General features: G+C 43.5%; 2 protein-coding genes across 3 annotated transcripts in view; one reads left to right on the forward strand and one right to left on the reverse strand.

The window, feature by feature from the left end:
- Positions 1-409: 409 nt before the first annotated feature.
- LOC135517535 (zinc finger protein 438-like) lies at positions 410-96,656 on the reverse strand. 2 transcript variants are annotated; one of them, XM_064941931.1, is made up of 4 exons: positions 96,543-96,656; positions 30,753-30,822; positions 5,778-7,637; positions 410-5,653 (listed from the first exon to the last, which is right to left on the reverse strand). In XM_064941931.1, exons 3-4 carry the CDS (start codon positions 7,595-7,597, stop codon positions 5,050-5,052), a joined length of 2,424 nt encoding a protein of 807 aa, XP_064798003.1. In that variant the 5' UTR covers positions 7,598-7,637; positions 30,753-30,822; positions 96,543-96,656; the 3' UTR covers positions 410-5,049. The 2 variants fall into 2 exon arrangements, with proteins under 2 accessions (XP_064798003.1, XP_064798004.1); XM_064941932.1 differs by lacking the exon at positions 30,753-30,822.
- Positions 96,657-115,347: 18,691 nt separating this feature from the next.
- Positions 115,348-135,124, forward strand: part of LOC135517536 (zinc finger E-box-binding homeobox 1-like) — a 95,511-nt gene continuing 75,734 nt past the window's right edge. The window contains exon 1 of the mRNA XM_064941933.1: positions 115,348-115,439. Within this exon, the coding sequence (XP_064798005.1) occupies positions 115,382-115,439 (58 nt within the window). The 5' untranslated portion in view covers positions 115,348-115,381. The remainder of the gene's footprint in view (positions 115,440-135,124) is intronic.

Consider the following 135,124-nt stretch of genomic DNA (forward strand, 5'->3'; position numbering starts at 1 on the left):
TGAGGTGTGTGTCTGTGTGGGCAAAAAGAAGAGTATAGATGACCACCCCCCCCAAACACAGTCATTCAATCATTGGGAGATTGGATGAGGTTGCAGTACGAAGATGCCCTCTGTCAGACAGATAGGTATTGAGGCATAATGTAGGTGCTTGATAACCACTCTGGCAACCCTAGTTAACGTGGTCCAGACACACACACACACACACACACTCCTCCGACCCAGACCCCAAACACCTTAACGCTCAGTGCTGACTGCACACGGTGTCACTCAATGAATCCCTTTCCAAGCATCTCTTCTAATGCATGCACACAGACATTCCAACGGTGTGTGTGTGTGTGTGTGTGTGTGTGTGTGTGTGTGTGTGCGTAAAAGTCATAAAAGGAAAATAAATAGAAAATCTAACAGAAGCATGGATTCATCCTCCAACTTTATTGTTACGTACAACAGGGTTGGTTCTACAGTTACCTGAGCAGGATAAACATACTGTTACTGGAAATAAATATGAATTTATTTATTATCTTGTTAGATATCATCACACAGTTCTCGTCATCTTCAATAAAGCATACGTTTGTATCATTCTGAGAAAGGTAAGGTTTTCAGGTTCACTAACAGCTACGACCACAAACACTTTCAGCCAAGTTTTGACAGTCACGATTTTGTGAAACAGACATATTAGCTATGTGATTACTTTCACACCATTGATTTGTTTGTGCTGCAAGACACTGTGCCAGACACAAGCAAGGAGAGCTATACTCAGCTAAGTTGCCGGTTTGACGATAATAAACAAAATTCCTTTCTAGTTAGTTTCCTCCATTAGAACAAAGCAGCATATTCACTATATATTCTATGCAAATATATATTCTCAATATACTGTATCTATACATAGCTATACATATATATATATATAATCTAACTATAGAAGTCTATATTCAATATGTATATATAGAATTTGGTAGGGTTTTAAAACATTCAAGGTACATTCACTTACCATGTGATTTCTTTTCATACGAAGAAAGGTTACACAGTCTGACAAATGTTTAAACCACATCTACCATCCCTCTACAAGTCAATCTCCCAACCAAGAAACACAACATTGAACACCCCCCCATCATAAGAAGCAAACAGAAGAGAAAACAGGCTTTTCTGCTTAGTTTCCAATGACCAATCATAGCATTAAGAAAATGTACATTAAAGTTTGCTTCAGTCTAGTATTCACACCCTTTGACTTTTCCCACATTTTGTTGAGTTACAGAATGAATTTAAAATGGATTAAATGGAGATGTTTTGTCAGCGGCTTACACACAATACCCAATAATGTCAAAGTGGAATTATGTTTTGAAATGAATTCAAAATGAAAAGTGGAAATGTCTCGACTCAATAAGTATACAACCCATTTGTTATGGCAAGCCAAAATAAGTTCAGGAGTACAAATGTGCTTATCAACAAGTCACATAATAAGTTGCATGGATTCTGTTTGCAGTAATAGTGTTTAACATGATTTTTAAAAGCATTAATGGAATATCCGTTTGGGCATTACACTTCGGATGGTGTGTATTCATTTCCATAAAGTGCATTAATTACACTTTGGACGGGTGTAGAGGAAGGGAACCGCTCAAGGATTTCACCATGAGGCCAATGGTGACTAAAGCATTTAAGGAGTTTATTGGCTGTGATATGGGAAAACTTGAGGATGGATCGACACCATTGTAATTATTTATTACTTTATTTAACTAGGCAAGTCAGTTACAGTGCCTTGCAAACGTATTGACCCCCCCTTGGCGTTTTTTCCTATTTTGTTTCATTACAACCTGTAATGTAAATTGATTTTTATTTGGATTTCATGTAATGGACGTTGGTGATAGTCACCAATAGTCCAAATCATTTAAAAAAAACAACATTAAAGTGGTGCGTGCATACAGTCAGTTGAAGTTGGAAGTTTACATACACTTCGGATGGAGTCATTAAAACTTGTTTATCAACCACTCCAAAAATGTCTTGTTAACAAAATCTAGTTTTGGCAAGTCGGTTAGGACATCTACTTTGTGCATGACACAAGTAATTTTTCAAACAATTGTTTACAGATTATTTCACTGTTTCACAATTCCAGTGGGTCAGAAGTTCACATACACTAAGTTGACTGTGCCTTTAAACAGAGCTTAGAAAATACCAGAAAATGATGTCATGGCTTTAGAAGCTTCCGATAGGCTAATTGACATCATTGAGTCAATTGGAGGTGTACCTGTGGATGTACCTTCAAACGCAGTACCTCTTTGCTTGACATCATGAGAAAATCAAAAGAAATCAGCCAAAATTGTAGACCTCCACAAGTCTGGTTCAATCTTGCGAGCAATTTTCAAACGCCTGGAGGTACAACGTTCATCTGTACAAACGATAGTACGCAAGTATAAACACCATGGGACCACGCAGCCTTCATAATGTTCAGGAAGGTGACGCATTCCGTCTCCTAGAGATGAATATAATTTGGTGCGAAAAGTGCAAATCAATCCTAGAACAAAAGCAAGGGTCCTTGTGAAGACGCTGGAGGAAACAGGTACAAAAGTATCTATATCCACAGTAAAACAAGTCCTATATCGACATAACCTGAAAGACCGCTCAGCAAGGAAGAAGCCACTGCTCCAAAACCACCATAAAAAAGACATACTACGGTTTGCAACTGCACATGGGGACAAAGATCGTACTTTTTGGAGAATTGTTATGTTTGGAGGAAAAAGGGGGAGGCTTGCAAGCCGAAGAACACCATCCCAACCGTGAAGCACGGGGGTGGCAGCATCATGTTGTGGGGGTGCTTTGATGCAGGAGGGTCTGGTGCCCTTCACAAAATAGATGGCTTCATGAGGCATGAAAATTATGTGGATATATTGAAGCAACATCTCAAGACAGTAGTCAGGAAGTTAAAGCTTGGTTGCAAATGGGTCTTCCAAACGGACAATGACCCCAAGCATACTTCCAAAGTTGTGGAAAAATGGCTTAAGGACGACAAAGTAAAGGTATATTGGAGTGGCCATCACAAAGCCCTGACCTCAATTCCATATACATTTTGAGGGCAGAACTGAAAAAGCGTGTGTGAGCAAAGAGGCCTACAAACCTGACTCAGTTGCACCAGCTGTCAGGAGGAATGGGCCAAAATTCACCCAACTTATTGTGGGAAGGTTGTGGAACATTTGAACCAAGTTCAACAATTAAAAGGCAATGCTACCAAATACAAATTGAGTGTATGTAAACTTTTGACCCACTGGGAAAGTGATGAAAGAAATAAAAGCTGAAATAAAATCACTTTACTATTATTCTGACATTTCACATTCTTAAAATAAAGTGGCGATCCTAACTGACCTATGACAGGGAATTGTTACTAGGATTAAATGTCAGGAATTGTGAAAAACTGAGTTTAAATGTATTTGGCTAAGATGTATGTACACTTCTGACTTCAACTGTATGTATTCACCCCCTTTGCTAAGAAGCCCCTAAATAAGATCTGGTGCAACCAATTACCCTCAGAAGTCACAATTAGTTAAATAAAGTCCACCTGTGTGCAATCTAAGTGTCATATGAGCTGTCACATGATCTCAGTATATATACACACACCTGTTCTGAAAGGCCCAGAGTCAATAACACCACTAAGCACGGGGAACCACCAAGCAAGCGGCACCATGAAGACGAGGAGCTCTCCAAACATATATTTAATCCATTTTGAAACAACAAAATGTGTAATAAGTCAAGAGATATGAATACTTTCTGAAGGCACTATAAAAAGTTATATTTTTGAAGACATACCGACAGATGTATTTTGTTGTACACAGACCTCAAGTGCACCAATTCCACAGGTTTATACTGAATAATAGTTGGCAGCATTAGTTCAACATTTAGGTAAAGTCTTTAATGTAATAGTAACAAATTGAGCTAGTTTTGTCAGTAGTCAATCAATCACCCTTTCCATTACCACAGAGTACACAAACAAATATATATAATAATATATCATCTGTTTATGAGTCCTTTATTGATTATTAGCCAGAAATAAATAAGGTTCTCAATCTATTTTCAGAAGGTCTCAGATGTTTCAGTCAGGTGCTGGTGTACTGAGAAGGTTTTCCTCTAGGTCAAAATAGCTAGACATACACCATTTACCGTACTCATTTCACTGAGGGCAGAGTGGCTGCGGGTTTTCGCTCCTCCCGTGTACTTGATTAATTAAAGTCACTAATTAGGGCTTAATTGAAGGAAAAAACTAAAACCTGCAGACACAAGGCCCAACATTGAATGAGTTTGACACAAGGTCTATAATTAGTTTTTAACCAAAAAGTACTTTCAAATTTCTCACGTCATTTAACAAACAGATTCACTGTGTCTGTGGCCAATAATGTATCTAAATTTAAAAAAAATAAAATAAAATACACAATACAAAAACCCTATCCTTTCCATTTTATTAAACAAAATATTAAAACACACAACTCAAAACCTAAACACAAAATCAGAACTAACAAAAAACAGTGTAGTCCATAAAATACCATATAATAATTACTAATCTATCAAGAGGATTCTCAAACAGACTAACCTGTGCTATAACTGACCTCTGTACGGCCTAATACCATTTACACACTACTGAGCTGCGCTGCACTGTACTGCACTGGCCTGGTTAGGAGGTTAGGCATCCACCATTCCATAGTTGCTGGAACTGTGGGGCAATAAAATGTCCCCACTGTATGTTTGGGGTCAGCTCGATAGTGTAGAAATGGAATAACTGCGTGTGTTTGAGAGCAGCCCACTGTGCAAGATGGGCTCAGACAGACACAGACAGTGAGTGCGGTGCGTTCCAGGTTGTCTTTATTGCAGTCAGGCTGCCCCGATTATTAGCTCTCACAATGCCTGGAGATGTTTAACATCGGAAACCATGTTAATATGGTATAGCAATCTTCTGATGCACTGTTTGGAACCGTCGCTTCATTAGAAGCTAAAAATAATCAGTAAAGTCAATCTTCTGAGATGTGCAACGTGACTGCAATGGAAACGACCTGAAACGTGTCCAGTGCCATGTTAATGTGGGCTGTGAGAGGGCAAGTCCATCTCCCTGTCCCCTGAGTAGGCGCTGAGGGCCTCCCAGAGTACCTGGGTCTCCTCACAGTGGTGGTGGACCGCCCAGTGCTCCATCACCTCCTCCTTACTGTCCAGGACCTGGCTGCACAGCACACAGTTAAACACTGAGCCCTGCCCGAGGACCCCTCTCCCTCCCCGGGCTGAGCGGCCGGTCGGCTCCCCCTCTCCATTCCCATCGTCCTCTGTCCCCCCTTGGTGGTGGGAGAGGATATGACGCTTCAGCTTGGAGAAGGAGAAGAACTCTTCGTCACAGCTCCCACAGCGGACTAGGTTCCTCTTCTCATTGAGCTGGCGCCAGTAGTGCGCAGCGTGTTTCACCAGCTCGTCCTCGGCCTCCCGGCCCCCTTGGAGTGCCCCTCCCAGCCCGCCAGCCCCGTCCCGCAGGCGCACCTGCACCTCCTCCCCGTGCACGTAGAGCAGGTGCAGCTTCATGTCGGCGAAGGTGGGGGTGATGGCCTGACAGCGACCACACTTGATCTGGAGCTCCACCGGGTCCTCGCGCTCCTCCTGGTCCTGCTCGTCCCCCTGGTCTGTAGACATCGCCCTGGAGACACATACAAGATGGAGACAGACATGATGGAAGTGTACAAAAGTCAAGAGTCCTATTGATGAGACAAGTATATCAGTATGTAAGTACGATTTATAATTCTGAAAATGTAGGTAGTCACCCCTCCACAGGCACGTCGTCTTCATGTTGGCTGATGGATGGCTCCACAGTCAGGATAACCTTATGCACCTCCCTCAGATGGCTGAAGTACACGCCCACGTAGCCAAAAGCCTTCTCACAGAACTCACAGCGAAGTGTCCGTCGTGGTCGGCCCTCTGAGTGGTGCAGCTTCATGTGAGTGCTGAGCGAGCCAGAATGGGCATAGGCCTTACGACACACTGGACAGACGTAAGGCCTACTGTTGGTGTGGCTGTTCATATGGCTCTGCAAGTGGTGTTTGAACTGGAAGCAGCGGCTGCAGGTGGGGCAGTGGTGGAGGGGCCGGCTACTACCCAGGTAGACCCTTTGAGAGGAACTACCCCCTCTCAGGTGAAGCGTGGTAGAGGCTGACTGGGGCTGGCGAGGACCAGGCTCCAGGACCTTGGCAGAGAGTCGGTGCTGTACGAGGAGCTCTGGTTCCAGGCTGTCAGAGGAGGTGAGGGAGGGCAGGCTGACCAGCTGGGGAACTGTCTCCATCAGCAGCATGTGGTGAGGCTTGGGTCTGATGCTGCGGTACTTCTTAGAGATGTCCACCTCCCTCTGCTGCGAGATGACAGCTGAAGGAGAAGGCTTATCTGGAACCCTCCTCCGAAAGAACGACAAGGATCTCTTCTTCCTTGCCTCAAAGGCCAGAATATCCTCCATTGTCTTCCTCTTCCTCCCCCTCTTCTTGCCGGGTGGTTTCTGCATCTGAAACGTTCCCAGCAGCGACAGGGTGCCAGTGGTCTTGGCCTGAGGCTGGCTCTGCAGCAGGGAGTTTGGCATGTGGTTCTGACAGAGGGCCTCTGCAGTCTCTGGGGTCTTGGATTGGGGATCAGAGGGATACGGGGTAAGGCCGGGCAAGCCAGGCTGGCTGGGGAAAGCCTTCTTGGGGGACATGGCGTTGAGGTTGAGTTTGGTGGCTGGTATGAGGGTGCTTTTTATGTTTGAGTAGGGCAGGATGGGCAACTTGCCTTTGGGTGGGGAGGGTATAATCTGGACAGCTTTGCTGAAGATGGCTGGAGAGAGGACAGTGATGCTGCTACTAGCTGGCTGTGGATGGGGCTGTTGGGCTACAGGCTTGGGTTGGCATGGCCTAATGCCAACCTTAATGTTGCTCTCTTCCTGTGGCAGTTTGACTGGGGAGCTTTTAGTAAAACCACCAGATGGGTATTGGAGGTTCTGCAGCATGCTGGTGACGGGGCCCGGGCCGGGGGCAGGAGTAGACATATGGTTGATGGTGGTGTCCACCACTGCTACTTGCTCCAGTGGAGACCCAGAGTAGAGCACAGCGTTGTCCGGGAGCAGGGCTGTGAGGGCTGAGATCTCAGAGGAGGCTGTGGAGTCGATCAGTATGACCTGTTTTGATGGCTCCTCCTTGGTTTCCGGAGATGACAACTTCTTTTTTACCGCCGCTATTGACCTTTGTGGCCGGGTTGTCACGGCAGTGGGTGTGGCTAATTTGACCTTCTCCGGGGTGCTCTTGGCCCTCATTGGCTGGTATCTGGGGATGGGCAGCTTCAGGTTCTTCTGGATTGTCTGTTGCTGCGGCTGTTGTTGCTGTGGAGATTGAGGGGATACGGAGGGCGGCAGGGCCACTAGAGAGAAGGTGCCCTCCTGTCCTGCCACCTGCATCAGGGCATAGTTCTGGGCCGGGACCAGGATGGATTTAGGGCTGACGGCTGTAGAGGCTGCCTCTGGGAGGGCAGAGGGGTGCTGGCAGGACAGGACGGCGGTCGGGGAGGGAACTACCGCTGCTGGGGCCTTGGGGGCGATGCTTCTGAACTGGAGGCTCTTCATCATCTAGCCTGGCATGGAGGTCTAGACCCAGACCTGTCTTAGTCTGTCAACAGAACAACAACAATAGTGAAGTTCGAGAGCTATTCCCAACAACAAGGGCAGTTAAAGAAGTATTTCAACAAAACATTTAAGAAAGTTTTGGCCACTGATTGCATGCCATCATCTGGCATAGAGGTTTACATTTGTTAGTCAATACAACAATACTGATCGAGATACCAACGTAATATCCTGCCATATTTTTGGTCACAGACCCCAACTATTATGTTCTTAGCAGGAGGGTTAACCTGAGTGTTCTTTTAATGGTGTCGTTACAAAGTGGTTAACAGTCTGAGATGTGAGACACAGGTAGCATCCGAAATGGCACCCTAATCAATATACGGGTGCACTACATTTGACCAGGGCCCATTTGGGGTACATCCTGAGATGAAAGACAGACCGAGGCCGTCACTGACATGAACATTTCTAAAGCTTCCACAAGAAGACTACTATCCTGTGGTTCTTCCTGCACACACACACAAACATCCCCCCCACATGCACACCACCCCCAGGCACAGACAAAGTGCCCCCTTTGATTTGAGCCCATCGTGCAGCCTAGTTAGCGCTGTGGCTCGGCGGGGTGCTCCCTGTACCCCCCTCCTCCCTCGAAGGATCAGTCAGTAGAGCGTGAAAGCTGCCCAAGGGCAGGACAGACAGGAGCTTTACCACCACATCAAGAGGGGTTACCTCTGTGTGTGTGTGTATTACCTCTGTTAATCACTGCCCATTCTCTCTAGACCAGCAGTAGTAAAGCCTAGCTGTGGGGCTAAAACAGCCTTACTCACAAAGCCCCACATTCTGAAATCCTAATGCCCCATATCGACAAATGATATTTCACAGTACAACACCAGGGATTCGGCTTTAAAGTCAGCAGTTTACAGTAATTTTGGATGTCGAACATCGAAAAGCCTAGGATGGGTTGAGTAAGGAGGAGCCCGGGTTAAATGATTGACTACTTTATAAAAGGTGTAGAATGGTCATAAACTTCATCTGAGCTACTTTATCAACTCTAGTAGGCATGTGTAGGCCTATACTGAAGCTTAAAATAAATTCTAAGCAAATATCCACATACATGTGTTTGAAAATAAAGATTACAGCAGAATTTTTCAAATGAACGTGATTGTAAACAGATGATTTTGACAGGATTTGAATATTCACATTTTTTTTTAAATCCGACTTTCAATACCAATACCAGTCTTATCGTGGGCCTGTGTCCAAGTTGCGTGCATGATACCTGTCAGATTCAGAAAAAAACACCAGGATCTAAATGTACATAAAAAGGTAGCTACTCGCACATTGCTACACTTATCCAATCTAACAACTTTCAAAGGACTTAGGCTGAACCAATGCTTGCATTCATTTTAAAAATAGGGGAAAAGGATATAAACCCACATTGTTCAAAACCTGGAAGTATTTCAGTGTGAGAGCAGATAATTTATACAGTGTCCACGCAGCATCTTAACTCCATACAACTGGAAATAATTCCCTCTCTGTTTGGACAGTTGATTCCAATTCAACTGTGAGTTTGGCCATTTGGCCGGGCATTCAGTCAACAGAGGAGAGTACAGCGGTAGGATATCTAGAATGCTCCCAAGACTTGAAGGGGGCATGGATGGAGTGTGTGTGTGTGTGTGTGTGTGTGTGTGTGTGCGCGCATGTTTGGCACTGACAGGCTACCCAGGAGGTTCCTCCATCAAGTTTACAGTTGAACCCCAAGAGGGAAAGGGAGGGAAGAAAGAAAGGGAGGGAGTGTATTATGCAGCCGCGCTGAAGCCAAGCAACCAACCACAGGCAGCGTTAGGCCGGTGTGTGGGGCTGCTGTCGGCTTAAGTCAGACTGATGACTTCTCATGGGAAAGACTGGGTGAGAACAAAGACAGAATGATGAGAGAAAAAACAAAAGAGTGAGAAAAATGAGTAGACACTAAGTGTCCAGTGGTCTGATCTGATGAGAATTGATAGCAGTGTAGCACTGCAGCTGGTGTGTTATAACTGAGGAGGAGTAGCTGCACCTATGCTCCGAGAGTGTGTCCCAAACAGCTCCCTATTCCTTATATAGTGCACTACTTTTGACCAGAGCCTTATGGACCCTGGTCAAAAGTAGCCATTTGAGACGCAGTCCTAGTCTCCAGAGGTGGTGTGCTGCTCCAGTAAAACACACCAGATAACCTCCCAGACTAGGGCTGCCACAGGAAGTACAGTGGTGGGGAAGGAGACAGACAGAAGGACTGGAGTGGTGTTGAAGACTATAGCCTCAGGCTAGCTACATCCTGTCATCTAGTCAGAGTGTATTTAAACCACAAATTCCAGATCAAGATCAAAATCCTAGAACTGCCATCTCTCTCCTCTGCCTTCTATTTGTTGCTTTGCACCCTGCTCCTCACGGCTTCAAAAAATACCAGCCCCCCCCCCACCCCTCCATCATGTAGCTCTCTCGTTCCTTCTCCTCCTCTGCCGTTCTTCAGGCCCCTCCTCCTCCTGCTTCCCTCTCTCTTGTTTAGGGATTCTCCTCTCAATGTGCATTCCTATCTGCATAATGATGATGCCAACATCCCTCCCTCACTCCTCCCCCCTTTAGCCACATGTCGACCTGCTCTGGGGCGAGGGGCCTCGCTGTTGAGGCAAGAACAAAATAACAAAATAAATGAAAAGATAGGAAGAGATTGACAAAGAGAAAGGTCGTGAATGTGTAGTAAACCCCTGTAACCCATAGGCCAAGGGGGTAGTAGTACAGTGGTGTATAAGGGGGTGGTGTATTTTGCATTGTGGGTGGTGGTATAGTAGCATATTAGGGCCGGCCTCCCCAACACACCTGCGACTGATGATCATGATATAAGTACAGCAGGGAGCAGCAGCAGAGACACACAGGGTTGGCCCAGTGGCAAACTAGTAGGGTTAACTGGAGCGAGAGAGCATGATGATAGAGGAGAACTGGTGAGAGGAGGAGGGGATAGGACGATTTCTGACTGCTCCTCCCAACCTGGACTCATATCAGACAGCTACATTGTTGTTGTTATTGGAGTAGAGAGCATTTTGATTGGCTGAGCACACAGACAAGGAGGAGAGCAACATTAATACAGGGCAGGCTAGCGTCATATGACATAAGTATGAGCAGTGTGGCTCTAAACGTAAAACATATGGCAGATATCAATTTCTTTGTATGTGATAATATGAGTCTATACTGTTTCAATTAACCTCAATATACTAGTGTTGTATTTAATGAGCTTTCTACATTTACATCATAGAGACATCTTTACCCAAGCCTCAAAAGGAACAAAGACACTTAATCTGGTGCAGGCTTCAAACCGCCAGCCACTCTAATCTACAATGGTTCAGGGGTCAGGGATGGGCTGAGGACGGACAACGGGTTTCTCTGGCAGTAGAGGGGGGAGGGAGTCAGAAAGAGAGCGAGACCAGTAAACTATGGCTGTGCCGTCCGAGCCAGGCCTTCCCAGCGTCAGCCAGAAGGCCAAGAGGTGAAAAGGTGAGGTCTGGTGTTTACGTTAACAGTCAGGTCACCAGGGTTACGGTAGGGCTAGGGCATTGCTTTGGCCGGACCGGTGGGACAGTTCACGGACATATCCATCCGTGTGGAATGGAATGTGCTGAAGAGGCCGGATTGATCAGATGGATACAATCCAGCGGTCAATGGGTCATGCTGCAGCCAGACAGACATAGGCGATGTTCCAAATGGCACCCTTTTCCCTAAATAGTGCACTACTTTTATACCAGAGCCCTGGTCAAAAGTAGTGCACTATTTAGGGAAAAGGGTGTCATTTGAGACACACCCAGACAAAGAGAGCAGCCAGTAGCCCAAATAATTCACTGACTGACCACTGATCTGATGTCTCCCTGATTGGTTTACATGTGGGAACTTAGGCCTATAATTGGTTGTAATCACAACCCAGTTACGGACGGTCATATCAAGTCCAATGTTGTGGTCGAGGAGCAGTGGTCATGCACTGCCCCTCTCTCTCCACTGTTGTGGCCTTTGGTCAGATTAAGGTTTTGGCCCTTACTTTGTCTGGCTCCAGACTGGTCATGGCTCTGTCCCACAAACAGTACAATATATTACGGAGAATGAAATGAATGGAGTTGTGAGAATTCCATCTTCATCGATTTCTACAAGACAGCCGGTAAGCAGGGGCAGCATGTGCCGAGTGTCTCAGAGCAAGAGTGCTGACTTAGGATCAGTTTGGCCTTTTAGACCAAATCCTACTCTGAGATGGTTGATACAGCCCAGGGTTTCCGTCAGGAAAACTGGGTGCCGGATAACGTGACCGGGAAGATTTTAATTTACCGGACCAATATACCCAATTAGGTCGTCCACCCACGGTGCTCAGAATGACAGAAATCACATTTAGATGATGGTAATTAATCTTAACAAAACATTCAACTCCTGTATTGAAGCAGTCAATAAAACATCATTTTCAAACATTCGCCAAAATGCAATTTGCGCCACTCTAAACAGCACGCCTGAGGAGAGCGGTTCCATGTGACAAAGATTAAAATCTTTAGAAAAGTAGAAAGAGAGGGAATCTAAAGATGTGCCTTCAGAAAGAAAGTTGATATGAAAACCAATAGAACAGGAGAGCTGGTTTCAATGGTATATGAGGAAGTCTCCACGTTCCTATGGTCGGATTTTGCATAGGCTACTTTGAAGCAAGGTTAGACATGCCTCAATGTGAAGTAAAACATTCAGGTTTCAAACAATGTTTTCAAAATGCATACTGCCTTCAGTTCTCATTGCAAAGTGGTGGGTGATGCTCCAATTTAATGATTTTTTTGGATGCAATAAGCATGACGGGCAAACGTATTTCAATCAATAAATAAAAATCATTATTTTGCAATGGGATTGATAGTCGTCAGTCCGTGGAATAAAGAGAGAGGAGGCTTGTTTTCCTTCTCAGATTTTTTTGTAGTTAAAAATCAATCAAGAAACCTGGTGCTTCACATTGAGTTAGAACAGAAACTTCAAACAGCAGGACAGAGAGACAGACACTATATAGCCCCCCCCCCCCCCATATCAGACCCATGCCCCTTCTGCCCACCCCATTGCCCCCCGCCCCTGGGGCAAGGACCTCAACATGACAGCAGGACATATGCCCAGGCCGTGAGCAGAGCAACGGGCCCAATCCCCACTCTTACACCCGCCCAAGCCCCACCCTGCAACCTAAGAGGTATGCATCAGATGCTCTGCTCACACCTACTGTGACGGTCCGGGCCTAAACCACACAAAAACAATACTAGACACTATGGAACACAAAGCTTTTACAAATTCATCCTGGAATATACAAGGCCTGAGGTCATCTGCCTTTGGCCTGAAGAGCAGGAACCCAGACTTCATCAAGAAATTGGAAATACAGACATTGTCATCCTACAAGAAATATGATATAAAGAAGACGGACCCACTGGTTGCCGTCTAGGTTACAGACCGCTGACAGTCCAATACAGCAAACTACCAGGTGTAAAACAGGGAAGAGACTCAGGGGGTATGCTAATTTGGCATAGAGCAGACCTAACCCACTCTATTAGATTAGTCAAAACAGGAACATTTTGCATCTGGCTAGAAATGAATTAGGAAATGATCTCAACAGAGAAAAATGTCCTCATGTGTGCTACCTATATCCCCCCAATAGAATCTCCATACTTTAACGATAACAGCTTCTCCATCCTAGAGGGGGAGATCAACAATTTCCAGGCTCAGGGACATGTACTAGTCTGTGGTGACCTAAATGCCAGAACTGAACAAGAACCTGTCACCCTCAGCACACAGGGGGACAAACACCTACCTGGAGGTGACAGCATTCCCTCCTCCATATTCCCCCCAAGACACAACTACGACAACACAACCAACAAAAACGGGTCACAACTCCTGCAGCTCTGTCGGACGCTGGGTATGTATATAGTCAATGGTAGGCTTCGAGGGGACTCCTATGGTAGGTACACCTATAGCTAATATCTTGGCAGTAGTACTGCAGACTACTTTATCACTGACATCAACCCAGTCTCTTAGAGCGTTCACAGTCAGTCCACTGACACCACTACTTGAACATAGCTATGCTCAATCATGAGGCATCAAAGCCTAGACAAAAAGGTTTCACTGTAATAGTGAAGGTGTAAACTTGGCAGTAGAAAACATAAAACAGTGTATTTGACCTCTGAGATTCCATATCAAATCTAAGAAAATTAAAAACAATGACAATTGGTTTGATGAAAAATGCAAAAACCTAAGAAAGAAATTGAGAAACCTATCCAACCAAAAACGTATGATGAATCACTAAAGCAATACAGAAATAAACTACAGGAAAAAAAGGATCAGCTCAATGTAATTGAAGAATCCATCGTATCCATAAAATTGGAAAACTCGAAACAAACAACACGAAGAATTATCTATCGAAACCAGAGATGCATAAACCACTTCGCCCATCTTTTACAAATAAATCTTATTTGTCAAATAGCAAAATGAAATACTGCAAAGTTTCCTAAGAGCTACCTCTGAGATTCCATATCAAATCTAAGAAAATTAAAAACAATGACAATTGGTTTGATGAAAAATGCAAAAACCTAAGAAAGAAATTGAGAAACCTAAGTACGGCAGCCCTCTCTGTCTGCGCCATTTCATTGTTTGGCTCTATAACAAAGAACAAACAGCATAAACATATACATGATCAAATACAAATCTTAGAATCAACTATTAAAGACTACCACAACCCACTGGATTCTCCAATTACATTGAATGAACTACAGGACAAAATACAAACCCTCCAACCCAAAAAGGCCTGTGGGGTTGATGGTATCACTAAATGAAATTATAAAATATACAGACCACAAATTCCAAATTGGCTATACTTAAACGTTTTAACATCATCCTCAGCTCTGGCATTTCCCCCAATATTTGGAACCAAGGTCTGATCACCCCAATCCACAAAAGTGGAGACAAATTTGACACGGCTGAAGGTGAAGGATGGAGGGGGATCTGGAATGGAGTGCCTGGGGGAGGGGAGAGTGGGAAGGGCGAGCACAGCAGCAGTCAGCCTCCCCAAGGTCTTAGCTCAGATTAAAGGTCTGGATCTCTGCTAGATAAGGGCAGGATGCGGGGGCAAGCCTTCATAGCCAGCCATGTCCAGCGGGCATGTTCTCAGCCACCCCCCATAATCAAGGTACTCTCCTCAAGCTAACCAGGTCCACAGTCTCTGAGTGTGTGTGGTACCACAGCCTTGAATTATACTACGATCTGTATGGTACTGAATACGAGTGTACACTAGGTCTCGGGCATCATCTACAGTTCAGCATCATTGTGTCCAACAAATTACAGCAATAGGCTTTTTATATTATTTCTTCATACACTTTGGCATAAAACTCATCAGACAGCACATGCCAGTTCATTATCAAAACACAGACAGCTGCATAACACCTGACCATAACACTATCCTCCTAACTACTTCTTACATACAAAAACTCAAACAGGAAGTACCAGTGACGCACTCAATACGTAAATGGTCCCATGAAACGGATGCTAAGCTACAGGACTGTTTTGCCAGCACAGACATTGAGGAGTTTACCACATCAGTCACCGGCTTCATTAGTAATGAAGCCGGATGAGCTTCATCACCAGATGGCGACGTCATCCCAACCTGTTTGATAGCTTGTCGTCTCCTACAGTGACCACCATGGATTACAGGCAACAGCCTCACTGAGCTAAAGTCTTTAGCTTTCATGGAGCGGGACACTAATCTGGACACTTAATAATTATCCTGTTAGAGCTAGGGCTACTTTTTTCAACATTTTGTTAAAAATCGCGCAACATTTCAACGTCCTGCTACTCATGCCAGGAATATAGTATATGCATATGATTAGTATGTGTGGATAGAAAACACTCTGAAGTTTCTAAAACTGGTTAAACCACGGCTGTGACTATAACAGAATGTGTGTCTCGGGGAAAATCCCAAGGAAAACTGATCACCCAAAAGAAAACAAATATCAATGCGCCAGTTGCCTGTATTGTCTATGGGAAGAGAAAATAGATGGCTCCCAGTTGACAATTCCTACAGCTTCCACACGATGTCTCCAGTCTTGGCAATTGGTGTGACGTTATTCCTTGGTTCAACGAAGAAGAGGCACTTCCTGTCATCACTGCATCACAAAGGAAGTTTTGGTAGAGAGAATATCGACCATCGTCTGAAGACTTAATGCTATTGAATACAGATCGGCCCGTGATGAATTCGATCGCGTATTAACGTTTACTAATACCTAAAGTTGGATTACAAAAGTAGTTTGAAGTGTTTTGTCAAAGTTTATAGGCAACTTTAATTTAAAAAAATAACGTTGCGTTTAAAAACTGTGTTTTTCCTGGATCTGACGGTCTTCATAAATGGACATTTTGGGTATACAAGGACCGATTTAATCGAAAAAAAGACCCAATTGTGAGTGCCAACAAAGACGCTCGTCAAAGGTAATGAATGTTTTATATTTTATTTCTGCGTTTTGTGTAGCGCCGGCTACGCTAATTCTTTTGTTTACGTCCCCTTCTGGTATTTCGGGGTGTTGCTTGCTATCAGATAATAGCTTCTCATGCTTTGCCGAAAAGCATTTTAAGAATCTGACTTGTTGGCTAGATTCACAACGAGTGTAGCTTCAATTGAGTACCCTGCATGAGTTTTAATGAACGTTTGAGTGTTAACGAGTGCTATTAGCATTTGGCGTAGCGCATTGGCATTTATTGTTGGCAAGGTGGGACGCTAGCGCGTCGGAGGTTGCCCAGAGAGGTTAACCTCTTACACCTATGGTGGCGCTATTTCATTTTTGGAAGAAAAACGTTCCCGTTTTAAACAAGATATTTTGTCACAAAAAGATGCTCGACTATGCATATAATTGCTACTGTTCGAAAGAAAACACTCTGACGTGTCCAGAAATACAAATATCTTCTCTGTGCGTGCCCTTTAACGTGAGCTTCAGGCAAAACCAAGATGACTTGGCATCAGGAAATGACAAGGATTTTTGAGGCTCTGTCTTTCATGATCTCCTTATATGGCTGTGAACGCAAGAGGAATGAGTCTGCCCTTTCTGTCGTTTCCCAAGGTGTCTGCAGCATTGTGACGTATTTGTAGGCAGATCATTGGAAGATTGACCATAAGAGACTACATTTACCACGTGTCCGCCCGGTGTCCTGCGCCGAAATTGGTGCAAAAGTCACCTGCCAGTATTTTTCCATGGGGCACAGAGAGAGAAGCAAGCTTCCACGAACTGCATGTCAATGAAGAGATATGTGAAAAAACACCTTGAGGATTGATTCCAAACAACGTTTGCCATGGCGATATTATGTAGTTAATCCGGAAAAAGTTTCACGTTGTAGGTGACTGCATTTCGGTTCGTTTCGGTAGCCAGGCGCAATGTAGAAAACGGAACGATTTCTCCTACACACAGACGCTTTGAAACACTGCGCATCTGTGATCAGAAGTGGCTGGGAGTCTCCTCATTGAAAACATCAGAAGCTCTTCAAAGGTAAATGATTTTATTTATTTGGTTATCTGGCTTTTGTGAAAATGTTGCCTGCTACATGCTACACAAAATGCTATGCTAGCTTCATACTCTTACACAAATTAGTCAATTTCTATGGTTCAAAAGCATATTTTGAAAATCTGAGATGACAGTGTTGTTAAGAAAAGGCTAAGCTTGAGAGCAAACGCATTATTTTAATTTTATTTGCGATTTTCAGAAATCGTTAACGTTGCGTTATGCTAATGAGCCTGAGGCTTAGTCACAATCCCGGATCCGGGATGGGGAGTTTCAAGAGGTTAAGAAATCCCACTTCAACATCCGACAAGCTAATAAGAAATCCTGCTACAACAAACTATCACGGATTACAAAGCGAAACCCAGCCGCTAGCTGACCAATGACGCGAGCCTACCAGACAAACTAGATGCCTTCTATGCTCGCTTCGAAGGCAAGCAACATTGAGCCATGGATGAGAGTAACAGCAGTTCCGGGACGACTGTGTGATCTCGATCTCTGTAGCTGATGTAAGATCTTTAAACAGGTGAACATTCACAAGGCTGCGGGGTCAGAAGCATTACAATGACGCTTGCGCTAACCAGCTGGCAAGTGCCTTCACTTACATTTTCTCTCCCTGACCCTGTGTCTAATATCAATATGTTTCAAGCAGAACACCATAGTCCCTGTGCCCAAGAACACCAAGGTAGCCTGTCTAAATGACAATCGACCAGTAGGTCTCACATCTGTAGCCATGAAATGCTTTGAAAGGTTGGTCATGCCGCATATCAACACAATCATCATCATCCCAGATACCCGGGACCCACCCCAATTCGCATACTGCGCCAACAGATCCACAGATGACGCACTCTATTGCACTTCACACTGCCCTCTCCCACCTGGATAAGAGGAACACCTATGTCAAAATGTTGTTCATTGACTAAAGCTCAGCGTTCAATACCATAGTGCCCTCGAAGCTCATCACTAAGCTCAGGAGCCTGGGACTGAACACATCCATCTGCAACTGGATCCTGGACTTCCTGAAGGTCTGCCCCCAGGTGGTGAGGGTAGGCAACAGTGGAGGCTCTTCAGAGGAGGAAGGAGAGGACCATCCTACTCAGTGAATTTTATTTATTTTCATTTTTATGTTGAAACATTAAAAAAGTAATCCTTTTTAGAGAAAACTATACTAAATATATTTGCGTCACAAAATAACTGATTAACACACATGGTCTTGCAATTAAAGGTCTACAGTAGCCTCAACAGCAGGGTAGCACCATGGTGTAGTCGTAAGACAGCTATTTTCAATACAAAACTGAGGCGGCTCATGGTTGTCACCCCCTTCCATAGAGTTACACAGTAATTATGACTAGGGCTGTTGCGGTGACCATATTACTGCCACACCGACAATCATGACCGCAGTCAAATGTGACTGCCCGGCTCAAATCAGTCTTCTGTAGCAACATTTTATATTTTTTTTACATTGGATAAAAGTAGAAGCTCAGAGCTACAAAATGGTATATCATACACTGCATTTGACCATTCTCCTTGTATGACTGGTGGAGGAGAGTCAGGCGTGTTCTACTGATGCTGAAAGTCAAATTCCAGAAATACTTTAGCATTATTATACAATAGATGCGTAATGGCATTCTGAGATCACTACACACAGTTCATACACGTAATGTTAGCTAGCTAGCTAGCCAGCCATTGAACGTCAGCTGACTAGCTAACACCAAGCTTTAACTAGTAATACAAAGCGATTGTTAACCAAATAGGTTCAATGTTAGCTAGCTAACATTATGATTAGGCAATAACTAGCAATGCGAATTGGCATTCTGAGGAAACATCACTAACGTTACACACACTTCTTACACATAAGTTAATGTTAGCAAGCTTTAACTTGGTCTTTTGTTTAGACATGTGACGTTAACTAGCTAAAAAATGAAATATAATCCCAATCCATAAAGTAATGTTACTAGCTATTCAAACCAATTGTCATAGCTAGCTAAATTAAACCAAATAGGTTCAATGTTAACTAGCAAGCCAGCCATCGAACTTCAGCTGGCTAGCTAACAGCAAGCTTTAACTAGCAATACTAACCACACTATTTGTGATGTGAATTGAGTATAGTTAGTATGCCAAAAGTTCCCGGATGTCCTACTAAATTCGCCAAAATATGTAGTATACACGCAGTGGACACTATATCTGTACTTTAGGGCCCATAATGCAATTCTTCAGGAAATGGGCATGGCTTCACATCGTTTCCAGATTTGAAGGAAATGACGGAAAATATGCAGTCAAAGTACAACGTGAGCGGATACAAATTCATTGCTTTAGCTAATTATTAAATGTTAAGAAAATATTGAGCAATGTAATAAAGTAATGACTTTCCAAATAAGTTACCTTACACGTTATACTGGCTGACAATTTGTTAGCTATGCTGTCCTTACGAACCACAGTTTATCATTACAGCAGTATGTACCGGTATGTCGTTAGCTAGCTAATTAACATTAGTTGGATACTTACCCTATAGTTAATATACTGGAAAGTTTGATGTCTAACTAACTAAATACCCAATGTTTATTGAACTTGATTATTCCTGTCATTCTTAGCTTAGCTGGACATTCGGGTGCTTTCGTAAATTCGCTATGGCCATCTAGGGCAGCAGGTAGCCTAGTGGTGAGAGGGTTGGGACAGTAACCGAAAGGTTGGTGGATCAAATCCCTGAGCTGACAAGATAAAAATCTGTCGTTCTGCCCCTGAACAAGTCAGTTTAATCCAGCGTTCCTAGTCTGCCATTGTAAATAAGAATTTGTTCTTATTTGTTATTTAACTGACTTGCCTAGTTAAATAAAGGTAAAATAAAATCTACTCCAATTTCAGAGCAATTTACGAGTGCTCAAAACTGGCAGTAAATGTCAGCAAAAAAAAGCGTAATAAAATTGTTGCCAGCAGCACAGTTCTAGTCACCAATGCTTTGGATAACATGGAAACTGACTAACCAGCTCTGCTAGGGCTAGTAAAAGTATCATAGTGGTTTCATTTGTGTCTGGAAGTAGCTAGCAAGCTAGCCAACGTTAGCTTGGATGCTTGACTGCCGTTGTAAGGTCAGATCGCTCAAATCAACCCTGCTCTTCAGTTCAAGCATCAAGTGTGCACTCAGAGTGAAACACTCAATTTATAAACAGACAATCTGACAATGCAATGAATTTACGAGCGCACTCTGGCACTCCAGATTAATTTTAACTTCTCTATGATAGGGGGCAGCATTCGGAATTTTGGATGAAAAGCATGCCCAAATTCAACTGCCTGCTACTCATCCCTAGAAGATGAGATATGCATATTATTAGTATATTTGGATAGGAAACACTGAAGTTTCTAAAACTGTTTCAATCATGTATGTGAGTATAACAGAACTTATTTAGCAGGCGAAACCCAGAGGACAAACCATTCAGATTGGGGTTTTTTTTGAGGTCACTCTCTTTTCAGTGGGTTTTCATTGGGAATCCAGATTTCTAAGGGACCTTCTTGCAGTTCCTGATTTTTAACAGTCTAAGTTTGCCAATTAACTCTAAATCTAGCATATAGGACCTGTTACATCAAATTATCACTTTTACGCTCAAAATAGCCACTTCCTATGTGCCCTCGCACCACAATAGGAAAAATATCCTTTCTATTTTATTCAGCTCAATTATATTATTCTTCCTATAAAATCATGTCACAGGACTTATAAGCATATCTTCTCAGCTAAATTAACCAGCCTACAGCATGGCGCATAGCCAAATAACATAGACCCACAGTAGGCCAACTCATATTTTGTTCTTCTGAAATACAATTTCTTTATATCATGTTTCTTTAGACCTGACTAAAATAAATATGATGTATTATGATGCATATTAAATTCATTTATTAGACTTTTTAAAATGTAGATGTTACAAAGGCGTTCATCAGTGGCTTGTATGCATAGAGGCCTGGAGATGCAAGACATGTTTATGTTAATTATCAGTAAATCACCGTGAGATTGGCAGTATTTTGCAGGACAATAACCGGCTGACAGAAATATATAAATATTTAATTGCCTTTGAACGGGGTACGGTAGTAGGTGCCAGGCACACCAGTTTGAGCCAAGAACTGCAGTTTCCTGTGTGTATCAAGAATGTTCCACTACCCAAAGAACATCCAACCAACTTGACACAACTGTGGGAAGCATTGGACTCAACATCGGCCAGCATCCCTGTGGAACGCACCAACAAATTGAGGCTGTGCTGAGGGCAAAGGGGAGGGAGGGTGCAACTCAATATTAGAAAGGTGTTGCTAATGTTTGGTATACTCAGTGTACATGCCCTATGGTCAAAAGTAGTGCACCACATATGAAATTGGGTGCCATTTAGGATTTAGCCCATGGTATACAGTCCCATGCAGAGTGGACATACAGGAACAGAAGCAGACCACCGTATGTCATTAGCTGTCACCTGAACAGATCAATAAGAGAGAAATGACATTCCAATTACGTTCTAGCCACTTGGCTCTGAATAGGGATGTGGATCAATCAATATCCAACTCAATGGACGGGGGAGGACGGGGGAGGGGGAGGGGGAGAGGATAAATTCTGAATTCCGCCAAAAGAGAAGGATTCCATGTAGCCTATTGTTTTTCAAATTATGTTTCCAAGTAATTTGTTTATTTTTTAAGCAAAATCTTGCTTAATTGATACAGTAGTGAAGATATTCTGTCTATTTTTGTGATACAATCGGATCTGTTCAAGCCGACCTCCATATGTAATGTGTTTCTTCTAAAATGCCAAATATGGCTATAGACTTCCATATACAAGTGAGAATTCTGTCGGAAGGAGCCACCGTGGACAGAGAGGTATTCATTTCCTGTGCAAAGAGAGAGGAGAATGGCTGGTTTCCAGCATCCTGCCTATCAACTTTGACCTGGCCTTGTTGTTGATGAGGACGTGTGTGTGTGTTTCATTTCCATAACACTGTTATGGTTATTTCACGGCACACACACACACACACACACACACACACACACACACGCACACGCACACACACACACACGTCCTCCTGGATGATCGAAGTCTTGTGCGTTTTTGTGTGTGTGTCACACCAACAGTCCCGTCTGTCACCAGGCCTAGGTGATGTCACGTCCGGGTTAGAAGAGAGAGACCGAGAGAGTGTTTTTTTCTCAGCTCTCTGGATTTGTCCCAAATGGTACCCTATTTTCTATATAGTGCACTATATGGGCACTGATCAAAAGTAGTAGACTATAAAGGAAATAGGGTGCCATTTGGGAAGCAGACTCTGGATGAGACCAACATTTCCAGGGGGTTAAGGAGCAGGAAGTGTGTGTTCGACTTCTAACAGTGTTCTACACTAAACCTTTACCCGACCTTTCACTTCTCGAACACATTTGGACCCACTGTGTCTAAAATGGCACCCTATTACATATGTACTTTTGAACAGGGCCCATAGGTATCTGATCAAAATTGGTGCACTAGGGAATAGTGTGCCATTTGAGACGCAAATGTAGAATAGGTCAGACATTACTAAAGAGTGGTAAGGAAGAGAGGGGGTGTGGGTTGTGCTGTCAGTTGTTAGTGAAGGTAGAGAAAATGTATAGATGTGAGCCTAACAGTATAGAAAGTAGAAAGCACAAGACGGAAGGGCAGTAACAAGTGATGTGCTGCTCTCCTTACCAAGTAGGCTTTCCCTTTCTCACACACACAGAGAGAGAGAAATATACACAACCTTTCCTCTAGTACTGGCTCACAAACTATTTTAATTAAGTTCTCCCCCAGTGGGGGAAAGTGATGCTGTGGCAACCTTGAGAGGGACACTAAGAAAACACCTGCTTCTCCATTACCACATTAATGATCACGCTACAGAACACAACCAATAACACATCACGAAACAGTAGAACACATCAAAAAAAAAAACTCTAGGATGGAAGGAATCTTGTGGCCATCTAATTTTAGGCGCTATTTACTGTGTACACTACACAGATTAAATGGTAGAACATGGAGCGCAGTCAGCGAGGTGGGGAAGTTCTCCATCTCTCTGTGATGTAGGATTGCCTTACAGGAAGTGAGCCGCGAAGGGGTTGTTGAGATCAGGGGGAGCTAGCTAAAGGAAAGCATCACTGGATCTATAGCATTCCAACACCTCAGATGCAGGCCTGCCAGCCAGGTCATTTGAAATTTGAGGGGGAGCTCTCTCTGCTCACAGTCGGTGAACAGGTAGGAGGTGAATTTATACAGAAGCGGTGGTTGTGTTCATGAAAAGAGTTGACTGCAGGCTGATTGCTAGTGGAATATTTGTTGTTTCAATCCATAGGCAAGTGTTGATATTTCTGAACAACAATGAATAACAGTTATATGTGCATTTTAATGTAAGGCATGGGGAGAGGCTCTACGCGGAGTTTGCCAGCACAGACAGTCTGCAGTGTTGTGAGTGTGGTGATTTGGGGCATAATTAAAAAAAAAATGTTTAACCTTTATTTAACTAGGCAAGTCAGTTAAGAACAAATGATTTTTCACAATGACGGCCTACACCAGCCAAACCCGGACGATGCTGGGCCAGTTGTGCGCCGCCCTATGGGACTCCCAATCACGGTTGTGATAAAGCCTGGATTCGAACCATGGTGTCTATAGTGACGCTTCAAGCACTGAGAAGGCAAATACCCTCACGCCAAGAGTGCCTTCCGTTGCTGATGCCTGAGTGATGGACTGTGCCATCCCCGCAGCCTCTGCAATGGATTAGTCCACTGAGACAGGCGCGAATCAGACAGGTGTCTTGTGTATGAAAAATATATATCATTTGCAACTGTTTGACTAAATAAATCTCAGTCGACCAACAGCCTATTGACCAAACAATTAAATCAAATGTTATTAGTCACATGCGCCGAATACAACATGTGTAGACCTTACAGTGAAATGCTTACCTACGAACCCTTAAACAATGAAGTAGGGGCGCGGTGTAAAGAAGCAGTGCGGCTTGGTTGGGTTGTGTATTGGAGGATGCATGACTTTCAACCTTCATCTCTCCCGAGCCCGTACGGGAGTTGTAGCGATGAGACAAGATAGTAGCTACTAAAAAATTGGATACCATGAAATTGGGGAGAAAAAGGGGTAAAATTCTAACCAAAAAAAACAAACAAACAATGCAGTTAAAAAAATATACGGATAAGAATAAAGAGCAGCAGTAAAATAACAATAGCGAGACTGTATACAGGGGGGTACCAGCACAGAGTCAATGGGCGGGGGCACCAGCTTAGTTGAGGTATTATGTACATGTAGGTAGAGTTATTAGTGACTATGCATAGATGATAACAACAGAGAGTAGCAGCGGTGTAAAAGAGGGGGAGGGGCAATGCAAATAGTCTGGGTGGCCATTTGATTAGATGTTCAGGAGTCTCATGGCTCGGGGGTAGAGGCTGCTTAGAAGCCTCTTGGACCTAGACTTCTCGCTCCGGTACCATTTGCTGTGCGGTAGCAGAGAGAACAGTCTATGACAAGGGTGGCTGGAGTCTTTGACAATGTTTAGGGTCTTCCTCTAACACCACCCAGTATAGAGGTCCTGGATGGCAGGAAGCTTGGTCCCAGTGATGTACTGGGCCATTCACACTACCCTCTGTAGTGCCTTGCGGTCTGAGGCCAAGCAGTAGCCATACCAGGCAGTGATGCAAACAGTCCGGATGCTCGATGGTGCAGCTGTGGAACCTTTTGAGGATCTGAGGACCCATGCCAAATATTTTCAGTCTCCTGAGAGGGAATAGCGTTTGTTGTGCCCTCTTCACGACTGTCTTGGTGTGCTTGGACCATGTTAGTGTGTTGGACACCAAGAACTTGAAGCTCTCAGCCTGCTCCACCGCAGCCCCGTCGATGAGAATGGGGGCGTGCTCGGTCCTATTTTTCCTGTTGTCCACAATCATCTCCTTTGTCTTGATCACATTGGGGGAGAGGTTGTTGCCCTGGCACCACATGGCCAGGTCTCTCACCTCCCTATAGGCTCGTCGCTGATCAGGCCTACCACGGTTGTGAAATCAGCAAACTTAAATGATGGTGTTAGAGTCATGCCTGGCCGTGCAGTCATGAGTGAACAGAGAGTACAGGAGGGAACTGAGCACGCATCCCTGAGAGGCCCCTGTGTTGAGGATCAGCGTTGCGGACACGTTGTACCTAACCTTACCACCTGGGGGAGGGCCGTCAGGAAGTCCAGGATCCAGTTGCAGAGGGAGGTGTTTAGTACCAGAGTCCTGAGCTTACTGATGAACTTTGAGGGCACTATAGTGTTGAACGCTGAGCTGTAGTCAATGAATAGCATTCTCATAATGGTGTTCCTTTTGTCCAGGAGGGAAAGGGCAGTGCGGAGTGCAATAGAGATTATATCATCTGTGGATCTGTTGGTGTGGTATGCAAATTGGAGTGGGTCTAGGGTTTCTGGGATTGTGGTGTTGATGTGAGCCATGACCAGCCTTTCAAAGCACTTCATGGCTACAGGCATGAGTGCTATGAGTTGGTGGTCATTTAGGCCAGTTACCTTTGTGCTCTTGGGCACAGGCACTATGGTGGTCTGCTTAAAACATGTAGGTATTAGACTCGGACAGGGAGAGGTTGAAAATGTCAGTGAAGACACTTGCCAGTTGGTCAGCACGTGCTCGCAGTACAGGCCTTACTCACATCGGCTGCGGAGAGCGTGATCACAGTCTTCCGGAACAGCTGGTTCTCTCATGCATGTTTCAGTGTTACTTGCCTAGATGCGAGGACAGAAGTAGTTTGACTCGTCTGGTAGACTCGTGTCACTGGGCAGTTCTCGGCTGTGCTTCCCTTTGTAGTCTGTAATAGTTTGCTCCGATGAGCTTCAGAGTCGGTGTCGTACGATTCAATCTTTGTCCTGTATTGAAGCTTTGACTGTTTGATGGTTTTCATCGGAGGGCACAGCAGGATTTCTTATATGCTTCCGGGTTAGAGTCCCGCTCCTTGAAAGTGGCAGCTCTAGCCTTTAGCTCAGTGATGTTGCCTATAATCCATTGCATCTCGTTGGGGTATATACAGTTGAAGTCGGAAGTTTACATACACTTAGGTTGGACTCATTAAACTTGGTTTTTCAACCACTCCACAAATGTATTGTTAACAAACTATAGTTTTGGCAAGTCGGTTAGGACATTACTTTGTGCATGACACAAGCAATTTTTCCAACAATTGTCTACAGACAGCTTATTTCACTTATAATTCACTGTATCACAATTCCAGTGGGTCAGAAGTTTACATACACTAAGTTGACTGTACCTTTAAACAGCTTGGAAAATTTCAGAAAATGTTGTCATGGCTTTAAAAGCTTCTGATAGGCTAATTTATATAATTTGAGTCAATTGGAGGTGTACCTGTGGATGTATTTCAAGACCTGCCTTCCAACTCAGTGCCTCTTTGCGTGACATCATGGGAAAATCAAAAGAAATCAGCCAAGAAAAATTGTAGACCTCCACAAGTCTGGTTCATCCTTGGGAGCAATTTCCAAATGCCTGATGGTACCACGTTCATCTGTACAAATAATAGTACGCAAGTATAAACACCATGGGACCACACAGCCATCATACCGCTCAGGAAGGAGACAGATTCAGTACAAATCAATCCCAGAACAACAGCAAAAGACCTTATGAAGATGCTGGAGGAAACAGGTACAAAAGTATCTATATCCACAGTAAAACGACACCACTTGTGGGGGTATGTAAACAGCTACGAAACATAGAGATGAAAACTCTAGGTAGATTGTGTGGTCTACAGCTTATCATGAGATACTCTACACCTCAGGTGGGCAATAGTTTGAGACATCGTTCACCAGCTGTTATTTACAAAAATGCATAGTCCGCCGCCCCTCGTCTTACCAGACACCGCTGTTCGCTCTTGCTTGTAGTGAGTATAACCAGCCAGCTGTATGTTGATAGTATCGTTGTTTAGCCACGACTCCGTGAAGCATAAGATATTACAGTTTTGAATGTCCCGTTGTTAAATTAATCTTCTGTGTAGGTCATCGATTTTATTCTCCAAAGATTGCACGTTTGCTAGCAGAATGGAAGGAAGTGGGGGTTTATTTGATCGCCTACGAATTCCCAGAAGGCAGCCCGCCCTCTGGCCCCTTTTCTTGGCCTCCTCTTCATGCAAATCACAGGGATCTGGGCCTGTTTCCAAGAAAGCAGAATATCATTCACGTCGGGCTCAGACCCGTTAACCTCTCTGGGATATGTGGGACGCTAGTGAAAATGCAGAGCGCCAAATTCAAAGAAATTACTATAAAATCAAACTTTCATGAAATAACACATTTAAGATACCAATTTAAAGCTACACGTGTTGTGAATCCAGACAACATGTCAGATTTCAAAAAGGCTTTTCGGCGATAGCAAATGATGCTATTATCTGAGGATAGCACCTCCGTAAACAAAAGAGAAATAACATATTTCAACCTTGCAGGCGTGACACAAAACGCAAAAATAAAAATATAAATCATGCCTTACCTTTGATGAGCTTCTGCTGTTGGCACTCCAATATGTCCCATAAACATCACAAATGGTCCTTTTGTTCGATTAATTCCGTCGATTTGTATCCAAAATGTCAATTTATTTGGCACGTTTGATCCAGAAAAACACTGGTTCCAACTTGCGCAACGTGACTACAAAATATCTCAAAAGTTACCTGTAAACTTTCCCAAAACATTTCAAACTACTTTTGTAATACAACTTTAGGTATTTTTAAAGCAAATAATCGATAAAATTGAAGACGGGATAATCTGTGTTCAATACAGGAAGAAAACAAACTGACGCTACCTTTCTGGTCACGCGCCTCTAACAAACAGACCCTCAATTTTGAACAGGGCTACTTCTTCATTCCACAAAGGAATAACCTCAACCAATTTCTAAAGACTGGTGACATCCAGTGGAAGCGGTAGGAACTGCAAGCAAGTCCTAAGAAATCTGGATTCCCAATGAAAACCCTTTGAAAAGAGAGAAAAGAAAAATCTGAATGGTTTGTCCTCGGGGTTTCGCCTGCTACATAAGTTCTGTTATACTCACAGACATGATTCAAACAGTTTTAGAAACTTCAGAGTGTTTTCTATCTAATAATAACAATATGCATATCTTATCATCTGGGGATGAGTAGCAGGCAGTTGAATTTGGGCATGCATTTCATCCGGACGTGAAAATACTGCCCCCAAGAAGTTAAAGGAAAAAAAGGATTCTGCCAGTCCGTGGTAAGTATTCACACTCCTGGTGTCCAGAAGTTATATTAGGGCCATAAGAGACGGTAGCGGCAACATTATGTACAAAATAAGTAAAAAAATAAGTTACAACCAAGGCAAATAATTGAACAAAAAAAAAAATCGGTTGGGGACACATAAAATGGCGCAGGAGTAGAAGGTTGAAGTTCTATTATCACAATCTGCAGTGCCTTAGACCGCAGCGCCACTCGGGAGCAGCAGTGCCCACATTAAGGCCGTAGACAAGGTGAGGGTACAAGCACCAGTTGGGGAAATGAAGGTCAAGGGGGCCATGAGGCGCAGGCATCAGAGGCTGGTGGTGTAGATGAGGCTGGGCCTCGTCAGGCTATGCTAGTGGATGAGGAGAGTATTGTGGGGAAGGGGAAGTGACTAGGGGGGGTGGAGGAGGGTGTCATGTGGAAGAGGAAAAAGTGGGAGAAGAAAGGAGGTGGGAGGGGAGAGGCTGGTGTGGTCAAAGACACACCAGGTTTTAATGAAATGAAAATGTATCATGAAAGAAAGTCTCTCTCTCTCCCACAAGCAGGTTCAGGGACGTGAGGAACAGAGAGACCAATAAACAGAGAGGATGGGAGGAGAAATTAACATCCCTAAATCCAAGGGCAGTGTACCACTATCAGCAGACTGGGTGGTGAAGGACAGAGTGGCATTGGCTTTGACTACACCAAGGCACCTCAAGGAGCTGTTTGAAATGAAGGGCAGCTTCATGCTTCAGAGAAGGGTGATCTTTCAGTGGGGGTGTGGTAGTGCTAGATGCACCAGGTACAGGTAGCAGAGGGGCTAAAGTAAGAGGCACCCTGACTCGGGTCCTCTCTTCTTTAATGATGACTGCTCCCTGAGATCAAAGGAATATGCAGATCATCCCACAGGTTCTCCTCCTCTAAGAGGTGATGTGAAGTTTCTAAAAGCAGGTCACCTCAAGTTAAGGCAACATTCTCTTACTTTACATCAAGTAGCCTGGAGTATTAGTACTTATTATATAGGACATCACACTAGTACAAAAATGGGTCTTGTGGCTCTGTTTGAGACCTGTTTACAGATGAAAGCTTAGCTCAAATTCCATACACTAACAAAGACAGACATGCAATAATTTGCAAACACATGAACACACACACACACACACACACACACACTATAAAAGACCCAGAAACAGCCCACACAGCCTTCACAGACAACGCAGCCGCCTCCTGTGTGTGCGTGCGCGTGTTTGTGCCTGTGCATTAATGCATACTGAACGTACTAACTGAATGAGAGCAATTCTGTCCGTTAGTGCTGAAGAATGACAGTCAAAAAAACTGGGTTCAAATCGTATTAGAAATCTTTCAAATACTTTAACTGTTCTTGTTTGAGCTTGTCTGGCGCAATGGAACAAATGGAATAGTTCAGAAAAAAGCTAAAAATATGAATATAAATCAAATACCACTTAAAACCAGGTCTGGTTAGTTAGCACCGAAATGAAGAACACAGTGCTCATAGGGAGGGAAAGGTGAAAGCCTGTCTCTCTTGCTCTCCCTCTCTCACACAAAGTTAGAAAAGGTTACTGCACTAATTGAGCAACTGCTCCAGAGTCTTTGATGGGCATTAGAACCTGGGAAACATTGTCTGGCAAGATCAAAGGGAACCCTGGATAATTACTGTAGTTACCTTCAGTGATGCTGTTAAATTAACCACAAACACACAGATAGACAGACACAACCTTACCCTCACCAGCTAGCTTTATGGGGGGGGGCGCTAGGTTAGAAAGACCGGAACGGACTGTACTAGGCTGAAGAGAGGAATGGAGAGCAGGCATAAGGCAGAGGGAAGACAGTGGCTTTGTCTCAATCGAGGCAGCTAGCTTCCTTTCCTTGTGACCTTTCCTCCATGAACACTGACCTGTCACAGCAGGACAAGTGAAAGCCATTCAGGATAAACTAATCCAGTCCTTTCAGCCATTACAGTAAGGCATTGATGAAAAAAAATGAAAATGGGAGATGGTGAAAGATGTGATGGCTGAGTTAGATTATCTATTTTTAGAACAAGGTCAATGATAGCTGAGGGGATTGAATCTCCTGTGAGGAGGAGAGAGGAGGATCACACAGAGAAGAGGAGATGTGGACGGTTCATTTGGCGCTCTTTGCTCTGGCTGTCTGTGTAAACAGGACATGATGAGGAGAGTAGAAGAACACTTATCCCTGCCCTGAACATGAAGAGGTATGGTACACTTTTAGGGGGTTTTCCGTCTTCAGGTAGACCTAGTTATTTTACGTGACCAAACAGTGCCTGGTGGACATACAAAGATGTAGACATATCTTTGTGATGCCTAGAGAAGCGTTTATTATTATTACCAATGGGCTTGTTCCCTACTCTTCCTACCTCTGTTGTGGCACCTCCTCTCTCCCAGCGACAGTGGTCTGATCCTCTCCCTGACCCTCTCCACGGCCCCCTGGAACACAAACACAACAAGACAACTGAGTATACTGTGCTGAATGAACAAAACTAAATATACTACTGTAAAATCACATTTATCCCCCCCCCCCCCCCCACACACACACACAGACTAAAGGCCTGCTGCCCTGCCACTACATTTAGCCAGAGTGACGCCTCGTTTAGCGTCCCAGGTCAGCCAGGCAGGTGGTTGGGGACCCCCAGCCACCCTGTTAGGCTCTATATTAAATAAAGAAAGAGTGCTCCAGTGTGTAAATTATTCATTTAACACGCCTTATCCTCTTCCAACAACCTTGTTAAAAACCCCTCAAGAGTGAAAAGCAGGAGGGGGAAGAAAAGGGGAAAAAGACAAGGGAAAATAAGAGAAAAACCTCAAGACACCATCATTCACCTGCAACTCAGCAAAACCCTGGGTACATCACTAAGCTCTCGGAGTACTCTGCCACAGGAGAGAGAATTCACCCTGACACCTCCATTGTTTCAGAGTAACGGTAACGCGCACACACAAGTGCAGAGCAGAGTTTTCAGTGCATATTCATAGAATAATGGCTCTAGAAGTCAGGATGAATTATAGAGGATGAGAAGGGTGGACACGCAACTCTGGAATGCTGCCTCTGTTCGTCTGCAGTCTTAAATACTTGTTTTAATTTACAACATATAGTGACTCATCTGGACAAAGCAGCTTTAATTCTACTTTACAAAGATTAGTCTAAATAAGTGCTTAAGTAACCCATATGCAACATATGTAAATAGGAGAGGAACACTAAACTCTAAACATACAGAGCCTCATCCTAGATTTAAAAGCAAAATCAATGGAGAATCTCAATTAAAAGTGTTTCGCGTCCAGGAAACCGCCCCAAAATATAACAACAGCGCTGTAATATGAGTCAGAATTTCAGAATACAACCACAGTACAGAAAGTCCTTGAATGTCCCACAATATGCATGTTCTTTCCAGAGAGAGAGAGTGTGAGTGAGTGAGCATACAGTTATGAATATAGCTACTGTTCCCTGAAGAAGGGAACGAGGTATCAGGTCAAGTACAATGGTTAAAACGGAGGCTCACACATAACGCCCAGGACCAAAACCAGGTCCCACGTCAGTGCCATGGACTTAAGACACTGATCTGAGCCGACGTACGCCTTTCAGGAACCACACCCACCAGAGGATGAGACCCCAGGGTAGAGCAGTCAATCTCTACATGATACGCCGAGATGGCTGCCATATAAACCGTCAATGTGGAAAAAAATAAGGGCCCTGCTCAAAAAGCTCTTGCAAGAACATCAAAATGTCCACCAAAGAACTCTGAAAAGGAGAAACTCTTAACCTGACACTAACCCTGAAATGCGCTCAACTTATATGTATAAATCCCTCTCGGAAAGGGCGCATGTGCAAACTATATAGTCGTAATCAAGTTTGAGGGTAAACCCCTATCCATCAAATTCAACTTTTCAAAGGGCCAAACCCCCAGATCCCCTATCTGCGGTTGTCGGTACCAAACTCTCCTGTGTGCCTGGGACAACAGATCCCAACGACATGGAAGCATGTGGATGATCTCCGGGAAACAGGATTGTCTGGGCCAATGGGGAAACCCCAGAATCAACAACAGACCCTCCTTCTGACGGACCCTCTCCACAGTGGCCCGAATTAGGTCCCACGGAGGAAACGCATAGAGCAGGGTCCGAGGCCACTGATACGCCAAAGCATCCGTTCCCAATGGCGCGCCTAGATCCCTCATTGAGAAGAACAGACGACAATACTCGTTCTCGCGATTCATAAAGATATACGTCAGATCGGCCCCTGGGCAACCACCAAGGGGTGCAGTCTCTACTCCTGGAAATTAGATCTGCTCGCACATTGAGAGATCCGGGAAGATACATTGCCCTGCGCAACAGGAAATGGGCACTGCTCCATACGAGCAGATAACTGGCCAGGTTTTAGGAAAGAGACCGCGTCCCCCCGTGCCTGTTAATGTACGCCACCACCATCCAGTTGTCGGACCTTACCAACACATGCTGGCCCTCCAACATCGGAAGGAAATCAAAGGCGCATTAACCACCAATGGTTCACTCTCCCCAGCCGCAATCCAAAGCCGGGGCTTTAGGCTGCCTCGGAATCCCGGCTCTGAACATTGCCAGAGAAACCGGAATGAGCCTCACTCGGCTGGGATGACACCCCAATTAATGCTGACCACCGTTGCTCTCTCCCTGCCTCAGACAACCCCATTACCGAGGTCGCTTCACTGGAAGACCATTTACTAGCAGCCCCAATCTTTCTCACAAAGTTAGCCCGACTCCAATGGAAGGTGAACCCAGCAAGAGACCATGGTCACACGAACTGGTTTGAGTCAAAGCTTCCTGCGAGTATTTCCACACCAGGCAAACAAGACAGCACTCATATCTTTAATTTTCATTGTGAAACCATATGAGCAAGGACATGGTCGGAGGTAAAAACATGGCTGGTCAGCATTTTTGAACTTACTCTTACCACTGGCCTTACTCAAGCAAGGAAGCACTGGCTACACAAGCAGAACAGAAATTGGTGGGTTTTTATTAGAGGTCGACCGATTAATCGGAATGGCCGATCAATTAGGGCCGATTTCAAGTTCATAACAATCGTTAATCTACATTTTTGGACACCGATCATGGCCAATTACATTGCACTCCATGAGGAGACTGCGTGGCAGGCTGACTACCTGTTATACGAGTGCAGCAAGGAGCCACGGTAAGGTGCTAGCTAGCATTAAACATATCTTATAAAAAACAAACATAATCACTAGTTAACTACACATGGTTGATGATATTACTAGTTTATCTAGCTTGTCATGTGTTGCATATAATTGATGCGGTGCCTGTTAATTTATCATTGAATCACAGCATACTTTGCCAACTGGTGATTTAACAAGAGCATTCGCGAATAAAGCACTGTCGTTGCATCAATGTGTACCTAACCATAAACATCAGCGCCTTTCTTAAAACCAATACAAAGTATATATTTTTAAACCTGCATATTTAGTTAAAAGAAATTCATGTTAGCAGGCAATACTAAACTTCTCTTGCGTTCATTGCACACAGAGTCAGGGTATGTGCAACAGCTTGGGCCGCCTGGCTCGTTGTGAGCTAATTTGCCCGAATTTTACGTAATTATGCCATAACATTGAAGGTTGTGCAATGTAACAGCAATATTTAGACTTATGGATGCCACCCGTTCAATAAAATACGGAACGGTTCTTTGCAAACTGGAATCCATACATCCTGAGGCTGCATTCATTGTAGATGGGGATTTTAACAAGGCTAATCTGAAAACAAGACTCCCTAAATTGTATCAGCATATCGATTGCGCAACCAGGGCTGGCAAAACCTTGGATCATTGTTATTCTAACTTCCGCGACGCATATAAGGCCCTGCCCCGCCCTCCTTTCGGAAAAGCTGACCACGACTCCATTTTGTTGATCCCTGCCTACAGACAGAAACTAAAACAAGAAGCTCCCACGCTGAGGTCTGTCTAACGCTGGTCCGACCAAGCTGATTCCACACTCCAAGACTGCTTCCATCACGTGGACTGGGATATGTTTCGCATTGCGTCAGACAACAACATTGACGAATACGCTGATTCGGTGTGCAAGTTCATTAGAACGTGCGTTGAAGATGTCGTTCCCATAGCAACGATTAAAACATTACATTCCCTAACCAGAAACCGTGGATTAATGGCAGCATTCGCGTTAAACTGAAAGCGCAAACCACTGCTTTTAATCAGGGCAAGATGATTGGTAACATGACCGAATACAAACAGTGCAGCTATTCCCTCCGCAAGGATATCAAACAAGCTAAGTGTCAGTATAGAGACAAAGTAGAATCTCAATTCAACGGCTCAGACACAAGCGGTATGTGGCAGGGTCTACAGTCAATCACGGACTACAAAAAGAAAACCAGCCCAGTCACGGACCAGGATGTCTTGCTCCCAGGCAGACTAAATAATTTTTTTGCCCGCTTTGAGGACAATACAGTGCCACTGAACCGGCCTGCAACAAAAACATGCGGACTCTCCTTCACTGCAGCCGAGGTGAGTAAAACATTTAAACGTGTTAACCCTCGCAAGGCTGCAGGCCCAGACGGCATCCCCAGCCGCGCCCTCAGAGCATGCGCAGACCAGCTGGCTGGTGTGTTTACGGACATATTCAATCAATCCCTATACCAGTCTGCTGTTCCCAAATGCTTCAAGAGGGCCACCATTGTCCCTGTTCCCAAGAAAGCTAAGGTAACTGAGCTAAACGACTACCGCCCCGTAGCACTCACTTCCGTCATCATGAAGTGCTTTGAGAGACTAGTCAAGGACCATATCACCTCCACCCTACCTGACACACAAGTCAAGACCCTGGGCAATCTCAACCACACTGCACACTGCCCTAACCCATCTGGACAAGAGGAATACCTATGTGAGAATGCTGCAACTGGGTAACACCATAGTACCCTCCAAGCTTCATCTGAGCCTGGGCCGCCCCCAAGGTGGTGACGGGGAGGCAACAACATCTCCACCCCGCTGATCCTCAACACTGGGGCCCCACAAGGGTGCGTTCTGAGCCCTCTCCTGTACTCCCTGTTCACCCACGACTGCGTGGCCACGCACGCCTCCAACTCAATCATCAAGTTTGCGGACGACACAACAGTGGTAGGCTTGATTACCAACAACGACGAGACGGCATACAGGGAGGAGGTGAGGGCCCTCGGAGTGTGGTGTCAGGAAAATAACCTCACACTCAACGTCAACAAAACTAAGGAGATGATTGTGGACTTCAGGAAACAGCAGAGGGAACACCCCCCTATCCACATCGATGGAACAGTAGTGGAGAGGGTAGTAAGTTAAGTTCCTCGGCATACACATCACAGACAAACTGAATTGGTCCACTCACACAAACAGCATCGTGAAGAAGGCGCAGCAGCGCCTCTTCAACCTCAGGAGTCTGAAGAAATTCGGCTTGACACCAAAAGCACTCACAAACTTCTACAGATGCAAAATCGAGAGCATCCTGGCGGGCTGTATCACCGCCTGGTACGGCAACTGCTCCGCCCACAACCGTAAGGCTCTCCAGAGGGTAGTGAGGTCTGCACAACGCATCACCGGGGGCAAACTACCTGCCCTCCAGGACACCTACACCACCCGATGTTACAGGAAGGCCATAAAGATCATCAAGGACAACACCCACCTGAGCCACTGCCTGTTCACCCCACTATCATCCAGAAGGCGAGGTCAGTACAGGTGCATCAAAGCTGCGACCGAGAGACTGAAAAACAGCTTCTATCTCAAGGCCATCAGACTGTTAAACAGCCACCACTAACATTGAGTGGCTGCTGCCAACACACTGACTCAACTCCAGCCACTTTAATAATGGGAATTGATGGGAAATTATGTAAAATATATCACTAGCCACTTTAAACAATGCTACCTAATGTTTACATACCCTACATTATTCATCTCATATGTATACGTATATACTGTACTCTATATCATCTACTGCATCCATATGTAATACATGTATCACTAGCCACTTTAACTATGCCACTTTGTTTACATACTCATCTCATATGTATATACTGTACTCGATACCATCTACTGTATCTTGCCTATGCTGCTCTGTACCATCACTCATTCATATATCTTTATGTACTTATTCTTTATCCCCTTACACTGTGTATAAGACAGTAGTTTTGGAATTGTTAGTTTGATTACTTGTTGGTTATTACTGCATTGTCGGAACTAGAAGCACAAGCATTTCGCTACACTCGCATTAACATCTGCTAACCACGTGTATGTGACAAATACAATTTGATTTGATTTTCACTGAAAGAATAAACGTTTTGTTTTTTCGAAACGATAGTTTACGGATTTGACCATATTAACCTCTTGATACTCCCCATCCTGGATCCGGGATCGTGAATAAAGCCTCAGGCCGATTAGCATAACGCAACGTTAACGATTTCTGAAAATCGCAAATAAAATGAAAATAATGCGCCTGCTCTCAAGCTTAGCCTTTTCTTAACAACACTGTCATCTCAGATTTTCAAAATATGCTTTTGAACCATAGCAAATCACTAATTTGTGTAAGAGTATGCTAAGCTAGCTTAGCATTTTGAGTAGCATTTAGCACGCAACATTTTCACAAAAACCAGATAACCAAATAAATAAATAACCTTTGAAGAGCTTCGGATGTTTTCAATGAGGAGACTCTGTTACATAGCAAATGTTCAGTTTTTCCTGAAAGAATCTTTGTGTAGGAGAAATCGCTCCGTTTTGTACATCACATTTGGCTACCGAAACGAACTGAAAATTCCAAATTAACTCCATGATATCGACCGAAACATGGCAAACGTTGTTTGGAATCATTTACATTTACATTTAAGTCATGGCTTAAAGCGTTGAATTCACCTTCTGACATTGAACAGAATCTAAATCCTCAAGGTGTTTTTTCACATATCTCTTCATTGATATGCAGTTCGTGGAAGCCTGCTTTCCCCTCAGAATCGCATGGAAAAATACCAGTAGCTGAAAAAGACGTACCAATTTCGACGGAGGACACCGGGCGGACACCTGGAAAATGTAGTCTCTTATGGTCAATCTTCCAATGATATGCCTACAAATACGTCACAATGCTGCAGACACCTTGGGGAAACGACAGAAAGGGCAGGCTCATTCCTCTCGCATTCACAGCCATATAAGGAGACAATGGAAAACGGAGCCTCAAAAATCCTGCTGGTTTCCTGGTTGCCATTTCATCTCGGTTTTGCCTGTAGCTCCCGTTCTAGGGCACCCACAGAAAATATCTTTGCAGTTCTGGAAAATTCAGAGTGTTTTCTTTCCAAAGCTATCAATTATATGCATAGTCGAGCATCTTTTTGTGACAAAATATCTTGTTTAAAACGGGAACGTTTTTCATCCAAAAATGAAATAGCGCCCCCAGAGTTTCAAGAGGTTAAATGACCTAAGGCTCGTATTTCTGTGTGTTATTATATTATAATTAAGTCTATGATTTGATAGAGCAGTCTGACTGGGCGGTGGTAGGCAGCAGCAGGCTCATAAGCATTCATTCAAACAGCACTTTCGTGCTTTTGCCAGCAGCTCTTCGCAATCCGTCAAGCATGGTTTATAACTTCAAGCCTATCAACTCCCGAGATTAGGCTGGCAATACTAAAGTACCTATTAGAACATCCATTAGTGAAAGCTATATGAACTACAAATGGTATAGAGAGAAATAGTACTATAATAACTAAAACCTAAAACTTCTAACCTGGGAATATTGAAGACTCATGTTAAAAAGGAACCACCAGCTTTCATATGTTCTCATGTCCTGAGCAAGGAACTTAAACATGAGCTTTTTTACATGGCACATATTGCACTTTTACTTTCTTCTCCAACACTTTGTTTTTGCATTATTTAAACCAAATTGAACATGTTTCATAATTTATTTGAGACTAAATTGATTTTATTGATGTATTATATTAAGTTAAAATAAAAGTGTTAATTTTTCATTCAGTATAGTTGTAATTGTCATTACTACAAATAAAATGTATATACAAATCAGCATCTGCTTTTTTGGGTCCTCCAATAAAATCGGTATCGATATCGGCGTTGGAAAAAAAATCATATAAAAATCAATCGACCTCTAGTTTTTAGCAAACACAAATCCAAACCAAGCGAGGAAGAATTAGCTAAACAAGCAAAGCAGAAAGTAGGTAGCTTTTAGCAAATAAAAGCGATACCCAGACGCAAAATTTGCAACATCTAGGGAACGACTACTCTCTCCCCACTAACATACACCCAAGTCCAAGCAGAATCTTGCAGTCTTTTGTGTGCTTGAAAAGTTTGTAAATTGCATGTCATGTTCTTACTTCAGGTGAACTGAGGAGCAAAGAGTTTAGGAAATTAACGCAAGTACTGGAATTATAGCCAGGAAGGTGGGGCTTCAAAAGCCGGGCTCGGCATCCATTATCCTGTTGGGCGCGATTTCAGTTTTTCTTCAGGTGAATACGATTCGTCGTTGACTCCCCATAGTACGGTATACCGTGCGACCGACTGAAAGGGAACTAGTTCCATATCTGTGAGGATTTAAGTCAACTGACTGACACTCCGCATTAACAACTCAGGCGGTAAGAATTGGAGCTAACAGGCTTTGGCCCATCCATGAGGCTGCTGCTGTGTGTGTGAGAGAGACATTGTGATGAGAAACCGTCAGCTCTAAAACCACAAACCTTTTCAAATACAACCTCAGGCTTAGTATGATGACCAGAGCATGATTCTGTCAGCTACCCAAGTAGCTAATCTAATTTTCACGCACTAAAACATCTCTGTATGTACTAGTGGAGCAAGGCTGCTACACTACTACGTACAACAAAAATATATGCTGCCTGTTTTTTTAAATATATTCTATGGCATCACATTTTATGTATGTTTCTGCATATCTACCAGGATGTTCAACTAAACCCAAACCTTATGTTAAAACTGCGATTCTGACTTTGTCCTGACCTACAACCCATTGCTGTTACCAGGTTCATTTTCCCTCCACAGAGCTGGGCAGGCATTTACATTGGACCCTCCCCCTCCTTCCACATCAACATCCAGGCAGTAACCAGCAACCCTCTTGCAATGTAAATCCTTACATTTGTGATTAAAGCTTTCCACTTCAAACAGGCGCTGATATAGCGGGGATAAAGAGCAAGCGGCCAGAGAGATGTGTGTTTTCCTGGGTGTGTTGAATGTCATTGGCCACATTAAGGCTCTGTGTGTGCGTGCGTTATTTATAATGACGCACAAATGCCATTCTATCTACTTACTACAGGGCTATCGATGCCTCTCGTTCTGCTAGCCTATAAACTCAACATCAACTCAGCCGCAAGGCAAAGGATTGGCAATGACATATGTCGATTTGGATTCAAAGTGATTAGGTTTCTTTAGATGGTGGTGACAGAGGAAATGGGTAGCCTTTTGTTTTATGGATTAAATTAATTGAAAAGCTCTTGAAACCATTTTCACTTCAGTTCCATTTTACTCACAAATGTCTACTGGTTAACTGAGTAAAGGCCAAACTCTTGCTGGGTCCCAAATGGAATCCTACCCGCCCTGGTCAAAAGTTGCGTACTAGGCCTATATAGGCAATGAGGTGCCATTTGGCACACAATATCTGTCTTGTTAGTTTTATGCTATAACAAAGAACACTTCACCTCGTCTTTGTTTTTATTACAAAACAAAGTGACCAATCGACAGGCGGTCTTGCTTTCCATTCCCCTCAACCCTCACGCTAAAAGTTGGAGACAAAAACAAAGAGCAAGGTGTTTGTTTAAAATCACATACAGCTGCACCGTACCACTGCATCCCAAATTAACCTCGACCACATGAAAAGCTGCCATCTCTATTTCGGGTAGGGGAGGAAAATTACACCCCTCCACTCTGTGCCCTGGTATTAAACCTCAATTAGTGCACGGCAGTGATGTCACCAGGGAGGAGGCTACGGGCTCTGTTGTTGACACAGCAGGGTGCTTCACTAAATAGACTCATATCTAAAAACACTTAAGTTAGTTTGTTAACTTTGTGTATAGAGGGCTAGTGGCCTTGGCTTATGGGTAAATACAGAGAAAGTTGCTGATCCCATCCAACTGGCAAGAACTGGGCTATCATGGTGCCTCACTATCATTACAATTCAAATGTATTCCATCATTACCATTTGGGAAGCTACTCGGCCAGGCATGGGCAAAGGTCGACCCGGGGGCCATATGCGGCCCGTGACCGGATTCAATACGTCCAGCAGAATCATGCTCAGATCACATAAAGCTTTGCAATAGTAAAGTTTTGAATTTAACTCCCGAAGCTTGTGGGAAATTTATTTTGAAAGCACATATAAAATAACTGCACGAGGACAGACCGTGACTGACAGGCTGACACACACTTCAGTTACAAATAGAAGCTAGCTACAAATTGTGCAAAAATGACTTCTTCAAAGATTTAAAAGAAAAGGACGTAGACAATGAATGTAGGGTGTCCCGACACTTCCAGACGAAGCATGCAGAGAAATATAGGAATATGTCTTCTGGGCAGAGGGCAAGTGCATCAAATGAGCTGCTTTCTCAGTTGCAAAAGGAGCAAGAACTTTTCACAAAAGTGCATTCAGCAAACAACAGAATTGAGAGAGCTAGCTATGTACCACTAAACACAGCAAGCCATTCGCTGAGGGCAAATTCATTTAAGAATGTTTAATTGACTCTGCAGGCAATACTTTTTCCTGACAAGAAAGAACTGCTTGAAAATGTTTCCCTGTCAAGATGAACAGTGTGTTGAGGACATCGCAGAGAATATAGAACAAAAGTTGAAAGACAAGGTAAAGGATTTCAACTATTTCTCCTTGGCCCTGGATGAGAGCAGTGATGCACGTGACACGGCGCAGTTGTTGATATTCTTACGAGACATAACCCCAGACTGAAATTATCGGAGCTTGCTTCAGTGCAGTCAATGACGAGCACAACCACAGGGAAATATTTATTGGAGGAGGTTAATAAGTGTGTGGCAAAGCTGGGACTGAGTTTTGAAAAGTTATCCAGTGTGACCACTAATGGGTGCCCAAACTTGACAGGAAAAACATTGGCCTTTTGAAAAGGATACAATATCAAGTAGGTTACCTGAACCCAGATCAGAAAATAATTTTCCTGCATTGCATTATTCATCAGGAGGTGCTCTGTAAATGTGTTCTGAAATTGAGCCATCTTGTGGATACTGTCACTACAGTGGTAAACTTCATAAGAGCAAAATCTTTAAACCACAGGCAGTTTGTCTCAATGTTGGAAGAGACAGGTCATACAGATCTCCCCTAACACACAAACGGGAAATGGCCGAGTTTGGTTAAGGTGCTAAAAAGGGTGTGGGACCTGAATTCGGAGAATCCTGAGTTTTTTCAAATGAAAGGAAAATGTGTTATGAGTTTCCTCAACAGCAAGATAAAGAATGGTTGGCTGATTTTGCCTTCACAGTGGACATCATGGCCCTAACAAATTAACTGAATTCCAAACTACAAGGGAAGGGCCTTTTCAAAAACTTCCCAAAGATTAGGAGTCATGCTCAGAAGATGTTTATATTGTTTGGGTCAACCTATGTATGTGAACAGACATTTTCAGTGATGCAACATAAGTCAAGGCAAAGATCATCTCTTAATGACTCATGCAAACGTGTACATAGGTATTCAGACCCTTTGCTATGAGACTCAAGCTCAGGTGCATCCTGTTTCCATTGATCATCCTTTAGATGTTTCTACAACTTGATTAGAGTCCACCTCTGGTAAATTCAATTGACTGGACATGATTTGGAAAGGCACACACAATTGTCTATATAAAAAGGTCCCACAGTTGACTGTGCGTGTCGGAGCAAAAACCAAGCAATGTCCGTAAAGCTCCAGGAAAAGATTGTGACGAGGCACAGATCTGGGGAAAAGTACCAAAAAATGTCTGCAGCATTGAAGGTCCCTAAGAACACAGTGGCCTCCATCATTCTTAAATGGAAGAAGTATGGAACCAAAGATTATTCCTAGAACTGGCTGCCCGGCAAAATTGAGATATCGGGGGAGAAGGGCCTTGATCAGGGAGGTGACCAAGAACCCGATGGTCACTCTGACAGAGCTCCAGAGTTCCTCTGTGGAGATGGGAGAATCTTCTAGAAGGACAACCATCATCTTTGCAGCACTCCACCAATCAGGCCTTTATGTTAAGAGTTTCCAGACAGAAGACAATCAGCAGTAAAAGGCACTTGTTAGCCCTTAGTCCGCTTGGAGATTGCCAAAAGGTGGGGATGTTTTTCAGCGGCAGGGACTGGGAGACTAGTCAGGATCGACAGAAAGATGAACGGAGAAGAGTACAGAGAGATCCATGATGAAATCCTTCTCCAGAGGGCTAAGGACCTCTGGGGCGAAGGTTAAAGTTCCAACAGGACAACAACCCTAAACGCACAGCCAAGACAACACAGGAGCGGCTTCGAGACAAGTCTCTGAATGTCCTTGAGTGACCCAGCCAGAGCCCAGACTTGAACCGGATCTAATGTTTATAGGTGTGCCAAGCATGTAGTGTCATACACAAGAACACTCGAGGCTGTAATTGCTGCCAAAGGTGTTTCAACAAATAACTGATTCATGGGTCTGAATACTTATGTAAATGTAATATTTCCATTTGACATTTTTTATAAATTTGCAAAAAAAAATGTCTAAAAACCTGTTTTTGCTTTGTCATGATGGGGTATTGTGTGTAGACTGATGAATATATTTGCTTAATCCATTTTACAATAAGGCAGTAACATAACAAAATTGGAAAAAGTCAAAGGGTCTGAATACTTTCCGAATGCACCGTATATAGTTGAAAGTCAGTGTTTTTTTTTGCTTCAATAGAATAAGGGGCGTGCAAACAAAATACATTACTGCAACACATTCGGCGTAAAATCGTTTTCATCAATGACCACAGAGGTGCAACGCTATTTGGCTAGCAGCCACACAAGTAAATTAGCTTACAATGTAGCAAGTAGAGGTCGGCGGTTTAAAAATCGGCCTAGCCGATTAATTAGGGCCAATTTCAAGTTTCCATAACAGTCAGTAATCAACCTTTTTTGACGCCGATTACATTGCAATCCACAAGGAAACTGTGTGGCAGGCTGACCACCTATTACGCAAGTGCAGTGTCAAAAGGACCTTGTGGCTGCAAGGAGTCAAAGTTGCTAGCTAGTATTAAACTAATCTTATAAAAAAACAAATCAATCTTAACAATCACTAGTTAACTACACATGGTTGATGATATTACTAAGTTAATTAGCTTGTCCTGCTTCGCATATAATCAATGCAGTACCTGTTAATTTATCATCGAATCACAGCCTACTTCAACTTCACCAAACGAGTGATGACTTAACAAAAGTGCATTCGCGAAAAATGTACAGTTGAAGTCGGAAGTTTACGTACACTTAAGTTGGAGTCATTAAAACTCGTTTTTCAACCAAGTCGGTTGGACATCTACTTTGTGTACGATACAAGTAATTTTTCCAATAATTGTTTACAGAAATTATTTCACTGTATCACAATTCCAGTGGGTCAGCAGTTCACATACACTAAGTTGACTGTGCCTTTAAACAGCTTGGAAAATTCCAGAAAAGGATGTCATGGCTTAGAAGCTTCTGATAGGCTAATTGACATAATTTGAGTCAATTGGAGGTGTACCTGCGGATGTATTTCAAGGCCTACCTTCAAACTCAGTGTCTGGTTCATCCTTGGGAGCGATTTCCAAACACCTGAAGGTTCATTGATACAAATAATAGTACGCAAGTATAAACACAATGGGACCACGCAGCAGTCATACCACTCAGGAAGGAAACGCGTTCTGTCTCCTAGAGATGAACGTACTTTGGTGAGAAAAGTGCAAATCAATCCCAGAAAAGCAGCAAACAACATTGTGAAGATACTGGAGGAAACAGGTGCAAAAGTATCTACAGTGGAGCAAAAAAGTATTTAGTCAGATGGCATCATGAGGGAGTGAAATGATGTGGATATATTGAAGCAACATCAAGACAGGAAGGTCAGGAAGTTAAAGCTTGGTCGCAATTGGGTCTTCCAAATGGACAATGACCCCAAGCATACTTCCAAAGTTGTGGCAAGATGGCTTAAGGATGACAAAGTCAAGGTATTGGAGTGGCCATCACAAAGCCCTGACCTCAATCCTATAGAAAACTGAGAAAGCATGTGCGAGCAATGAGGCCTACAAACCGGACTGGACTCAGTTACACCAGCTCTGAGGAGGAATGGGCCAAAATTCACCCAACTTACTGTGGGAAGCTTGTCGAAGGCTGCACAAACCTTTTGACCCAAGTTCAACTATTTAAAGGCACTGCTACCAAATACTAATTGAGTGTATGTAAACTTCTGACCCACTGGGAATGTGATGAAAGAAAGAAAAGCTGAAATATATCTTTCTCCCTACTATTATTCTGACATTTCACATTCTTAAAATAAAAAGTGGTGATCCTAACTGACCTAAGACAGGGAATTTTTACTAGGATTAAATGTCAGGAATTGTGAAAAACTGAGTTTAAATGCATTTGGCTAAGCTGTATGTAAACTTCCGACTTCATCTGAACCTAACCATAAACATCAATGCCTTTCTTAAAATCAATACACAGAAGTATATATTATTTAAACCTGCATATTTAGTTCAAAGAAATTAATGTTAGCAGGCAATATTAACTATGGAAATTGTGTCACTCCTCTTGCGTTCAGTGGAAGCAGAGTCAGGATATATGCAACAGTTTGGGCTGCCTGGCTTGTTGCGAACTATGAACTAATTTGCTAGAATTTCACATAATTATGACATAACATTGAAGGTTTTGCAATGTAACAGCACTATTTAGACTTAGGGTTGCCACCTGTTCGAAAAAAATACGAAACGGTTCCATATTTCACTGAAAGAATAAACGTTTTGTTTTCGAAATGATAGTTTCCGGATTTGACCATATTAATGACCAAAGACTTATTTCTATGTTTATTATATTATAATTAAGGCTATGATTTGATATTTGATAGACCAGTCTGAGCGGTGGTAGGCAGCAGCAGGCTAGTAAGCATTCATTCAAACAGCACTTAACTACGTTTCCCAACAGCAATTAACAAAGCTTGAGGCACAGCGCTGTTTATGACTTCAAGCCTATCAACTCCCGAGATTAGGCTGGCAATACTAAAGTGCCTATAATTTTATTTATTTATTTCACTTTTATTTAACCAGGTCGGCGAGTTGAGAACAAGTTCTCATTTGCAACTGTGACCTGGCCAAGATAAAGCAAAGCAGTTCGACACATACGACAACAGAGTTAAACATGGAATAAACCAACATACAGTCAATAATACAGTAAAAAAAAAAAGTACGTGCAAATGAGGTAGGATAAGGAAGGTAAGCCAATAAACAGGCCATGGTGGTGAAGTAATTACAAGATAGCAATTAAAAACACTGGAACGGTAGATGTGCAGAAATATATATATATGTACCTCTCCTCTATATATATATGTGAATGAATGTGCAAGCAGAGATAGTGGGGTGCAAAGGAGCAAAATAAATAAACAAATTAATACAGTATGGGGATAAGGTAGTTGGATGGGCTATTTACAGATGGACTATGTACAGGTGCAGTGATCTGTGAGCTGCTCTGACAGCTGGTGCTTAAAGCTAGTGAGGGAAACATGAGTCTCCAGCTTCAGTAATTTTTGCAGTTCGTTCCAGTCACTGGCAGTAGAGAACTGGAAGGAAAGGCAGCCAAAGGAAGAATTGGCTTTGGGGGTGACCAGTGAGCTATACCTGTTTGAGTGCGTGATACAGTGAATTATAAGTGAAATAATCTGTCTGTAAGCAATTGTTGGAAAAATTACTTGTGTCATGCACAAAGTAGACGTCCTAACCGACTATAGCTTGACATTTGTGGAGTGGTTGAAAAACAAGTTTTAATGACTCCAACCTAAGTGTATGTATGTAAACTTCTGACTTCAACTGTATATGAGAAAATAAAGCAGGGTGGTGACTGAAAAGTAGTGACTGAAAAGAGCATGTGTGTTTCCCAAATTGCACCGTATTCTCTATGGTGCACTACTTTTGACCAGAGCCCATAGGGTCCTCCTGTCATGGTTGGGGTAGGCACAAAACCACAATCTCAATTCCCTGTGAGATGGGCAATGCGAAGCCTGCAGCATTCTCCCTCTACAAGCCTACAGTCTGTCCCTGGTCGCTGGACTTGTTCTTACATCAGGGTCACTGGTAATTCATGTCTTACAAAAGAGACACACTTCAGCAGTTCAGCCAGGGACCAGAGAGAGTGCTCACAGGAGCCATCAGCTTTCCTCTCCTCCTCTTTGTGACCAACATGAGAAATATCCACAGTGTGTGAATAATACATTTGAGCTGCGAGTCACTTCTAACCAGAATACAGTTCTGTTTGTGAAGAAGCAAGCTGCCTAAGGAGTCAACCAGGGGGAGGTGTTTTATTTTTCCCTTCACAGAAATGGCAGTACTCACTAAAGATTTACCACCCAATAGGTTGGTACAAAAAGAAGATTGAAACAGTCTCACAGGTGCAAACCCAGGCCACACATATAATCTGTAAAGTGGAACAGAAACCCTGTTGTAATTATGAAGACAAGACCGAGAGCTCGGGAAAATTTAAAAAGGAGATCAAAAGCCTGTGTATTCCTGGCGAGCAGATCCAATCAGCCAGGAGGGCCTGGCCAGGAGAGGAGGATGAGAGGCAAGCGCTTCCCTTTTAAATTGATCCCACAGAGACCTTCATGGTTCCCTAGGACTCAGAGAGATAACTCTCCAAGCCCCACAGATCTGAGGAGGCACCGCACAGCTCACTGGAGAAGAAGGGAGGAGGGATATAGAGAGAGACAGAGCGAGAGAGAAAGTTGAGGTAAGGATAGAAGTAACCTAACGTAGCAGGAGTAAGGGAAACGCAGGAGCAGGATGCCCCACATTGTGGTCATGACGAGAATGAGTAGTCTTAGTAATACGAGGCGCTCATCCAAAAGTGGAAGTCGCATCACATGCTCTTTTCCTTTTCCCCTGAAAACAGAATGACTATCATTTTTTCCCGATCCCGCAAGGAGTGGGATAGAAGAGAAGAAAGCAGGGTGACGAGGGATGGAGACCAGAGAGCTGAGAGCTCAGTCTCTGGGCTGAACTACCCAGACAGCATCCAAGCCCTCCCTGGATATGATGCCAGCAGACAGAGAGCCTGGAGTATCAACTATTAAAAATAGCCAATGTTACATATCCTGATGATTTACTTTAGCAGCAGTGTCTTTTTATTCTGTCCGGTTCTGGCAGATTAAGCTTTGGCTCATTAAGGACTGGCCTGAGATCAGACTCTGGACCACATCAGACTGTTTAATCCCATAGGTGCAAGGAACTCCAAGGAACAGCAACACTGCAGCCCAGAGCCTCAACACATGGATTAAATGGTGTGTGTTAGCGTAGGCCTAATAATTTAATTTCTTTCCCTCCCCCTCCCTCAGATGCAGGCCTGTTAGCCAGGTCAACAGCAGTTTGAGGGGGGAGTTCAAACAGGGATAGGAAAAGGGAGTCCAACGGACCAACATTCTGGCAATACCTTCCAGGTTCACTGTGTTTCAAAACGTTCCCTCCCTACTGAACACCACCCTGGTTGCAGTACATAAGGTCATCACTAGGGGCAGAGGGGTGATAGGCCTAGTAGGGAACACAGCACATGATTTTAAGATATTCAGGTACCGATTCATAGCGGCCGCCAGTATTTAGCCGGACTATAATTGGCTCCAGTCAAAGCACTCAGCTCAAGCTGTGATGGATAGCCAGCACGGGGCATGAATAACTTAGCCTCATAAATAACCAGATCACTACTAATATCATTAAGGTACCCCCTGGTTGGCACAGCCACTCCTAATCCCTCCACACAGCTCCAGCCTGCCTGTCTGCCTGTCGCTCCCCATAACAAACGCCGTAAACTCACATCACTATTAACATCAATATTTTTAAATTTCATCCAGCTCACTTTCCAGACCGAAGCCATTTATTTAATTAGTTGAATAGAAAATTGGCAGGAGGCGCAGGATTGGGGTTACGTGGCTGCATGGGTTTCTATTGCCACAGGTAACCTTTTTTTGAGAGATTTAACACAGAGAATTGATTGCAAGAGCAAACTCATCATCCTGGCTATTTTTCAGTGTGAAAATGGGGAGAAAAAAAGAGAAAGAGACCTCTATTTTTATCAGCAGAGGAGAGGAGGAACCGGAGAGGGAGATTAGCTTGTCATTAGGATGAGGAGTGGAGGAGAGTAGAATCAATTTCTGGGGTTTAAAAAGCTGACAAACAGTTCTCGCTCTCCCTCCCTCAGCCTCAAGCACGCATCTTCTTGACAGCCCCAAAGTACATAAGGGGAGGTGGTTTAGCCAGGTATGACGGAAAGTAAGGATGGATACAGTGCTTTCAGAAAATATTCATACCCCTGGACTTATTCCACATTGTGTTACAGCCTGAATTCAAAATGGAATAAATATATACAGTGCCTTGCGAAAGTATTCGGCCCCCTTGAACCTTGCGACCTTTTGCCACATTTCAGGCATCAAACATAAAGATATAAAACTATTTTTTTGTGAAGAATCAACAACAAGTGGGACACAATCATGAAGTGGAACGACATTTATTGGATATTTCAAACTTTTTTAACAAATCAAAAACTGAAAAATTGGGCGTGCAAAATTATTCAGCCCCCTTAAGTTAATACTTTGTAGCGCCACCTTTTGCTGCGTTTACAGCTGTAAGTCGCTTGGGGTATGTCTCTATCAGTTTTGCACATCGAGAGACTGAAATGTTTTCCCATTCCTCCTTGCAAAACAGCTCGAGCTCAGTGAGGTTGGATGGAGAGCATCTGTGAACAGCAGTTTTCAGTTCTTTCCACAGATTCTCGATTGGATTCAGGTCTGGACTTTGACTTGGCCATTCTAACACCTGGATATGTTTATTTTTGAACCATTCCATTGTAGATTTTGCTTTATGTTTTGGATCATTGTCTTGTTGGAAGACAAATTTCCGTCCCAGTCTCAGGTCTTTTGCAGACTCCATGTTTTCTTCCAGAATGGTCCTGTATTTGGCTCCATCCATCTTCCAATCAATTTTAACCATCTTCCCTGTCCCTGCTGAAGAAAAACAGGCCAAACCATGATGCTGCCACCACCATGTTTGACAGTGGGGATGGTGTGTTCATTGTGATGAGCTGTGTTGCTTTTACACCAAACATAACGTTTTGCATTGTTGCCAAAAAGTTCAATTTTGGTTTCATCTGACCAGAGCACCTTCTTCCACATGTTTGGTGTGTCTCCCAGGTGGCTTGTGGCAAACTTTAAACGACACTTTTTATGCATATCTTTAAGAAATGGCTTTCTTCTTGCCACTCTTCCATAAAGGCCAGATTTGTGCAATATACGACTGATTGTTGTCCTATGGAGTGATCATGGGCCTCTTGGCTGCATCTCTGATCAGTCTTCTCCTTGTATGAGCTGAAAGTTTAGAGGGACGGCCAGGTCTTGGTAGATTTGCAGTGGTCTGATACTCCTTCCATTTCAATATTATCGCTTGCACAGTGCTCCTTGGGATGTTTAAAGCTTGGGAAATCTTTTTGTATCCAAATCCGGCTTTAAACTTCTTCACAACAGTATCTCGGACCTGCATGGTGTGTTCCTTGTTCTTCATGATGCTCTCTGCGCTTTTAACGGACCTCTGAGACTATCACAGTGCAGGTGCATTTATACGGAGACTTGATTACACACAGGTGGATTGTATTTATCAATCATTTAGGTCAACATTGGATCATTCAGAGATCCTCACTGAACTTCTGGAGAGAGTTTACTGCACTGAAAGTAAAGGGGCTGAATAATTTTGCACGCCCAATTTTTCAGTTTTTGATTTGTTAAAAAAGTTTGAAATATCCAATAAATGTCGTTCCACTTCATGATTGTGTCCCACTTGTTGTTGATTCTTCACAAAAAAAATACAGTTTTATATCTTTATGTTTGAAGTCTGAAATGTGGCAAAAGGTCGCAAAGTTCAAGGGGGCCGAATACTTTCACAAGGCACTGTATTTTGTCAGTAATCTACAAACAATACCCCACAATGACAAAGTGAAAACATTGTTAATTTTTTGAAAATTAAATACACTGCTCAAAAAAATAAAAGGGAACACTTAAACAACAATGTAACTCCAAGTCAATCACACTTGTGAAATCAAACTGTCCACTTAGGAAGCAACACTGATTGACAATACATTTCACATGCTGTTGTGCAAATGGAATAGACAACAGGTGGAAATTATAGTCACTTAGCAAGACACCCCCAATAAAGGAGTGGTTCTGCAGGTGGTGACCACAGACCACTTCTCAGTTCCTATGCTTCCTGGCTGATGTTTTGGTCACTTTTGAATGCTGGCGGTGCTTTCACTCTCGTGGTAGCATGAGACGGAGTCTACGACCCACACAAGTGGCTCAGGTAGTGCAGCTCATCCAGGATGACACATCAATGCGAGCTGTGGCAAGAAGGTTTGCTGTGTCTGTCAGCGTAGTGTCCAGAGCATGGAGGCGCTACCAGGAGACAGTCCAGTACATCAGGGGAGGAGGCCGTAGGAGGGCAACAACACAGCAGCAGTACCGCTACCTCCGCCTTTGTGCAAGGAGGAGCAGGAGGAACACTGCCAGAGCCCTGCAAAATGACCTCCAGCAGGCCCCAAAAGTGCATATGTCTGCTCAAAGGGTCAGAAACAGACTCCATGAGGGTGGTATGAGGGCCCGACGTCCACAGGTGGGGGTTGTGCTTACAGCCCGACACCGTGCAGGACGTTTGGCATTTGCCAGAGAACACCAAGATTGGCAAATTTGCCACTGGCGCTCTGTGCTCTTCACAGATGAAAGCAGGTTCACACTGAGCACATGTGACAGAGTCTGGAGAAGCCCTAGAGAACGTTCTGCTGCCTGCAACATCCTCCAGCATGACCGGTTTGGCGGTCGGTCAGTCATGGTGTGGGGTGGCATTTCTTTGGGGGGCCGCACGGCCCTCCATGTGCTCGCCAGAGGTAGCCTGACTGCCATTAGGTACCGAGATGAGATCCTCAGACCCCCTGTGAGACCATATGCTGGTGCGGTTGGCCCTGGGTTCCTCCTAATGCAAGACAATGCTAGACCTCATGTGGCTGGAGTGTGTCAGCAGTTCCTGCAAGAGGAAGGCATTGATGCAATGGACTGGCCCGCCCGTTCCCCAGACCTGAATCCAATTGAGCACATCTGGGACATCATGTCTCTCTCCATCCAACAACGCCACGTTGCACCACAGACTGTCCAGGACTTGGCGGATGCTTTAGTCCAGGTCTGGGAGGAGATCCCACAGGAGACCATCCGCCACCTCATCAGGAGCATGCCCAGGCATTGTAGGTCATACAGGCACGTGGAGGCCACACACACTACTGAGCCTCATTTTGACTTGTATTAAGGACATTACAACAAAGTTGGATCAGCCTGTAGTGTGGTTTTCCACTTTAATTTTGAGTGTGACTCCAAATCCAGACCTCCATGGGTTGATACATTTGATTTCCATTGATAATTTTTCCGTGATTTTGTTGTCAGCACATTCAACTATGTAAAGAAAAAAGTATTTAATAAGAATATTTCATTAATTCAGATGTAGGATGTGTTATTTTAGTGTTCCCTTTATTTTTTTGAGCAGTGTATATAAAAAAAATGTTATTTACATAAGCATTCACATGTTAACAAAGTACCTTCGGAAAGTATTCAGACCCCTTGAATTTTTCCACATTGTTAGGTTACAGCCTTCTTTAAAATGTATAAAAAAAAACGTTTTCACCCCCTCAATCTATAATACCCCATAATTACAAAGCAAAAACAGGTTTTTAGAAACATATGCTAATTTAGAGATTTTTTTTTATTTTTTATATTACATTTACATAAGTATTCAGACTCTTTACTCAGTACTTTGTTGAGGCACATTTGGCAGCAATTACAGCCTCGAGTCTTCTTGGGAATGATGCTTCAAGCTTGGACTGTATTTGGGGAGTTTCTCCCATTCTTCTCTGCAGATCCTCTCAAGCAACGTCAGGTTGGATGGGGAGTGTCGCTGCACAGCTATTTTCAGGTCTCTCCAGAGATGTTCGATCGGGTTTAAGTCCTGGTTTTGGTTGGCCACTCAAGGACATTCAGAGACTTGTCCCAAAGCCACTCCAGCGTTGTCTTGGCTGTGTGCTTAGGGTTGTTGTCCTGTTGGAAGGTGAACCTTCGCCCCAGTATGAGGTTCTGAGCGTTCTTGAGTAGGTTTTCATCACGTCCTCCAGATGTGATGCTTGGCATTCAGGCCAAAGAGTTCAATCTTGGTTTCATCAAACCAGAGAATCTTGTTTCTCATGGTCTGAGAGTTTTTATGTGCCTTTACTGGGGCATGGCTTCTGTCTGGTCACTATACCATAAAAATGCCTGATTGGTGGAGTGCTGCAGAGATGGGGAAAACCTTCCAGAAAGACAACCATCTCCACAGAGGAAGTCTAAAGCTCTGTCCATCGGGTACTTGGTCACCTCCCTGACCAAGGCCCTTTCTCCACCGATTGCTCAGTTTGGTTGGGCAGACAGCTCCAGGAAGTCTTGGTGGTTCCAAACTTCTTCCATTTAAGAATGGTGGAGGCCACTGTGTTTCTGGACCGTCAATGCTGCAGAAATGTTTTGGTACCCTTCCCCAGATCAGTACCTCGACACAATCCTGTCTCGGAGCTCTACGGACAATTCCTTCAACCTCATGGCTTGGTTTTTGCTCTGACATACACTGTCAACTATGGGACTTTTACATAGACAGGGGCTATTATAATGGCACCAGAGGAGATGGCTTCCGTTTTACGGTGCCTCAACCAATTGTGCGTGTTTTTTTGCGTTATTTGCAACTTATTTTGTACATAATGTTTCTTCCACCGTCTCTTATGACCAAAAAGAGCTTCTCGATATCAGTACAGCGATCACAATACTCACCTCGTACTGGAAGAATCATTTATCTTTAACGAGTCTGAGAAAGGATTTACTTCAGACACCCGACAAGGCCCTCATCCCGGTCATTCACAGGAGAAGGAGACGGAGATATCTGGGACGTAGGTTGGGGTGCCTTGTAAGGATCTGACGGCGAGTGGGTAATACGCCTTTACCATCGGTCCTATTAGCCAATGTAAAATCATTGGATAATAAAATAGACAAACTATGATCACATACATACTGCCAAACGGACATTAAACTGTAATATCTTACATTTCACCGAGTCGTGGCTAAATCGACGACATGAATAACATACAGCTGGCGGGTTTTACGCTGCATCGGCAGGATAGAACAGCCGCCTCTGGTAAGACAAGAGGTGATGGTCTATGTATATTTGAAAACAACAGCCGATGCATGAAATCTCATAGTAAGGAAGTCTTGAGATTTTGCTCGCCTGAGGTAGAATATCTCATGATAAGCTATAGACAAACTCTTGGTAAATAGTGTTATCTATATTCTTCGTAGCTACAGTTGAAGTCGGAAGTTTACATACAGCTTAGCCAAATACATTTAAACTCAGTAACTCACAATTCCTGACATTTAATCCTAGTAAAAATTCCCTGTCGTAGGTTAGTTAGGATCACCACTTTTTATTTGAAGAATGTGAAATGTCAGAATAATACTAGAGAGAATTATTTATTTCATCACATTCCCAGTGGGTCAGACGTTTACATGCAATGCTACCGAATACTAATTGAGTGTCTTTAAATTGTTGAACTTGGGTCAAAAGTTTAGTGCAGCCTTCGACAAGCTTCCCACAGTAAGTTGGGTGAATTTTGGCCCATTCCTCCTCACAGAGCTGGTGTAACTGAGTCCGGTTTGTAGGCCTCATTGCTCGCACATGCTTTCTCAGTTTTCTATAGGATTGAGGTCAGGGCTTTGTGATGGCCACTCCAATACCTTGACTTTGTTGTACTTAAGCCATTTTGCCACAACTTTGAAAGTATGCTTGGGGTCATTGTCTATTTGGAAGACCCATTTGCGACCAAGCTTAAACTTCCGAACTGATGTTTTGATATGTTGCTTCAATATATCCACATCATTATTCTTCTTAGGATGCCATCTATTTTGTGAAGTGCACCAGTCCCTCCTGCAGCAAAGCACCCCCACAGCATGATGCTGCCACCCCTGTGCTTCACGGTTTTGATGGTGTTCTTTGGCTTGCGAGCCTCCCCCTTCTTCCTCCAAACATACAATGGTCATTATGGCCAAACAGTTCTATTTTTCTTTCATCAGACCAGAGGACATTTCTCCAAAAGGTACAATCTTTGTCCCCATGTGCAGTTGCAAACCGTAGTCTGGCTTTTGTATGGTGGTTTTGGAGCAGTGGCTTCTTCCTTGCTGAGTGGCCTTTCAGGTTATGTCGATGTAGGACTCGTTTTACTGTGGATATAGATACTTTTGTACTGGTTTCCTCCAGCATCTTCACAAATGTCCTTTGATGTTGTTCTGGGATTGATTTGCACTCGTCACACCAAAGTACGTTCATCTCTAGGAGTCAGAACACGTCTCCTTCCTGAGCGGTATGATGGCTGCGTGGTCCCATGGTGTTTAGTACTTGCGTACTATTGATTGTACAGATGAACGTGGTACCTTCAGGCGTTTGGAAATTGCTCACAAGAATTAACAAGACTTGTGGAAGTTTACAATCTTTTTTCTGAGGTTTTAGCTGGCACTGTGTTTGAAGGTAGGCCTTGAAATACATCCACAGGTATACCTCTAATTGACTCAAATGATGCCAATCAGAAGCTTCTCAAGCCATGACAGAATTTTCTGGAATTTTCCAAGCTGTTTAACCTCTCTTGGGGTTGTGGAACACTACCGCCCCACCTGGCCAACATCCAGTAAAATTGCAGAACACCAAATTCAAAAACAGAAATACATAATACACATATCATTACAAACAGTAACCATCCAAGTAGAGGAGTAACAAAAGTCAGAAATAGCAATAAAATGTATCACTTACCTTTGATGATCTTCATATGGTTGCACTCCCAAGACTCCATGTTACACATTAAATGTTTGTTTTGTTCGATAAAGTCCCTCTTTATATTCAAAAACCTCCGCTTTGTTGGTGCGTTTTGTCCAGTAATCCATTTGAACAAAGCGTGGTCAAAGCAGGCAGACAAAAAATCTAAAAAGTACCATAAAAGTTCATAGAAACATGTCAAAGTAGAAACATGTTAAACAATGTTTATAATCAATCCTCAGGTTGTTTTTGTCATAAATAACCAATCATATTTCATCCGGACAATAGCTTCTTCAATAGAAAAGGAAAAACAAGAAAGGCACGGTCCCGGTTACGCGCAGGACTCATGTCTGGAAATGTCCACTGTCCTCTCATTGAAAGTGGTGTTTCTCCCTAATTTTTCAGAGTAAAAGCCTGAAACAATGCCTAAAGACTTGCCTTTACTTTCTGAAGGTGCTGTATGTATGACATTGTAGGCTATTGTATATAGGGCAAGATCAGGAAAAACTACAGGCCCTAAACATACAGGACATTTCAATAACTAATTGATAGCACCAAAAACCATTCCTACCTTTTCCACCAACCTGGCACAGGCAGGTATCCAATGTGATGGAAATGCCCTTGGAAAGGCCTGGGAGGCCACAGATTTACCAGAGTTCCCATGAGAGAACAACCAAGAAGGAAAGCCTCTTTCCTGGTGTTTTATAAGGCTCGAGGCAAGGCCCCCTCTCAGAATTCTCCCTCTCCCCTCTTCCTATGTACCATCTCCCACCGCAACCCCTGACGATCATGTGTCCGCGGCGTCACCTAGGGCGAGAGTGGGGACAGGAACCACACAGGAAACGCTGCTGTAACACACACATAGGGGGATGTGTAAAAAGAAAAACCTGGAGCGGTAAGCAAACTTTGCCACCAGAACCAGCACATCGTAGGCCTATATTGGCAACCAGATAGCGAGGGATGGGCAAGCCCATACTGCCAGGTTTGGTCTGTCATCAGTCCTAATGGAGCCCACATGGGAGCTGCTTCCGGTGTCATAGCTGTGCTAAAGTTGTGTGGGTTAGTGCTGCTGTTAGTACAGTTTCAGTGTGTTTCACTGGACTGTTGAAGTATACCTATAGTCTTATCATACATGGCTTTGGCTTACATATCACAATCAAGATCACAATCAGCTGATTTAGATCTCATAGAAAAGCGTTGTTCTCAAAGGCAGCAACATTGGGACTTATGCAAAGTAGGAGTGTTGCAGCCAGACTCAGATCCAAGATGGTAGATAAAGTCTAAAGAATGCCCTCATTTGCCAGTCTTATATGTAGAGCTCTGAGATCACGGTCGATGTTGGGATCTTAAAATCAGGGTTAGGAGTGTTCTGGCCTCTGCAGTCATTTGTGAGCTGCTCCTGTAGCCTGTAAATGATTAGGCCAAGGAAGGCAATTAGCTGGAGCATCACTAGGCTAAATATAGACATGCTTCCTTGGCAGGTCTGCTCCTGGGTCCTGGGTGAGGTCCATGGTCTATGCTAAGAAGCCCCTCCTGTTGTTATTCCAATCTGGGCTTGATTTATTTGAAAAGACAACGTGAACACAGCCCAAACATGTCTGTCGGTCCGTCTATCAGGTGTCCCGAGAGAGATGGAATGGCGTGGGAAAAAAATGTGGTGGGAGAAAATAAGAAAGAACGTGGGAATGTTCCTGTAGATATGTTTGGATGCAGGAAGAAATGTTTGGCAAACAGTCTCCAATTACAGAGGAGGAATCTGAGGCTTGCAAATTATCAAGGACGATCTGATCTTTATTCAAATTGGAGCCTGTGGTGTAGCTGATGCATTGAAATTAAGCATAGCCATACCTGATGCTCATACATTTAAGTACATTTTCTATTCAAGGACATGGTTCTGCTATGTCAAACGAACCTCTCAGCTAGGCTAATTAAACTAGTCAATTGATTTCAATCACTTTTTGACCACATATATACAGTTGAAGTCGGAAGTTTACATAGGTTGGAGTCATTAAAACTCGTTTTTCAACCACTCCACAAATTTCTTGTGAACAAACTAGTTTTGGCAAGTCGGTGAGGACATCTACTTTGTGCATGAAACAAGAAATGTTTCCAACAATAGTTAACGGACAGATTATTTCACTGTATCACAATTCCAGTGGGTCAGAAGTTCACATACACTAAGTTGACTGTGCCTTTAAACAGCTTGGAAAATTCCAGAAAAGGATGTCATGGCTTTAGAAGCTTCTGCTAATTGACATGATTTGAGTCAATTGGAGGTGTACCTGTGGATGTATTTCAAGGCCTACCTTCAAACTCAGTGCCTCTTTGCTTGACATCATGGGACAATCAAAAGAAAATCAGCCAAGACCTCAGAAAAAAACTTCTAGACCTCCACAAGTCCACAATTTCCAAACGCCTGAAGGTACCACGTCCATCTGTACAAACAATAGTACACAAGTATAAACACCATGGGACCACGCAGCAGTCCTACCACTCAGGAAGTAGACGCATTCTGTCTTCTAGAGATGAACGTACTTTGGTGTGAAAAGTGCAAATCAATCCCAGAACAAAAGCAAAGGACCTTGTGAAGATGCTGGAGGAAACAGGTACAAAAGTATCTATATCCACAGTAAAACGAGTCCCTATATCGACATAACCTGAAAATAATATTGAGACCCTTTGACGTTTTACACACTTTGTTACGTTACAGCCTTATCCGCAAATTGATTACACACAATAACAAAAACAGTTTTCACATTTTTGCAAATGTATTGAAAATAAAACTTACATAAGTATTCAGACCCTTTGCCATGAGACTCTTAATTGAGCTCAGGTGCTTCCTTTTTCCATTGATCATCCTTGAGATGTTTTCTACAACTTGATTCCACCTGTGGTAAATTCAATTGATTGGACATGATTTGGAAAAGGCACACACCTGTCTATATAAAAAGGTACCATAGTTGACAGTGCATGTCAGAGCAAAAACCAAGCCATGAGGTTTTTATACAACAATTCTAAATCTAATAGCTAAATGATTCTTAAAACAATTTCACATGTCAGCTTAGAACCACCCCTCCCCCACCCTACGGCTTAAGCGTTTAAGAATTTTGACGTGTAAAAAAATGTATATACATTTTGTTGTGCCCGCCATCGGCTAAGACACAGCACAATCTTGAATACAGGTTGGGTGTCATTTCAATAATAGGTCCATTCTATAAATTCTATTGATCTCTCTTCAGACCACTGTAATTTAACTGGTACACCATTGACATTTTAAGGGTGTGGTCAACGACCCCAATGCAACACATTATTCATTTTGACAGCTCTAGGCGGAGTCAATGAGTGGCCTCAGTCATTGGGCTTATCTACCTTACCAACCCTAGAAGTTCTTAAACCAGCTCAGTGCAATGCATAGGCTCAGACACAGTGTAGGCTACTAGTGAGGTTCAGCATTTCTTGTTTCCAGTCAAACCAAGGCTTGCATACCTACAGTATGGTTTCATAGACTTAAGCCAATTCAACAAAACATGGTTCGGGAAACATGCTTTCCCATGGCGTGGTTCTAAGAAATTCATGCAAAAAAAGAGAATGCTTTTGCATCAGTCCCACAAGGGAAAAAAGAAAAACTGAAGAGATTTTATCCTTAAAAAACAGGAGGTTCGCCCACTCGTTCACCTGGGACAACTCTTGGCCGGTGCAGGCTAGCTAGAAGGTTATAAGAGCCTGGGAATGTTGAACATCAAGAAGGGAATCAGAACATAGCAAGAGCACTGGGAATAAGGCAGGAAACATGGACATTAACCCTTTCCTGCCTGCCAGAGGAATGAAAGGAAAACCAGGAGGAAAAATATTTTCAATTTGACTTATTTCTAATCCACACTAATGTGAGCGAAAGGCTGTCTGCATTTAAAGTACGAACTATAGAAAGAAAATAGGATATATAGTTAGACTTATACATTAAAAGAGACCTTTAAACAACATTTGCCGTTTCGAGCCTAATATATGAAATTCCCTATTGGTTTGGTCTCCATACACATCACACGTGTTTTTGCCAAGTCATTTATAGAGAAAATGTTCTGGCACTTTACCGATGCACAAACAAATTAAGGCATATTAGGAAACAGAGGTTTTCTTGATAAACAGGCAGAGAACACTCATCACCAGTATGTCCTACTCTGACGAGCTCTATGCTATGGAAGTCATGTGACTGTGCTTACTGTAACACAGGGGGAGCTTACAGTATGAAACAGACAAGTAAACCAAAACAGATTCAAATATAGAAACTGGAGGCCAGTTGGTCACCACGAAGAATGCTCCAGTCTAAATAATTTCAACAGGCTTGAAAATAAAGATGAATGAACTAGAGCAGTGATGGGCAACTGGCCCGCAGCCCCCTTTTTGTACACCCACAGATCAATTCATTTGTTTAACTCAGTCAGGGTCTCAACTGTTGAGAGTTAGAATAGTAGAATACTAGGGATGTGCATCTTCCCCTTTCAAGATGATTCGATACGTAACTAGACTGAACAAAAATATAAACTCAACATGTAAAGTGTTGGTTCCATGTTTCATGAGCTAAATATAAACATTCCAGAAATGTTCCATATGCACAAAAAGCTTATTTCTCTGAAATTGTGTGCACAAATTTGTTTACATACCCGTTAGTGAGCATTTCACATTTGCCAAGATAATCCATCCACCTGGCAGGTGTTGCATATCAAGCAGCTGATTAAACAACATGATCATTACACAGGTGCATCTTGTGCTGGGGACAATAAATAGGCCATTAAAATGTGCAGTCGTGTCACACAACATAATGATACAGATGTCTAAAGTTTTGAGGGAGCATGCAAACAGTAGGAATGTCCACCAGAGCTGTTGCAGGAGGAATTTAATGTTAATTTCTCTACCATAAGCCCCCTCCGTCATTTTAGAGAATTTGGCAGTATGTCCAACAGTCCTCACAACCGCATACCATGTGTATGGCGTTGTGTGGGCGAGGGACTTGCGGATGTCAATTTTGTGAACATAGTGCCCGATGGTGGGGTTATGGTATGGGCAGGCATAAGCTATAGACAAAGAACACATTTACATTTCATCGATGGCAATTTGAATGCAGAGACACCATGACGACATCCTGAGGCCCACTGTCGGAGGCGGATGAATGGCACATCACCTCAATGTTCAGCATGATAACGCACGGCACAATGTAAAAGGATCTGTACACAATTCCTGGAAGCTGAACATGTCCCAGTTCTTCCAAGGCCTGCATAATCAGACATGTCACCCATTGAGCAAGTTTGGGATGCTCTGGATCGACGTGTACGACAGTGTTCCAGTTCTGCCAATATCCAGCAACTTCACATGGCCATTGAAGAAGAGTGGCCTAACATTCCACAGACCACAATCAAGAACCTGAGCAACTCTATGCGAAGGAGATGTGTTGCGCTGCATGAGGCAAATGGTGGTCACACCAGATACTGACTGGTATTCTGATCCAGGCCCCTACTTTTAAGGTATCTGTGACCAACAGATTAAGTCATGTGAAAAGCATAGATTAGGCCTTAATGAATTCATTTCAATTGACTGATTTCCTTATATGAACTCTAACTCTTTGAAATTGTTGCATGTTGTGTTTATATTTTTGTTCAGTGTAGATACATGGGCACGAATACAATAAAAGAACAATACGCTGTAGATTGAAACGATTCGGTTTGATTAGAGAAATAATTAATGTGAAAATATTTGATGCACTAACATTCATTTTCCATTCTAAATTTAAATCTGCTGGACCTCTGTACCGCATTTGTCTGAGCTGACTGTGTAGGTGTGCACTGTGTGTGTGTGTGTGTGTGTGTGTGTGTGTGTGTGTGTGTGTGTGTGTGTGCGCGCACGCGCAGAGCTGAGAGACCATCGTAGCAGAAATTAGCTTATGAAGGAATTAGCAGTTAGCTACATGGCAAGCATTGGCGAACCAGAACTAGAAGACGCCCCAGTATCATTCAGGTCTGGCAAAATGACTACTCATTTGCGCCGACATCACCCCAAAATGCCAATGGCTGGGACTTGGCGAAAAAATGAAATGGTAACCACTTCTCCCCACAGCCTTCAGGCAACAATATGCGGCTGAAATCAACACAGATATATCAAAATTCATAGTGGCAGATAGGAGACCCTTCTCTGTGGTAGAGAATGCGGGTTTTCAGAAAAATGCTTAAAGTGGTCGAGCCGTGCCTCACTATTCCTTCATTTTGCCCAAACATTAAAAAACAAAAAACAACAACTTGAGAGCGAGTTGTCAGAGACGCGGTCTATCGCTCTAACAGACAGTTGGACGTCTAGACGGATACTCAGAGCTACCTTACTGTAACGGTTAATTTAATTACGGCAGAGTGGGAGATAAAAACCATGTCCTTCAAACATGTCCTCGAGAGTAGCGACACAAGTGTAAAGTTGGGGGAAGAGCTAAGGGAAGTAGTTGCAGTGTGGAAGTTGGAAAGGGATAATGTAACAATTCCTGTGACCACTGACAATGCTAGAAATATTTTAAATGCAGTTGCACTACCTGGATTGGGACCACAGATAAGATGCTTTGCTCACGTTATTCATCTAGCATCTCAAAAACAAATGTCAGTGAATCCAATCTCTCGCCTCCTAGCAAAGATCAGGAAGGTGGTATCCTTTCACAAAAGCACAACTGCTGCACATGTTTTCAAGACAAAAACAGGAGATGCTGGAGCTGCCAAACCAACTAATCCAACATGTCCCTGCTAGATGGAATTCAAGCCATGACATTGTTGAGAGATACCTTGAGCAGAAAGTTGCAGTGTTTTCTACACTAACTGAACAAGATGTGAGGAAAAATGTCAAAGATTGTGACTTTGTCTGAAAATGACACAAGACGAGCAGAGGAAGTTATCAAAGTGTGCAAACCTCTCAAAACAGTGACATGCACTGAAAGCATTCCATCAGTTTTCATGGTCCTGCCTATGAAAACAATGATCCTGAAATCAATGGTGGCATCTGATGAAGATGAACCTGCAATAAGGGATGTCAAGACTGCTATCAGAGTTAATCTGGAGCCTAGATATGCTGACCCTGGTGTCCAAGACTTCTTACACAAGAGCACCGCTCTGGACCCCGGTTCAAGTCCCTACTGCACCTGGATGCTGCTGCTCATCTGAGAGTCTACGATGACCTCACAGCAGAGATTGTGACCAATATACAACAGGTATTGTATTCATTTTGTTAATGTGACATTTATTATTTTATTAATTTGTGATTTAACAATTATAAAGTAATAATTGTAATTGTCACAATAGTGTCTGAAATATTTCGAACAACAAATCATATTTTTAAAGCCACTTCAGAGATGGTAGTTTTAATCTAATTTAATTCTGCAGGGTCAAGACATAGATACCACAGTAGCCAACATGTCTGCCTTGGCTGGGCTTTTTTGGGAGTTGTTCATGACCCAGGAGCAGGGAACCAAGTCAAAGGTCAAGGTCATAGAGGAGGAGGTGACCGCATACAGGGAAGTGGACTGTATTCCCCTGGATGCTGATCCACTTACATGGTGGAAGACAAATTAATATACCCTCATGTTGCCATGTTAGCAAGGCACTACCTGGCTGGCCTGGGACCTATGTCCCTAGCGAGAGGGTATTTCACCACAGCGGCTGATACTGTCACAGAAAGCCAATCTACCGCAAATAATGTGGATAGACTAATCTTCTTAAAGAAAAACTTGAAAATATGTGTATTATTTTTTTCAAGTAACCAGTCTCAAGGGGTCCTATTTTGTTTAAGGCGCTGCTATGGGACTCAATTTTTCAATATGCAGCTGGACTATGCACTCTTTTGTTGAGGTTTTTTAAATGACTATTTCATTGTTTTACGTGATAAGACAGGCACTGCAGTTGTGTGTATGTATCCCTATGCTGCTAAAAACGAAGCCACCCAATGTTTTTTATTGTTCAACATGAAAAATAGAAAATACCCTCCCCGGTACAAAATCATTTTTTTCCCCTTCTTTGGAAGTAACGTGTTTCAAGTGGTCCTATTTTCTTTAAGGCACTGCTATGTGACTTAATTTTGATATATGCAGCTGGACTATGCGCTCTTGTTGAAGTTCTGTTTTAAATGGCTATTTTATTTCATGTTATAAGGCAAGCACTGCTGTTTTTTGTTCTCCCTTTGTTTCCATATGTTCCTGTGAATTCAAGCTACCCATGTTTACTATTATATTAAAGGGAAAATCTAAATACCAATTACATTACATCAGGCATTTATTTTGTTGATGTATCGAAACCGAACCGTGAATTTTGTGAACCGCTTCACTCCTAGGAATGTATTTAGAGCCCTTGAATTTTTTTGCATTTTGTTACGTTACAGCCTTATTCTAAAATTGATTACAAAATAAAAAAATTCTCAATCTACACACAATACCCCATAATGACAAAGGGGGTATATCAGCTTTAATATTGCAGATAGATTGTAGCTTCCATCAATGTAATTGTCTGCATCATTTCCAATCCCCCATATATATTTTTTGTAAATATATACAGTACCAGTCAAAAGTTAGGACACGCCTACTCATTCAAGGCTCTCTTTATTTTGTACTGTTTTCTACATTGTAGAATAATAGCGAAGACATCAAAACTATGAATAAGGACGTAACACAACAAAATATGGAAAAAGTAAAGGGTCTGAATACTTTCCGAATGCACTGTATGTCGATGGTGTATGTAATATGTCAGCACCTGATCCGAGCTATAAGGGAGACTAGCAATCTGGTACCCGCCTACCACTATCAGATTAGGTGGGAAAATGTAGCCTGTTTTTGTCTTCCCAATTTGGTTCTGAAAAATCACCATTACCCACTTTTTAACTTGTCATTTTTACAGATTAAATGTTTTAGCTAGTAATGTATCAATATTTATGTAATTTTGGTGCGCATAGAAAGGAGTCATGAGTGCATTCAGGTGCGTGTGCCCGGTGAATGTTCTTCACAATAAACAAACATAGGCCATTCTGTTCAGAACAAAGGAGATATATATATATATATATATATATATATATATATATATATATATTTTTTTTTTTTTTTTTTTTTTTTTTTTAATTTTACCTTTATTTTCAATGACGGCCTGGGAACAGTGGGTCAGTGGGTTAACTGCTTGTTCAGGGGCAGAACGACAGATTTGTACCTTGTCAGCTCGGGGGTTTGAACTCGCAACCTTCCGGTTACTAGTCCAACGCTCTAAACACTAGGCTACCCTGCCGCCCCATGATGCCATGTCATCTTCAAACACAGTGATCATAAACATTGACACTGTATATGACATGAGTTTTATTCTCATGGGTGTTTGGCTTGCTTGTATGACATGAGTGCTTTTTATTATTGCTTGGTGCGCCAAAATAAAGATGTGGCAGGCGTTCTAATCACATTCCATTAGCCAACACCACAGCAAAGATTTGCATCATTGATGCCATCATGCCAAAGATGTAGCCTAGTTTTGCGCCAAAGATGTAGCCTAGTTTTGCATCATAGAGTAGATCCCTACATTGAGAATCTAGCCTTATACCCTGGCTTTGTCCCAAATGGCATTCTAGAAATTCATCGAGTACACTCCTTATATTCATGAGTTGCATGTTTTGAACGTTCGTTTCAGGACTGATGCCCAAATGAACATTCATTCTACTCAATGTGCGCTGATGAAGATTTAGTCTAAAGTGCATTACTATGGCTTGGAAACATGTTGACATTTCAAAGGGAAGCATAACATGTGTAGGACAACCCTTGTCACTATGATGATGTCGTCAGATTGACTTTAGATGTAGTATAACCACAGAACAATGAGACATTTTACCGGATGTATAAATGTGAAGCATCCGGGTTGGCGTTTCAACTCACTACCAAATACTAGCTAGTCGGCAGTGGGAGAAGATGGCCGACATTCTGTTAATTTAAATTTACTCATCGATGAAACATTTGATTTCAGTACAGTTTTCTGTTCCCAAAACTACAATTATTTTTACGGACAGTATTTTAGGCTTTACCCTTTGCCAAAGTTTTTAAAATTTGCGTTGTTTAGAAGGCGTGCAAAGGCAAATTGAGTAGGCATTCCCCAACGGAAATATGCAAATGTTAGCTAGAACTCGCCAACAGGATCTCATTAGCATGTGCTTGGGCTCTGCCCACCACCTTGCTTATTCTGCCCACTATGGCTACTTTTCGCATTTGAAACAACAGGGGGTGGTCTATCTTGGTTTAGTTTTACAAATCTTTGGTATAACTTTAGCTAGCTTGCTAAGATTGAGGTGAAAGCACAAAATTGTAGCTAGCTAACACTAGCATTGCAAACTTTGCTAGCTAATGGCAACATTACCATCTCTCTAAAGTAAACTTGACAACATCATAATTGTTTTCTACTAATTATTTGCCTACTTTAGCAATGCCATTGTATTTCCAAGCCACTATTAGTGTAATTTAGATGAAACAGTCATTAGCATCTGTTCAGAAAGACTGGGCATTCGTCATCAGGTGGGCATCAATATGGCTGCCGCGTCTATAGAACTTTGATGACAATTCCAACAACGCGACCAAGTGATGTAGGTGCAATGCATGAATAGAGCCCTGGGCAAAAGTAGTGCACTATAGGGGTACGGCTGGCACAATTACAATATAATTGTGTAAACGATGATTATGGATGAAGACAGTCATGAAAATAAAATAACCGTCATAACCAGGTTGTTTGCTTAGAACAAACAGCTGACTGAAGATGGGACAGCTGGGCATTTGTCCGGTTGATTCAATGGTAACTTTGTTGCGCTTTGTTGTAGCAAACAAGTCTTTGGTTGCCTCGTCAACACCCCATCCCAGCAGCAGCACATGCAGTCAGGAGCATAGGAGAGGGTTATAACGGTGACTGCTGTCATTTCAATGACCAATAACCATCTTCCAAAATCCCATGTTTTCACTCAATGTCAATAATATGGTTGTGAAAATACAGAATTAATTTGAATACATTGTGGTAGTTGTTGCCCATGTCTATTATGATATTTCTGCAATATGAGCCCAAATGTAAAGCAAGTGCTGTGCTAAGAATGTTAAAATCTGTGGGAAAGCCCTTTTTGTGAAACCCGCTAAATCGGTGTGTTCCAATTTTCTCTTTGAGAAGGGTTTTCGTCAACCCAATGTGACAATGTACTGCCAAGAATAATGGGAAAGTCCTGATGGTGTTTCACAGACGCCTTCTGACTGAAATATAAAGAATGGCGCTGGAGGGAATAGCTGTCGTTTTAAGGGCTCTTGACAAATTGTGCTATTTTGTGTCTTTTTTTTGCCATGATCTTACCTTTTTTGTACATAATGTTTCTGCCATCGTTTCCTATGAATGAAAATAGCTTCTGGACATCAAAACTAAATTTGGATGAGGACTACTTCAATGAGTTGGAAGCGAAAGACATACTGATTATCACGGACTAGGACCAAATCCCGGACGAATGAGGAGACGGCGTGCGGGATACCTGGCGTGACTACGTCGGAGAGTGGATAAACCGCCTCAACCCTCCGTTCTATTGGCTAAAGTACAATCACTGGAGAATAAACTGGATGAGCTCCGTTTGAGACTATTCTATCAGTGGGATCTAAAGATCAGTAATATCCGGTTTTTCCGAGTCGAGGCTGAACGAGGACATGTTCAAAATAATTCTAGCTGGCATTTGGGAATCTCAGGGTAGGGTGTGCGTGTCTCTTTGTCAACAACTGCTGGTACGCAATCTCTAATATTAAGGAAGTCTTGTTCTGCTCACCTGAGTTACAATACCTCTTGATAAGCTGTAAATAAGGAAGTAGCCTTGCATGAGCCATGGCGCGTGCGAGCCGGAACAGCTCATAGGAGCAAGAGTCATCTCCTGTTTCTGTAGCGTGAGACTGTAGACCATACTATTTGCCAAGAGAGCACTGAGACCACACTCAACGAGCTGTATAAGGCCATAAGCAAACAAGAACATGCTCAACCAGAGGCAGCGCTCCTAGTGGCTGGTGACTTTAATGTAGGAAAACTGAAAATCGTTTAACCTAATTTTCAACCAGCATGTCACCTGTGCAACGAAAGGCAAAAAAAACTCCAGCTCACCTTTACTCCACACACATAGACACATATACAAAGCTCTCTCTCGACCTTGATTTGGCAAATCAGAACATAACTCTATCCTCTCGATTCCTGCTTACAAGCTAAAACTGAAACAGGAAGTACCACTGACACTCGATACGGAAGTGGTCCGATGAGAAGCAGATGCTAAGCTACAGGACTGTTTTCGCAAGCAGAGACTGGAATATGTTCCGGGAATCATCCGACAGCATTGAGGAGTTTACCACATCAGTCACCGGCTTCATTAATAAGTGCATTGATGACGCTGTCCCCAGTGACCGTACGTACATATCCCAAAGAGAAGCCATGGATTACAAGAAACATCCACACTGAGCTCAAGGGTAGAGCTGGACACTAATCCGGACGCTTAACAGAAATCCTGCTACGTCCGCCGACAAACAAACAGGCAAAGCACCAAAGATCGAATCCTAATACACCGGCTGACGCAGGGTTTACCAGCTATCTCGAATTACAAAGGGAAATCCAGCCATGAGCTGTCCAGTAATGCAAGCCTACCAGACGAGCTACTGTAAATACCATCTATGCTTGTGTCGAGGCTACCACAACTTAACCATGCATGAGAGCACCAGCTGTTCCGGATGACTGTGTGATCACTCTCTCCGTAGCTGATGTGAGAATGACCTTTAAACACGTAAACAGACAGATTACTAGGACTTGTATTCAGGGCATGTGCAGAAATACTGGCAGGTATCTTCAACCTCTCCCTGACCCAGTCTGTAATACCTACATGTTTCAGGCAGGCCACCATAGTCCCTGTGTCCAAGAACACCAAGTTAACCTGTCTAAATGACTATAGCCCCATAGCGCTCACATCTGTAGCCATCAAATGCTTTAAAAGGCCGGTCAAGACTCACATTAACACCATCATCCCAAACACCCTGGACCCACTCCAAATTGCATACTGCTCCAACAGATACACAGATGACACAATCTCTATTGCACTCCACACTGCCCTTTCCCACCTGGACAAAAAGGAGCACCGACGTGTGAATAATGTTAATTGACTACAGCTCAGCGCCCCCAGGTGGTGAGGGTAGGCAACAACACATCCACCACTGACCATTAACACAGGGGCCCCTCAGCGGTGCGTGCTTAGTCCCATCCTGTACTACCTGTTCACCCATGACTGTGTGGCTGTGCACAACTGCAATACCATCATTAAGTTCGCCGACAATATGACAGTGGTAAACCTAGTCACTGACGATGATGAGACAGCCTAAAGGGAGGTCAGAGACCTGGCAGTATGGGGTCAGGACAAGAAAACTCTCCCTCAATGTCAGCAAGGAAAATGAGCTGTTGTGGACTACAGGAAACTGAGGGCCGAGCACTCCTCCATCCACATTGATGGGGCTGTAGTGGAGCAGGTCGAGAGCTTCAAGTTCCTCAGTGTCCAAATAACTTAGGAATTATCATGGGCCACACACACCAACAGTTGTGAAGAGGGCACAACAACGCCTCTTCCCCCTCAGGATGCTGAAAAGATTTGAAATGGGCCCTCAGATCCTGAAAAAGTTCTATAGCTGCGCCATTGAGAGCATCTTGACTGGCTTCATCACCGATTGGTATGGCAACTGCTTGGCAAGGCGCTACAGAGTGTAGTGTGTACAGCCTAGTACATCATTGGGGCCGAGCTCCCTGCCATCCAGGACCTCTATACCAGGCAGTGTCAGAGGAACGGTCCTGAAAATTGTCAGGCGCCAGTAGGGTTGTAAAGGGTCAGAAACTTTCCGGTAAATATCCCAACATTTTCCATGGGAAGTTAAGCCCTAGAAGTTAGGGAATTTTGCTTAAATTCATACAAATTTTTTTTGCTTATAACGATGAATTTTTGTTGTGGGATATACGAGGCAATTCTAGGTCTTGTGGCATATTTTGGTTCAACTTTCCCCAATTCCATGAAATTGCAACCCTCTGCATGCACAGCGCATTCTTCCATCACATGTACAGCTGATTCTCAAGATATTGCACACTACTATACTGTCTGAGCCAAGGACTACATGCTTGTGTGGTGAATATATTTTATATGACATACATTATTTTTTTGTTAACTAGTAAATAGTTGCCTACAGCAAAGTGTGTTTAAATAATTTCTAACTTAACAATTTCTGCGAGTTAGTTTTTTCTACCATGTGGGTTTTTAGCTTGCTTGAGCCTGCGAACTGAAGAGTGTTAACTCACCGGTTTCCCTATGTTTCATTTTAAAACATTTATCTTACCAAGGAGTTGTTTAATCTAACACTGCTTAACTATTTATATGTACATAGAATTGTAGGAGTTTTATTTTTTTCACTAATCTTTACAAGAAAATGCCACGGACACTATCTGATGTGTGGAGACATTTCACTGCAGCTAAGGTAGAAGGAAAAGCTGTGTACATTTGCAATTACTGTGCCAAAGTATATGTGAAGAATGCAACAAAGATGCAGAATCATTTGGCCAAGTGCATAAAGATCCCTCAGTGCTCACAGCAAGCAACCTCTGACAAAAGTCCCTTGACTTATATTCAAGGTGAAAATGATGAATCAGACACCTTATCAATAGCAACAGCTCATGGTCCTCCTGGAATCAGAAAATTTTGACTCAGTGGAGGAACGTAGTCAGAGAAATGCTGATGAATGTCTTGCTCGAGCTGAGTATGCAACGGGTTAGCCTTTGATGCTCACAGACAATGTGTATTGGAAGAGATATCTGAATGTTCTTCGTCTAGCATACACCTCTCCAACCAGACATGCTTTATCTACTCATTTGACGGATGCAGAGTTCATCAGAGTTCAAGTGAAGGTCAAGAAAATCATAGAGAAAGCAGACTGTACTGCAATCATCTCTGATGGGTAGTCGAATGTTTGCGGGCAAGGAATAATTAACTACATCATCTCCGACCTTCAACCAGTATTCCACACACCGGTCTCTACATTGCAGATAAGCTGAAGGCAGTCAATGCTCTTGGACCACAGAAGGTATTTGCACTGGTGAAAGACAATGCTGCGAACATGAAGGCTGCTTGGTCTAAAGTGGAGGAGTCCTACCTTCCCATCACACCCATTGTCTATGCTGCTCATGGTTTGAATCTGCTCCTCAAATACATCATGACACTGAACACATTGGAAATACTCTACAAGAGAGGCAGGAAATGGCTAGGTGTGTGAAGGGTCATCAAGTTAAAGCAGCAATCTACCTCACCAAGCAAAGTGAGAAGAATAAGAGCACCACATTGAAGCTGCCCATCAACATCCGTTGGGGTGGTGTTGTCATCATGTTTGACAGTCTCCTGGAGGGGAAGGAGTCTCTCTAAGAAATGGCCATATCACAGTCTGCCGATATGGACAGCCCCATCAAGAGGATCCTCCTGGATGATGTATTTTGGGAGAGAGTGGTAAGCAGCCTAAAACTCCCGAAACCTATAGCAGTAGTCATTGCACGGATTGAGGGAGACAATGCAATCCTGTCTGATGTTCAGACTCTGCTAGCAGATGTAACAGAAGAAATCCATACTGCCCTGCCCACTTCACTGTTGCTCCAAGTAGAGGAAACTCTGCGTGAAGACTTATGCCTGAAGCCCAAACACGCCGCAGCGTACATGTTGGAGGCCAAGTATGCTGGAGCATCCTGTCTGGTGCAGAGATCAACAAGGCCTATGGGATCATTACTACCGTGTCTCGCGAACTTGGCCTGGATGAGGGCAAGGTTTTTGGCAGTCGGGTGAAGTACACTTCCAAGCGAGGGCTTTGCGATGGAGATGCAATATGGCAGTCGTGCCAACATATGTCACCAGCCACCTGTTGAAGAGGACTTTGTGGATATGAGGCTCTTTCCCGTTGCCTCCTTCATCCTCCAAATCCTACCAACATCAGCCGCCTCAGAGCACAACTGGTCCTTGTTTGGGAACACACACACACACACACCAAAGTACACAACAGGCTGACCAATACAAGGTTTGAAAAATTGGTGGCCATCCGGCCAAATTTGAGGCTTTTCAAGCCTGACAACAAGCCATCCTCAACAAGGTTGGAAAGTGACAGTGATGAGGCCTCAGTCTGGACATTGAGGAGGTCCAGGTTTCTAGACTATCATTTTACAGATGTATGTTGAAAACGTTTTTGGGAGATGCGATGGATCATTGGGGATCATTAAATATTCCCCTTCTTTTGTTGTTTAGTGAAATCATCCCATGCTAAGAGTGAACTCAATTAAAGTTAAATTCATAACTAAATAGATTATTATTATTATTTCTATTGGAAGGATTTAATCATTTGAAATTATGTCTACTTACGATGAGGTAAAAGGTTAATGTTTCTGCCTCCATATGATAGGGTAAATATATCCAATAAAAAAAAAATGTTTAAAAAAACATTTGAATGGAATTAATATTAACTTTCCGTTAATTCCCATGGAAAGTTTCCACCTCTGAATATTCCCCAAAATGTGCAACTCTAGATGCTAGCCACCCAAGTCATAAACTGGTCTCTCTGCTACCGCACAGCAAGCAGTACCGATGCACCAAGGCTGGAATAAACAGAACCCAGATTCTATCCCCAAGCCATAAGACTGCTAAATAGTTAACCAATAGCTACTCTTTTGACTCATCCCATACACTGCTGCTACTGTTTATTACCTATCCTGTTGCCTAGTCACTTTATCCCTACCTATATGTACATATCTACCACAATTACCTCGTACCCCTGCACATCAATGTGTTACTTGTACCCAATGTATATAGCCATGTTATCATTACTCATTGTGTACTTATTCCTTGTCTTATTATTTTACTATTATTTCAATTTCTTTCTCTTGCAGGTTACAAAGTAGAGCTTCGTAGCTACGTTTTGATGTATGGGTTGTAAGGGAATGGTTCTAATTCACGTGTCGCCACCCTCATTCCCATGAAGAGTGCTAGCTTGCTAGCTGTGTGGGAGTGCCCGACGCTGTTCACTGAAGGAACAAGCCCGGGCGAGGGACAGCCTCCACTATGCAAGTAACCATTTCAATAGAATATTATGATGTCACTGCGACAACTGTCAATAGACGTAGTTGGTCATTTCGCTCTGGCTATCTACTCCGATTTTTAATCAAACTTTGTCACATGTGCCATATACAACAGGTGTAGGTAGACCTTATTAAAGAATCTTTATTAAGAATATTTATTAAATAAACTAAAGGAAAATACAATAAAACAATAAAATAACAAGGCTATATACAGGGGGTACTGGTACGGAGTCAATGTGCGGGGGTACAAGTTAGTCAAGGTAATTTGTACATGGAGGTAGGGGTGAAGTGACTATGCATAGATAATAAACAACAAGTAGCAGCAGCAGTGTACAAAACAAAAGGGGGGGGGGTCGATGTAAATCGGCCGGTGCCAGTCTTATGGCATGGAGGTAGAAGCTGTTAAGGAGCCTTTTGGTACTAGACTTGGCGCTCCGGTACCATTTGCCGTGCGGTAGCAGAGACAACAGTCTATGACTTAGGTGACTGGAGTTTGACAATTTCCTCTGACACCGCCTAGTAGGTCCTGGATGGCAGGAAGCTTGGCCCCAGTGATGTACTGGCCAAACTCACTACCCTCTGTAGCGCCTTATGGTCAGATACCGAGCAGTTGCCATATCAGGTGGTGACGCAACCGGTCAGGATGCTCTCGATGGTGCAGCTGTAGAACTTTGAGGATCTGGGGACGCATGCCAAAACTTTTCAGTCTCCTGAGGGGGAAAATGTGTTGTCGTGCCCTCTTCACAACTGTCTTGTGCTTCAGAGCACCTCTCGTCTGAGTGTGCCAGGGCGCAGAATAACTGACGAACTTAGGAACAGTGCCAGTAAATGTTTTGCAATTAAATTGTTGCCAGCAGCAAGGTTGCAGTTACCAAAACTCTGCATAACATAAAAACAGCCTAACCAGCTCTGCTAGGGGGAGTAAAAAAATTAAAAAAATTAAAATAATAATAATAATAATAATAATTCGGCCAGAGTGTGCAGTGTGCACTCCGAGAGTGAAAGTTTACGAACACCCAGAGCACACACTGGCACTCAAAATAACATTTTACAAACACACCCCTAGTATAAACCAGCCTTTAGTCTTAACATTTTTGGTTGTTTAGTACATAACCTCATGTGAATCCTTAAAGAGATGGTTGGGGCTAAAGCTTAAAAGGGTGTGAACGGTGCTGAATGGGTGTAGACAAAGAAGTAACAAAACATTCATGGGTCTTTTTTTTATGTCGAAGTTTATCAAATTTCAAGGCAGAATTACTTCCCCATTGTTCCTCAACTGCAGTGTATGATATACCATTTTCTAGCTCGAAATCTCTACTTTTAGCAAATGTAAAAAACACCATTTCAAATGTTGCTATATAAGACCGAATCGAGCTTGTCGGTCACGTATGCTGTCCCCAACAAAAAATTGTTAACGTGTATTTTCTATATATAGACACATATTATGTGTTATAATCAAATCAACTATATGCACTGATGCTTTAAGCACACTGTTTGATGAAATAATTAAAAGACACACAAATGACTAGAGGGAGTCCGACCGCAATTGATTTGATTGTGCTCAGACTTGCTGCATTGTTAAAAAAAAGAACATGTAATTTGTGAAATTGTTTATTTATCCGATACGTGATTGTGTGAGGCTTGGTGCTCAAGGAATCAGTAGGCTATTAAACAAACACTCAAACAGAAGCAGGATCTGTCTTATTTCTGTAGATATATATGGATGATTTAAAAAGCCAGGCACATTTAACAGTTAGGCTATTGATTATAGACCTAATTATGTTGGCGTTTCCACTCTCTTTAGACAATTAAGGCAAGGGATGTTCTCATCTCCTAACCTCACTGCTTCCTCCTCCACCTTGATGTCAAAACCAATATGCTGGTTAACTTCGCTATTATGCGCATAGCAACATGGTCTAGGAAAAGGCGCCGATTCAACAGCATACAGATGTTTCAGAACCGTGGACAGCGACCGCTTTCCAATGCTGGATAAAGCACGTTTAAAATAAGATAATTGTTTTATTAGTGTTGCACCATTATGGTTATATTACGTAAGAACAAACCATTTCAGTAGCACATGTCAGAGTGATAGACTGCGCCATCCCCACAGCCTCAAGAATCAGGACAGGTCTCTTGTACATCATGATTATTATTGTATTTTTGTGCTCCTGCTTGACTAAAGAAATCTCAGTCGACCACCAGCCTATCAATCAAACAACCGACCAGTCGATTAAATGGGGTCAGCCATTCAGTTACAGTTCAGACTTGGTGAGAAGTGTGTGTCGGTGTTACACACACACACACACAGCCTGTGTGTGTGTGTTCGGCTGTGTGTGTGTGTGTGTGTGTGTGTGTGTGTGTGTGTGTGTGTGTGTGTGTGTGTGTGTGTGTGTGTGTGTGTGTGTGTGTGTGTAGAAGGCATGGGCACAGGGATGCTACCTTCCATTATTGGTCTTAAATTACTGTAATAATGTATTCCATACTGACAATTTGCATATTATGTACCTAATTTGCATAATATTGCATTTTATTTTTATTTGAATATCTATTTACCTCTGTGTTCTACATCAGCCCTGAACATGTCATAACAATATGACCACCATATCTTGAGATATTGGACAAAACGTGTTTAATTAACCTGTCTGCAACCTTTGACCTTTTCCGATCACTTGAAAATAAAATCTCAGCAATGGTAAATCCTATCCTCATGAAATAAAGCTTCTCTATAACATGGGATACAAAGTATAACACCAGAACCAAAGTTTCATTTTGTCCCCGGACATCCTAATATAAAGGAAATAGACTGCCATGTGAGCTGCAATCCCAGCCTGAGTTCTACACTAAATCACTAAGAAAAACTGTAACTAAATCCATGAATCCCTTATAAAAAGAGAGAGAGGTTCTTTTGGCAGAGCATAGCGGTGATAAACAAAGAGTGGACATGCTCTATGGAAAGCCTTTAATATGTTTGTTAATCTACCATTCACCACATGAGGAATGGATGAGATAACAATACGGTTTGGCTTTAAGGGACCATATGGGATAATGGGAGATAGATTGAAGTGTGTCCTTGGAGTGAAATAATTTATTGAAATACATTCGGTTGACTAGATGTATAGCGAATGAATTATGAACAGTAGCTCAGAGAGTACATAGAGGGGATTTTTTCTCGGCGTGACATTGGCCTGCTCTCGTCAACAGATGTCCTGGGTGACACGGGAAAGGACAGAGTAGAAAAAGGGATTCTTACAGTTTTATTCGGACCCCTTTCATGAACAGAGGAGGGATTTCATTTCGAAGGTCGATTTGAATATACAATTTGTGGCTTTTGCTCTCGGTCTCTGTAAAGATTACAATCTTAATTACTTTCTTAATTATCTGTGATTCTCAGGAAAACTGTGAGCCATGTCACTTTTACACAATCACAGGCCTTGGAAAAATGTAGACCTACATCTTCACTCTCATAATTACACGTGACACTGATTCGCAAGTGTCTTTAGCTGACATTTGGAGGAAAAAAGACCACCTTCAGCATATACAAGCTCTATAATAATAGCCTTTATCTAATTCCAGTGGCTTGGAAATGTGAACAGATCAGCCTTTCCTTGTCCACTTCTGCAGACTTATAGGACGGTCACATTTCCAAGATTTACATTGATCGTTTTCCAATGAAAATCGGGCTGGCTTGTGGAAGCTGCCAACATCCTTTCTGTAGGAGGCTTGGAGCCTGCAGTAAATATGGTTTCACCTTCACATAACACACTGCTCCACAAGGCATTTCCCTTGGTGGATCAATTAAGCATTTAGCTAATCAAAAGGAAAGTGTCCAAAGGAAGAATAAGGATAGACATAACAGCAATATGCGTTTGACAAAATCCAAACGGTTTCTCATTCATTGGACAAATGGACCGGATGTATGGGTTATCTTTCCCAGGCTAGAACTGGGTTAGGCTACCTGTCTCACATACTGTAGGTCACCATGTCTGTTGGTCACTGACTAGCTAGCAGCCTTGAACACCATTAGCATGAGAATAAACATGATCTGACCAAGAGGTTTGCCACACTTGGTCACGAGGCCTCCTATGGTAAGAGCCCAGGTGGGACCGGAGCGTGGTTGAGCCTAGATAGGCCAACACCAACCCCTCAGAAGCCTCCAGACTCAAAGCCCTGTTTTCCCCATTTTGTTACGTTACAGCCTTATTATAAAACAGATCAAATCAAATAAAAAATGTCCTCAATCTACACACAATAGCCCATAATAACAAAACACAGTTGACACATCATGTCAGAGCAAAAACCAAACCATGAGGTCGAAGGAATACTCCGTAGAGCTCCGAGACAGGATTGTGGCGAGACACAGATCTGGGAAAGGGTACCAAAAAATGTCTGCAGCATTGAAGGTCCCCAAGAACACAGTGCCCTCAATCAATCATTCTTAAATGGAAGAAGTTTGGAACCACCAAGACTCTTCCTGAAGCTGACTGTCCGGTAAAACTGTGCAATCGGGGGAGACGGGCCTTGGTCAGGGAGGTAATCAAGAACCTGATGGTCACCGACAGAGCTCCAGAGTTCCTCTGTGGAGATGAGAGAACCTTCCAGAAGGACAACCATCTCTGCAGAACTTCACCAAATCAGGCCTTTATGGTAGAGTGGCCAGGCGGAAGCCACTCCTCAGTAAAAGGCACATGACAGCCCGCTTGGAGTTTGCCAAAACAAGATTCTCTGTTCTGGAGAAACCGAGAATAAATTGTTTGGTCTGAATGCCAAGTGTCAAGTCTGGAGGAAACCTGGCACCAACACTACGGTGAAGCATCGTTTTGGCAGCATCATGCTGTGGGGATGTTTCTCAGCAGCAGGGACAGGGAGACTAGTCAGGATTGAGGGAAAGATGAACGGAGAAAAGTACAGAGAGATCCTTGATGAAAACCTTCTCCAGAGCGCTCAGGACCTCAGACTGGGGCTAAAGTTCACCTTCCAACAGGACAATGACCCTAAGCACAAATCCAAGACAACGCAGGAGTGGCTTCGGGACAAGTCTCTGAATGTCCTTGAGTGGCCCAGCCAGAGCCCGGACTTGAACCCGATCGATCAAACATCTCTGGAGAGACCTGAAAATAGCTGTGCAGCGACACTCTCCATTCAACCTGACAGAGCTTGAAAAGATCTGCAGAGGAGAATGGGAGAAATTCCCCAAATACAGGTGTGCCAAGCTTGTAGCATCATACCCAGGAAGACTCAAGGCTGTAAGCGCTGCCAAAAGGTGCTTCAACAAAGCACTAAGTAAATGGTCTAAAATGTGATAGGGAAATTAACTAAAACTAGTTTTTGCTTTGTCATCATGGGGTGTTGTGTGCAGAGTGATAAGGGGAAAAACATTAAATCAATTTTAGAATAGGGCTTTAACGTAAAGGAAAACTTTACAAATGCACTGTATGTCGTCTTTAATAGAACCCTATCTCAGTAAGGTCTGAGAACACTGTCATGGCTAGAAAAGACTGGAAAGACTGAGAAAGAAGGATGAGAGCAAGAGACTAAGGTAAAGGGAGAAAGAGAGAGAAGGAGAAGGAAAGGTAAGGTCCAGCTGAGACAGCTGCCTGCTATTACTCCATTCCCTCTCTGCAGGAAATGAGAAATCATTTTGTACTGACAGGTACATGCTGAACCTCGCCATCTCTGCTCTAAAACCTAACAAATAATGTATTACAGCAGTTTAACATTAACCTTACGGCTCGCTGCACCTTTCTCTGCTGCCAAGGTTGGTCTCATACCTTTACAGTGTTTGTATGTCAAGGGTCTGTTGCCTCTGAAACAGGAAAAACATAACAGCAGACGAAAACTCCTAAAACATCTGAAGCACTTTTTTTGGTAATGAAAAGCAGTAATTTAGAGGTCTCCTGTGAGCTGTAGAAGGCTTAGCATGTCCAACTTAAACTGAGGGACTATACAGTCACTCTCTCCACAGCGCTGGGTGAATGAGTCTAACCACAACCAAAGGCCATAGAGAGAGTGACCACTGACCCATAAAAAAACAGCAACCAGGGAGTGATCACATCACAAGAGGCTAGGAGTGGAATCTCCCTCTACTACCAAAGAAGGAGAGGGACTATTCACCTCAAAATTCATCAAATAAAATGTTCAGATGGAGCAGTTTAGGCATCTTAAACTATTTGCTTCGTTCAGTGACATTAAAGGTCTGATTTCAAAACATCAGCAGAAAGATGCACTGTAATCAGACTTCATGGGCTGAGATCAGAGAAACAGAAGATCTCCTTGCTGCCTATAACATTCTAAGATCTGTCTAATGGTTCCTCTTTAGGGCAAAAAGAAGCCATGGATCTCGGTTGTTCTAAATATTCCAAACCCTATATACAATTCCACAAGAGACAATAAAAAAAATCCCCTCAGTGCAAATAATGCTGCACATTAGGGTTGGGCGGTAATCAAGATTTTCATACCTTCCTTTCTTTCACCCCAGGATTTACGGTATTACCAGTTTACTACACAAGTGGGCGCTAAAATTTCAAAATAGCATTCTGGTAATAGACACCCAATGGGCTAACAAAATTTGCGCAAGTAATAGCAAATTTGCAGCTACCTAAACATGCGAAAGAGCGCAAACAAAAATGAATTAATTGCAAAGACAGGCAATCCAGCTCATAAAATTATACATACAGTGACTTCGGAAAGTATTCAGACCCCTGGACTTTGTCAAATGTTGTTACAGCCTTATTCTAAAATAAAGGTCCACAAGAACACAGTGGCCTCCATCATTCTTAAATGGAAGAAGTTTGGAACCACCAAGACTCTTCCTAAAGCTGGCCGCCCAGCCAAACCGAGCAATCGGGGAAGAAGGGCCTTGGTCTGGCAGGTGACCAAGAACCCGATGGTCATTCTGACAGAGCTCCTCTGTGGAGATGGGAGAACCTTCCAGAACGACAACAATCTCTGCAGTACCACACCAAAATCAGGCCTTCATGGTAGAGTAGCCAGACGGAAGACACTCCTCAGTAAAAAGCACATGACAGCCCGCATGGAGTTTGCCAAAAGGCACCTAAAAACTAAATGTAGCTGGCTATAGTCCTACGATAGGCCTAAACATTAGAAATATTATGGCTATGCATCGTTTTTGCAACAAACAAAAAAAATCTAGCTTTTTCATTGTAAGTTCATTTACTTGTGTGGCTGCCAGCCAAATAGCGTTGCACTTCTGTTTTCATCTGATGACAATGAAGCTATTTTATGTCAAATGTCTTGCAACTATAGTTGTCCCTCGCAGAAAATACATTAGTGCATGTCCCTGATCACTCTGTTGAGGCAAAAAAAAAAACACTTGACTTTCAATATAAAACAGGACCCCTGTCAATACACCTGCTCCCGCTTTCTCTTGTTGTGCTATTTAAAAACAAACACGTAACTGGCTTCAACTGTGCTGGGGTACGAAGTAAGCTTCATATAAAACAATATGACAGGTGAAATAAGAACGCGATCCGTTTCCTCACATAATGCATTGCAAAAGTTGACTGAAGGTATTTACTTAAATTGCTACAAATATTAAAATGTATTGATAAACTTCAAAGAAATTGTTTCAACGGTATTGAAAAACCTTCCCGTGGCTATTTCCAAATGCCCTGGTATACGGTCTACTGCCCAAGCCTACCGCACACACGCACACTTAGGCACAAACATATACACCAAAGGCTGCACAGGGAAGGAGGACAGAGTCAGTGGAAGGCAATGAAACAGGCTGTAATAAACAAGCAGTCAGCCTGTCTGCTGCCCTATTGTTTAGTCTGTGACAGAACAACAACCCCTCAGGCACAGGAACAGTCTCTTGCTGCTACTAGACAATTATTCCCAAGCACAGATGTCTAATTACTATAAAACATCTAGAGAGATGAGGAATGAACATATCACTGCCCTGAGCCCTCCCTTCACCTCCGACGACGTGAATTCCCTTCTTAATTACACTGAATTACCCCTGTAAGGCTATTCTCCTGTAGTCATGATCCAGGTCATATCTATGCGGCAGACATTTCTCAGTGAGCATTGGTGGTTCAGTATTGTCCCCATCACTATGGTGTCCCTCAGGGGTCAATTCTGGGCCCCATCCTTTTTTTGCTGTACATGCTTCCCCTTGGTGACATCATCCACAATCATAACATTCAGTTTCCCTGCTATGAGGATGACAGGCAGCTTTATTTACCAATCAGACCCCGTGACCAAGCTAGCTTAGCTACCCTTCACAAGTGTCTTGCTGACATCAAATGTTGGATGTCTGACAATTTTCTCCTGCTCAATGATAAGAAATCTGAGGTGGTTATAATTTGCCCCATCCTGCTAGAATCCAGATTGAAAATATTGGTAATTTGTCCACCAAAATAAAACAGCATGGCCAGAAAACTTGGTGTCTTCTTTGACGCTGACCTAAACCTTCAGCTGCATGTAAAGAAGGTTGTCCAGTCCTGCTTTTATCATCTAAAAAAAATAGCTAAATTCAAGCCTTTTATTTTCGTCACTGATCTGGAGAAAGTTATACATGCTTTTATTTCCTCATGCCTACATTAATGTAACTCTTTGTATGCATATCTTAGTCAGAAATCTCTGTCTATAATTAAAGCTGCTTAAAGCTGCAGTATTTTGAACTGCTTTTCGACAGGCACCAGAAAATCACAACTATTTTAGATTCTCTACACTGGCTACCAGTCACTTCAGTGAATAGATTCTAAATTGTATGAATCACGTTTAAGGCTAGGCCCCATCATTATATATCTCCCCACGAGCCAGGACGCAGCCGGAGATCCTCTAGCAGGGAGGGCACTGCGGACCAGTCTAGGTTGAAAATAAAAGGAGACTGGGCATTTGCCATTAGGGCCCCTAGACTTTGGAATGGTTTGCCACAGGCTATCAGGCTTGCTGATTCAGTGACTTTATTTTTAAATCATGTGGAAGACACAGCTGCTTTTAATTAGCTATCTTTTTTATTCTCCTTCCTCCCGTCTTTGTTAGCTATTATTGATGCGAAGCACTGTTACTTGTATTTGAAAGTGCTATAGAAAGTGATAATGATTATTATTATGCTGCTGCTGCTACTGTACCTTGTGATGCGGTTAGCTCAACATGGCTGTTGACATAACGCATAGACATTTGTCAATGATGAACTAAAGCCAAGAAGAGAATGGAGCTCAGCTGAGAAGAGAGAACAGGGGTCTTATAGGTTCATAGTAGCCTAGATGATGGCTTGAGTTGTTCAAAGGGAAAGCCCGCATGGTGGATAAGAGCCTTTAACGCAGAGGAACTGAAATAACCTTTCGCAAATAAAAGAAGAAGCCCCTCCAGCATCACAGGATGGATGGCCTAGTTCTAGTCCGACCTGGAAGAGACCTCAATCTCTCAGACTGAGCCTTGTTCTTAGTGAGACACACACACTAGGTTTGAGTGGTATCCAGATTTTCATACATTCCTGTCCCATACCGGGTATACGGTATTACCAGCAGTGCTGGTGCTATTTCTTCTCAAACATAAATAAAAGATTGCTAACAAAGTATAAGCTTATTCCCATAGTGGATGCTAGCTAAATGCTAACAAGTGCAAGCGAACATAAACAAATTGCAAGGACAGACGACCCAGTTAAAAGTTATACAACTATTTCAAAAGGCTACAGGTTGCTGCATACAACAAATATTATACAGCAGGGATCCTGATCCAGATTCAGGAAGGGATTGATTGTCTCTGTTGTAAGCAAGAAGCTTGAACTTGCAAGCTAGAAAGTTAGATAACCAAACACATAGCTGGAGCAAATTTAATTTGGTACATCTTACACTGAACAAAAAAAGTGTTGGTCCCATGTTTCATGAGCTGAAATAAAAAATCCTGGGAAATGTTACATACGCACAAAAAGCTTAATTTGCTCAGATTTTGCACAAAAATTTGTTTATATTCCTGTTAGTGAGCATTTCTCCATTGCCAAGATAATCCATTGACCTGACAGATGTGGCATATCAAGAAGCTGATTACACAGCATGAGCACCCTGTGCTGGGGACAATAAAAGGCCACTAACATGTGCAGTTTTGTCACAACACAATGCCACAGATGTCTCAAGTTGAGGAAGCATGCAATTGGCAAGCTGACTGCAGGAATGTTCATCAGAACTAATCGCCAGAGAATTTGATGTTCATTTCTCCACAATAAGTCACCTCCAACGTCATTTAAAAAAAATTGCCAGTAAGCCCAACTGGCCTCACAACCGCAGACCACATGTAACCATGCCAGCCCAGGACCTCCACATCCGGCTTCTTCACCTGCAAACTGTCAGAAACAGTCTCAGGGAAGCTCATCTGCACGCTGGTCGTCCTCAACAGGGTCTTGACCTGACTGCAATTTGGCATCGTAATCGACTTCAGTGGGCAAATGCTCCACTTCGATGGCCACTGGCAAGCTGGAGAAGTGTGCTGAAGTCTACACTAATGAAGCCTGGTTTCAACTGTACAGGGCATATGGTGTCATGTGCGGTTTGCTGATGTCAATGTTGTGAACCGATGTGGCGGGGGAGTGATGGAATGGGCAGGCATAAGCTACGGACAATGAACACAATTGCATTTTATCGATGGCAATTTGAAAGCACAGAGACAGTGACGAGATCCTGAGGCCAATTGTGCCATTCATCCGCCACCATCATCATCATCTCCTGTTACGGCATGATAATGCACGGCCCCATGTCACAAGGATCTGTACACAATTCCTGGAAGCTGAAAATGTCCCAGTTCGTCCATGGCCTACATACTTACCAGACATGTCACACATTGAGCAAGTTTGCGATGCTCTGTATCGACGAGTATGACAGTGTGTTCGAGTTCCAGCCAATATCCAGCAACTTCATACAGCCATTGAAGGGGAGTGGGACAACATTCCACAGACCACAGTCAACAGCCAGATCAACGTTATGCGAAGGAGATGTGTCGCGCTGCAAACGGTGGTCACACCAGATACTGACCGGTTCTCTGATCCACGCCCCTACATATTTTTAACGGTATTTGTGACCAACAGATGCACATCTGTATTCTCACCATGTGAAATCAATAGACTAGGCAGGGATCATCAAATAGATTTAGCAGCCGGACAATTTTTGGTTGAGCTTATGGTCGGAACATAATCACAAATCATTTGTAGACTGCAAATTTATCACGAGCAGTTTTGACTAAAACAATCATTTCAAAGCTTTCTTACATTTGAATATGATCACGTCTCTATTAGGCGCGGGAATAGTTGGGAACAGATTTCTTAAATTGGAGCTGATTTGCCGGTGTTTTTACAGTATTATGTCAAACAATAAAAATAGATATAAGAAATCTTAGGGGGGCCAAATAAAGCCACCATCAGTTGAGGAACCCTGGATTAGAGCTAATTTATTTATTTATTTCAATTGACTGATTTCCTTTTATGAACTGTAACTCAGTAAAATCTTTGAAATTGTTGGACGTTGCGTTTATATTTCTGTTCAGTTTAGCTAAGATATTTTGCTCAAAAATCATACTGTGGGTATTTCAAAATACCCCAGTATACAGCCTAAGCCTAACATACAGCAGAGATCTCACACACACCACACACACACACACACACAGTATCTCACAACCAGCTCCTCTGAGATTTAGAGTTTCACTCAGCTTCATTTTATCAGTCGATAAAGATCAGACAGTGAAAATACTGCAGCGTCATGCTTTGACCAAGTAGCCTCTATCCGGACTGACTGACCACTCACATCCTATCCCACATCCCCTTAGAAGCAGCACTACAGCAGGGCCATCCCTACCAGAGTGGCAAGAAGGCCCTTATCTATGGCCTACATCACTCACTTTTATGGAAGTAAGGTGGTGTAGGGTTTAACAAGACATTATACTCATCAAGGGACACGACATTATACAACCATAATACGATGAGGCCCACAAATCTCTGTCTGACTGGTGATGCATTGCAAGCAGGGCTCATTGTGCGGTCCTCAATGTACAGCATTGCCTTCAAATAGAATAGCGGAGCAAAGATTTTGGGTTGCCTTGCCTACTTGAGCAGCAAAACATCTTGCAAAACAAGAAAATACATTTTTAAGAGTTAACAAAATACCTAAAATTCTATTCAAGCACAAAAAGTATATTTAAAATAATAGCCTAGCTAGCTCCTAGGTCCACATCCCATTCTGTAATAGAGCATGAAATGCTGCTGTAGGGTTTAAAGAGAGCCAGCAGAGCTGCCATTCACCCAATTGTGTCATTTTCCTCTGAGCCAGTGCCATAGCTGGAGCAGATCCACTGACCAGGGGCGTCTGTGGTCTGCTCTGAGCGCCAGGCAGTTGGCCTGGTCTGGGACTGGGCCGGTGAGGCACTGCGGCAGGGTAGGCTGCCCGCCCCTGACACAGAGCACCCGCGCTGGGGAACGTCTGAGTAATGGCAGGGTAACCTGATCCAGCCGGAGGGAGGAAGGTAGGGAAAGAGTGAGCCATGCTGGTGCCTAAATCATAGCAGGAAGATGGAGGGAGAGAGAGGGAGAGACCGAGAGAGGTTTGGGAGGAGGCCTGGAGACAAGAGGATAAAAGTAAACTAAACTTCCCCCTCCGCCTCTTAGCACACGCACATGCCACACCCACTGCACGGCTGGGGAGTTACTCAGAAAGATGACAGGGAGTGGGCTTGGATTTCAACCTCACCACATGCCATGGCACAGACATATTTCAATTCAAAAGCCCACATGAAACGAGCTAGACCTACATTTTCTCCAATGCTTGCGCAATTGAGTGACTTAACAGGCATAGATTTGAAAATATGAATAAATACAACTTAGAGGATGTAGGAGGGGAAAAGCCCAGCACGTGTAGGCTAGTAATGGGTCTCTCTCTACTAGCCTATATGGAGTAATGTCACCTTAAATCTAGACTAGAGCCCGACCAATATGGGATTTAATCAGCTTTACATGATAACCACCAAAAAGCAACTATATCCTCTATAAATACAAAAGTAAATAAAACACTTCAGTTTACCTTCTTCGATACAACATAACAATGTGTCTATCTATGGCATTGGATAAGAATGCAGAAGTGTTTGTGAACCACAAGAACACTGATAAACAAAGTATTACATTTAGCCTCAAGTAAATCTGAAACTGCACTTTTCACAAGATCAAACAACGCAGTTCATAATGCCATCACTTCGTATTAAAGTAGATTCACTACAGTGCGTTACAACAGGTCATGTAAATACTTTATGGCAATCTTGCAATGAGAGTTTGTTCAGAGAACTTTTCAGGAGGGCTGGGAAATGCCATTGGAATTGTATTAACGCCCATTGAGTATGTTTCCTATGCATCGTCAATGGACCGTGCGGTGCATTCCGTGCGATTTAGAAGATGGCACAGACAGAAAGGGCTGCCGTGCTTCTAGCTCTTAGGAAACTTTGCAGTATTTCATTTTTTTTATGTATTATATCTTACATTATTAGCCTAGGAAATGTGTTATTACATACAGCCGGGAAGAACTATTGGATATCAGATCGGCGGTAACTCCCCAGCACTACCAGCATTACAACCAGGAATATGACTTTCCCGAATCTGATCTTTTGTTCGCACCCCCCCTCATGGCAATTAAACTGATTCCAGAGGCTGACCCAAAACACCGTCGGCGAAGGAGAGGTACTCGGAGTGGTCTTCTAGTCCGACTTAGGAGGCGCGCACACCACCCACCGCTTTTGAGTATATTACTCGCTCATGTTCAGTCTCTGGACAATAAAGTTGATGAGCTCAGGGTGAGGATTTCTTTCCAGGGAGACATCACGGATTGTATCATACTCTTTATCGGAAACATGGCTCTCTCGGGATACTCTGTCGGAGTCAGTAAAGCCAGCAGGATTCTCAGTACATCGCGCAGACAGGAATAAATATCTCTCTGGGAAGAAGAAGGACAGGGGTGTATGTTTCATGATTAATGACTCATGGTGTGATTGTGATAACATACAGGAACTCAATTCACTTTGTTCACCCGACCTAGAATTCCTCACAATCAAATGCAGACCGTATCGTCTCCCAAGACAATTATCTTCGGTTATAGTCACAGCCGTGTATATCCCCCCTCAAGCCGATACCACGACGGCCCTTAACCTCTCTGAGCACGGAACCCGGTAGCGGGTTGAAATTCCACAACATACGGTGATCTCTACATAAAGTCATTTTAAACATTCATGAAAATACAAGTGTCTCACATGTATCGAAAGCCTAGAATCTTGCTAATCCAGCGTTGTCAGATTTAAAGCGAAAGAATACAATGCGATTATCTGAGTATAGAGCCCCATAAAAAATAAACAATTTCAACCTGCACAGGCGTAACATAATCACAAACTGCATTAAAATAAATGGTTTACCTTTGACGATCTTCGTCTGTTTGCAATCCCAATGCTCATTGTTACACAATAAATGATCTTTTGTTCGATAAAATCCGTTTTTCTAGCCTAACACGAAACATTTTGTGAACCGCTTGTGTCGTGAATTCCGTCTCATTCCATTTTCGACGACACATTCCAGGTAAATAACCCACACAGAACGTGACTTTTCCAGTCATGTTTGGTTTCATTGCAATCAACTGGTTTGTTTGTAACAACCAAACCTGATGGGCCATTTCGCAGGACGCATTGACTGAAAGAAACCGATTTGAAGACATCACTGTAATGACATCACTGTGCACCAATGATATGACCACGGTTTCGTTGATTGACTGTATTTTAACCCAATGACCACTGATCGTCTTGAAATCTAGGTGGGCAGATAGCCAATGAGCTGAGGTAAGCGGCAATATGCAATGGTTGTGTGTTGGAAGACCAACCCATGTCGTAAACTCCAGCGTAAAGAGAGTCATACGCTATTGAAGTTTTATTCCGGAAAGAGCTACGCATTTTACGCACAGCGTTGTTTTGGTAAACGCGCAGATTCAGCTGTTTATATATCAATCAGTATGGCGATTGAGTCAGGGAAAGCTAAGTCTAGATATACAGATGTACACACAATTTTAGAAGAAATTGATCTGAAAAGTGAGACAGAGATTGTTGTAAGAAGATTCACGATTCCCAAGTGGAGGAATATTTTTTGAATGGAGAGGACACCGTTGTAGCGACTGTGTATAATCTGTAACGTGCCTGCAGAAGAGGAACAATGTCACCGTTTTGGACTGGTAAGTTCTTCTCATGTTGTTTGAAATTAATAATATAAAATATTATTTGTGAAATGAAATAGCCTATTTGAGGCTGTTGAGGGGAGGGCAGGCCCACAACAATGGCCAAAGTGAAATGGAGACAGTAGATGCAGCTGGTCTGTCATAATATGAGTCAGTAGATCTAGCTGAAATGTCATAATATAAAAGAGACAGTAGATGTAGCAGGTCTATAATAATATATTCAACCTTATGTTCCCTGTGTTGCTGGTTCGAGCCCAGGGAGGAGCGGGGAGAGGGACGGAAGCTATACTGTTTCACTGGCAATACTAAAGTGACAATAAGAACATCCAATTGTCAAAGGTTAATGAAATACAAATGGTATAGAGGGAAATTGTCCTATAATTCCTATAATAACTACAACCTAAAACTTCTTACCTGGGAATATTGAAGACTCATGTTAAAAGGAACCACAAGCGTTCGTTCATATGTTCTCATGTTCTGAGCAAGGAACTGAAACGTTAGCTTTCTTACATGGAACATATTGCACTTTTACTTTCTTCTACAACAATTTGTTTGTGCATTATTTAAACCAAATTGAACATGTTTCATTATTCACTTAAGGCTAAATTGATTTTGATGTATTATATTAAGTTAAAATAAGTGTTCATTCAGTATTGTTGTAATTGTCATTATTACAAATAAATAAATGTTGTTTTTTTTAAATGTCCGATTAATCGGTATCGGCTTTTATTTACATTTAAGTCATTTAGCAGACACTCTTATCCAGAGCGACTTACATTATGGTCCTCCAATAATCGGTATCGGCGTTGAAAAATCATAATCGGTCGACCTCTAATGTGTATAGAACATTACAGGGATATTTTTTTCAGCATCATGAAAACACTTTACATGTTGCGTTTATATTTGTATTATTATTACTAAACAATGAACAACTGAAATAACATTGAATAAATTAAGGGCTTACTAAGCATAATCCCCTCCCTAGCCTACTCTATAAAAAAATGCTAATCTTGTTACAAAGTGAAACCACGTCCACTTCAAACCCTTTCTTCTAAGCACAATTTAGGCCTAACCAGTGAATGAAGCATTCAATAGTCTATTACAGTACCTGTACCACATCCACAATATGGACCTTATTCATTATTCAGATTTAAATGCACTTTCCTTGTAGCAGGTCTGCACCGTTCCACTTACAAGGTGTTCTTCTGCAGGCCTGAATAGACAGTAAGGCCCTCTAACACCCTGACTACACCTCTGCGTCTGCGTTACCAAGGGCTAAAATAGAAGTCAGTTCTATTTGTGACGCATATCACGCTGCAAGTCCTACCACTCCCATCTCCTCATTGGTTTATAGAAGCAGATACCCTCGTGCCATCTCCTCATTGGTTATACCCACGTGGGTGATTGAAAGACGAATTGTGTTGTCGTGGTAATACGATGAAAGTTTAGATGCCAATCACCATATAAGTTCAAAGAAGAAAAGGCCTGGAAGGAAGAGAGATGACAAGAAACGATTTGGTTGACCGTTTTATGTGTGGATTAATGTCAGGTAAAATAACAACTCAATATGTATATCCCGGGACAAATTAGCAAGCAACAACAAGCTAGCTAAATAGGACAAATTAGCTAGCAAGTGCAAGCTAGCTAGCTAAATTGCTATAAATGTTTAACCTCTCTAGGGTAGGGGGCAGCATTCGGAATTTTGGATGAAAAGCATGCCCAAATTAAACCGCCTGCTACTCGGGTAGCCTGCTACTCGGGTATGATATGCATTTAACTGGTAAATTTGGATAGAAAACACTCAATTTTCCAAAACTTAAAATAGTGTGTGTATAACAGAACTGATTTGGCAGGTGAAAACCTGAGAAAAATCCATTCAGGAAATAGTTTTTGTTTTGTAGTTTTCTATTCAATGCCATGACAGTATCCATTGACTTTGGACTCAATTTGCAGTTCCTATGACTTTCACTAGATGTCAACAGTCTTTAGAAATTGTTTCAGGCTTGTATTCTTATAAATGAGGGAGTAAGACCAGTCAATGAATGGACGCTGACGTGTCACAGAGCTTTTTCATGCGCAATCACGAGAGAGTGCATTTCTTGTTTACCATTTATATTTCTCGTTGTTATTGTCCGGTTGAAATATTATAGATCATTTAGGCTAAAAACAACCTGAGGATTGAATATAAACAGCGTTTGACATGTTCCTATGAATTTTACAGATACAAGTTGGATTTTTTTGTCTGCCTGTTTTGACTGCGTTTGAGCCTGTGGATTACTGAAGAAAACGCAAACAAGAGGTTTTTCGATATAAAGAGACTTTATCGAACAAAAGGAACATTTATTGAGTAAATGAATGTCTTCTGAGTGCCACCATATGAAGATCATCAAAGGTAAGGGATTACTTTTATCTCCATTTCTGAGTTTTGTAACGCTTCTGCTTGGCTGGTTACTGTTTGTAATAATTTGTCAACTGGGCTATGTTCTGGGCTAGTTATGTCCTGGGCTAGGTATGCTTTCGCCGAAAAGCATTTTATAAATCTGACACCGTGGTTGGATTAACAAGAAGTTCATCTTTAAACCTATGTAAAATATGTTTTGTTTTCTGAATTTTTATAATGAGCATTTCTGTATTTGAATTTGGCGCTCTGCAATCTCACTGGATGTTGGCCAGATGGGACGCTAGCGTCCCACATACCCTAGAGAGGTTAATGCTTTTCGACCTGTCCCCAAATTAATGTAATGGGTTCAGAGTTTGTTGTGATATTTTAACCTGCGTGTCGTGATCGCGTTTGGTGTGGGGGGGACAAAATAAATGTATGCACAATGGTGCAGACGGTTTGGGTTCTGTGTAAGGTAGAATCGCTTGATTTTTCATAAAATACCTTTCAGGATAATCTATAGGCTAAATTGAGGTCAGGTTGGTCAAATTCTTTTACAAATGTTTTCACCATTCAAGCTGATAAAAAGGGAGAGAAAAAGCTTTGACATTCAATAACTCATTGTGCAGAAAAATTCAGAAGTAGGTTTGGCGAGGGAATGCCACTGTTTGGAGCTACATCCACACCCCATAACCAGCAGATTAGGCTGCAGGAAAGGACAATCGGCTGGTAAACTGGATAGCAACTTAGCTATTTAAATCAAATTTTGTCACATGCGCAGAATAAAACAGCTGTAGACCTTACTGTGAAATGCTTACTTAAAAACTTCAGACCAGTTGAGTATCTGGAGCGTCAACATTTGTGGGTTCGATTACAGGCTCAAAATGGCTAGAAACAAAACAATTTGACAGCCTATTCTCGTTCTGAGAAATAAAGGCTACTCCATGTGAGAACGCTGTGCACTATTCCCTTCACAAGTCCTCAACTGGCAGCTTCATTAAATAGTACCTGCAAAACACCAGTCTCAACGTCAACAGTGACGAGGCGACTCCGGGATGCTGGCCTTCTTGGCAGAGTTCTCTCCCAGACTGGCCAATAAAAAGAAAAGATTAAGCCGGGCAAAATAACACAAACACTGACAGTCGCACTCTTCAAATGCCAACAGACATCGGCCCGATGTCTAGTTTAACACATATGTGCAAAATCGAGGTCAAAGCTGGATGTGCATACCTTTAAGACGTAGGTACATGACATAATGACGCCAAGTAAAATTTTGCACTACACGTGCAACACAGCATTCCAAGCCAAGCCCACAATGTCTGCTGTGTGGATCGAGCAGTCAACAAGTCAAGCAGTCATTTGAAAGAGTAAGAACATTTCAGTAAGACAATTCAAAGGCGAAATCCATTAAAAGGCCAAGATAATGGAATTCATTGCCCTTGACAATCAACTGTTCTCTGTCGTGGGTGATGTTGACTTTCGCAGACTGGTCGTTCACCGGTACACACTACCATGTGCTCTATTTTTCAGATGTTGCCCAACTGGAGTTACACAGTAATAGCGTCACTGATATTAGTTTCACGACTGCACCAGCGATATCAGCCCCATGAGCATGCAGAGTCTGACAGTACAGTTGGTCATCGAGGATTTCGTACTGAGGAAAGTTGTATTGCATGCTCATGAATATGCTTGTTATCAAACCGCTACTGCCATTTCAATGGCATTTGAGAACATGTTTAAACATGAACACACTAGCTCCATTCGAAACAACTGATTCAAGAAATAAGCTTATCAACTGTGCCTGCAGCAGAAGTGATACCCTCTATCATGGCATTGAAACACCTGCTCAACAAAACTGCCGACACAGGCTGTGAACAAGCGAGTTGGTGGCACTGTCTCTTTACTGTGTCTTCACCATGCTCGACGCTATGTACAAGGACCGCTACTTTGATGCAGACAAGAAACAGGGTTTACGTGAAATGTTACATACACAACTGAACAATATGGAAATGGACACAGTAAAATGAGCACTGAGGAAGAGAGGCCACGGACAGACAGAGCTGAAACTTCACTGCTTAACATGTATGATGAAATCCTGGTTGAGAATGAAACGACTGGACAACGAAACAGCACAGCAAGTAAGTGAAAGAAATAGGTTTTGAATATGTTTTACTGGTAATGGGGACATGCATAAATGCCAACAAAATAACTTTTTGGTCAGTGTGGTGTGTGTAACCTTTATTTACCTAGGCAAGTCAGTTAAGAACGAATTCTTACTTACAATGACGGCCTACCCCGGACAATGCCGGGCCATTTGTGAACCACCCTATGGCACTCCCAATCACGGACGGATGTGATACAGAATGGATTTGAACCAGGGACTGTAGTGACACCTCTTGCACTGAGATGCAGTGCCTTCGATCGTTGCGTTCCATATGTGTGTTAACTATTTAACTGTACTAGAATGCTTAAAAGGCCTCAAACTGTAAATATCTGTTATGTTTTTTTGGGGCAAGGAAAATATGGGATATCGGTATCGGACAAAAATGTCATACAGGTGCAACACTAAAATAAGGCGTTTTTGTTTTGTTCAAAATTTCAGTCGAGTGATACAGCCTAGTGGGCTAGTTCAAATTGTTTATCTTTTACTAAAAACAGCCTTTTTTAGCATAGGAAAAAACTAGAAGCATGGATGTTACAGGCAGTCTTCCTGCCAATCAAAGTCAACACACAAGCATTCGCAACTGCAGAGTAAGCAAACATTTAGTGACGTAAACTCCTGAAAATATCTGAAGTATCTGAAAATCAAGTGCAAGAAAGTGTAAGCAAGTATTAAGGATCACTGAGGACAAGGAAAGTAATGCTATTGAGGTTGATTTGGAGGATAACGAAGAATTGGTTCGAAAAAAGGGAGTCTCCTCTGGATGAGCATTTTCTTCTGGATGAGCATTTTCTTGTTTGCTTATGGCCTTATACAGCTCTTTGAGTGCGGTCTTCGTGCCAGCATCGGTTTGTGGTGGTAAATAGATGGCTACTAATAATATAGATGAGAACTCTCGTGGTAGATAGTGTAGTCTACAGCTTATCATGAGGTATTCTACCTCAGGCGAGCAATACCTTGAGACTTCTTTAATATCAGACATTGCACACCAGCAGTTATTGACAAATAGACACCCCTGTCCATCGTCTTACCAGACGTTGCTGCTCTGTCCTGCCGATGCACAGAGAAGCCAACCAGCTCTATATTATCGCTATAGTCGTTCAGCGATGTCTCTGTGAAAGATAAGATATTACCGTTTTTTAATGTCCTGTTGGTAGGAGTCTTAATCGTAGATCGTCCAGTTTGTTTTCCAATGATTGCACATTGGCCAATAATACGGATGGTAGTGGTGGTTTACCTAGTCGTCGGCAAAATCTTACAAGGCATCCTGCCCTCCTCCCACATTTTATTTTCTTCACGCGGATGATGGGGATTTGGGCCTTGTCTCGACAAAGCAGTATATCCTTCGCGTCGGACTCATTAAAGAAACAATATTTGTCCAGTTTGAGTTGTTCTGATGTCCAGAAGCTCTTTTCGGTCATAAGGAGACAGTAGCAGCAATATTATGTACAAAATTGAGTTACAAACAATGCGAAAAAACAAACAAAATAGCACAGTTGATTAGGAGCCCGTAAAACGGCAGCCATCCCCTCCGGCGCAATTACCTTCCATCTTCTAAATTAAGTTCCAGACTAATTCCATCCTCTGTGTTTTGATCACCCTTTTGTGAACCCTTTTATTTGAATAAATATGCCAGCCTTGCCTGGTTTAAGACATGCCTCTGTGTATTGAATCTCTCATTGTTCCTCATCATTGTCATCCAACCAGCCACACCTCGTGATTCATTACATAGGCTCATTTAGCAAAATGGTAATACTGAATTTTTCATTGTGTAAATTTAGCTCAGAATCATACTGGGGCATAACCATTTTGACAGCAAGATTACACCATCAATGACCATATCATTGAGAATGCATTACACACAAAATACAGAATGTATTGTGTATGTGTATATTTTTGCATGTAGTCTCACCTTGCATGGCAGCTCTCAGTTCATACCATGAAATGATACTCTTCCTGTACAATCTAACTATTCTCCAGAACTAACTATTCTCCAGATTTGGCACGCGTCTAACATACTTTCTTGTTCTTTCATTTAAAATGTACTGACTGCATTTAAGATGAGTAGAGTTGATCTCTAGTTCAGAGTTGTACCAATTCGTCCAAATACTTCAAATGTTTTGTTTTGTAACTAAAATTAAGGTTTCTATTAGACAAATCCAGGGAGGTCCTTCCTGGTTTCGTTCCGTTTAAGAAACATTTTGCAACAGAATCGGTGGTATGAATACACCTCTCCTTTCTTGAGATTTGGGTTGTGATATAGTTGAGAGTCAAACAGTAGAGTTGAGCACTAGTTCAATTTCAGTAAAGCAATTTCTCTCCTACATCATGCAAGCGATATTGACTTGGTTATGTTTGACCGGAAATGTTATATAAACAGCCATTCCTCCTTAACTCTCCCTCCCTCACCCCTCTCGCCACATGTGAAACCACACTGTAGCGCCTAACATGCCAAAGTAAATGACCCACATCTTTCAAACAGTGTGTTTACACTAGATCAGAGTAAAACATTTCCACATAATACTGTACTGTATCTGACCTTCTTCCTAAAAACTGAGGGAATTTATTTTCAGTGTTACAGGAAAGAAATGCATTAGGCATAATTAAATACTTTATCATTAGCAATTAGCATTGCATGCTATTTGTTTGCCTGGCTACCCAAACGCTATGCCACGCCCAGTTTCTTCTCCATAAAGAGTCTGGATCTGATTACAACCTCGACGACATCCCATTGTAGACTGTCTGATTAGTCGCAGAAACCGATGGGTTGGGCCAGAGCCAGAACACACGTGGGTAAAGCGGCGTTTAAAAATGTGTCATTGGCTTTGACATTCTGATAGGTTAGAGATTATCCAATCTCTTTGTTCTGTACAACACTCCTCATTTTGATGTCACCAGAAACGACTTCAATTATAGCAGTCTCACACGGAAGTATGCTAGCTAGTGAATGATAGAGCAGCAGAATAAATCAGTTTGAGTTGTAGGACTGTGGTCCAAGCTATTTGTGGTCCATTTGATAGAGGTAGAAGTAGGTATATTTGTCCACATGCTGCTTGAGGAAAAGCAAAACAAACGCCATAGATTTGTAAGGAAATCACCCTGGAACGAGACATTGTCATCACTCTGTCCAGGGCTAAGATTTGAGATGTCTTTCCCATTAGTGGAAAGTTCTCCCCTGCCATCATAAAGCCACCTCAGTGAATCACACCATAGCCCTCCCTTGGTGTGTCCTCAGAAACACTGACAGTGCATATTCAGTGTTGCTCCAGACATTTAGGCCTACTGCCATTCATCTGACTGCATGCTGTTCTTTTCCTCTGTCATCATGAAATAGGACATGCAATATTTTAAGGGGGGCATGTTTAACAATAACATGTATCATAATAAATTAACATTGCGCTAACAAATGGCAGTACCTTCAGAGTACTTCAGAGAAGTAACCTCTCCCCAAGCTAATTGCACATGCGTGGAAGTGAAATCATCCCGTGAGAAAAGCCTTGCTACAGGTGGGCCTCCAATTCTCAATTACAAAACAACTTAGTGAACTTTTCTACTGTGTTTTCTTTTACTAGAAATAATTCAATCGTACCTATTAAACTATTGCACGGGGGTCTGTCTATATAGGCCAGGCAACCATCAGTGCAAACAAGCATTTCGCGACACTCGTAATAACATCTGCTAACCATATGTATGTGACCAATACACTTTGATATTTATGGCACCTGTAGCCCTATAAATGAAGCGCGGCGTCATTTATAGGGCTATATGGCACCTGCACAGGTAAATGTAGTATCAGTATACAGTGCATAAAACTACCCAGTTACATTATTGGTATCATATAGATTTTCTAAATGCAACTACGAATGGCATAAAGCTAATCTTATCTTGTCTGATCCTGAAAGTGCCATGGACGACTGACCTATATGACGTGTGCTGATATGACTGTAAATACACGGCTGTCGTGTTTGCAAAGGAGAGGAAAGCACACATTCGCAGATATTTCGCACACCTAAATAATCGGATAGTACACTGGTTATTTATGATTTCCTGATATACAATGTTATGGAAAGGCCTAAGCCTGCTATCGCTCTCTATCATCACATTCCTATTGGCTGACATTACCTCCGCAATACAATACAGCAAGCCCATTGGGTTACGCATTGACGAAATTGTCGAGGTATTTTAAGACATCTCACCTGTATCCCCAGTTGTTTTGGAGGCTTCTTCGTTAATTTGTAAATTGCGACATATTCAATTCTTGCAGAACGGCGGATCTTCCAAACTGTTTCTCGACAGACATTTTGAGCAGTACCTCCAGCCAGGGACGGCAGGTGAGAGAGTAGTAAATAGACCGTTTTTCAATCCAAATTGTAGTCAAATGTCTGTTTTTAATAGTGAGAAAATGCGAAACTGTAAATATAGTATGCTTTGATTACGATATTTTTCATGCATTTAGTAAAGAATGGAATGTGTCGCAGTCGCATAGTTTCCCGAAACCCTCTTTTCGAGTGGAATGGTATCGCTCGTAGAATGTAGCCAATGAGCGGCGTTGAAATGTAAACCTCCACTATGTCAAGAGGAAAGGGGTTGTCCTTTGCCTGACGCTTGCACGTACAGTGGAGCGAACAGAGGGGAATGATGAGAATGAGTACATGTTTCAGAGGACAGCTCTGCAATGTTCTATGCTGCCTGTCAAGATCTGTACACACAATATAATAGCCTATGCCAGCCTTGGTTACAATATATGTGGATTTCACATAGGTTTAGGTTTATTAGAACATCTTGGTAAATACTGCAGAAACATCCATAAGTGACTGTAGTTGGACCCCAAACAGTTTGGGTGTCATTATTTTTCATAAAAATAAACACTACAGTAGGTTTAATCAAATAATGAGAAGCCTTATTTTTCTGTTGTGTTAGTAAAGTATAGTAGTTGTAGTAGTACTAGTAGTGATAGTGATAGTAGTAGTGGTAGTACGAGCAGTAGTAGGCTATTCTGATGACAGTTCCATGATAGACGCACACCATGTTGCTTCTGTAACATGTATGTGTATTCAGTTCCACACACACACACACGCGCGCACACATGCACACACACACACACACACACACACACACACACACACACACACACACACACACACACACACACACACACACACACACACACACACACACACACCAACACCAACACCAACACCAACAGAACACACATTTGTTCACAGTTTCTGGGTCCCTGGCAGCTCCCTGAGGGTGTAGAACAGTATGCTGCTGACTTCCTGGATGTATTCAGGCGTAATGTTTTCAGTTTTGCTGCGATCAGAGTCCCTTCAGGCTACACATGTCCTGTTCAGTTAACCACTGTCACAGGCTTTAGTGAATGGTCCCTGGCAGGTGGTGTTGCTCACTTCTGCGGCTGTGTAGTGAGGCAGAGAGAGATAGAGGGGGTCTTTCGAAGTCTGAGCGAGAGAGACACGCTGGGGCTGCCCTGCTGCTGAGGAATCCCCTTCACACAGACATACATGAACACAGGCACATGCACGCACAGAGGCATACACACGCATTCTCTCTCACTCTCACATACAAAATAAGGTGTACAGATGTTATTATCGAAAACACATATTTCAGACTAAAGCATGGTTTGCTTCCTATAGGATATTTTTAGTGTTGGTGAAATACAGTTACAGGTAGTGTATAATGAATCATGTGGTCGTTATCTTTCATGCTGATAGCGATCCAGAGGCAGCTTATCAATATTTCACATCTCCCAAAGCAGCAAGTGAAAAACATAGGTGACTACCTTCTAATGACTTACTGAGGCAGCATTCATTTTTCCCTCAGACAGATTATTGACATTGAATAGATTACAACGCCCAGAGATCTTATGAAATTATTAATATGTTTAAATATGAAATTCTATGTTACTATATATTACTAGTCACCTATTTTGAGCAAAGGCATGCATAGAGTTCCTGTGCCTATGCACAATAGACTTGGGGAAAGTAGGTGGCACTATACAACTTTTTGTGATCAATACCTAAATCTTTGCTTCATCACTAAATAGAATTAAGAATGGGAAGTGCTGTGGCAGTAATGACAATATTGATCGGTTCACAGAAGCCCTTTCAGGTGTTTGGCTGGAAATCACAAAGTGTCTTCCATGGATGGATAGGGTGAAGGAGGAGTGAGAGACAGAGACAGGAGGTTTGCCCATTTAGTCAGGCAATCCTTACCCATTACGAATCACATACATATATTCAGACCCCTTGACTTTTTCCACATTTTGTTAACGTTACAGCCGTATTAAAAAATCCTCAGCAATGTATACACAATACACCATAATGACAAACCCGAAAACAGTTTTTTTTAATTTAAAAAAATGTATGACAACTAAAAAATAGATAACTTATTTACATAAGTATTCAGACCCTTTGACTCAAAATTGAGCTCAGGTGCATCCTGTTTCCATTGATCATCCTTGTTTGATGTTTCTACAACTTAATTGGAGTCCACCTGTGGTAAATTCAATTGATTGGACATTATTTGGAAAGGCACACACTTGTTTATATAAGGTCCCAAAGTTGACAGTGCATGTCAGAGCAAAGACCAAGCCATGAGGTCGAAGGAATTGTCCGTAGAGGCACAGATCTGGGGAAAGGTATCAAAACATTTCAGCAGCATTGAAGGTCCCCAAGAACACAGTGGCCTCCATCATTCTTAAATGGAAGAAGTATGGAACCACCAAGACTTCCTAGAGCTTTCCGCCAGGCCAAACTTAGGAATCGGGGGAGAAGGGCCTTAGTCAGGGAGGTGACCAAGAACCCAATGGTCACTCTAAAAGTGCTCTAGAGTTTCTCTGTGGAGATGGAAGAACCTTCCAGAAGGACAACCATCTGTGCAGCACTCCACCAATGAGGCCTTTATTGAAGAGTGGACAGACAGAGGCCACTCCTCAGTAAAATGCACATGACAGCCCAATTGGAGTTTGCCAAAAGGCACCTAAAGACTCTCAGACCATGAGAAACAAGATTCTCTCATCTGATGAAACCAAGATTGAACTCTTTGGCCTGAATGCCAAGCATCACGTCTGGAGGAAACCTGGCACCATCCCTACGGTGAAGCATAGTGATGGCAGCATCATGCCGTGGGGATGTTTTTCAGCAGCAGGAACTGGGAGACTAGTCAGGATTGAGGCAAAGATGAACGAAGCAAAGTACAGAGAGATCCTTAATGAAAACCTGCTCCAGAGCACTCAGACTGGGGTAAAGGTTCACCTTCCAACAGGACAACAACCCTAAGCACACAGCCTAGACATGTGGCTTCGGGACAAGTCTCTGAATGTCCTTGGGTGGCCCAGCCAGAGTCCAGACTTGAACCTGATCTAACATCTCTGGAGACACCTGAAAATAGCTGTGCAGCAACACTCCCCATCCAACCTGAGAGCTTGAGTGGATCTGCAGAGAATAATGGGATAAACTCCCCAAATACAGGTGTGTGAAGCTTGAAGTGTCATATCCAGGAAGACTCGAGGCTGTAATCGCTGCCAAAGGTGCTTCAACAAAGTGCTGAGTAAAGGGTCTGAATACTTATAAAAATATATTTGCTAAAATGTCTTAACCTGTTTTTGCTTTGTCATTATGGGGTATTGAGTGTAGATTGACGAGGAAAAATAACAATGTAATCAATTTTAGAAAAAGGCTGTAACATAACAAAATGTGGAAAAAGTCAAGGGGTCTGAATACTTTTAGGGGGCACTGTACATGCCTAGCTAACTGATAGGGCACCATCTGGCAGTGTACCGCTCTCTTCTCTTTATCTTACCAATACTCTTTCTCTCTCCAATCTGGAGTGTTTCTCACCACAACGGCAGTCCTGCTACTTATGCTGAATGCAGTTTCTGGCACCATCCCTTTTTTGATAGTCCCAGTCTATAGACAGAAACTAAAACAGGAAGCGCCCGTGCTCAGGTCTGTTCAATGCTGGTCCGAACAATCTGATTCCACCTTTCAAGATTGCTTCGATCGCGTGGACTGGGATATGTTCCGCATAGCGTCGGACAATAACATTGATGAATACGCTGATTCGATGAGGGAGTTTATTAGCAAGTGCATCTGTGATGTTGTATCCCCTTATTTAAACATTCCCCAACCAGAAACTGTGGATTGATGGCAGCATTCGCGCAAAACTGAAAGCGGGAACCACTGCTTTTAATCAGGGCAAGGCGACCGGAAACATGACCGAATACAAACAGTGTAGCTATTCCCTCTGCAAGGCAATCAAACAAGCTAATAGTCAGTACAGAGACAAAGTAGAGTCGCAATTCAACGGCTCAGACACGAGAGGGATGTGGCAGGGTCTACAGTCAATCACGGACTACAAAAGGAAAACCAGCCCCGTCACGGACCACAATGTCTTGCTCCCAGACAAACTAAACAACTTCTTTGCTCGCTTTGAGGACAACACAGTGCCAGCTACCAAAACCTGCGGGATCTCCTTCACTGCAGCCAACATGAGTAAAACATTTAAACGTGTTAACCCTCGCAGGGCTGCCGGCCCAGACGGCATCTCCAGCCACGTCCTCAGAGCATGCGCAGACCAGCTGGCTGGTGTGTTTACGGACATATTCAATCAATCCTTATCCCAGTCTGCTGTTCCCACATGCTTCAAGGGGGCCACCATTGTTCCTGTTCCCAAGAAAGCGAAAGTCATTTAGCTCAGTTACCATCGCCCCGTAGCTCTCACTTCCGTCATCATGAAGTGCTTTGAGAGACTAGTCAAGGACCATATCACCGACACCCTACCTGACACCCTAGACCCACTCCAATTTGCTTACCGCCCCAATAGGTCCAAAGACGACGCTATCGCAATCGCACTGCACACTGCCCTATCCCATCTAGACAAGAGGAATACCTATGTAAGAATGCTGTTCATAGACTACAGCTCAGCATTTAACACCATAATACCCTCCAAACTCGTCATTAAGCTCTAGACCCTGGGTCTCGACCCCACCCTGTGCAACTGGGTCCTGGACTTCCTGACGGGCCACCCACAGGTGCTGAGGGTAGGTAACAACATCTCCACCCTGCAGATCCTCAACACTGGGGCCCCACAAGGGTGCATTCTCAGCCCTCTCCTGTACTCCCTGTTCACCCATGACTGCGTGGCCATGCACGTCTCCAACTTAATCATCAAGTTTGCAGACGACACTACAGTGGTAGGCTTGATTATCAACAACGACGAGACGGCCTACAGGGAGGAGGTGAGGGCCCTCGGAGTGTGGTGTCAGGAAAATAACCTCACACTCAATGACAACAAAACAAAGGAGACTTTGGACTTCAGGAAACAGCAGAGGGAGCAGCCCCCTATCCACATCGACGGGACAGTAGTGGAGAGGGTAGTAAGTTTTAAGTTCCTCGGCGTACACCACGGACAAACTGAAATGGTCCACCCACACAGACAGCGTGGTGAAGAAGGCACAACAGCGCCTCTTCAACCTCACGAGACTGAAAAAATTTGGCTTGTCACCAAAAACACAAACTCACAAACCTTTACAGATGCACAATCGAGAGCATCCTGTCGGGCTGTATCACCGCCTGATACGGCAACTGCACCACCCACAACCGTAAGGCTCTCCAGAGGGTAGTGAGGTCTGCACAACGCATCACCGGGGGCAAACTACCTGCCCTCCAGGACACCTACATCACCCGATGTCACAGGAAGGCCAAAAAGATCATCAAGGACAACAACCACCCGAGCCACTGCCTGTTCACCCTGCTATCCTCCAGAAGGTGAGGTCAGTACAGGTGCATCAAAGCGGGTACCGAAAGACTGAAAAACAGCTTCTATCTCAAGGCCATCAGACTGTTAAACAGCCATCACTAACATTGAGTGCCTGCTGCCAACATACTGACTCTCCTCTAGCCACTTTAATAATAAAAAATTGTTGTAATAAATGTATCACTAGCCACCTTAAACAATGCCACCTTATATAATGTTTACATACCCTACATTTCTCATCTCATATGTACACTGCTCACATCCTAGATCTGAATGAATGAAATATTCTTATTAAATACTTTTTTCTTTACATAGTTGAATGTGCTGACAACAAAATCACACAAAAATGATCAATGGAAATCACATTTATCAACCCATGGAGGTCTGGATTTGAAGTCACACTCAAAATGAAAGTGGAAAACCACACTACAGGCTGATCCATCTTTGATGTAATGTCCTTAAAACAAATCAAAAGGAGACTCAGTAGTGTGTGTGTCCTCCACGTGCCTGTATGACCTCCCTACAACGCCTGGGCATGCTCCTGATGAGGTTGCGGATGGTCTCCTGAGGGATCTCCTCCCAGACCTGGACTAAAGCATTCGCCAACTCCTGGACAGTCTGTGGTGCAACGCCACGTTGGTGGATGGAGCGAGACATGATGTCCCAGATGTGCTCAATTGGATTCAGGTCTGGGGAACGGGCGGGCCAGTCCATAGCATCAATGCCTTCCTCTTGCAGGAACTGCTGACACACTCCAGCCACATGATGTCCAGCGTTGTCTTGCATTAGGAGGAACTCAGGGCCAACCGCACCAGCATATGGTCTCACAAGGGGTCTAAGGATCTCATCTCGGTACCTAATGGTAGTCAGGCTACCTCTGGCGAGCACATGGAGGGCTGTGCGGCCCCCCAAAGAAATGCCACCCCCCACACCATGACTGACCCACCGCCAAACCGGTCATGCTGGAGGATGTTGCAGGCAGCAGAACATTCTCCACGGCGTCTCCAGACTCTGTCACGTCTGTCACATGTGCTCAGTGTGAACCTGCTTTCATCTGTGAAGAGCACAAGGTGCCAGTGGCGAATTTGCCAATCTTGGTGTTCTCTGGCAAATGCCAAACGTCCTGCACGGTGTTGGGCTGTAAGCACAACCCCCACCTGTGGACGTCGGGCCCTCATACCACCCACATGGAGTCTGTTTCTGACCGTTTGAGCAGACACATGCACATTTGTGGCCTGTTGGAGGTCATTTTGCAGGGCTCTGGCAGTGCTCATCCTGCTCCTCCTTGCACAAAGGCGTGGTAGCGCCTCCATGCTCTCCTGGTAGCGCCTCCATGCTCTGGACACTACGCTGACAGACACAGCAAACCTTCTTGCCACAGCTCGCATTGATGTGCCATCCTGGATGAGCTGCACTACCTGAGCCACTTGTGTGGGTTGTAGACTCCGTCTCATGCTACCACTAGAGTGAAAGCACCACCAGCATTCAAAAGTGACCAAAACATCAGCCAGGAAGCATAGGAACTGAGAAGTGGTTTGTGGTCGCCACCTGCAGAACCACTCCTTTATTGGGGGTGTCTTGCTAATTGCCTATAATTTCCACCTGTTGTCTATTCCATTTGCACAACAGCATGTGAAATTTATTGTCAATCAGTGTTGCTTCCTAAGTGGAAAGTTTGATTTCACAGAAGTGTGATTGACTTGGAGTTACATTGTGTTGTTTAAGTGTTCCCTTTATGTTTTTGAGCAGTGTATATACTGTAATCTATACCACCTACTGCATCTTGCCTATGCCGTTCGGCCATCGCTTACTCATATATTTTTATGTACATATTCTTATTCATTATTTTACACTTGTGTGTGTATAAGGTAGTAGTTGTTAAATTGTTAGATTACTTGTTAGATATTACTGCGTGGTCGGAACTAGAAGCACAAGCATTTTGCTACATTCGCATTAACATCTGCTAACCATGTGTATGTGACAAATAAAATTTGATTTGATTTGTATATATGCAATCAGCCATTCATATAATTTAATTTGACCCAAAACCAAAACAAGGAGTTACTTTTCATAGCAATTTTTTTGCAGCTTTATGCAGGTAGAGGATGATCTTGCAAAGATTCCCATGCCAATTCTCTCTTACCACAAATACAAATAATTTAGGCTCCAGTACCATGCTCATTATGTCAGTGTAGTGAGGGGGTTTTGATGTTTGGAGATGAAATGCTTTTAGATTAAATATGCATTTTTAGGTTAATTATGTATGTATGTGTCCACTGTCAAGTTGAAACTCATGCTCCTGTGATTTCAAGCGCACCTTTATGCCAATGGTGCGGAATACATTTCCCCCTTATTATAGGGATTTCTTAGGTAAACTCATATGCAACCTTATGGAAATGAGGAGAGTGTATAACACACCTCATTGGTGTGTTTCAAACATATTCTATCTATGGACAGTTTTGTCCTATCCAAGCCATGCTGTTGAGTTGAGCATTAGATATTTTCCGTGGGGCCATGTTTAATAACAGATCTAGAGGCACTGAAGGAAACATATTGACTCGAATGGGGATGTCCATTCTAGAAATTATATTTCTATGGCCGAGAGGCACAAACATCTGGGACCTGGAGGGATGAACAAAATTAGATTCTGCCCCCCCCCCCCCCCCCCGCCTCTTTCTGTCCCTCTCTCTCTGCACCTCTATTTCTCCTCCCAGCGATCAAGGCAAGGCAGTATGCCCTCCCTCGATCGCACTCTCCAGAGCTGTAAAACATTAAAATGAAACACTTGACTCTTCTCAACATTTGACATTTTCAGTGTGCCGTAATGGAGAGACTTTTGGTGTATGGCTTGCGTTACTCCACGGAGTGTACGTATACTCAGTTAGTGGTCATGGTTTTACTCTTTAGGTGCAGGTCTGTGTTGAGTGAGTGTTTCACACAACTAATAAGTTGTGTGAATAAGTAATAACTTACAAACTGTAAGATATCATTTTGAAACATAAAAAAAACGAATTTAGTGCTGTAGAAGGTTTCAATCCCACTTCCTGTCAACCAATCCATGAGTTATTGGGAGAGGCCGGATTAGGCACCAATTATAGAATTCATGCACTGCTGAACTTCTATTTTTCCCCCGTTTACCATCTTTATTATGAATAATAAACGAGAATATCATTGTAGGATGTTTATTTCCAGCTAGCCCTTTGACAATGTTGTGTTATTACAGTCGTTTCCTGTTCTGGAATTTAAACTGTGGCTTTGGGTTTCCCTTACTACCCATACTCCCCGGCGGTCCCGTAACCCTTTCAGCACCTCGCCGGTTGTTGCTTGTAAAGGTGTGGGTGGTCGGGCTCAGCCTTAGTCAGGGGTTTGGACCCTGTAGCGGACGCGTGGACTTTGAGATGTGAAATTGCATTAAGTCGCCAGTTCTAAAGTCATAATGGTAAGGCGAGGAGCCCAGGCAATCCTCCCTTTAATGAAACCTAAGTTACTTTACAGAGTAGAGGACCAGAGAAGGTCTGTTGGAGTTTGGCAACTGGGACTTATAAGGGGGAGGTTAAATGGAGGGAAACTGCAGTCATTCACATGCAGTTATGCCTGTGGTCATCTAAGATGAACACATACTTTATGACTCGGCACACTACCTCCGTTACAACAGCACATAGAGTAAACATGCAATGAAGGCACGGGAACGGATTTGAAATGTCTTACTCTTGTGGCACAGGAACAGATTTGAATTGTCAGTGGATGTTGTTTTATTCTACTCATCATAATCATACATTTGGTTGTTTTTGTGTGGTTATACATGCTTATACCATGGTAACTGACAGTAAAACCATTGTGGAAGACCCTTTCCCCATTGCCACAACAGAAAAGAATGGAGCTGCAGTCAGATACGCCATTTTGGAAGACTCTCATTCAGCACGGCAGATCAATATTAAAGTAAGGGTGAAGGGAGAAAGAGAAGAGTGGTCTGGGAAAATATCCTTCCTTTCTGCCTGTAACACCTGAGTAATAATTTCCTTCTCACAACATCTCACCCCACAGGTATTATTTCATCGCAGAGCGATTTCAAAATGTGAGAAGATGCCTCCAACAATAACACCTTGATATACTGAGCTTGACGTCTTTGCAAAACGTAAGGGTGGCCGTTCCAGGAACAGAAACAAATGAGCAGTAAAATACAACAGGCGCTCCAATAAACACAGTATAAATTTAAAACAGTGGGATCCAGGGGACGGCTGTCTCTTTTGACAATCACAACAGGGGGAAGACTGAGGAAGGAAAGATTGTCTGGGGCTCAGCGTGTGAGGCACACGTACACACATACATACACACACATATGTATGCACACAAAAACACGTATGCTTTCCTTGCCATAATCGAAAGCTCCAAAGTCTCCATTCACGACACACACGCATGTACCACACACTCTCATAGAGCGAGCGAGAGAGCGCTGTACTGAGCGGCCAAGGTAAGTATGTATCTTGGATAGTTGGGCTGACAGACGTTACTGTATTCACCCTGAGGTTAGAAGACCTCAGTCCCTCAGCTAATGACACAGTCAGTGTAAATTCATATGAGTGAGTTTGTGTTTGTTTATTTAAGTGTGTGTGTGTGTTTGTGTGTGTGTGTGTGTGTGTGTGTGTGTGTGTGTGTGTGTGTGTGTGTGTGTGTGTGTGTGTGTGTGTGTGTGTGTGTGTGTGTGTGTGTGTGTGTGCGCGCACGTGCTTGCATGTGTGCATGTGTGTGTCTAGTTGGGTGATACTGGTTCCTTATCCAAAACCTTTTCAGGTCTCATCTTATACAGAGAGAAAAATATGAGGCCATTTGAATGTGATTCCCAAATGAATAGAAGGTGGTGCACTCAGATGACCAGTGCTGTCCTGCATTACTTCACAACAATGTGTGAATGCCCTGGATCTTTCCCCCTGTCCTGACTCGGATTGTTTGTGTCAGTCAAATATTTCCTGGTGAGGAGAAAAATCCATAGAGCAGTAAGGAAGGTAGCCAAGCGGTTAGAGCGTTGGGCCAGTAACCGAAAGGTTGCTTGTTCGAATACCTGAGGCCACAAGGTGAAAAATCTGTCGATGTACCCTTGAGCAAGCCACTTAACCCTCATTTGCTCTGGTACTACTATTGCTGCCCCTTTAAAAACAACACATTTCACTGCACCTATTTGGTGTATGTGACAATAAATAAAATTAGGTCATAGCAGACAGGAAGTGAGTTCAGAATGACCTGGCGTTTAGGAGGGAAACGGACTAAGATTGAAATCTAGTCCTCAAACATTGTTGGTTTTGCAGGGTGTGTGTGTGCGTGTGTGCGTGTGTGCGTGTGTGTGTGTGTGCGTGTGTGTGTGTGTGTGTGTGTGTGTGTTCAATAGTTATGGTATTTGTTCTGGAATGTCCCTTCCCAAGGGTTGGGTTTGACCTGTGAGACTCGGTAGGAGAGTATGTATGAGAAAAATGTGGCAATACAATTTGTTTATTTGTGTCATTTATTGTTTGTTTATGACAAACTATCCAGTAATATACATTTGTATTTTGGTAGTAGTAACTATTATTGCTTATTAGTAGGGACGTCAAAGGTTTATAGTCACTATGGAAGCTCTAGTCTAGAGCCCCTGGTGGTTAAATTGTATTTACTAGCATTTTCTTTACTCACTCCATGGTTAAAGTAGTACGAAATATATGTCATTATTGTAAACATTATTTTGACATATTGTATTATTTTATTTTACGTTTATTTCCCCATGGTGGCGCAGGCTCACGTTTTGAATTCGCAGGAATTAACCAGTAGAAAAGTGTTGTATTTCCTTCTGTAAGACTTGTTCTACTGGTTAACTTCAGTAAATCATATTCTCACGTCGATTTCTAAATAGCAACAGGGGCTAGCTTTCATTTGTGTGATAATTTGACCCTCAAATCCAATGTGTTATTAAGGCCAGAGACGTTTGTAGGAAGAGCGCCCCCATTTTTCTTGTCACGGTGGTCCCAGTTCCATTGGGCTGATTCGATTATGCTGAACCTTAGGGAACCAGTCTATGGCCTGAGACGTGAACGGGCAAAAGTGGTGAGGGAGGAGAGCACTTTTCGAATCAAACAGTGGTCTGCGCCACTCAGTCATGTTGTCAACATGGCAGCAATGTGCGTCGTCCAGAAACATAACTATTTTCCATAAAATATTTGTTTTAATTTTTATAATAGTTTTCATTGAAGGCAGATAAAGCATTTGTATTGAAAATCAGAATCCTACTCATTACTCCACAAGCTTAATTACGTCGCTTTTGTTTGTTCCTTTCCGACTTCGCCCAAAAAAAGAATGCAATCAACTTTCACCCGGTGCAAAACACGTCGACCAGGGCGCCCGTGCCAGATTAATCGAATCCCCTCATTGATTTCAATACAAATATCGACGTGAGTGATTAATTTGTGCACGCTATTGATTACAGTAGAACAAGCTAATCAATTCCAGTCTTGAGTGACTGCCTGGTAAATGTTGAGCAGTTTCTAATGTACTAATTAAGCAAAAGACAAGTTATCTGAACACAAGTGTGACACGTGTGTAGGGAGTCTTAGTCTTCAAAATATCAAGACATTTCAGCATATTGATTATGCATTTGGACATTTAAAACCAGTGTTTTGACACTCTGCTATAAATGTAAAGGAATATAGGAATATAATTGGTACTTTAACATTACTTTCAACAGGATTCTACTTAATCACGTAAAATCTACAGAAGGAGCCCAAATATGTGCTGTGATTGATTGATGTTGATGATATTAGTGAAGTCTTGAAAATGAGTTTGTCTGGCCTATTATTGGTAATGGGTCTCTCTATTATTATTAAAAACCATCTTTGCCCCACCCGGGCAGCTGGGGGTGTGCAGTACACTCTCCTCTAGTTTGTTATCATCTATCACCACAACTCTGAGTCTGGTGAGGTAAGGGATATGTGGAGGGAGGCCTGGGCCTCACATTTAGCTGTGCTCTCCTGGGAGAGATTAGCCTGTTTAGGCTCTGGTGTCTCTCTCTCTATCACCGCCACACTTTGACTGCTCACTGCTGCTGGCCTCTCTTTGTTTTAGAACCAATGGTGTGTTATTCTCTCTCTCTGCTCTCTTTTTGTGCTTTCTGTTTCTCTCTTTGCTCTCTGTTCCTCTACTCTTGCTTTCCTTCTTATCACGCATCCCCATTTGTGACTGTCTCAACCTGAACTGTTTCTATTTTCCTTTCAGTGTCTATTTCTCGCTCACTCCCTCCCTCTCTCTCTCTGTTATCTTGAAGTGTGCCAACAACACTACCCCTTTCTCATTTTAGCTCCATCTATTCCTCTCCCTCCCCCGCACTCTCTCTCTCTCCCTCCCCAGCAAAGCTGATGCTCTTAACTGACAGCCCAGATGGCTTGGTGGGGTCCAGGCCCAGACTGGACCCCCTCTCTTGTTCTGCTCCAGAGCCCTCTACTACAGGTCTATCCCAAAATGGCACCATATTGCCTATATAGTGCACTACTTTTTTTTTACTAGGCAAGTCAGTTAAGAACAAATTCTTATTTTCAATGACGGCCTAGGAACAGTGGGTTAACTGCCTAGGGTTAATGACAGATTTGTACCTTGTCAGCTCGGGGATTCGAACTTGCAACCTTTCCCTTATTAGTCCAACACTCTAACCACTAGGCTACCCTGCCGCCCAGGGCCCTAGTTAAAAGTAGTGCATTATATAGAAAATAGAGTGCAGAGCCTTCCTCCACAGAACCCCAGGCCCACCAGCAGGCTGCTAGCTAGGTTCCTGTCTCCTGCCCCCTGCTCTGGCTAGGCCGGTAGGAGCTCCACTGCACCACACCGCTGTTAGCATAAAACTCCTAAACGACCCCAGCCATAAGAGGATCAATACTAATTTTAAGGGAGAAGCATGATCCTCTCCTCCCCTCTCACTCTCTCCCCATCCCCTGCCTCTGTCTCTCGACAGGAGCCATCGCAAGCAGCTCTAGTCATCCTTTCATTTCTCTCACTTCCTGGGATGGGGTTAGTTAGTTAAAGACAATATCCTCTTTTATTGCTGATGTCATTATTTCTGTGAATTGTGGTAGTTTAAGAACATCTGTATTAGGTTATTCCGTGTTGGGAGGATGTTCGTGAATTTTAGATTCATGAGAATGCTGTATCTTTCAATATCTGTATTAATAGCTACAATATTGCTTTTGGTCCTTGGTGCCAATTTTTTTTATAAATGAAGTTTTTTATAAATGAACCATCTTACTCTAGCTGTAGGGTCAACTTGAAGGGTGTCTGTATATAATAGCATAACCATCAGTCTTCATCCACCAGTATATGAATTTATCCTAATACTTCTGCCAAAGAAAATAAATTGACCTGTTTTATTCGAGTTGCTTTTAAACACACCAGAGAGCACTCTCCCTCTCTTCAGACCATTTCATTATTGGTAGTCATATTATTATTATTCTTTGTTTTACCCCGCCAACAACACAATTTGCTGGTGCAACTAGGAAGTGCGTCCCTACAACCAACCAGCATTTCTAGGGAGGTGATGCCTGACTGCGTGAGGAGGTCCAGAAGGATTGGTGTCCACCCTCGCTCCATGGCCATCCTCTGGACACAGACGTTTCGTTTAAAAAATGACTTCACGCTAACAGTGGCATAATCCAAGGAAAATGGGAAAGATTTGAGAGAGTTTCCATTGGATAACAACCATCTCTTTTTCCAGTCAGTCGTCTTTGTATTGCACGAGCAGGGTATGAACAGGAACAGAACGTGGTTTAGCTAAACGCCTCATCATTGATCTTTGCTGATGTAGACTGTTTCTGGGCCTTTTTCAGCGGTTTGCTAGAGAGCATTTGGATGATCCAGAAGAAGACTGATCCGTGTAAAGGAAAGAAGGTATGGGGCCATGTATCGTGAGATTTTGAGTGAAAACCTCCATCCATCAGCAAGGGCATTGAAGATGAAACGTGGCTGGGTCTTTCCGCATGACAATGATCCCAAACACACCACACGGGCAATGAAGGAGTGGCTTCGTAAGAAGCATTTCAAGGTCCTGGAGAGCCTAGCCAGTCTCCAGAACTCAACCCCATGGAAAATCTTTGGCCAGAACTACATGGGGGACCTTTTTTTTTTAAACCTTTATTTTACTAGGCAAGTCAGTTAAGAACAAATTCTTATTTTCAATGACAGCCTAGGAACAGTGGGTTCAGGGGTTGAGAACGACAGATGTTGTACCTTGTCAGCTCGGGGATTTGAACTTGCAACCTGTCGAATTAGTGAACCTAGTGAATGACCTGCAGAGAGCTGACCAAAGTAAGAAAGCCTACCAGGGAGTTGACGGGCAATGAAGGAGTGGACAGTTCAAGGTCCTGGAGGGCCAGTCTCCAGAACTCAACCCCATGGAAAATCTTTGGAGGGAGTTGAAAGTCCGTGTTGCCCAGCAACAGCCCCAAAACATCACTGCTCTAGAGGAGATCTGCATGGAGGAATGGGCCAAAATACCAGCAACAGTGTGTGAAAATCTTGTGAAGACTTACAGAAAACGTTTGACCTCTGTTATATACCCTTTGTTGGCAATGACAAAGTATTGAAATAACAAAAGTTTATTGACCAAATACTTATTTTCCACCATCATTTGCAAATAAATTCATAAAAAATCCTGCAATCTGATTTTCTGGATTTTTTCTCTCATTTTGTCTGTCATAGTTGAAGTGTACCTATGATGAAAATTACAGTCCTCTCTCATCTTTTTAAGTGGGAGAACTTGCACAATTGGTGGCTGACTAAATACTTTTTTTGCCCCACTTTATATCAGTAACCTCCGGTAGCTGCTAGATGCAGTTGCAATAAACATAGTGGTTTCTGTTGTCTTCCTACAAATGTAGCTCCATATTTTGAACAATAATATGACCCCATCACTGAAAGATAAGACTCTCAGGTACATAATGTTTTCGTCTACTATTCCCACAAGCCGTTAGAACCAAGTGGACAAAACCAGGCACTAAATCAAACTGGGTGGGAAAAGAACATTATCAACGATGAGGCTCTTTTTTACACAGAAGATTATACAACATTATTGCCTGATGATCTGCTGAACTTCCCAATACATTTTTGATGCATTTCAGTCACTTAAAACCATATGGTCATCAGATTGAAATACTGTCAAAAGTAATGTCAGACTGATTTGTAATAAACTGTCACAGTCCAAATTTTAAAAAGTTTATGGTGGATATCTAAACATACAGCCCAACATTTGTATCACAACTAAAGTTGCATAAATTGGGGTGGCAGGTAGCCTAGTGTTTAGAGCGTTGGGCCAGTAACCGAAAGGTTGTTGGATCGAATCCCTGAGCTGATAAGGTAAAAATATGTCGTTCTGCCCCTGAAAAAGGCAGTTAATTCACTGTTACCCGGTAGACCATCATTGTAAATAAAAATGTATTCTAAACTGACTTGCCTGATTAAATACAATATTTTAAAATACTCTAAATGAAGCATATACTGTCAGAGGACCTGTTTCTTTGTGAACCGCTCAATGCAGAATAGTGTGGGCATTCCCTCAGAAATGTATTTTATTCAGCTACAGTGCATTCGGAAAGTATTCAGACACCTTGACTTTTTCCACATTTTGTTATGTTACTGCCTTATTCTAAAGTGGATGTAATATTATCTTATCAATCTACACACAATACCCAATAATGACAAAGCAAAAAATGTTTCTTACAATTTTTTACATTTTTTTTACAAACAGAAATACCATATTTACATAAGTATTCAGACCCTTTGCAATGAGACTTGAAATTGAGCTCAGGTCCATCCTGTTTCCATTGATCATCCTTGAGATGTTTCTACAATGTGATTGGAGTCCACCTCTGGTAAAATTGATTGATTGGACATGAGTTGGAAAGGCACACACCTGTCTATATACAGTTGACAGTAAATGTCAGAACAAAAACCAAGCAATGAGATCGAAGGAATTATCCGTAGAGCTCCGAGACAGGATTGTGTCGAGGCACAGAAGTTTGGAACCTCCAAGACTTCCTAGAGCTGGCCGCCTGGCCAAACTGAGCAATCGGGGGAAAAGAGCCTTGGTCAGGGACGTGACAAAGAACCCGATGGTCACTCTAACAGTGCTCTAGAGTTCCTCTGTGGAGATGAGAGAACCTTCCAGAAGGAAAACCATCTCTGCAGCACTCCACCAATCAGGTCTTTATGGTAGAGTGGCGAGATGGAAGTCACTCCTCAGTAAAAGGCACATGAAAGCTTGCTTGGAATATGCGAAAAGGCACCTAAAGGACTCTCAGGAGTGGCTTCGGGACAAGTGTCTGAATGTCCTCTGGCCCAGCCAGAGCCCGAACTTGAACCTGACCTAACATCTCTGGAGAGACCTGAAAATAGCTGAGCAGCGACACTCCCCATCCAACCTGACAGAGCTTGAGAGGATCTGCAGAGAAGAATGAGAGAAACTCTCCAAATACAGGTGTGCCAAGCTTGTAGAGCCATACCCACTCAAGGCTGTAATCGCTGCCAAAGGTGCTTCAACAAAATACTGTGTAAAGGGTCTGAATTCTTATGTAAATATAATATTTGAGGGTTTTTTTTTCATTAATATTCAAAAATTTCTAAAAACCTGTTTTTGCTTTGTCATGTGTAGATTGATGAGGGGGAAAAAACGATTTAATCCATTTTAGAATAAGTCTGTAACGTAACAAAATGTGGAAAAAGTCAATGGGTCTGAATACTTTCCGAAGTCATACAATAAGTGGGGTTAGATTATTTATTTTTATTGGGAAAAAATGGGGATGCGGGTCCCAAAGTGTTTGGGAACCCCTGCCCTATTCCCTATCTAATGCATTACTTTTGACTAGAGCTTTTGACCAGGGCCTTTAGGGCTCTGATCAAAAGTAGTGCACAGTCACACAACTCTTATCACCCACATGTTGCATCCCAAATGGTAGCCATTGTGAGGCTGTGGAGGGTCAGGTCTGATTAGACACAGTTGGACCTGTAGATTGTTTTGGCATGGCCCTGTCTTCCTCCCGTATGCCACACCTGGGTTCAAACACTATTCAACATATTTCAAAATATTTTGAGCATTTGTTCTAGTCTGCCCATAGAGTGCAAGATGGGTGGGATTTGCAGTTTTGGAACTAGCCAGGCAAACTCAATCAAGCATAGATAAAGTAGTTGAGGTGATTTTGAATAGTATTTGAAACCAGGTGTGAGCCCTGTTGTCCCCAGCGCTGCAGTGAACCCTGGTGCTACAGGAGAACAGCCAGGCCTTTCTTTGGGTAGGAGGCAGGAGGATTGAATCACCGCTGGGCTGGTCTCATGACCCTCTCTCTCTTTCTCTCTCCCTCCCTCTCTGCAGTCTCGGAACAATCACATCGCATTCCTTCATCCTACACGTGCCCTCTCTTCTCCCAGAGAGTAAGGTATGAGATTTGTGGAGAGAAAAGCTTGTTTAGATGCATCATACATTTGATGGTATCCTAAGCAAATGTATTCCAATTTTGGTGAAAAACCTCTGAAACATTCTTCATTTATGTTATTATTTTTGTTTAAAAAATTACAACAATTCTATGTAAAAATATATATATTTATTTGTAAGTCTTTTGCATTTTAAAATGTTTTGGATTGATTCATCTTGCTCCATGTTATAGCCTTACTCAGTCCATGCGACCAAAAACAACACCCACAGAGGAGTGATATAACAGGTGCAAGCTGTTAAGCTCCACCCACCACTACATGTACCAGCTGTGTCACTGTCATAATGAACCTAAATTAAAACATAAGCTCTACTAAAGATTTTTTTTAAACCATAAGACTCACTAGAGTCTTGGTCAATTACTTTTAAGCTTCCATAATGACATGGCCCCAACCCTACCAGAAACTCAGAATAGTTTATATATATTTTTTTATATAAGCATGTTGAAAAGTGAGATGATCAAAGGCAGAAAGAAAGCATGGAGTAGGAGTTTAGGTTTCTTGGTCCTATGGTTTGGGTCCTTAACCTTAACCCTTACCCTAACCATAACCCGTACCTAACCTTAACCCTTTTAACTGTAAACTTCATTGGGATATGGACGTCCCAAGGATCCCGGATACCATAGGACGCACCCTAGGGTTTGGGAGGTGGAAGGTAATGTCGTAAAGCAGAGTGTCGTAAACCAGGTGCAGGGAGGGGAGGTGAAGCGGGGGGAGTGGGGGAGAGAGAGGAGGTGACTCTCCAGCAGCATTTAGACACAGCGAAAGGATCATGGCGGATGGCCCCAGGTGTAAGCGCAGAAAGCAGGCAAATCCGAGGAGGAATAACGGTATGTAAAACTACTTCAATGTCCCTTCTTTTCGTGTGGTGAAGTGGACTATAATGTGTTCTATCGAATTCTCTATTCTCCGAAGACTTTAGTACCTCCGGAGTCCCGGTCAAAGTGCTGGAAAGTAGCAAGTAAGCGCACCATTATAGCCCTATGTGGCGTACCGTTATACCTGTCTCGCGACTCTCCCTCCGCCTAGCGGTTGAGTGCACCACCCTGGACCGTTATACGCACCTAATCCCATCACTTCACTCGCTTTTGGCTTTTGTTTCCCGTTCAGTCCCTTTTCAATTCTATTTGAATACACTTTTCAATTTTTGTTTTTAGTTTTCAACTTGATAGCTTGTTTCACCGTCTCTCGCCTTTTGGTAGCTTTTTGAAACCTGTGTCTGGGAAAAGAACGTTACCTGGTTGTTTTTGCGGACTGCGGTATTTTTTCCATCAATATGGAATATAGATTGATGTTCTGAAATGAGTGAATATGTGTATAAGGTTAATTCCTTCAATGTACTTTCGAGAAGTATAACTGTTTCTGTCGCTTTTCTCTATGTGTCGTACCGTGGCAGGTAGCGCGAGCCATGACAAGACACTGTTGCTACATTGAGGGCTCGGGCTTTAGGAAATGTTTTTACTGTGGAAATTGTGCTGTTCTGCTGCTTCATATTATATTCAAATGCATGATGTTATGTTTATGTAGACTACACATCTATTTTCTCACTACTTTTATTTGTAAAAGATGTGTAGGCGCGATGCACGTGTTTTCACAATTCAATTGGTTTTCACAATGCAAGTGTGCATTTACAAATCATTCGAAAAGTTATTGCTAAGATAAGTAGACAATATGCAGAACAATGTAAAGTAGCTATAATTAATAAATGCAAATGAACTTCGAACGAAAAACGTTGTTTCTGTAGCATGCATTGTTGGGTAAGGTTTCAGAGAATGGGAAGAATATATCAAGCGCTGTTTGTGTAAACAAGGCACAGCCTATATAAACAAGGCACAGCCTATATAAGGAGTGTGGGTTTACATCCACAGTCCTGCGCTGGGAATTCTGATTTTACACACTCAAGGTTTGGTGGCGTGGGAGCGAAACTTGAAGTTGGAGCCAATCTGTTCATCCAGAGTTTCTATACTTAAATAATTGTTGTTATTTTGTTTTTGTTTGTGCTTTTGTGTTTGGGTGTGTGGTTAAACGGCTGCATTGTAGGGTCGTCCGGGTAGCCAGTGCGTTTCTCTGAATTGTTTTTTTTCTTTCTCGCCAGTAATTTAATCAATTTAATAGTGGAAGGCTTTTATCTGTAAATCATGTTAAACCATATTTGACTTGCAAAGATCATGATCTTCGGGTTGCTTGTATTTGCCTTGTGCGTTTTATTAGTCTCGTGTGTTCTCATTTTATTTAGTTACGGGACTTGTGACTTTTGTTTCAACATCGGAGGTGGTAGTTTTTCACACATAGGAATAATGTTTGTGTTGTAGGCTGTTTGGAGGCATATGGGGTTTTCTCCTGTAGGCTAGCTGACGACATGCGTAGTCTCCTTACAGCCTCGTGAGAACAGTCACCGGCACAACAGCATCGCAAGTGGTTGAGCCACCCAGCACAGCTTGCAGGAACTGAGAACATGTTCACCTGATCCGGAAAACGGGTATTTTGGTCTTTGTAAACACCCCTATGTCAAAACATAAAAACAAACCAGCAGTCTGATTTCGGGGGACTGAATACGCTGTTAGATTCCCGTGAGACGATTCCTTCTCTATCTTCCCTTTCCAAAGCAGCGGAGAGCGGTCCCTGTGCCATGCGCCGCAACAAATGGCAACTTGTGCAGGTAGAAAAGGCAACCGTGTCTGTAGGCGCTGCATGCTTTCATCATGAGTGAATTTGCTGTGATTTCTCTCTTGGAGACGCTTGTTGTGCTTACTCTCCTTGTTTGTTGTCGCTTACTGTCATTGATTGTATGACATGGACATATTTCGTGTGCTCCTTATTGCTTTTTTGGCTGAAAAGGTGTTGGTCACCGGTCCATATCATGTCAGCTCTTGATTGACGACGGTTCATTTTGTGCATTCTGTAAGGTACACACCTTATAACGGACCTGTTCTAGCGCATTTGCACCTCAGTCATGGTAGGCCTACATTATTTATAGCCTAGGCTACATTTACGACATTTTGCCACTGTAAACTTTGTCCATCTGATGTTCATTTCAGAAATAAATTGAGATCTGTTTTATTCCTTATTCTTTGTGTTCATGTTAGAACATTTAAAATGTTCTATGTTTTCAAATAATGGGGCGGCAGGGTAGCCTAGCGTTGGACTAGTAACCGGAAGGTTGCAAGTTCAAACCCCCGAGCTGACAAGGTCCGAATCTGTCGTTCTGTCCCTGAACAGGCAGTTAACCCACTGTTCCTAGGCCGTCATTGAAAATAAGAATTTGTTCTTAACTGACTTGCCTAGTTAAATAACGGTAAAATAAATAAAAAATACAGACTACAATATAATACATCAAGACGGGGGGATCGAACATAAAGTTCAGGAGACCATAGTGATATTTTAATCATGTGATATGGGTGCATCAACCTGCTGGGTGGAAGAGCTCAATATACTGTACCACTACAATGAGAGACAGAGAACCTGGGTTGATCCAATACCTCATATTTGTCGGGGGTGTTATGTTTGTCATCAGGTTAAAAGCCTTTTAGGGGCAGGTTACTGAAGCCAAAAGGTACTTAGTTGTCTGGCCCTCCCCTGTCCTGTGTTGGTTGTCTTCCTGGGTCTGACAAAGCAGAGCAGACTAAGACCAAGGTGAGCTCCTGTCACAGCTGTAAACATGGAGGCGCTAACAGCCGGCCAGCTGGCAGGACGACAGGTGTTTGCAATCTGTGGGATACTAGTGTTTCCACTGGCTTTCTTTGTCACTTCTCCTATCCCGTCCAAGTCTAGCTCCCGTCAGGAATAGCAGTGACCATTTCCTGGAATGGCAATTTAACACTTCAAATTTGTGAAAAGAGGAATGCGGCACAGTATTAACCTTAACACTCTTGGCCCGTATTTGTAGATGAGTGGAGGGTATTGGGCCTACATTTCAAAGGAACTGAGTATACAAAACATCCAAGACCTAGACGGACCAGGTGAATGCTATGATCCCTTATTGGTGTCACTTGTTAAATCCACTTCAATCAGTGTAGATGAAGGGGAGGAGACGGGTTAACGAAGGATTTTTAACGGGATATGGTAGTAAGTGCCAGGCGCACCGGTTTGAATGTGTCAAGAACTGCAACACTGCTGGTTTTTCACACTGAGCAGTTCCTCGTGTGTTTCAAGAATGGTCTACCACCCAAAGGACATCCAGCCAACTTGACACAACTGCGGGAAGCATTGGAGTCAACATGGGCCAACATCCCAGTGGAACACTTTCAACACCTTGTAGAGTCCATGCCCTGCTTAATTGAGGCTGTTTTGAGGGGAAAAGGGGGTGCAGCTCAATATTGCTCCTAATGTTTTGTACACAGGTTGGATTTCTATTTCTTTGAATTTATCAAAGGAGTCTCTCTCGGTCTCTCTCTCTCTTGCTCTGTCTCTCTCGCTGTCTCTCTGTCTGTCTGTCTCTCTCTGTCTGTCTCTCTGTCTCTCTCTGTCTCTCTCTCTGTCTGTCTCTGTGTAGCACACACACATACAGTACAAAACCGTTTTGGAAGTTTTTTGTCTCAATGCTACAGAAGAAGAATGGGTCTGTGGGTCTAGTTTTGGCTACTGTAAAGCTGTATGATGTAACAGAGGATGTTTATTTGGCTGTCAAAAGTATAATTAGTGTGCTGGACTCATTTTTCACCCTAAATAATATTGAATGTAACCACACGCTGTAAAGTTGTGTGAGAACAATAAAGAAACACTGTGGTTAAGCTAACACTCTTAAGAAAATAAGATGTTTTGGCCATTCCAAAGGCTTCAGGGGGAGAGGGGTGGTGTTCTGTGGGCCGGCATGCTGCTTTAGTGTTTTAAAAGCCAGCTGTTAACATTTAAAAGGTCTACTACCCCTGGTGAGTGGAGTTTAGCAGGAGAGGAAATTTTCATTTATCAGTTATTTTGCTTTGGAGCAACTTCCTCTGCTGCATATGAAAGTGCCAAGTGAGAGGAAAATCCCCCGCCCCCTCTTCTCATCACCCCCCCCCCCCCCTCTCCTCCACCAGTCCTTTATTCCAGGGGGAGACACAGTAGCCAGGGTGCTGTTGATTGCCCCCTGACCTAGGCACCCATGCGTGCCTCCACTATGACTTCACTTTCCCCCCCTGTGCCATTGTTGGGTTCCTTCCAGCATGTCCAATTGCGTTTGTGTTTAAGTCCTTTCAATAAAAGGATCCTGAGGGGTAAAAACCCTTGTCCCTACTCCCTCAATCCCTCTTGTGTCTCCCTCCATCCCCCTGACCAGTACAGCCCTCCAGTCCTGTGGAGTTAGGTGGGGAGGAAGAGGGACAAGGGAGAAGGATAAGGGGGGAGAGGGGCTGTGAGAGCTGGCAGAGTGACACTGAGGTGCTGCTGGAGACGAGAGCCAGTGGGAAGAAAGGTGGACACTCACTCACTCTGTCAAACATGACAGCTCCTTTTACATTAGAATAGTGTGAGTGTTTCCTATGGAACGGAATGGAGAGGATTCATTTAGGTTAGTGAGGCAAACTATAGCCTAGGTATTGTCTTTATAGACTTCTGAGGTTCTGTCTTGTGTCTTGAATAATCCGTTTCTTTGTTATTGCTTGTCACTTTTATGTATCTCCAGGCTTTTTAAAATGTATGATATGAAATTCTAATTTACACCATTCAATTCACCATGTCACACAGTTCAATGATTTCCCAGCAGACAATTCTGTTTGTGCCCATAATCTGAGGTACCGCACTCAAACCCTTTCCCACTGTTGTTGAGGGAGCTTAATGATTAGCAAGCTCCTATAGAGGCATTGCATTACCCTATAAAAAGGTGCTTTCTCTTGCCTTAGAAAAGCAGTTTTAAAACCCAAGTCAGTTTCACTAACCCCCTTAACTGTGTTTGAATGTGCTTTATTGGGGTTGTATGTGGATGAATGCTTAAATGAACCATTGTGTGTTAAGGCTTTGGTTGGAGAAAGCCTGAGGAGAAAGAGCCTAGTTACCTTTGCAGTCTGCCTGCTCTACTTCATACACTTTCAGTGGAAGAAGAAAAGGCCCATTGAGTGGGGCTGGCGTGGGGAGGGAAAGGCCTTTTCACACTCTGTTTGTGGGAAACTTCTATCTGTACTGGGCATGGCCATTTGCATATGACCCATTCTCTTCCCAGAGACCCCAAGACTGACAGAGGAATCTGTGGAACACTCTGAGAATTCATCACAATCTTCCTCAGTCTCACGACACGCAATGCTCAGGTTCTTGCGTTTCCATGTGCATTTTTTGGGGGGCATATGCGCACCCCTCTTTTTTTTTTGAGAATGTGTTTAGGCTATTTGTCTGTGTCATGCACACGTTTTTGCTGAAGGCTTGTTTGTGTCTACTGCCGATGCCTCCTGACTGTGTCATTTTGTGTTTTGTTTTTCCTGCGTGTCGTCTAAGCCACGTATTTAGTGTGTTAAAACGGAGGATGAGTCCTATAATGTGCTCCAGCAGCAGGCAGGAGTCCCCCTTTCTATAACCCGTATAGGGCCCACGACGGAGCTGTGTGACTGGGCAGCCAGGGCTGGAGGTGCCGGGGGGCTATGCGGGGGCCAATGCTGACATAATGAATAGGAATAAGCAACGGAGTGTCAACACTGTTGTTGAAAGGACAGAAATATTGTGTAGTTATTCAGTTGGCGGGACAGTGAGGGGGAGGGGGAGCTGTGTGTGTGTGTGTGTGTGTGTATCAAGGGGAGTAGGCTATGCAGCGAGGCGTCAGGTCCACTGAACTGAACAAAAACATGCCGGGGGGGGGGCTCAGAAGGATCGAGAGGGAGGCTGGGCTCCAGAATAGAATAGGATAGGATAGCTCCTTGTATCGAGATCAGGTCAGGAGCCTTCCTCAGTGGTTCAGATCCACTCAGGGGACTGAGAATGGGACCTTGAAGGAAGCAATGAGATATTGTCAAGCTCCCTGCTATCACTCTATTGAGTGATTCATATAGGCCTATTTCCTATTTTTGTCCATCAGCAACTGAAAAAAATGCATTGATTTGACCAATGACATTTCCTTCTCTCCTCCTCCACTCTGACATGCCAGACAGGTATGTTGGTAAGATGACCTCACCCAGCCCACAGGCCTCAGGATTTGTCATGTATCGCTTCTAAGGGAAATAAATTCAATGTCTACTCTTCCCTCTCTCTCTCTCCTCTCTCTCTACCTGGATATTGAGACAGATGGGAGTTGAAATTACAGTCCAAAAACATATTAAGTGTCTGCCCCTCCCTCCCTCCCCTCCCTCCCTCCCTCCCTCCCTCCCTCCCTCCCTCCCTCCCTCCCTCCTCCCTTTGTTCTCTCTTTCCTCCTACCTGTTCCATATTACATAGAAACAGGTGGGAGTTGAAATGATAGTCCAAAACCAAATGAAGCCTGTTCCGCAGACCAGTGTTTCCCAAACTTTTTCACTCAGGCCCCCCCTTATATCATTGGGGAACATCCCACGCCAGGTGGGAGCTGAAATTATAGTGTACCGTTGTGTATAGCCTATACCTGGGGGAGATGGCAGCTCTAAATTGCCATCCTTTGGGGGTTATTCATTGTGAGCAGTTTGGGCTTGGTTTATGTGTCTTTTTTAATAATGTGTTTGGTGGCTGATCTTTAGGCTGGGCGAGTCCTGTTGGGTGTTGACACTACTGTCTGTAGCTTCAACCTCCCCTTTCCTCCCTCTACTCTACCCTCCCCTCCTGTCCTCCCTCTTATCCCCTATTCCTCAGTGTCTTTTGCTTCAGCCTCTCTTCCCTCTCTCTCTTTCCCTCCTCCTCCTCTCCCATTCTCCTCCCTCCCTATGTATTGCCTCAGCCTCTCCTCCTTCTTCCTCTCCTCCCCTGTTCCCCAGTGGAGCGGTTAATGAAAGGCCTGTGTTAACAATAGGCAGGCAGCAGGCGCTGGGCCGCCAGCCCTCTTCATGCCAGCTTGTGTTTGGGCCACAAACTCATCAGTGGAATCTTTGTTCCTCACATTTAACCTGACGATTCACTACCATTTCCCCCCTCAAAACCTGACAATGCACAACTGTTGAAACAATATGGCGGCTGGTATGTATGCAGAGATCACGAAGTTGTGTACCTGCATCACATTTGTTTAAGTTACTATATCATTAACCTTTACTGCAGTGGGTTAAATCAGGGTCACATGGAGTGTTTCTTGGTAATCTTAAACAAATCTACTTTGAAACAAAAGTATACACCTCACACACATGGTTATGGGCTTAAACAAAGAAGACACCTGTACCATGTCAGATGTAGAGTTGACATGTATTCAATGTTGAGTTTGCATCCCAATATTACACTTTATATACATCACAGAAGACTGAAATATAACAAAACTGTTTGTTGCTTTTCTCTTCCTGAAGCAGACTGATTGATCATGGGAGTCCCAAATGGCAACATAATCTCTATTTAGGTACTACTTTTGACCAGTGCCTATAGTGGCCCATAGTGCACTTTAATAGGCATAGGGTGCCATTTGGGAGGAAGCTTTAATGACAGAATGTGAGAGCAGTCTTGTCTCACACACTGATTACACCTAGCATTGAGCTCTGCTGAAAAATACTATTCACCCACTATATCTCTATCGCACTGGCAGGCCCAGGCCGGCACAGACAGCCACCCACCCACCCACCCACCCACCCACCCCACCCCACTCACCCACACCACTCACTCACTCACTCACTCACTCACTCACTCACTCACTCACTCACTCACTCACTCACTCACTCACTCACTCACTCACTCACTCACTCACTCACTCACTCACTCACGCAGTGTGTTGTGATGTTTACAGACTCTGACATTCAGCGTAGCAGCCAGCTCCTCTCCTCTCCGCCTGACTTACAAAACAAGGTGACTCAGGGTTTCTGTTAAAGCTGTAGGCTGGCTAGCTACCTATCACAGTGTGACTGTGTGGCCCTGTGTTAGTCACTCACTGTATCCTGGGGACAGGGACATCACAGGGGCCATTTTCGTCTCTGTCAACATTTTCATATCATTAGGATGGCTCTAGATACACACATCCCTCTGGGCTGTGTCCCAAATAGCACCCTATTCACTATATAGTGCTCTACTTTTGAGCCCTATGAACCCTGGTCAAAAGTAGTGCAATATATAGGGAATAGGGTGTCATATGGGATGCAGGCCGGTTGATGAATGAGTTTGGTCTAGAAACAGCATTATAAGCTTCATTCACCACGATGCCTGTTGATCAGAGGCTGTATCGTCTCATTTGCTTACGGTCCTTAATTTGATCAGGTTTTGGTGTGTCTAACTACCGACCTAATACTCACCTTATGTCATTGACTCGAGACTAGAGCAAAGTACACCTAGTCTGACCAAGCTCCAACCCCTCCAACTCTCTCTGCCAACTCCGGGAACAGAGAACCCTATGTGAACCAGTACAGATGTAGGATCTTTATTTAATCCTACAGCAATTATGTGGATTATATTAATGGCCATTTTTGTAGGGGTTGATACATTTTTTTGTATCTATCGTTCAGGTGTTGGCTATCAAAACACACCATGGCCTCAGCCTCGCTACACACGTTTCACCCACAGAGTTGGGGTGGACTGAGAATAGGAGTAAAAACGAGGTCAGCCATATAGCCAGACAGTACCACATCTGTCCTCCTCTTACTCATAGAGATATCATCCTGTTCGTGCTCATTATTCTGACAGACTGGCACCTAGCCTCCTGTCCCATTTAGACAGAGGGAGAGCCAATGAACTGTGGGTTCTAATTGATCATGTTTAGAGTCATATGACACCATTTATTTAGTGCTTGTAGTCTTTGGGCGTTTGTTTGTGTGTTGGTTAGTTGTTTCCTGCTGTTGATCTACGCACGCCTGCCACTGTCGTTATGCGCATCTGCACTTCATGAGACTCACCTGGACTCCCATCCCCTTCCTGATTAGTAAAGGGGGGGATACCTAGTCAGTTGTACAACTGAATGCCTTCAACTGAAATGTGTCTTCTGCATTTAACCCAACCCTTCTGAATCAGAGGTGCGTGGGGCTGCCTTGATCGTCTTCGGCGCCCGGGAACAGTGGGTTAACTGCCTTGCTCAGGGGCAGAACGACAGACTTTTAACTTGTCAGCTCGGGGATTCGATCCAGCAACCTTTCGGTTACTGGCCCAACGCTCTATCCACTACCTCCCTTATATCTGTCACTCCCTTAGGTTCTTTCCCGAGGTGTAATTGTTTCTGTTCCTGTGTTTCATGTCTGTACGCTACTCGCGTTTCTTGTTTTGTTGCATGTTTAATTTAGTTATTAAATTCACTCCCTGTACTTGCTTCCCGATTCTTAGTGTCCATGTTACAACCAGGCATCATTAGGTGTCTCATCTGTTAGCTGCGCAGCACTGAGTTAACATCACATGCCCGGTGTTGCACTACCTCTCTCTGTCTCCATCTCTCGATCGCTCTCTTTCCAAATTTCTCTTTCTCTCTTTCTTTCCCCATCTTGCTCTCTTTCTCTCTCTGTGTGTGTGTGTGTCTGTCTTTCTCCAGCTCTCTTATCTCTTTCTCTCGGTCTTTCTCGGTCTCTCTCTTCCTCCTTTCTCTCTCTCTTCCTCCTCTCCCTCTCTCTGGCAACTGCCAGGGTTAACCTACTCCAACATGAGCAGGTGCTGCAGGCACCAGAAACTCACTACAGCACTCATAAATAACACCTAACAAAAGTATGAGAGAGTGGGAAGGAGGGATAGAGAGAGAAAGAGCGATGGGAAAAGAGATTTAAAGTTTCGTCCGGCAGTGGAGCTAGCCTAGACCAAGCAGGGTGTGGCTCATCTCATGGTCAGGCAGTTCCTCAGTCCTCCTGCAGAAGGATATGCTGCTGATCACTGAGAGCAATGTGAGCTTCTTCATATCTTCTGTCAGTTTGAATGAAGTGCCTGCCCTTCTCAAATGTATTTGTTCACTGCTTCCCCTCCCTTTTTCTACCAACTACCCATAAAACGTTTCAGCTCTAGCCTACTCTTTCATGCCACATCAAATTAGTCCAAAAAAAAACCTTTTAAAATGAAAAGGGCACCATTTAGTGAACACACAAAGAGGAAGTTGGTAGAAAGAAAGACGTAAAGTATTGTCATTCAGTTATCTTTTGCTGTCATTACGAATTTAAGAGCTTCCAAACAATGTTAATTGCCCAGTGCTCTACAAGAAAATGAAGTGGTCAGAAAGGAATTACATTTAATGCACACTTTAATAATCTCCCACAATAATGAACCTGTTCCCCAAAGAACTGAACCCCATAAATACATCTAAATGGAAGAGTATTAATTAACATTAATGAAATGAAAAGTATAATGCAAGAACATGTGTTTATACCCTAGGCTACTTCAAGTCTTTAGTCTGTCTTCAGCCACTTCAGCCAATCACTTCTCTGAATCATCACCCTATGAACACAACCAGGAAGTCTGTGTGAGATTGCAGCTCAGGATACAACCCTGAAAGGGCTTTATCTCTGTCAAAACAACAGTCTTCCTGGCCTGGGGATGTTTCCCAAATGGCACCCTATTCCATAGGCCTATCCAGTGCTAAGGTTTATTCAACGCTGGTCTGACCAATCAGAATCCGTGCTTTAAGATTGTTTTGATCACACGGACTGGGATATGTTCTGGGTTGCCTCTGAGAATAACATTGACGTGTACACAGACACAGTGACTGAGTTCATCAGGAAGTGTATAGGGGATGTTGTTCCCACTATGACTATTAAAACCTACCCAAACCAAAATCTGTGGATAGACGGCAGCATTTGCGCCATAAAAGTACGAACCACCGCATTTAACCACGGCAAGGTGCCTGGAATATGGTTGAATACAAACAGTGCAGTTTATGCCCTCTGTAAGGTAAAGTGGACTCTCAATTCAACGGCTCAGACACAAGATTTATGTGGCAGGGACTCCAGACAATCACGGTTAACAAAGGGAAAACCATCCACCTTCTTCGCTGGCTTTGACACACAGTGTCACCGGAGGTGGCCCGCTCCCGAGGTCTGTGGACTCTCGTTCTCCGTGGCAGACATGAGTAAGACATTCAAGGGTTTTAAACTTTGCAAGACTGTCGGCCCAGACGGCATCCCTAGCTGCGTCCTCAGAGCATGCGGAGACTAGCTGGCTGAGTGTTTATGGACATATTCAATCTCTCCCTATCCCAGTCTGCTGTACCCACTTGCTTCAAAATGTCCACCACTGTTTCTGTACCCAAGAAAGCAAAGGTAACTGAACTAAATGACTATCGCCCTGAAGGACTCACTTCTGTCATCATGAAGTGCTTTGAGTGGCTAGTAAAGGATCATATCACCTCCTCCTTACCTGACACCCTAGACCCACTTCAATTTGCATACCGCCCCAACAGTTCCACAGATGATGCAATTGCCATTGCACTGCACACTGCAAACTGCCCTATCCCATCTGCAATACCCACAGTATGTAAGAATGCTGTTCATTGACTACAGCTCAGCCTTCAACACCATAGTACCCTCCACATTCATCATTAAGCTTGGGGCACTGGGTCTGAACCCCGCCCTGTGCAACTGGACTTCCTGATGGGCTTCCCCCAGGTGGTAAAGGTTGGAAACAACACCTACACTACATTGATCCTCAACACAGGGGCCCCAATAGGGTGCGTGCTCAGCCCTCTCCTGTACTCCCTGTTCACCCAGGACTGTTAGGTCTTGCATACCTCCAACTCAATCATCAAGTTTTCAGACAACACAACAGTAGTAGGCCTGATTACCAACAATGATGAGACAGCCTACATGGAGGAGGTGAGGTCCCTGGCGGAGTGGTGCCTGGAAAATAACCTCTCACTCAACATCAACAAAACAAAGGAGCTAATTGTGGACTTCAGGAGACAGCAGAGGGAGCACGCCCCCATCCACATCCATATTCACGGGACCGCAGTGCAGAAGGAGAAAAGCTTCAAGTTCCTCGGCATACACATCACTGACAATCTTAAATGGTCCACCAACACAGACCGTGTGATGAAGAAGGTGCAACAGTGCCTCTTTAACCTCAGGAGGCTGAAGAAATTTGACTTGACCCCTAAGACCCTGATAAACTTTTACAGATGCACCATTGAGAGCATCCTGTTGGGCTGTATCACCGCCTGGTACCGCAACTGCACACCCCGTAACCGTAGGGCTCTGCAGAGGGTGGTTCGGGCTGCACAACTGGTCACTTTAATAATGTTTACGTACTGTTTTACTCATTCCATATGTATATACTATATTCTATTTCTATTCAATGCCACTCCGACATTACTCATTCTAATATTCCATTATTTTACTTTTAGATTTGTGTGTATTGTTGTGAATTGTTAGATACTATTGCACTGTTGGAGCTAGGAACACAAACATTTCTCTACACCTGCAATAGCATCTGCTAAATATGTGCATATGACCAATAAAATTTGATTTGAATTTAATTTGATTGGCACAAGTTTTGATTAGCATCTTATGGGCCCTTATTAACAGTAGTACACTATATAGGGAATAGGGTGCCATTTAGAATGTAACCTTGGTCTGGTCCTGATCAGCTAAAGTCAGCAACCCCAGCACCTGTGGAAGGCAGCAGCCTATTTAAGGTGTCTTGTTTGGAGCGGGCACCCCAGACTGGGAACAGCATAAAAGCCTTTAGTTGGGAGGAATAGCTGTGCTGCGCGTATAGGCAAGTTTTAAAACCCTTGTGAACTAAGCAGAAGAAAATCACTTTTGTGATAACAGAAGTATTACAATTTTAGTTGTGTAAATTAAGGGGTACTGCAGGAATGAGAGGGCATTTTTTTCCCCCAAATAGCAGCAGACACAGGTTCATAAAGGAGGTCTGACTCCTCACACTGCAGATTGTATAGAGCTGCCACCTGTAATCCTAGAGTCTCAATGCACGCATTGTTGAAGTGATTTTCCCTTCCGTCTTAGATAGACCTGACTTAGGCTGACTTAAGGTGGTTGGGTCATTTGGAGGAGTCATTCAAAGTTGGTACTCGTTTGATTGATAGAAAATTGTCTATTAACCCTGTCACCCAATGCTGTATCAAGTCAAATCTTCACGCTTTCTCCTTTTGATTGTGTGTCACTGGCATCCAATGTTTCCCAAACACCAACCTGCCTTGAATACAAATGACCCAGTCCTTATTCTGGCAGCTATGCTAACTGCCCCCCTTCACTGCAGAAGTCTGTAGGATAAAGAGGCTTCATTCAACCAGTAAACAGTGTGTGACTGTGCCTTCCTTGTTCTAGTGCCAGGATGTAGCACGTCTCGTGGCACGGTGCCCTCACCCATCTGCCCTGTACCATTAACTGATAAATGTATCTCTGGTGAGTGTCGAAACTAAATTAGCTTCTGGTCTTGGGTCAGTTTTACGTTTCCCCCCGGTAATGTTTAGGATTTGTGCAAGCTGATCCTTTCTACCTCGAAACTCCTTGTAGCTAACAGGGCCTGAGAGGTGCGTCAGGGTCAGTGGAAGCTCACTTCCCGTTGGTGATGGTGCTGCAGCTGTTGTGTGAACAAGGTTAGGAAAGGAAGGTAAGGAGGGAGATGCACCCATGAGATTACCCCATGAGAATCCTAGTGTTCTCTGCATGGGTCTAAGGCTGTGTGTGTGTATGTGCGTGTGTGTGCCTGCATTTGTGCGTGTTTGTAGGTGTGTGTTAGTTTGCACACCTGACCTCCACCTGAATGCTAACCTGTGAGTTTCTTTCTGAGGCCTCATGCCTTGTGCCTCCCTCCCATCCAGCCCAGGCAGTAAACCTTAAAAAGAGTCACAGAGAAGCGTTTCACATGGGGGGGACTGTTACTAATATATATTTGGACCACGGCTGCTTTGCCACTCAATAACATGGGCATGTATTTTGGCCCCCACCTGTCTCTCTGGAATGCATACACATACTTTGTGGGCACTGTTACATTGTTTTGCATGATCCACTAATGTAAAATACCACCATACTTGAAATAATAGAATGCTTTGCTTGATCAGATTCCGAGTGATCTATCTACGACTCAGGAAGATGACATTTTTCTTTGAATCTGGCAATAGAAATTATTATGCGATGTTATTTCCCCCAAATGGAAACGTCTTAACATGGCAAAGGCCATGGCAAGGTAAAGCATAGAGGGCACTGACTCTCCACTTAGGCCTTAATTCCCTGAGTTAAGCAGCCCCTGTTTCCTCCCCCTGGCTAGCTAATTTAAAGCAGTGGCTTCCTAATCGAATGTCTTGTCTAATAAATCTATTAGATCAAAAGGAATCTCTTCACTCTGGCTGGCGCGTTGGGGACAGGACGTCTAGACAGGGGGATAGAATGTTGCTGCGCAGTTGTAGAGTCACAACTGAAGTAGTCTTACTGTATCCTCTCTGTCAGGAAACAGGGAATTAGAACAGAAGGAATCTTGCCTACAGACAGTAGGTGTTATGAACTTGAGTGAAGACCCAAAAGCGGTTTTAACAGAAAACAGAGTTCTTTAATGAAAATACAGGAATGGCATAAATCCTCTTCCAACGTTGTCAGGGGAACAAAAAGAACGTTAGTATAGTGCAGGATGCTTCAGCCAGGCAGACTCCGACAGGACAGGACAAGGTGGAAGCAAACGAGACGACAGCTTGCTTCTGGCATCAAAAAACACAAACAAGAATCAGACACTGAAAGTAGCAGGAACAGAGAAAGAAATAGAGACCTAATCAGAGGGGGAAGAGAGAACAGGTGTGAAGAGTGAAAGAGCTAGTTAGGGCAGATGTAGAACAGCTGAGGAATGAGAGACAGAGAAGGTAACCTAAAAAGACCAGCAGAGAGAGAATCAAGAGAAAGGACAGGAACAGACATAACAAGACATGACAGTACCCCCACTCACCGAGCGCCTCCTGGCGCACTCGAGAGGAAAGCTGGCGGCAACGGAGGAAATCATCGATCAGCGAACGGTCCAGCACGTCCCGAGAGGGAACCCAACTCCTCTCCTCAGGACCGTACCCCTCCCAATCCACTAGGTACTGATGACCACCCCCGAGGGCGCATGTCCAAAATCTTACGAACCCTGTAGATGGGTGCGCCCTCGACAAGGATGGGGGGGGGGAGGGACGAGCGGGGGCGCGAAGAACGGGCTTAACACAGGAGACATGGAAGACCGGGTGAACGCGACGAAGATAGCGCGGGAGAAGAAGTCGCACTGCGACAGGATTAATGACCTGGGAAATACGGAACGGACCAATGAACCGCGGGGCCAACTTGCGAGAAGCTGTCTTAAGGGGAAGGTTCTGAGTGGAGAGCCATACTCTCTGACCGCAACAATATCTAGGACTCTTGGTCCTACGCTTATTAGCGGCCCTCACAGTCTGCGCCCTATTACGGCAAAGTGCCGACCTGACCCCCTTCCAGGTGCGCTCGCAACGCTGGACAAAAGCCTGAGCGGAGGGGACGCAGGACTCGGCGAGCTGAGATGAGAACAGCGGAGGCTGGTACCCTAGGCTACACTGAAAAGGGGATAGACCGGTAGCAGACGAGGGAAGCGAGTTGTGGGCGTACTCTGCCCAGGGGAGCTGTTCTGACCAAGACGCAGGGTTACGAAAAGAAAGACTGCGTAAAATGCGACCAACAGTCTGATTGGCCCGTTCGGCTTGACCGTTAGACTGGGGATGAAAGCCGGACGAGAGACTGACGGAAGCCCCAATCAAACGGCAAAACTCCCTCCAAAATTGAGACGTGAACTGCGGACCTCTGTCGGAAACGACGTCAGACGGAAGGCCATGAATTCGGAAAACATTCTCGATAATGATCTGAGCCGTCTCCTTAGCAGAAGGGAGCTTATCGAGAGGAATGAAATGAGCCGCCTTAGAGAATCTATCGACAACCGTAAGAATAACTGTCCTCCCCGCTGATGAAGGCAGTCCGGTGATAAAATCTAAAGCGATGTGAGACCACGGTCGAGAGGGAATGGGAAGCGGTCTGAGACGGCCGGCAGGAGGAGAGTTCCCAGATTTAGTCTGCGCGCAGACCGAACAAGCGGCGACAAATCGACGCGCGTCACGTTCCCGAGTGGGCCACCAGAAACGCTGGCGAATGGAAGCGAGCGTACCCCGAACGCCGGGGTGGCCGGCTAACTTGGCAGAGTGGGCCCACTGAAGAACGGCCGGACGAGTAGGAACGGGAACGAACAGAAGGTTCCTAGGACAAGCTCGCGGCGACGGAGTGTGAGCGAGTGCTTGCTTTACCTGCCTCTCAATTCCCCAGACAGTCAACCCGACAACACGCCCCTCAGGGAGAATCCCATCGGGGTCGGTGGAGACCTCAGAAGAACTGAAGAGACGAGATAAAGCATCAGGTTTGGTGTTTTTTGAGCCCGGACGATAAGAAATAACAAACTCGAAACGAGCGAAAAACAGAGCCCAACGAGCCTGACGCGCATTAAGTCGTTTGGCTGAACGGATGTACTCAAGGTTCCTATGGTCAGTCCAAACGACAAAAGGAACGGTCGCCCCTCCAACCACTGTCGCCATTCGCCTAGGGCTAAGCGGATGGCGAGCAGTTCGCGATTACCAACATCATAGTTACGTTCTGACGGCGATAAGCGATGAGAGAAAAACGCGCAAGGATGGACCTTGCCGTCAGAGAGAGAGCGCTGAGAAAGAATGGCTCCCACGCCCACCTCTGACGCGTCAACCTCAACAACAAACTGTCTAGAGATGTCAGGTGTAACAAGAATAGGTGCGGATGTAAAACGATTCTTAAGAAGATCAAAAGCTCCCTGGGCGGAAACGGACCACTTAAAGCACGTCTTAACAGAAGTAAGGGCTGTGAGAGGAGCTGCCACCTGACCGAAATTACGGATGAAACGACGGTAGAAATTAGCGAAGCCCAGAAAGCGCTGCAGCTCGACGCGTGACTTAGGAACGGGCCAATCAATGACAGCCTGGACTTTAGCGGGATCCATCTTAATGCCCTCAGCGGAAATAACGGAACCGAGAAAAGGGACAGAGGTGGCATGAAAAGTGCACTTCTCAGCCTTCACATAAAGACAGTTCTCCAAAAGGCGCTGGAGGACGCGTCGCACGTGCTGAACATGAATCGAGAGAGACGGTGAAAAAATCAGGATATCGTCCATGTAAACGAAAACAAAAATGTTCAGCATGTCTCTCAGGACGTCGTTAACTAGTGCCTGAAAGACAGCTGGAGCGTTAACGAGGCCGAAAGGAAGAACCCGGTATTCAAAGTGCCCTAACGGAGTGTTAAACGCCGTCTTCCACTCGTCCCCTCCCTGATGCGCACGAGATGGTAGGCGTTACGAAGGTCCAATTTGGTGAAAAACCTGGCTCCCTGCAGGATCTCGAAGGCTGAAGACATAAGAGGAAGCGGATAACGATTCTTAACTGTTATGTCATTCAGCCCTCGATAATCCACGCATGGGCGCAGGGACCCGTCCTTCTTCTGAACAAAAAAAAATCCCGCTCCGGCGGGGGAGGAGGAGGAGACTATGGTACCGGCGTCGAGCGAAACCGACAAATAATCCTCGAGAGCCTTACGTTCGGGAGCCGACAGAGAATATAATCTACCCCGGGGGGGAGTAGTTCCCGGAAGGAGATCAATACTACAGTCATACGACCGGTGTGGAGGGAGAGAAGTGGCCTTGGAACGACTGAACACCGTGCGCAGATCGTGATACTCCTCCGGCACCCCTGTCAAATCGCCAGGCTCCTCCTGTGAAGAAGAGACAGAGGAAACAGGAGGGATAGCAGACATTAAACAGGTTACATGACAAGAAACATTCCAGGATAGGATAGTATTACTAGACCAATTAATAGAAGGGTTATGGCGCACTAGCCAGGGATGACCCAAAACAACAGGTGTAAAAGGTGAACGAAAAATTAAAAAAGAAATGGTTTCGCTATGATTACCAGAGACAGTGAGGGTTAAAGGCAGCGTCTCACGCTGAATCTTGGGGAGAGAACTACCATCTAAAGCGAACAAGGCCCTGGGCTCCCTAACTGTCTGAGAGGAATATCATGTTCCCGAGCCCAGGTCTCGTCCATAAAACAGCCCTCCGCCCCAGAGTCTATCAAGGCACTGCAGGAAGCAGATGAACCGGGCCAGCGGAGATGGACCGGAAAGGTAGTGCGTGATCCAGAAGGAGAGGCCTGAGTAGTTGCGCTCACCAGTAGCCCTCCTCTTACTGATGAGCTCTGGCTTTTACTGGACATGAGGTGACAAAATGACCAGCGGAGCCGCAGTAGAGACAGAGGCGATTGGTGATTCTCCGTTCCCTCTCCTTGGCCGAGATGCGAATACCCCCCAGCTGCATAGGCTCAGCATCCGAGCCGGCGGAGGAGGGTGGCAGTGAAGCGGCAGGTGGCAGTGATGTGGAGAGGGGAGCAACGGAGAACGTGAGCTCCTTTCCACGAGCTCGGCGACGAAGATCAAACCGTCGCTCTATGCGAATAGCGAGAGCTATTAAGGAGTCCAGACTGGAAGGAACCTCCCGGGAGAGGATCTCATCCTTAACCTCGACGTGGAGACCCTCCAGAAAACGAGCGAGCAAAGCCGGCTCGTTCCAGTCACTAGAGGCAGCGAGAGTGCGAAACTCAATAGAATAATCCGTTATGGATCTATTCCCCTGACATAGGGAAGACAGGGCCCTGGAAGCCTCCTCGCCAAAAACAGAACGGTCAAAAACCCGTATCATCTCCTCCTTAAAGTTCTGATACTGGTTAATACACTCAGCCCTCGCCTCCCAGACTGCCGTGCCCCACTCACGCGCCCGTCCGGTAAGGAGAGAAATGACGTAGGCGATGCGGGCTGCGCTCCTGGAGTAGGTGTTGGGCTGGAGAGAGAACACCACATCACACTGAGTGAGGAATGAGCGGCACTCAGTGGGCTCCCCAGAGTAACACGGCGGGTTGTTGATCCTGGGCTCCGGAGACTCGGAAACCCTGGAAGTGGGCGGTGGATCGAGGTGGAGTTGGTGAACCTGTCTTGTGAGGTCGGAGACTTGGACGGCCAGGGTCTCAACGGCATGTTGAGCAGCAGACAATTCCTCCTCATGTCTGCCTAGCATCGCTCCCTGGATCTCGACGGCGGAGTGAAAAGGGTCCGGAGCCGCTGGGTCCATTCTTGGTCTGATTCTTCTGTTATGAACTTGAGTGAAGACCCAAAAGCGGTTTTAACAGAAAACAGAGTTCTTTAATGAAAATACAGGAATGGCATAAATCCTCTTCCAACGTTGTCAGGGGAACAAAAAGAACGTTAGTATAGTGCAGGATGCTTCAGCCAGGCAGACTCCGACAGGACAGGACAAGGTGGAAGCAAACGAGACGACAGCTTGCTTCTGGCATCAAAAAACACAAACAAGAATCAGACACTGAAAGTAGCAGGAACAGAGAAAGAAATAGAGACCTAATCAGAGGGGGAAGAGAGAACAGGTGTGAAGAGTGAAAGAGCTAGTTAGGGCAGATGTAGAACAGCTGAGGAATGAGAGACAGAGAAGGTAACCTAAAAAGACCAGCAGAGAGAGAGAATCAAGAGAAAGG

Source organism: Oncorhynchus masou, chromosome 28 (genome assembly GCF_036934945.1).
Source record: "Oncorhynchus masou masou isolate Uvic2021 chromosome 28, UVic_Omas_1.1, whole genome shotgun sequence".
In the NCBI taxonomy this organism is placed as follows: domain Eukaryota; kingdom Metazoa; phylum Chordata; class Actinopteri; order Salmoniformes; family Salmonidae; genus Oncorhynchus; species Oncorhynchus masou.

Coding starts and splice junctions, on each gene's coding strand:
- LOC135517535 (XM_064941932.1), bottom strand. CDS start 7,597: ATGATGAAGAGCCTCCAGTTCAGAAGCATCGCCCCCAAGGCCCCAGCA. Junction 5,654..5,777: donor GACGACGTGCCTGTGGAGGG/GTGACTACCTAC, acceptor ATGTGTCTCCAG/GGCGATGTCTACAGACCAGG.